This window comes from Triturus cristatus, chromosome 1_1, assembly GCF_964204655.1.
Source record: "Triturus cristatus chromosome 1_1, aTriCri1.1, whole genome shotgun sequence".
In the NCBI taxonomy this organism is placed as follows: Eukaryota; Metazoa; Chordata; class Amphibia; order Caudata; family Salamandridae; genus Triturus; species Triturus cristatus.
In genome coordinates this window covers 52,685,891-52,830,069 of record NC_140579.1, presented here as the reverse complement: position 1 = coordinate 52,830,069, position 144,179 = coordinate 52,685,891, and the positions used below count along the sequence as shown (strand labels likewise).

Genomic DNA, 144,179 nt, shown 5'->3' with positions numbered 1-144,179 from the left:
GTTTGATCCCTACCTCCTCCTGATGAGGCATCTCTGCCCTGATCATTACCAGGCTTTCTTGGCAGTGTGTTTGGAGTGATGTCCCCGCCAGCAGGGACATTTTAAGGATTTGGGGGGCCCTGGGCCAAATGTATTTAGGAGGTTCTGTTCTGAACACGTTTCAGCTCTTTCATGCCCTCTTTGGCCAGGGCACTGGCAGTGCACAAGCACATTCGTCCAAATTCTGAATGTGTTTACATCTAATATTCAGGGATAGTGATGTGTGTTTTCAATATTGTTACACAGCAGCAGCTCGAGAATATTACTGCAAATAATCTCCATGACACCCTCCCATTTCGCCTATGGAAGGTCCTATTTCCTTCAAAAATAAACTTTTTCATGAATATTACATGAAACATGAAAACCTTCCTTTACAAAATGTCTAATAAAGTCTGTGTAGTAATCTGCTTTATCTCCTGCCTTTGTTCCCTGTCTGATGCTCTTACAGTATGATGTAATTTGGAATGGGAGGAATGTTTGTACTGATGGAAGGGAGTTGGAGAAGATGGGCTGAGAGCCAGGAGGCTGCTCCTGATGGGGCTTATATTAAGGCTTATATTAAGACTTACATTGGAACCTATCAAGATGTAACTGAACAATAAATAACTTAATACTAGAGTTGTCTACGAGACGTCTTTCATTTCTACAGTCGCACACATCAACTACATTAAAATAAATTGTAACGGTATTCAAAACAATAGGTTTAGGAATTATTCCAGGTCACCAGGGCAAGACTCTGCGGATCAGAGCTTTGCTCTCCATGCCACTGGAATCAAGCTATCCTGGCTGAAGAGGGGTGAAACCCCTAAACAGGTCCTAGGATGCTTGTTTCCAGTCCAGGGAGGACCTGGCCTGGCAGTTCCGGCCGGACTGTTCCCATGGGGCACAGGGTCAAGACTGATTTGCATATGGCTGGGTCCAAACTGGAATGGCATGGTGAGCAAAAAAACGATGGATTTAGGCCCAGATCTCTGTACTGGGGTGAATGTATGACATTGTTCTGCATTCTGTCCATCAACAGTTCTTTTTGCATCGCTCTTTGAGGGGGCGGGCCAGAAAGGAGGGGGCATGGACCAGAGCCACTGTGCCCAGGCCTTTAAACACCTCTGCCTGCCTGGGATGCCGAGGTAGTGACAGAAGTGTCCCACCCTCTTCATCTGGTTTCTGGTCACTATCAGAAGTTGGAATTTACCAACAAACCGGATCAGATGTTTTCCAGTATCGATATTGTCTACGAAATGAACTTGTTTCATGAGTTATTCCCCAGATTCAGCCTGAGGTCAGGGGATAATTCATACCAGCAGACCTAGAAGAGACAGCGATCTATGGCAAAGGTTGATGGACTCTCCACTCTTACCCCGCCCATTCCACGGGGCACCCGGCCACTATTGCTAGTTACTCCAGTGCGGCACTAAGAGAAGCACTAATGCTTTGGGCAGCACCCTGCACTTCTCTGCTTCACTCCAGCCAGTGGAGACCGGAAGGACTGTTGTCACGCCGGGACATTGGCACCACGCTGAACAAGGACTTTCAACACTTTTGTGATTTTCCTCCTTCTCCTGTGTCCTCATTACCTTCAAGGAACTCCTTGAGCTTGTTTATAAGAGGGTACGGGCCCTCGTTGCAGAAAGTACCCGCAAAGTCATCCTGGTCGATGGCCCACACCATGCCACCTCCAAATCCTTGCTCCCTCACAAACTTGACCTGAAAATACACAGAGAAAAGTTGTGAAAAGACCCATCCATTTATTTTGTTGTATTCTTAATAGGTGTGTGTTCAAAGGTACATAACCAGGCAGAGTTAAACCTCATAAATCTAATATGGCCAGGGTAGGAATTGGCAATTGGGCCATATTTTCTTTATTTTTCTTTATGAAAAATATGCGCTTCCTAGCTGATAGTGATCTAGGCAACTGCCTAGAATTGCCTTCCACTGACCCTATCATTTTTTTCATTTACTCGCTTTTTTGTATTGCTGTGTAGTATGAAAGGGCAAACAATATTAACATAGTATCAAAACACAGTAAGAAAAGCAGAATACTTTCTTTGCACCAGTGACAGAACAATTCTGTACTGATGACCGGTTAATTTTGCACCTGAATTTCCATTGTCTGACCTGTCTAAAGTCACATTTGAGCAGACCGATGAGCGTAAGAATGACATTTACATAGGTGGCTCCTCCATTTGAGCAGAAGAGAGTTGACTAACAATCCCCAGAGTTAAAAAATAAAATGGTAATAAAGTTAATTTATTACCTTTTTATTTTTTCTGCAACCTGTCGTGAAATAAGTGTCAGAAGCAGAACAGGGCAGTGCCAGCACTGCAGATTGGCAGCAGCAGAGAGCTATGCGCTTTAAAAAGTGCATGTTTCTTAGGCCGGCCGTCTTGTGCTGGCCAGCCAGACATGCGCATTTTAAAGTTCTCTAACCTAGCTGTCTTAGACAGCTGGGTTAGAGAAAGCGCAGGCCACCAGTTCTCTTAGGAGTGCTGTGAGAGCCTTCTCTATCCAATCCTGATGTTGCTTTCATGCAGTGAAAGCAGCCCCGGGATTGGGCAGTGCAGTTTCCTGCATCAGGAGCTTCCTGGAGACAACCGAGGGAGAAGAACGTCGCGCTGCGAAGAAAGAAAGGCACGTTTTTTTTAGTTTATGTTTTTTTGTTGTTGTTTTGCCCCCACACACACGCCAATTGCCACTGCATTTGCATTGGCTAAAAATACACTTTTGCAGTAGTTGGCCAGTGCAAACGGAGGTTCACAAAATTGTTCAGTCACAGGTCTACTACAGGGAGGCAAGTATGTAGTGCAGTATGTGACACACTGTGTCCTGTGCGTACTCATGGGAAATTGCTGCTCATGTTAAGCTACATCTGTACTTCCGGACCAAAACTACCTAATGGATTTTGTTAGCAACTCCACATTTATATGTGCAACGTGTTTTTATAATTTTTAATCTGATGTTTGCTTCTCAATCGATATTTTGGGCAGTTTGCATCCCGATTAGACGAAGGGTCTATAGTGCTATTAGTAGCATCAACATTGCTAGGGAGCGTGCAAAGTTAGTCACATTCAGGAAGTTTATTTATTTTTAAAGTGTTTAAAAATGTTCTCAACATTGGTTACTTCATTTAGTTTGTGAGAAATAGAAAAAAATCATGTTCAAAATAGCTAATATAATTGCTTTTATATAGCCCTGAACAGGCATTGGAGTGCTTTTTTTGATACAGTATTCAAACCAGCGCCCATCAGCTTGAATCTGCATCATGGTTCAGGCCAGATGTAAGAACGCATTTACTAGTCGCAAACGTACATTTCAGGGTACAAAATCGAGACATCTAGTGAAGATAGCCAAGCCATTGTGGGCGTTTTGTCAAGAGCAAGAAACATCTTTTGGATCAGAATATCTTCCGGGTCAGATGGATGAGATGACAGACTGGTATTCATCGATCCTTTATGTTAGATTTGGGGGTCTCTAGTTGGCAGAGGTAAGTACCTTTGTCCAAGTAGGGGCCCTTGCATCTAGTCAGGGTAAGGGGGTACGCTCCTAAAATAACCCCTGCTCACCCCCTTGGTAGCTTGGCATGTGAGGCAGTGTGTAAACATTTGTGAACACATACAGTAACCAAGTGACAACACTACAGATGGACACCACACAAGTTGTAGAATAAAAATAAGTATTCTTTATATAGACTTATCACAAGAACACAAACGACAAAAAAAATCCACAATACTGTACTTAAAATGGTAGAAATAGCTTAATTCTCTTTATATGTTAAAATACGACACTTTGAGTTCAATGTACCTTAAGATGCGTAACGCTATACAATGAAAGTGTTGCAGGGAAGGTGATGCGTCGGTTCCTCACTTGCAAGAACGGTGATGCGTCAGGTCCCTAATGCTGCGTAGGGGATGCGTTGGTTCTTCTCTGCGAGGGGAGGTGATGCGTCGGTTTCTTACTGCGCTTCCGTGGCGATGCGGCCCGCAACGCCGTGATGCGAATAAGATCCAGTGCAATTAAACAAAGATGGTGTCTTTTCTTGATGTGACACGATGCGGACTCCGACAGGCCCTGCGACACGCTTCTCGGTGATTCAGTGGTGTCTGCTGCGACGTCGATCCTTCTCCCCGGCGATGCGAGTTGCTTCGACAACGATGCGAGCCACGACAGGCCCTGCGACACGCTTCCGTGATGCGGCGGCGTCTGATGTAACGTCAATCCTCTTCTCCGGCGATGCGAGTTGCTTCGACAATGATGCGAGCCGTGACAGGCCCTGTGTCGCACTTCCCGGTGATGTGGCGGCGTCTGATGGGACATCGCTCCTCTTCTCCGGCGATGCGAGGTGCTTCAGGGACCCTGCGATGACTCAACGGTTCCTCTGGGCCGTGACACGCCCTGCGACACGCTTCCCAGTGATGCGGCAGCATCTGCTGCGACCTACAGTGAAATGTCCAACTAACTATAACGTCCCTGAAACGTATTGTTTTTTTCAGTGAATTTCTAATGTTTTTTTAAATGCTAATTTCTAACTATAACCTGGCTGAAACCTATGGTTTTTTCAGTGAGTTTCAATGGTTTTTTAAATGCTAATTTCTAACTATAACTTCCCTGATACCTATGCTTTTCTCAGTGAATATAAAAATATATATATATTGTATGCAGTCAGGTGTGTATGTGTGTGTATATGTATAGATGTATAGAGAGAGTTGGGCTGTCTAATTTATATATATATTCACAGAAAAAACCATAGGTTTCACACATGTTATAGTTAGCGGAAATTTTACTGATAAAAAAACAGTGAAATTGCCCCGTTATAGTTAGTGCTGGCAACTATAACTCACGCGACCGCAATCCTCTGCTGATGCTAATACTGTATTTAGACACTTATTTGCCCATGTCTTCTTCCATACATTTTTAGCTATACATATATTACAAATATTTTTTTTTATAAAGACACATATGTCATCAGCAGAAGATTGCGGTCGCGTGAGTTATAGTTGCCAGCACTAACTTTCACTGGTTTTTTATCAGTAAAATTTCCGCTAACTATAACATGTGTGAAACCTATGGTTTTTTCTGTGAATTTGCAAGGTTTTTTAAATGCTAATTCCTAACTATAACGTGTGTGAAACCTATGGTTTTTTCAGTGAATTTGTACGTTTTTTTAAAATGCTAAGTTACTTTACGCCATTCGAGGCGTGCGCGCCCACTTAACGCAGTGCGTTACGTGCACGGTTTTTATCAGTATTGATAAGCCCTGTACATTTGGTGGCCTTCGGCCACCAAAAGTACAGGGGGTGGGGTCAATGTGGATAGTGTTTTTTTTTTTTTTACATTTTGAATTTCGTGTTGCCAAAATATTGTTTTTTTACATCTATAATAAGCCCTGTACATTTCGTGGCCTGCGGCCACCAAAAGCACAGAGAGTGTGGTTAGTGTGGATAGTGTTTTTTTAATTTCTATTTTTTAACGTACGCTTACCGTAAGCGTACGGTAAGCGTACTTGGCGAAATTGCCGAAAAAAAAATAAAACCGTTTTGGCTCTTGGGGGATGTTTGGGGACTCCCTCAACATGACTATGTGGCCGAGAGCTGTCAAAACAGCCCCGTAACATGTTTTTGGGCTTTATAGAATCACCATCACTCTCAGTGCGAGAGACAAAATGGCGGACGCCGCTTCCTGGTTTATGCCGATTCGAATGTTTACTAAGATCTAAGAGCCAATCAGAATCGCACTCGCGCACGCCACCGTACGCGTACGGTAAGCGTACCGTAAGCGTACCGTAAGCTGGCTCAGATATATATATTGATTTAAAGGCTATTTTCTCAGAATCTACTGAACAGATTTACACCAAACCTACAAAAGGCACTTCCTTGACCTGAGGACTACCTCTCTGCCACATTTCTACTAATTCTGTTCAGCCGTTCGGGCTGTAGCTCGTTCTAAAGGTCCTATGGAAAAATGCATGGGAAAAACGCGTTTTGGGACCCCCCTTTTATCTCAGCCCCCGCTTGACGGATCCCCCCGAGACTTTCAGGGTAGGAGCGGAGCGTAGCGCCCCACCTATTTTGAGAAATTCGCGAGGATTCGTCGACCGGCGCCAAAGTTATTCAAAATAGAATGTTGCGGATTTCCTATGGAAAAGGGGTCCTAACTATAACTACCTACTGGCGACCGCCAGTAGGTAATATATATATATATATATATATATATATATATATATATATTCACTGAAAAAAACAAAGGTTTCAGGGGCGCTATAGTTAGGAATTGGCATTTAAAAAACCTTAGAAATTCACTGAAAAAACCATAGGTTTCAGGGGCGTTATAGTTAGCTGGACATTTCCCTCGGACAAAACCCTAGAAATTCCCCCGTTATAGTTAGTTCAGCTAACTATAACTCGCGCCCCCGCAATGCACTGCTGATGACGTCACATATTACATCACTCATGACATGGTCAGTGACATCACTGATGACATCTGAAATTACATCACTGATGACATCACTGATGACGTCATCCATGTGATAAATTAGTGCATCTTCTCACACCCTTTGATATACTCAATCAAAATTTCAGACGTCCATTCTCAAAACCATAGATACTCCAATACCAATAACTACATACCCACTCATTGACTCTTAGATCTACACACACATCCACTCACTCACCTGTACAGTCACTCATACTTACAGTCCCTCAGTACAGGACTATCATATGCATTTATACACCTACATAGACACTCACACACCACCAATCATCCATAGAGGTACTCTCACACCTAGTCAGTCATGCAAATAATTAATCACACTCCCATTTACCCACCTATGCAGTTATACACACACAAGTTCACTTACTCATAAAAATAGTACCACATTCTTATGCTCTTATACAATCATTGATACAAGCACACACTCATCCATACAGCCACTCTCACAATCACACACTCTCACATATACCCACTTATATACTCTTACACACATATATACTGCCTTTCACATATGTAGTTAGTCACACATGTACCACTGAGATATACATTCAATCCCTAACACACCCATACATACACTCATCCAACCATACAGTCCATCACAGATGCACTCTTAAAACCATGCACCCATAGAATCACCCACTCACACATGTATGCACAGAGTCACACACACCCCACCCACACAAACACTCAGGCACCCATACAGATACTCAGACAACCAATCAATAACCCATAGAGACACTCGTATAGCTATTCACAAAACCATGCAGCCGCTTATACACCAACAGACAGACAGATACAGACATTCACACAGTTTAGTCACTGGTCTGCAGTAAGATACGTTTAATGACTCACTTATAGAGTCAGTCACGCACCTACTAAATAATCCATTCACACACTTAATCACCCACTCATTCTTCCATAGGTTTTTCCCTATATATATATTAAACATATTTAAAATTTACAGAAACACACACTCACTGGATGACGTCATCAGTGATGTCATCAGTGATGTCATTTCAGATGTCATCCAGTGATGTCATCAGTGAGGTCACTGACCATGTCATGAGTGATGTAATATGTGAGGTCATCAGCAGTGCATTGCGGGGGCGCGACTTATAGTTAGCTGAACTAACTATAACGGGGACATTTCTAGGGTTTTGTACGAGGGAAATGTCCAGCTAACTATAACGCCCCTGAAACCTATGGTTTTTTCAGTGAATTTCTAAGGTTTTTTAAATGCCAATTCCTAACTATAACGCCCCTGAAACCATTGGTTTTTTCAGTGAATTTCAAAGGTTTTTTAAATGCTAATTCCTAACTATATCAGGCCTGAAACCTATGGTTTTTTCAGGTAATTTTAAAGGTTTTTTTAAATGCTAATTCCTAACTATATCAGGCCTGAAACCTATGTTTTTTTCAGTGAATTTCAAAGGTTTTGTAAATGGCAATTTGTAATGTATTAATTGTTATACTGATTTTTTTTATACTGATTGACAACATTTTTTAAACTATTTATTTTTAGATATTTTTTTTTTACTACATTATAATTACATTATACATTACAATACAAAATATACTTTCTCAGAATGAATTACTTTAGATTAAATACTTGGCAAATAGGCAACAGACTTTTAAGTACAGTAGTTACAGTTGTTGCAATGGCCAACACAATTTCAAACACAAAGCAACATTGAGCTTAATGTGAATTTCTAGTTAAATGCAATTAGTTACTTTATGGATTACTTTTCTAACCACAGGACTGGATCCTAGATTCAGTCCTTGGACATCTCCTGTAAACAGTTGAGTAAAAGCGTTTTGGTTACAGTAGTTATTATTAAGGAATATTATTGTATTTTAAAAGTTGACACTTAGAATTTTTTTCACATAGAATCACCAATGTTATCCTATGGCAGAAAATTCACTTAGCAGGTAAGTAGTGTTATCGTTACTTTTTCTTACTCAGTGGTGGATCCTGGATCCAGCACTGGCCAACCTCCTGTAAACAGTTGAAAGAATGTGTTTAAGTCATACAGACGATTTTCTAGGAATATTTTTAGTTTGTGAAAAAGACTGAAACTTTTCTGCTGAAAACCACACAATGGATTCCTATGGAAGAAAATACAAGTTACTGGTAAGTACGCTTAGAATTACTTTTCAGAGTCAGTGCTGGGCTAAAAGATGCAGCCCAGGGTTCTCTCCTGATAACAGGTGAGTAAATCGGAATTCGTAGTTCGGCTGATTTTAGAGGAATATTTGTACGTTTCAAAAATGGACACTTAGAAACTTTTCTGGTGAAAACCATGAGATAAGCAGAAACAGCTTTATTGACATGTTTCCTAGCTTTCTCAATCTGTGGACAAAAATGATTGGACCAGTTACATTTCTGACTTTGGCATATGTTAGAATATACAAAGGCAGGTTGGGGGAAAAGTGACGTCAATTCGCCAAAGGTGTCCTTCATAAGCATTTCCAGACCTACCCCAGTCAAAGTGCCTAGGTCATTGCCACCACAGTGCACAATTATGAGGTGAGGTGTTGGAAATGCAAAAAGGATATAAACAATGGCATCAATTGGGGCCACTTTAATCCTCTCTCACCAATCCATTTAATGTCTACATTTGGAAATACCTCTGCTTTCAGCATACCTTTGGCTACAGAAAATATAGCTGTGTCCCACAAACCACACTCTAAGCATCTTCAAAGGAGGTCTGGATGCACTCAGAAGGTGTCTGTATGTGAAATGGCAGTTTGAAAAGTAAGATTTTTCTAAAATGGTGGATAAGATGCAGTTTTGAAAATAGAAAAGAAATGATTGGCTGTTTGAGAACATTCTAGACTGAAAAGTAGGGTGCATGTTTTTATTTGTTAAAAGCATGTTTCTTATTGGTTAACAAAAACTATTTGAAAGGAACATTACATAGGATAAGCTGATATTTTGAAAAGTCAAGCACACTTGCTGTTTGGAGTAGCAACATTATGTGCTGAACTTGTGACCTTTGTGCTCAGTTGACTGTTCCATGAACTGTTACTGTGGTAACAGGCAGTAAGCAGGTTGGGGGTAGGGTTCAAACTTATGTCAATTGGAAAGGGTTGAAATGTGTAACCAATAGAAATGTGTGTTATCTTTTGAATAAATGTGGGAAGCAATGTGATTTGATATTTACATGTATATGTGTGCAGAATGAGAGGGAAAGTTTGCAATTTTTTGGTTTTGCTGAGAGCATTGCAGTACATTAATTCTGTATAAGAAAATCTGGTGTGTGACTGGCATCCTTCTTAATCTACAAATCAATTTGAAAGGTGAGTTATTAATTTGCAAGGAGTTGTATGTGGTGCGTTTGTTTTTATTGAGAGGAATGTGTTTCTCCTGCTAAAGTCCAGGTAGTAGTGATGCTTGTCTAGAATCGCATTGTGAGTCTGTCTGCATTTGGGCAACCATTGTGACAGAATCATTTGGGTACTTCATGTCTTTGTATACACATAACTGCTTAGAAACGTATTATGTTTTCAAGTTTTGGTAGAATTAGAAGAAAGTTATTGTTTATGCATTCACAAAATGAGTGAGGCTTTGACACTAAAGTGCAGTATTGAAATATGTAGAATGTGTGCAGTCACCTTACCCCTTCCAGACTAGCGAATGTGCCTTGGTAAAGTACAAGGGATAGTGTTGCTTGTCTAGAATCACACTGTGAGTCTGTGTGCATTTGGGCAAACATTGTGAGAGAAGCATTTGGGTACTTCATGTCTTTGCATACACATAACTGCTTAAAAAACTTTCCGGTTGTCAAGTTTCAGTAGTATTAGAAGCTGGTCATTGCTTATGCATTCGCAGAATGAGTGAAGCATTCACACTAGAGTGCAGTAGTGAAATATGTAGAATGTGTGCAGTTACCTTACCCCTTCCTGACTAGTGAGTTTCTCCTGCTAAAGTCCAGGAAATAGTTTTGCTTGTCTAGAATCACACTGCGAGTCTCTGTGCACTTGTGCAAGAATTCTAAGAGAGCCATGTGGTTACTTCATCTCTTTCCTGACACATAACTACTTAAAAATCTACTCCCCTTGCACTCTTGTAGTAACCCATTCAGCACCATTAACTAATCCATTCACTGCGCCAAAACCCAACCACTTATACATTCACCCAGGCACTCTCCATGCAGTACTCTAATCATTCAGTCAGTACCCAAGTACTCATGCACTGACCCAGGCCTTAGCACATGGACTGCTTCAAACCCCTATCCACTATTCATGCAGACCTCTAACCACCTACACACTTGTATTTCACACCTTCAATTCCCCAGTACGTATTCATACAGTTGCAGCAAACACCCTGTCACTCCCCTTGCACTCCTCCAGTGACCTATTCAGCACCATGAACTAATACATTCACTGCGCCAAAACCCAAGCACTTATAAATTCACCCAGGCACTTTCCTTGCAGTACTCTAATCATTCAGTCAGTACCCAAGTACTCATGCAGTGAGCCAGGCCTTAGCACATGGACTGCTTCAAACCCCTATCCACTATGCATGCAGACCTCTAACCACCTACACACTTGTATTTCACACCTTCAATTCCCCAGTCAGTATTCATACAGTTGCAGCAAACACCCTGTCACTCCCCTTGCACTCCTCTAGTGACCCATTCAGCCCCATGAACTAATCCATTCACTGCGCCAAAACCCAGCCACTTATAAATTCACCCAGGCAATCTCCTTGCAGTACTCGAATCATTCAGTCAGTACCCAAGTACTCATGCAGTGAGCCAGGCCTTAGCACATTGACTGCTTCCAACGCCTATCCACTATGCATGAATCCTCCTCTAACCACCTACACACCTCTCTTTCACACCTTCAATTGCTCAATCAGTACCCATACACTTCCAGGAAACACCGTCACTCCTCTTGCACTCTTCTAGTGACCAATTCAGCACCATGTACTAATCCATTCACCAACATCCAAGCACTTATAAATTCACCCAGGCACTTTCCTTGCAGTACTCTAATCATTCAGTCAGTACCCAAGTACTCATGCAGTGAGCCAGGCCTTAGCACATGGACTGCTTCAAACCCCTATCCACTACGCATGCAGTCCTCTAACCACCTACACACTTGTCTTTCACACCTTCAATTCCCCAGTCAGTATACATACACTCCAGCAAACACCGTGTCACTCCCCTTGCACTCCTCCAGTGACCCATTCAGCACCATGTACAAATCCATTCACTGCGCCAAAACCCAACCACTTATAAATTCACCCAGGCACTCTCCTTGCAGTACTCTAATCATTCAGTCAGTACCCAGGTACTCATGCACTAACCCAGGCCTTAGCACATGGACTGCTTCCAACGTCTATCCACTATGCATGCACTCCTCTAACCACCTACACACTTCTCTTTCACACCTTCAATTCCCCAGTCAATATCCATACACTTCCAGCAAACACCCTGTCAGTCCAGTTGCACTCCTCTAGTCACCCATTCAGCACCATGTACTATTCCATTCACTGCGCAAAAACCCAAACACTTATAAATTCACCAAGGCACTCACCTTGCAGTACTCTAAGTGCATAAGTACTCATATAATGTCTCAGGGCTTAACACAAACACTGGTAGGAACCTTTGTCTATTACACATGCAGCTCTTTAATCACCTATACAGTTATGTATACACCTTGAATTACAATTTCAATTAGTGATGAGAAAAGAATGTGGTTAAATGGTTTTTATATAGAATGTGTTTGTATAATAATTGAAAGGTATAATTTATACATTTATTACAATACATTTATTTATGTTTATTTTTTACAGATATTGATTATCATCATTACAATAAAGTTATCATGCCTGAAAAATCAAGAAAGAGAAAAGAAAAGTTAAAGGACACGTATGCGAAGAAAATTCAACAACAAGTATTGGATGATCAACATCATGTGGCTAAAAAGAAAACGTCTTCTGGTAAGACAACAAAAACATTCATTAAAACACTTACAAAGTCTAGAAGCAGTGTGCAGAATGTGCAAACTACTGAGAATGGTTCGACCACAAAAAAGAGTATGAATTACAGGAAAGGAAAAAAAGGAAATTTAAATTCAAAAGATTTGATGTATGGTAAAAGAAGGCAAAATCAGTATAAAGAAATCAGTAAAAAAACATTTTATAATAGAGTGGTTTTTAACTTACTTAAAGATGTGAAAAAAGAGCACTGTTTTATAAAAAGAAGAAGCATATTGGATCCATTGTTCAAAAGGCTTTTGAACTAAAAAGGAAACTATTCATTTTAGTTTTAAACAGAATTCGATCATTGGATAAGCCAATCCATTTAATGAAGGCCAAAAGCAAGAATAAAAGTGTAATTAACAGCACTAATTTTTGTGATTTTTTTTTGGGTGAATGGAAACACAGTTCAAGTTCAGAGCCTTTCTTTAATGAAGAGAGTTATTTTCAGACCAATAATTTATTGCATGCAGTTGATACCAGTGGTCGAACTTATGAGGTTAGAAATGGTTGTCCAACTGAGAAAGAGAAGATGGTTCCCAGAAATGTAGAAGAAGTGTTAGCTGATGAAGTTCTGGGGAGATGTCCTAAAGCCCCAGTGTACACTTGGGATTGCAGTAGTATTTGTAGTGTACGACAAGAATCTATTGATATTTTACACAATTTCTTACGAGAATATAGTAAAAAAAAAAGTGTTAAACAAAAGATTAAGATGTTGCAAGGACTAGACCCTTGTAGAGTGAGAAAAAATACTGGTTTGCAAGTTCATTCTCTGGCTTGTCTTTCTAGGAAAGTATGTCAAAGTGTTTTTCACCATTTCAGGATGTCAGCAGTACATCATTCTCAGATGCGGAAGTTAGTCAGAAGATTGTATTATGAAAAAAGTCGAGCACTAATGTTAAATGAGTTGAACAGTGCTCTTTTGCGTGGATCGGTATTTTGAAGAACAAATTACAAAGTTTAAGGTGATTTCAGGTGAAAGGCCAAATTATTCTTGTATTTGTTGTCGGCGAACTCACTATAAAAATCAGACTAGGACTGTTGATCTGTATTTAGAAAGAGAAAATAATGATAAGTGGAAGGAATTTGCAACTTATTTTTTGGTAGAGAATTGTTTTGATTTGGGTTCTGATCAGCGTATTTGTAAATATTGTTATAATAAATTAGATGAGAATAAAATGTCTGCTAGAGCTGTGCATAATAATCTAGAGTTGGTAACTATTCCTCCAGAACTGATAGATTTAAATACCTATTAGTCTAATCTCATTCAATGTATGCACCCATTTCAGGCTATTGTTCGTATGGAGCCTAAAACAGGTAAATTGCCTCCTTCAGATTTACAGAGAGGATTAAAAGGAAGAGTTGTATATTTACCTCTAGATTTAAAGAAAAATATAGAAAAAATTGGTGTAGAGAATGTAGAAAATGAACCACTAGTTATTCTAGTTAATGGCGTTCCTACTAAGAGCAAGAAAATCTGGCAAGAATTAGTGGATGTTAGGAAAGTGCAGAAGGCAACATTGTATCTGATTAAAAACAATGAGTACTATGAAAATGTGTATGTAGGAGAAGAAGAAATACTTTCAGCAGAAGATACTGAAACGTCAAGTGGACTAATTAAAGAAGTGGACATGTCCAGAAGTGAAGAAATCTATGAACATTACAGTGTACATCCACTTCATTCCAAAGAAGTGATGGGGAATACTATTGAGTTATTCCAAATGAAAAAAGCAAAGGAACTCCCATGAGTGTATGGGAAAAAAGCTTGGAAACTCGTTGTTTTCCACAGTTGTTCCCAACAGGAAAAAGTGGACGATATCATGAACGACCTGTGCAGATTCCTGCATCTGAATATCGCACAACAAGATTGTATGCAGAAGATCCACGATTTCGACAATGTATCCCATATATATTTCATCTTTTGTTTGAGAGTGACTTGTCTGGACTTTCATATGCAGTGAATCACATATTGAAAAGAGTACATCTTCAAAATATTTCTGCAAAGGAATTTATTGATAAAGTACATCAGAGAGATGATCATTTAGAATCTCAGCTGATTAATCTGATGGTATGTCAGCGTGGCACTAATGAGTATTGGTACCGTCGTCATGGAGAACTTAAATGTATGCTAAGGAACTTAGGAACTCCTACGTGGTTCCTTTCCCTAAGCTGTGCTGAATACACTTGGGATGATTTACTTGAATTTCTTCGAGAGGCAAATTCAAATATTGAATACAAGACACCTGGAGAATTGTGCTCTTTGGATCCTGTCAATGTATGCAGATATTTCAATCATAGATTTGAAGCTATGATGTCTTTCATCTGCAATAAAAAGAATCCTCCTCTTGGAGAAGTTGTGGATTTCTTTTGGAGAAAGGAGTATCAAGCACGAGGTGCTCCTCACATACATATGCTCATATGGATCAAGGATACCCCCAAATTCAGAACTGATTCTGATGATACTGTTTTGTCTTTCATTGAAGAATATGCCACATGTGCCATACCCAAAAGCACAGAAGAAAACAACTTAAGACAACAAGTCTTACGATTCCAAAGCGATCGATGTGGAAAATACTGTCGACGAAAGTACAAGTCTAAGGAAAAGTTTTATACCAAATGTCGTTTTGGATTTCCACGTCCTGTAATATCAAAAGAAAGAGTAAACAGTTTTATGTCAGCAGTGAGACATACTATCACTAGAAAGTCTCCCAAAAATTCCTACAATTTGAGAAGATGTGAAGAATCAAAATACATAAATGATTACAATCCGGTTATTCTCTCTATGTGGAATGCTAACATGGATATTCAATACGTAGCGGATAATTCCATTGCTGTCGCTCGGTATGTAACATCCTACATTACAAAATCAGAAAAGACCGAATTAAAAGAAATGTGGGAAGAGATTTCAAAGTAAGAAATTATACAGTTTCAGTTTGAAGATGTTATCCCATCGAGAAACTGGAGCGTATGAATGCTCAGATCGGTTATCATCTGCAAGTTTATACTACAAATCTAGAAGAATCATTTGGGTGAGTCTAGGTCTTGCTGCAACACGAAATTGAGTACTTAAATCTGTACAAGAAATTTAATATTTGGCATTAAATGAAGCAGAAAGTACAGATATTCTGAAAACAAATATGTTGGACACATATTACCCAAATAGGGATGTATGACATTACAACGCGTGTCATTACAACGCGTGCAGTTACATCGCATGCGTTACAACGCATGCGATGTTACAACGCTATGCCATTACAACGCAAGTCTTTACATCGACTTGCACTAGATGGCATGCTAACATTAGAAAAGTGTAATTTACTATTCCAACTCCAGTCCACGTAACAGTAGGGAAGGTGTTGGGATAGTAAACTACACTATTTGTAATGTTAGCACGCCATCTAGCGCAAGTCGATGTAAAGACTTGCGTTGTAATGGCATTGCGTTGTAACATCGCATGCATTGTAACACATGCAATGTAAAAGCTGCGCGTGGTAAAAACCGCGTTGTAATGGCTGTTCCACCCCAAATAGAAGTCATCATCTTGAGAACATATGTCTATGAAGTGATGCAAAACTACACTTTTAAACAAAATACTAGAGAAAACATCAATGATGGAAAATATGCAGTGATTGATTCCGAAGGATATTTGGTGAAACAAAGGAAAGGAAATTTAATTAATCACAGGAAACTGAGTTGCGACACTCCTGATAAAAGGGAATTTAACTATTTAGCACTTTTGCAACTGTTGAAACCGTGGCGTTCAGAATTGGCATTACTTGGAGATTTTCACAGCTATGAAGATTCCTTTAATGCTTGTAAAGATACCATAGAATGTACTGTTTTTGCAAATTATGTGAAAATGTTGAACGATGAAATTGATCAAGAAGCTACTATTGCAGCTGAGATTGCTAGAGACAGTTCTCAAGACAGTCAAAGCTCTGCTCCACTGAGTCAAGGTCCACTAGGACAACCAATTGTTGAAAAAGTAGCAGCAATCGCCATGAATGAGGTGGAAACAGCAATGCATCAAGCTCAAGAAGATATTATGGACTTAGCCAACTTGGAAGAACAACTAAATGTTGAACAGAAAGAAATATATCAGCAAGTGAGACAACAGATCGACCATGGATTTCTTAATGAAAAGAAAGAATGTACATGCACCTCATTTCAACCTATACGAATGTATGTGAGTGGACAAGCTGGAACAGGAAAAAGTTTCTTAATTAAACTAATCACCAGTTATCTGCAGAAAACAACGGACTCACATTTGTCTTGTGTTGTAACTGCTCCAACTGGGTTGGCAGCACACAACATTAAAGGAATTACATTGCATCTTTTACTTATGCTACCCGTGGAGCATGAAAACAAATTGGAATATCACAAGCTATCTGGAGAAGGTTGTTATGAAGTTTCAAGAGTGCTAAAGAAAATGAAACTTTTGATTATTGATGAGGTAAGCAGGGTCTCAAACTTAATGCTTGCTTTTGTGCATTTAAGAATGCAGCAAATTCTTAAAACCGAGTATGATGTGTTATTTGGAGGAAAACATGTCATAGTTTTTGGAGATCTACTGCAACTTACTCCCGTAAAAGGACAACCAGTATTTAAAACAATTGCGCATGAAGACACCCGAAAGTCCTTGGGAAGTGTTGGAAACGTTAACATTTGGTCATATTTTGAGTACAAAGAACTCACAAAAAATATGCGACAGGCAAATGATGCTGAATATGGAAGTATTCTTCAAGATATAAGAATTGGAGTACTGACAGAACATGGCAAACAAGCTTTGCAAAGTCGACTACTTACAATCTTGTTTCCAAATGAAAATATAGTTCCTGAAAAAAAATATTAAAAAGTTGTAGAAAATAATTCTATAATATGCTTAATGCCAACAGTGCGCGAGTGCTCTATTTTCAATGAAGAACCTTTGAAGATAGAAAATGAACAAATAATAAAAATGGAAGCCATTGATAAAATAGAGCATGAATGAATCACTATTATTTTGATGGAAAAATTGAAAACAAAATTGGATTCTTTAGAAAAATCTATTTCTAAAACTGCAGGTTTAGAAAATAATTTTTATGTATGTGTAAACTGTCGGGTTATTTTGCGGCATAATTTCGATGTGGAAAAAGGTTTAGTGAATGGAGAAATGGGAAAAGTTGTTGATTTTGTGAATTATCAAAAAAAGATGGAATTGAATGTTTAAAAATCAGATTTGTATGTACGTAGAAAACAGTTTCCTCTTTCTTTGGCATATGCAGTGACTATTCATAAATCTCAAGGATTAAGCGTAGACAGTGCTTTGGTGAACATTGGAAGTACTGTGTTTAAAGAGGGTATGGCATATGTTGCTTTGTCCCGAGTCAGAACTTTATCTGGTTTGTTTTTGATTGATTTTGATGAGTCAAAGATTACTGCAGATGCAAACTGTGTAAAAGAGTATAATAGGTTAAGAAGAGCGTATGCTCCCAATTTAGGGCAATAGCCTGTATTTGAAAAGTGTGTGGTAGGTCGAAAAAGAAGATATGAGAAGATCTGCAGTGAAGTTATAGGGAAGGAAACAAATCAAGATAATGTTGAGATTGCAAGCAAAAAGAAAAAGGACACTGTTGAAGAGATTGTTGGTTATCAGTTTGAAAATAGTTCTGGTATCAACTGCTATGCTAATGTAGTGGTCAATTTCGTTTTTTTTCTTGAAAGTTTGCAACAGCAAATTGTGGAGAATCGGTGAAAAAAATGTTGTTCCTTGTTGCATTCTGTTTATGAAAAATTGAGAACTGATAAAACAAAAATGCAAAGCGTTTCTGATATTCGTAATCTTTTGGATATATGTTCTGGTTTTACACAATTTACGCAGAATATCCAACAAGAAGCTCAGGAATTTCTAATGTATAGGCATAGAAATTGAAAATCTTTTTGGCCTTCGTTATAAATGGGAACATCAATGTGAAAATTGTATGTTTACATGTAGCACTGACAGACACTGAAAGATTTATATATTTGACATTACCAGACTGTAAATCAGTGTCTTTCAACAAACTAGTTAAAGCAGCAAATCAGAACATGGAGTGTAGCCAATGCAACTCAGAAATGTTATAAACATTATTTATATAAAGATATGGACAATATATAATTTTAATGATGCAACGTTGTACAGCTGATGGAAGAAAATTGGAAACTTTAATAAATAATTTTGTAGCAAGTCAACTATCAATATCAGGAAGAACTTTTGTAGCAGTAGCAATAATTTTCCATGATGGTCCTTCTACAACATCAGGACATTACACTGCCTATTTAAAATGTGATAATGGATTGACATATTTTAATGACGCTCAATTGGATTTTAAACAACGTTTGCCTCGCGAATTACCAAATTCCTACCTAATATTTTTAAAGCCAAAGTTTTAGGAACATAATTCAGCGTATTAGGAATATGTTAAAATGTCTTACTATGATTACTATTGGACAATTTCAGTTTAAAGGATTTCAGCAACACCATTTGGCCCAGAGGAAAGGTATACATTTGAATTATGGACTTTTTGTTGCACATTCTCACAGCATATATTTTTTAGAAACATAATTTACAGTGTACAGAAATTATAAAAAGAATTCTTTATTGAACCATTATTTGAGTACTTTCAGATTCAAGTAAAAAAATTCGCTTAGAAGGAACCATTTTAAATATATGTGTAATTTGTATGATATGGTTTGATATTGACGATGTATGAATAATTGTTCATCGTATTATTTGATTTCTTTCAAATTCAAGTAAGAAATTTCTCTTAGAAGAAAGCATGTTACATATGAGTGATTTGTATTATATGGTTTGTTATTGAGGGTGTCGTTTTTGTGGAATATTCAAAAACAGTTGGATATATGATAAATATGTTAGATATAGTTTTGTTTATTTTAAACAATCTAATTGATTGGGTTTTTTTTGCCCACTGTTATGTGATGAGTACGATCGAAATCACTGTTTGTAGTGAAATTCAATATATTCTGAGAACAGCAAAAAAGGCAAAGAAAATAATGTAACAAAATGTTAAAATTATGTTGTGTTGTAAAACTCGGTTCGGAAGACTCGGTTTGGTTGGACTCCCATAGAAGTCAATGGGAGCCAGTTGTACTACACGTACATGCACTCCCATTAACTGAATGGGTACCTCTCGAACAAGTGCGCCCCCTACAGTGGGTACACGTCGGTGCCATCCGCACCGTACATGCCTGTGTGCCCATGCCAGGGGGAGACCCATAGGTCTCCCCCTGTGTCCGAGTCGTATGGCTGCGGGTGTTAGGGGGTCCGACGCGGACCCCTGAAGTCCAACTCTGGGAGCTTTTGAGAGGCGGACAGTCCGGCTCGAACAGGCTGTCCGCCGCGTGCATCGTACTGGCTCGGTTGTAAATCGCATCCATTGCACGCCACGGTTAGCTTCCGACCGAGCCGTACAGAGCGGTTCGGACCCAGAAACGACTCAGTCGGTGAATCTCACGTAGCTCGCATCGTACTTGCTCGCTCGTACAGCTGTACGAGTCGGCCGGAAAACACATGTACGGCTCGTAGTTTTTTCGTCCGAATCGCGTTCGGTGCCATTCCGACCCGGATCGGAATCGGCCCCAAAGTATTAATACAGTCTTCAAAACACCAAGTTTATACCTATGTAGTTTTGGAATCTCTCTGTCATAGGATATCATGTGACCTGAAAAAAAAAGATTTGACTGGTTCATAATATTTCCCATTGTACCTATTGAAGGACCGCAATCGTTACAATCATTCTTCTTTGAGCATCTTTGGAGACAATAGTCTGTGCTTACCTCCTATCATTCGAGTGCAATTTTTCAAACAATGTACTACCAAAATGATCTTATTGTAATAGTCTGCCAATACCTAAGCACTTATATTGCAATTTTAGAAGCATCCTGTGCCAAAAATATGTCACTTTTTGTAACATACTTATAGCGCAAGACATTCTTTCATATTTACAAAGAGAGGAAAAGGCACTCTGTGTACCTTTTCTTCTCCATGTAAATACAACCTCATCATACACACCACTTTGTGTTGAAAGGGCGTCCTAATGGTGTTGCTGTGCGTGATTGCACAGAACACTCATAGAACAAGACACATCTCCAGATTTATCATAAATCATAAATCTGGACATGTGTGTGAATGCTGCACCATCCTCCATTTGGTGTAGCAAGGCACAACAAGGAGAATTGTTTTCATTTCTCCTCATTTTTGCTCTTTCAATATATGCTACAATGCTCAGCATACACTGAAGGAGAAAAATGCCTTTACTGATTGTTTTTGTGCAGGAAGGTGTGTCTTCCTGCACAAAAACAAACTCCACACAACACAGATATCCTTGCACCATGGTGCAAGGGTGCCTGTGTCACCACATGGCTGCAGTTTAAGCACCAGTGAAGAGGGAAGCATAGACTTGCAACATATTTATGTACATATGTTGCATCCCTGTGCTTCAGAAGTACCACCGCACACTGCAGCTAAAGAGCTTACTGTGTGATGCTGCAGCACTTCCTCATAGTTCTGCACTTATACATTCACCATACACTACTAATGCATTCTTTCAATCAATTATGCACTACACATACATTCATCTAAACTTTCACACACTATCATACAAATATAGCTATTTTTTAACCAGAGAAGTTAGTTCTGAAAATAACTTTTTTTTTCTTTTATATATTTTTGTTTATTTTCTTGAACAATTTTTAGATTTTTGGTTTTTTTTTTCAAAAAGGAAAATAAGAGAACTGGAGGAACAAAACAATGAACTTCAGGGAGAAAAAAAACCTCTAGCACCGATGGTTTTCTTGCAACCGACAAATTAAATCGATGGACTGCTCTCCATAACATAGTAATTTGTTGCACTTCATGCAGTGCACCTTTAGGGTGGCAAATTGTGGACGTATGTCCAGGTGTTCAGTATAGGCAGACGTCCCGGAAGTACTCGGTACTGCAGGTGGTGGAAGAACTCGCATTCTTCGACACTCCTCACGCACCAGGTTGACAGGATGCAGAGTCTTTAGATGTTTCATCATGCTTGCAGTCCCGCAAGAGTACTTTTTCGTGGGATCACCACGTGACAGGACCCTTTGGCAGATTTTGCATGTCACTTTGGTGGCATTTGTTTTATTTTGTCACTCTGGAAATGTAAAGCATTTCAAAACAATAGTGTTGTACGTGGAGGTTCAGCCACAAATTCATCATCTGATGAATGATCAGATTGAGATGATGGCTGCTGTCCTGAAGCCATTGTTTTAGAAAACAAATCAATACTAAGTGTGCACTTAGCAAAAAAAAGGTTCTTCAAAGTACAGAGATGCTCCTCCAAAGAAGGTCTAAGAAGAATGATTGAAATGGGTGGGGTCTTTCAATAACTAGAATAGGAAGTCTCATGAACCAATCAAATCTCTTTTTTTCAGGTCACATGGGGTCCGCACACCCTGCGCATAGGCAGCACGCACCCAGCGCGACTTCGCAAAATCGCTTTAAAAACTAATATAGGTTTATTAAAAGTAAAAATATATTATTTTTATTATTAGCTCAGATTATGTCTTGCCTTAATATTTATATTAAATACATATATATATATCTTTTTTGACATTTAAAAATTTCACGGGACTCGTGCACCCACCGCGACAAATACGTATATGACGTCACGCGAAAGCTCTCTTTATGAGCTGTGCAAAACCTATGTTGTCGTCTGGGGGGATGGCCTAGATGGGTAGGAGTCTGGATCGGGGAGATTTAGGACGTCTGGTGGATTATCATAATTTTCCCGAGAATCAGGTGGAGGGAGAGTAGTGTCATCATCATTATCCTCTTGTGGGATTTCATCCCCTCCCCCACCCCCACACTCAAGGTGATCATTATCACCATCTTGTGGTGTAAGCGAATATGGAAGCACTGGAGAGTGTTCTGGAGAAAGTGGTAAAGTGGTGTAGTGGGGATATTTGGAGGAGAGAAATGCCTGGCTGGAGACGTTCCCATGTCTCTCTTCTTTAAGGGTACTTTGGGTTCTGCTGGGGAGTTCAAAGGTCACTTTTTTATAGAATTGTTTTGATTTTACCAGTTTTATGGTCAATATGAAGGTTTTTTTGTTTAGGGTCCACTGGATCTGGTTGAAATAGGTCTTCTAATCTAGTATCCTTGTTCGGCACCGAGGATTTTGGTTGTTTTGGCCTTGATTCCGAAGCTTTAGGAGGAATTTTAGTGTCCTTTTGTTTTGGAGGAGCTGTGGAGTCCGAGGACTTTTTTGGCTCGGAGGATTTGTTGAGTTTTTTCGGCTCCGAAGATTTGCTCTTTTTCGGCTCTAAAGTTTTGTGGTCTGGTTGCGGCTTCGAGGGTTTATTCGGATGGTATTTCGGTGCCGAATGTTTGGGTTTCGGTACCGAGGATGATAGTTTGGTTCCGATACGTGGCTGGCTCGGTCCTGAGTCGCCTGAAGGCTTGTCTTTGGACTTCGGAGCCGAGCCTGAAGGCGGGGCATCAGCAGTTCTGTCAAGGTGTCGATCTGAGCCAGAAGGTGAAGGTGTTACCGGAGCCTTATGTTTTTGAGAAGAGTAAGGGGTGTCAATGTCGGTACTCACAGTTCGTTGCCCTGGAGTAACCATCTGATCTTTGGCTTCTGATTCGTCGGCCTCGGAGACGCTGATGTCCTCATTCTCCGGTTCTTGTTCCTCGGGAACATCAGGGCCTGCATCGAAGATGTTGTCCGGCACCGTGGTAGTGGATCGAGACATTATGTGACGTCGAGCCCGGTGATCACGTATGGTTTTCTTCGATGTGAATGAAGCGCAGGCCCGGCAATCTTTGTCCTCGTGTTCTGGAGAGAGCCAAAGGTTACAGACCTTGTGGAGATCAGTGTGTGGCAATTTGGCACCACATAGGGGGCATTTTTTGAATGGAGTTCTTTACATTAGCTGTAGGGTCTGATGGCGTGGATTGGCCCAACGGCCTGCGTCGATGACCGTAATCAAGGGTGTTGAGATTTGTGTTGAGGAGCACGATCAAAAACAATACCGTTGAGCGGTGAAGGATTGTGCGTCGAAGGGGAATCGAATATGATACCGACCCGGAGCGCAGCAGTTTACATCCAAACCTGATAGCGGAAAAAAACAATCTGAAGATGGAGTCGATGCCCATGCGCACAATCACCATAAGGAGGAGTCACCTATCCCGTGACTACAGAGACCTCTTCCACAAAAACAAACTGCAAACATCCGAGCCCAACACCAGATGGCGATCTATGCTCAAGTATACAATCTACAGCTCATATGCCTTGAACATCTATTTCTGAAGAACAGTGAATCAATCAAATATTAGTTGTGTATTTTGTTTTCCATGACAATGTTTGGGATTTATCTATTGAGGAACTGGTACATATCCCAAAAAGCAACAAGATGTCAAATTTTGTCTAAAATAAGATTTTTTTTTATACAATTAATCAAAAAATCCTTTAAAAATAATTGAATAAAAGAATAGAAAGGAAAAGAAGAACAAGTTACTTACCTTCGGTAACGATGTATCTGTAAGAAACATTAGTTAGTTAGATTCCTCACCTTAGAATATCCCCAGGCGTCAGGCTGGATCCGGAAGATTTTTCGTCAGCAATACCCCTTGCGCGTCGCTAGGCGTCGTCTGCGGCTCCGCGTCCGTCGTCGGCGTCGTGCGCCGGAATGACGTCGTCGGAGTACTTAGACGCCGCCCTCGCGCGCTGACGTCAATTCTTGTACATAGCTTTCCGCGCCAGGAACGCAGAGCCATGCAAAGACCGACACTGGTGCCAAAAATAAAATCTAGGGGCCTGAAAAGGATAACCTTAACCCTAGATGTCAGTTCGCAGAACGGGGAGGATGGGTGGGTCGGTGAGGAATCTAACTAACTAATGTTTCTTACAGATACATCGTTACCGAAGGTAAGTAACTTGTTCATCTGAAAGAAACACGTTAGTTAGATTCCTCACCTTAGAATAGATACCCAAGCAATACCGTCCCCGGTGGTGGGTCTGCGAACCAAGATCACACCAGAAAGTCCTGGAGGACAGAACGGCCGAAGAAGCCATCCCTCCGGACTTGGCTGTCAAGGCAATAATGTCTAGCAAACGTGTGAAGCGAAGCCCACGTTGCCGCCTGACAGATGTCCTGCAAAGGGACTCCTCGCCCCAAAGCAGTAGTAGCCGCCGTGGCCCGAGTAGAATGGGCGCGAAGCCCAAGAGGAGGGTCCTTTTTCGCCAATGAATAGCAAATTTTGATGCACAAAACGACCCACCGAGAGATGGTCCGTTTGTGCACAGCTTTCCCCTTCTTGGCACCCACGTATCCAACAAAAAGCTGGTCATCCACACGGAACTGCTTTGTGCGGTCCAAATAAAAGGAGAGCGCACGTTTTGGGTCCAGACGGTGGAGCCTCTCTTCCTCCTTGGAAGGATGCGGAGGCGGAAAGAAGGTGGGCAAGGTGACAGACTGCCCAAGATGAAAGGGGGTCACCACTTTCGGCAGAAAGGAAGGACGAGGCCGAAGGACAACCTTGTCCGGATGAACAGAGAGAAAAGGAGGCTTTGAAGATAAAGCCTGGAGCTCACTCACCCGTCTAGCCGAGGTGATGGCTACCAGAAAAGCAGTCTTAAGTGTCAGCAGACGAAGAGGACAATTATGAAGAGGCTCAAAGGGAGCGCACATTAGAAATGTAAGAACCAGATTCAAGTCCCACTGAGGCATTACGAAAGGGACAGGAGGGAACGTGTGGGTAATGCCTTTCAGAAATCGTGTAACAACAGGGGACTTGAAAAGAGAAGGCTGATCAGGAAGCCGTAAGAAAGCAGAGATAGCAGAAAGGTAGCCTTTCAGAGTGCCCAGGGCAGAGCCCTGCCGGGCCAAAGAAAGAAGAAACAGGAGCACCTCAGAAAGAGGGGCGGAAAGGGGATCCACAGCCTTTGCTGTGCACCATGCCACAAACCAAACTTGTTCCACCGGCAGGCGTATACCGTCTTTGTGGAGGGACGCCTGGCTGCCAGAATGATATCACAGACTTCAGGAGGCAAGTCAAATGGCATCAACTGCCGCCGCTCAATCTCCACGCATGGAGGTGGAGGCTGGACAGGTTCGGGTGGAGGACCGTCCCCTGCTGCTGCGACAGAAGATCCTCCCGAAGGGGCAGACGTATCGGAGGATCGGTCAGCATACTGAGTAGCTCGGGATACCAGTACCTTCGTGCCCAATCCGGAGCCACCAAGATGACTTGGGCCCGGTCGTGCCTGATCTTCTTCAGCACTCTGGGCAGAAGTGGTATAGGCGGAAAGGCGTACAACAGACCGCAACTCCACTCGCGACGAAAAGCGTCGCCGAGCGAGTGCCGCCTTGGAAATTCCAACGCGCAGAACTGCTGACATTGCGCGTTCTCTTCGGTGGCGAATAGATCTAACCAAGGCTCTCCCCACTGCTGAAAGAGACCTTGCGCCACTTCGGAGTTCAGACGCCATTCGTGATCCATCATGCACCGGCGGCTGAGTTCGTCTGCTCTGGCGTTCAGAGAGCCCGCCAGATGTTGAACCACTAGGGTGACGCCCTGGTGTTCCAGCCATGTCCAGAGGCGCAGAGCCTCCTGACAAAGGGTCCACGACCCCACCCCGCCCTGTTTGTTGCAATACCACATGGCGGTGGTGTTGTCCGTGAACACCTGCACCACACTTCCCCTGACAGAGGGAAGGAATGCTTTCAGTGCAAGTCGGATCGCTCTCAACTCCAACAGGTTGATGTGGAGACGAGACTCCGCCGGAGACCAGAGGCCTCTGATCTCCGCCTCTCCCATATGGCCACCCCACCCCAGGAGGGACGCATCCGTCACTACGACATGCTCCGGTTGGGGAAGGGAGAGGCTTCTGCCCATGACCCAATCGCGGTCCGTGAGCCACCACTGCAACTGCTGTGCAGTGCCCTCCGAGATCAAGACGTGGTCGGACAGGTTGCCGTGATGCTGGGCCCACTGAAACTTCAGGTCCCACTGCAGAGCCCGCATGCGCCGCCTGGCGTGATGCACTAGTAGGATGCAGGAGGCCATCAGCCCCAGAAGCGCAACACTAGCCTGACCGAAACCCGGGATAGAGGCCGAAAGATGGGAATCAGGGCCTGTATATCCCGGACCCGCTGTTCCGGCGGATAGACCCGGAACTGCGCCGAATCGAGAACTGCTCCGATGAAGAGGAGCGTCTGAGAGGGACTCAAGTGTGACTTCGGCACGTTGATGGAAAATCCCAGCAAATGCAGGAGATCCGCCGTAGTCTGGAGGTGGGAGACGACTGTCTGGGGCGAGCCCGCCTTCAACAACCAGTCGTCGAGATAGGGGAAGACTGGAACCCCTGATCTGCGCAGATGAGCTGCGACCACCGCCATCACTTTCGTGAACACCCGAGGGGCACTGGTGAGGCCGAAGGGGAGCACGGTAAACTGAAAGTGCTCGTGGCCCACCGTGAACCGCAGGTAACGCCGGTGGGCCGGCAGGACGGGGATGTGGAAATATGCGTCCTGCAAGTCCAACGCTACCATCCAGTCTCCAGGGTCTAGGGCAGCCAGAACCTGAGCCAACGTTAACATCTTGAACCTCTCCTTCCGGAGGAAGGCATTGACGTTCCGAAGGTCCAAGATAGGGCGTAGGCCCCCTTTGCCCTTCTTGGGAACCAGAAAGTAGTGGGAATAGCAACCACGACCTACTTCTGGGCTCGGAACGCGCTCGACGGCCCCCTTGGCCAAGAGGGCCGAAACTTCCTCGTGGAGAAGATTCAAATGATCCCCCGAGATACGGTGGTGCTGCGGTGGCATGGCTGGAGGGGTCGTCTCGAAGGGGAGGGAGTAGCCCCTTCGGACGATTTGCAGCACCCACCTGTCCGATGTGATGGACCGCCAGTGGAGCAGGTGATGGCGAACTCTGCCGCCCACTGGCGTGGAATGGGCCGGAAAGCTCGGACTAGGAAGGTTTTGAGGCGGATGCTGCCGGGGTGGATGTGGGCTGACCGCGTCGACCTCCGGAACCGCCTCGGCGGAAACCACGTCCGCGACCGCGCGCAGGTTGGTTCTGCGGCTGGTGGCTAGGCGGACGTGAGGAGGCACCCCTTCCTTGGCCACGAAAGGGGCGAAAAGCGGAGGTGTGCGCCCGCGGAGCCGAGAGGCCCAAGGACTTGGCCGTAGCCCGGGAGTCCTTAAAGCGGTTGAGCGCACTGTCCGCCTTCTCACCAAACAGGCGAGTGCCATCGAAGGGCATGTCCATGAGGGTGTTCTGGACATCCCCGGAAAATGACGTGGACCGCATCCAGGCGTGACGTCGAAGCGCCACCGTGGTGGAAATCGCCCTACCTAGCGAGTCCGTCGTGTCAAGCCCACATCGTATGGCGTGTCGTGCTGCATCCCTCCCATCGGCCAAAGCCTGGGTAAGACGTGTCTGGACCTCCTCCGGACACAGGGGCAGCACGTCCTCCACCGCATCCCACAGGGAGTGGGAATAACGGTCCAAGAGACATGCGGTGTTCAAAGACCGCAGGCCCAAACTAAGGGACGAGAACAGCTTCTTGCCAAACTGCTCGAGCCTCTTGGAATCCCGGTCCGGCGGGGCGGTCGGGAAGGAGGATTGGGAGGTAGAGGCCTGGATAACCAGACTCTCGGGGGTGGGGTGTTGGGACAGGAAACTGGGGTCACCCGGAGCAGGGCGGTGGCGCCTGGCAACGTTCCTATCCACAGGAGGGACTGTGGAGGGCTTGGACCAGGTGCCCTGGAGAACGTCAGTGAGGGCCTCATTGAACGGCAACAGAGGCTCAGTGGAGCTTGCGGCCGTTTGAAGCACCTCAGTGAGGATGTTAGTCCTCACAGCCACGGCAGGCAGCTCAAGCCCAAGGGCCGCAGCCGCCTTGCGCAGCACCACAGAAAATGCTGCACCCTCCTCCGAAGCCACAGTCGGAGGAGAGGTGAATCCAGTGTCCGGCGAGGTGTCCAGCCCACTGGCCTCCCCCAGTTCCTCTGCCCAGTCCTGCGAAAGCTGCGACTGAACAGCCATAGGGTCATCATACCCCTCCCAATCGCCCCCGTCATCCGATTCCTGATATGCAGGAGGAAGGATCGGAGCCGGACAGTAGAGCCGCTGGGGCTCAATCGGCGCCGGACGCGGCGTCGGTCGACGCCGCAACGGCGTCGGGTCCGGAACAGGGCTAAACTGGGGTCCGACGCCCTCCGGCGTCGGCGGCACCGGCGTCGGGGGCACCGGTGGCGTCGGCGTCGGTGGTTCAGGCGTCGGCGCCGGTGGAGGAGTGACTAGGTCAACCGGCGTCGACGGGGGCCCAGGCATGGGCCCCGCGGGGACCTGCGGCGTCGGGACCGGAGTCTCCGACGGCGCCGGGGCCGGAGCCGCCGGCACGCAAGGTCGCCCAGTCGAGTCCGCGGGGCCCGAAGGCGCGCCAGCGGGCGTCGACGGCGGAGCCAGGCTCCTCATGGCCGAGAGGAAGGCACTGACCTCCGCCGGCGTCGCGTCAGTCCCAGGGACCGGAGGGTATGGGGACTTGCGCGGCGCCTGCGGCTCCGACGGAGCCGCGGGGGTGGAACTACCCAGGCCCTCGGCCGAGTCGCGCGACCGGCGAGGGGAGTCCGAAGAGCGATGTCGTCTCTTGGACTTCTTAGAGTGTTTAGACTTACCCGACGACTTGGAGCCCGACGAACGATGGTGGCGTCGGCTGCGGCTCCGCGAGCGATCCTTGGACCTCCTCCTGGACCGGGATCGCGCACGACGCGGAGCCGAGTGGCGAAGCTCGAGAAGCTTGCGGGACCGCTCCCGCCTAGCCTTCGAAGTCAGGGCCTGGCAGTCGGAGCACGACTCCGCGTCGTGGTCGAGGCCTAAACAGTAAAGGCACCGGCGGTGGTGATCGGTCACCGACATCAGTCGATGGCAATCATCGCAAGCCTTGAATCCAGGCATCCTACCGGCACCAGACGTCGATTGACAGGATCAAAAAGGATCAAAAAGGATTTAGTCAAAAAAGACTAAAGGGGTAGCTCTCCCGGATCTGCGCTTACTGGCGCGGAAAAAAGAAGAACTGACGTCAGCGCGCGAGGGCGGCGTCTAAGTACTCCGACGACGTCATTCCGGCGCACGACGCCGACGATGGACGCGGAGCCGCAGACGACGCCTAGCGACGCGCAAGGGGTATTGCTGACTAAAAATCTTCCGGATCCAGCCTGACGCCTGGGGATATTCTAAGGTGAGGAATCTAACTAACGTGTTTCTTTCAGATAAAGAGTGTAATGTAATCTAAGTGTGATGTTTCTACAGAGGGTAGCAATTTCATGTGGGGACTCATGGGTGTAATGCAAATTAGCTGCACCACTGTGTCTCGGGGAGGAGAGCTTGAACTGTATACCTCTGGACCTGTGGGTGGATTCAAAGAAAGAAAACACTCTTCTAAGTTTAGGGGAGGAGGAGCATTGAAGGAGCTGCACACCTCTGATGGCAATGTGAAAATGGAGGGAACCTCACAGTTGTGGCCCAGGTCATGTGGATAATCCAAGGAGTGTTGCGCTCCTCTGACCAGGCATGGGGGATGGAAGTAGCTGCTCCTCAGAGGCCTAGGACTGAAGGTGGATTGAATGAAGTGTAAAATCCAGCCCACAGGTTCTGACCTGTAAGGGAGGATGAAAAGAGCAGCATAACTTGAAGGGCTGCTCAAAGACGAAAGGACGGAGCTGCATGTCGTTGTCACGCAGCTCGTGATATAATGTGCGGAGACCTCATATATTTAGAGAAGGGATAAGGGATGGTAGAAAGATTTGTGCACCTGTTGCCAGGTCTGGCTGATGACACAGAAATTGCATAGAGGCAGCTCATGGATGGAGCAAGCTAGCCAGACACCACTAGCCTACAGCTGGCACAGGATTGAGAGAGTTGCAACCCTGTGTTGTAGGGCTGGGGGGCATTCAGGCCTCTGCTCCTGGCTTGGGAAGATAGACTCATTTATACACCTCTAGTTCAGGACTGATGAAAGCTCACAGTGGATTTCATTCTGTGTCCATGGGTTGCACCACCTCTTCCACTACTTCAAGCTCCAGGGATGTGATGGTTTTCGTCAGTACTGCGGTGGTCCCCTTCCGGTAACGGTAAGACCCAAGCCTGGGAAAACAACAGGTTCAGAGGGCTTGAGTTAGACACTTGTGATAACTTGACATCGATCCATGGAGCACAGAAACACATTGTTATGATGGTGGAGACAGGATTCCTTAAAATGGAGCAATTGTAGGGGTCACATGTACAAATACCAAATATCTAAAAAGATCCAACAAACCGCATATCCAGACACATTAATTTCTCCTGTGGTCTCAATCAGAGTTCTACTGTTTTGCTCTGCCAGAACAAGGGGGAAGCACAGCTTCACATTGGAGACACATTGCACTGCTAACTACATACTGGGGTAACATTTCCCACAGCAGAATTCACAGGAAGTATTAACAATTATAACCCTTTAAGAAAAGACCAGCTACAAGTTGCCAAGAGTCTATTAGGGATATGCATGTGTAAAGATGCTCAGGAGCAGAACTGATTCAGGCTCACCTGTGTCCGCTCTGGCCTGGGCTGTCATACCCACGCAGAGACTCCGTGCCCTCCTTGGTGATGATGCACAAGTCCACATTGCTCCCGGATCCCAAGTCACATGTGATTCCAGCAGTAATGGCCTCCCGCACCAGCTGTTTGGCATCCTCACGCTGTGAGCGATGAAGTGGACCGAAAAATGGCAAAAGGGGAAAAAAAGGCAATAGAAGTAGTCAAATTGGATGTCACTTCTATGTGATCCTGTGTACCCGTGGGGAGTCTGAAGGCAAAGCAATAAGCAAGAGAAGTACAACTCCAGGAACACACATTAGGAAAAGAGATGCAGAGTTGTACGGCGGAGAGACGCGTTCAGGGAATAATCTACTATCACACACATGCTGGAGGGACAGCTTCGTATTCCAGACACTAGTATTGTAGATCAACATTCACTCACTTACCTTCTGCTGGGACAGCCCGGCTTATACTCAAAGAAATCACATGTTGTGGAGGGAAGAGAAGCTAAACACCCTACACATAGGCACTAGGCCTCTCATTGTCCCATCAATCCCAGCCCGCAGCAGACATAGCAAAACGGATTCCCGCAACCACATCTGGCAATCTGCAATCATCAGGCATTCACCTTGGCTATTTACAAGAGCTCTGCTGGGGACTGGTTCATCAGATAGTGCTGGGAGTAAGTGACACATGCGTCTGGTTTTTGGTGGTTTGAGTAGGGAGTGACATCTGCCCATTTCATGATCTTACTTAGCAGTGATGAGTACAGTTGTTCTTCGCTTCTAAATTCTACACCACAGACTTTATCCAGCAATCACCCTGGCCCTTAGCCTCCCACTACATTCCAACTTTGTGCCGCATGGCCTGTCTACGAGGGGACAGCATGCACAGTGTCTCTTCTGATGCACTTGCTAGTCCTGCCGGCACATGACTACCACTTGATAAACACAATATACAATTATACAGCGCGCTATTACCACTAAAAGTGTCCTGAAGCTAATGGAGGAAGCAGTGCACAGAATCAGGAATGCAAAATAACTTCGGATCATTATCAGGAGACCTGATGATGAGATCCTGGCTTTATGATACCCGCAACCAGTGGCTAGAAAGTCAACATTTCTGCATTCAGAATGGAGTTTATGGACTTTTGGAACACAGTTGAGCCTGAGAGCATCGGTGTGGAATGGTTGATACATGACGAGTTTGTTTGTTTTTTTCAAAATATGTTTGGGATCTAAACCATGACAAGCCCCATAGCAGAGGCAGAGGACCACAGACGCCGACCACTTCCGAAGGAAACCAGGGCAAAGAGCGGGAACCGGAAGAGACAGCGGCAGGGCTGAGGAGGCTGAGGAGAGATGCATGTTCAAGCTCAGACATAAAAATGGACTGTACCATGGCACTGTGGGGGTCCTTTGGAAGAAAAAGAATAATACTTTGGATGACCTGAAGATGAAAGAATCTGCTGGGTGCAAAACGGCAGAGTGGGATCAAAGCAAACTCCCATGTTTTTGGCAGAGTGAGTATGGGAGGGTAGAGTACTCAGCCTCAGGTGGTCATAAAGCAGCTGACCATGCACTGGAGGGTGGCAATAATTATAAGTCTTATCAATGTTGAGTATGAGCCGCAATATGCAAGACAAAGCAGAAGAATAATATGGGACACAATAGCTGCCGAGATAGCCAGGAGGATCTAGGGAGCCAGGACTCCCCGATCCACTGCAAGTTTAAGATTATCAGTGACATACATGAAAGCAGATTCAGTGAAATACATGAAAGCAGATTCAGTGACATATAGGAAAGTAGATTCAGTGACATACAGGAAAGTAGAATCAGTGACTTACCGTAAAGCAGGTTCAGTGACATACACGAAATGAAATCAGATTCAGTGACATACAGGAAAGCTGGTTCAGTGACATACAGGAAAGCAGATTCAGTGACACCGGAAAGTAGATACAGTGACACAGGAAAGTAGATTCAGTGACACAGGAAAGCAGGTTCAGTGACAAACAGTGAAGCAGGTTCAGTGACAAACAGTGAAGCAGGTTCAGTGCTATGAAATGGTCTTAAACCAGACTAATTAGAGTCCAGGAAAGATTTGAATTCAACAAAGAAGAAACCTGAGCATGAATAGGCTTTTCTAGGGCTTTGGATGGCAAAAGGAGCAAAGATATGAGTGAAAATTGCTCACGACAACCGGGTTGGAAGAAAGTGTTTTTTGAACAACAACACGATTACGTGTCTTTTCAAATTGCAAGTCCGTAGTCGGAATTCAAATAATGGCTATTCAACTAAAACAAAGTTGTTAGAAGTGACATAATATTGGTATTACAGGTGATTTCTGACTTCAGCATGCATCTGATAATACAAATAATCTCAAAGTGAGATTAGCATATATAATATAGTGTCACATTGTATTATATTATAATATAAAATATTTATACACTGCACGTCTCAAAGTGAATTTTGTAAATAAAAAGTGTTATTAGTAACTTAATAGTGTCCATTTTGTTAGCTTCTGAAAGATCTAAAGCTTAGTTAACCTTCCAGGACTGAAAACTGGTGAACTGTAGGCCTTACAAAGATCTCTACACCAGAGGCCGTATTACCACAGGCGTGTGCCACCGCTTTGTGTGTCCCTGGGGCACTTTGGCATTACAGAAGGGCCCGCAACCCCCTCTGTTATACTGATAGCGCTGGTGTATTACCACATATGTGCAGCACAATCATCACCCCTCCTTCTGTGCACTGGGTGATAAAGCGACATTAGTGAAAACCATTGCTACATGGGGAGAAACTCTCACCTCCATGTTGGGCTTGAAGCGATCTTCCAATACAGCGATGGCAGCATCTGATCCGGAACCTGTGGCCGCAAGATGAGAACGGATTAGAACCAGCATCTAGTGACAAGTCACCCCTCATCATCTACAGACCGCTCCAGAGGTAGAGTATGTATGTCTGATCTGTCTACATTTATGAATTTGTTGTCTATCAAACGGTGTATCTGTCAGTCTCTGTGTCTGCTCATCTCTCCATCCATGGCCGTGTGTGTTTGTCTGCCTCTCGGTCGGTCATTCGCTCTCTTATGCACGTCCATCCATTAGTGAGCATTAATCTATCTATAAGTCTCTACAGGTACTATGTCTACTTGTGTCATTGTCATAATGGCATTCTCTCCACCATGGTGCACTGTCCATTACTCAAACACCTCAGTCATGCTTACAGTACAGGAAAGAAAGTCTTACCCATGGCAACGAAGGGAAGCGTGTCGGTGGATCCATGGGGGTAGATGGTGTACAGGTGGGACCCCTTGCAATCCACGCCGCCCACAATTATAGATGCGCCAATATGGCCCTGGTACCTGTGGCAGAGGAGGGCAGTCATAAGCACAGAAGTAAGAACATGCATTACCTTAATCGCTTCTCGACCTGTACTAAAGCACCATTGCACACGGATTACGCAGCCACTTGGATCTAAACGGAGGACACGGTGACCAAGAGCATGCCTGCCTCAGCTCCCAGTGCTGGGTTGTACAGCGCCAACATACAACGACTAGACGAACATCTTCAGGGGGCGGGGGGTAAATGAGAAGACGGTGTGGTCATTACCAAGCATTCCTTAAATCTCAGAACAGGAACGTGTGAGGTCTGTGCTCCGTATCAGTCAGTAGTTACTGGCAGTATCTACTTTGGCATCTGTCATTTACTACTAGCGCCCGGGGCTGCTGTTTTTGCCCGTTGTACACTTGACTCTCCATGGGCAGTAAGGGCAAGCAGTCAAAGCTGTCTCTAGGAGGCAACAGCAACACAAGCAATTTCACAGAAATAAATTCAAAGTCTAGTCTGGTCTACTAATACTTTTAGGTGGGCCCAACACATGCCACATTTTCAAAAAACTTAAAACTATGGGGGGGGGGGGAGGGAGGGGGGGGGGGGATTTACATCACCAAACCTACTTTTACTGTTTTTTAGAGTAGATATTCCCAATCATGTGGCTGGACAGCTCAGCCATATGCAGGGATCTACTGAGAATGTCTTGCGGCATTTTCCACAGGCTACTAATCTCTGGGCGGAAACTATATAGCACAGAATTCCTACAGAGGGAATGGAGCCCTCAGTGCAAAATCACTTTTTTTTAAACTTATTTTCACTGCAAAAATCCCTTTATCTTCACCCCCATCAAATGTGGGAGTAATACGTTCTCCTTCCCATCCTGGAAGGGGAATTACTTCAGCCTTTCCAGCCACTTTACCTACACAATAAACCTATGATTCATAAGTTCATATAGCCAGGGTGGCGAAATAATCTCTACTCTTTTGAATACCATAATGTTCTCGGAGGCGCGATCAACATATACTATGACCAAGACCAAAGAACATTTTTCAAAGTATCAGAATCTATTGGACAAACATATTACAAATATTACTAAAAATCCCTAACACGACTGAAACACGTCACCGTTCCACACAGATCAAAAAAAGTAATTTTAAGGGTAATTTACTCAATTCTTAAAGTAGCCCTGTAGTACTGTATATGAAAAGAAACATTATCTCATTTTCATAACAGCCACAGAAGAGAAGATTTGCTGCAAATTACATTCGAGCTGATTTTTTGGCTATGCTATAACTTTTTGAAGTCTTCATCGGGGGAAGGAGTGTTCTTTGTCTGCAATCCTTCTATCCTAGTCTGCAGATAATTTTATATGCAAATATCAATGAAAGGGATATCTGCTGATAGCAATTAATGGAAGAATTAACATTATTGTACACCATCTATTTTTTTATCAATTGCCGTATATAAGGTAATGACCGCATAGATGTTTAAGAATACCTGTTTGCAGGAATCATGTCAAACAGCATTCATAGCTGAAATGATCTTAAATCGACGAAGACAGCTATAAATACTCTTTCCAGAATCAATTTCACAAGTTAGTAGTTTGGGCTTTTTCAGTTTGAATAACCGTTAAAGGCGTCCTGTAATTTGGCACCAGTGACTGACACCAGTCAGATGTCGCGCCGCCATGTTGTGGTATAAACATCAAGAAAGTTCTCTGTGGTTTTTACAAGTACCTTACTTGGCTTTGCATCAAGCCGACACTTAACTTTTAACTTCTCACACCCCCCCCCCCCCGCCTCCCTCTCATGGACCCTTCTTGCCCCTTAATTCCAACCTTTTTCCTCTCAATCCCTTGCTTTGCCCCTCAGTTCCTCCTACTCTAATCTAGGCCATTCCTTCCATCCCTCTCATATTTATTCCTTTTCGCCGCGTCTCACTTCTCCCTCCGTATTTCCACGTGTTCCCTCTCTGTAAGAGGGTGTCCCGGTGAACTGAAGAAACTGAGACTTCAAGTAAGTATTCAAGTTCTGGAAACTTTATTACTGTTACAGAGACCCACGGCAGCTCCAGGTGAAGACAAGCAAAGAATGACACAAACTCAACAGGAGTTCTAGATCTAAGAGTGCAGTGACCTGATACATTCTTATTACATCACACTTGATATACAAATAACTTTATTGATACAAGAAAATACCGCATAACATAAGCATAAGAAATACAGCTCTCCCACCCTCTGATGTTCCTTCCCTCCTCGTTCACTTCTTTTCTATTTGCTATCCTATCTTTCCCTCGTATCTATTCCCACACTCCTTACATTTCCTCACACTCTCCCTCTGAACCCTTGCTTCGCTTTTCTATTCCCCCAGGGCGCCTCGAAGCAGCTGTGATGCTAGAAAAGCGACATAACTTGTAATAGCAGATTAGACTGCGAAAGACTGTAGAGTCTGTATGATTTCGCTGAATACAATATTTTCCTGGGCTCGGGGGCCCAGGCCTGCCCTGGCACCCACCTGAACAGCATCTGTTTCAGCATCCTGTTGACGGTCACCACGCGGGGGGTGCGGCCGGTGGAGAGGGCGTGCAGCTGCATGTTGGAGGATATGAGCTGTGTGGTCACCTCTGCGTCCGCCGCCACGCCGGCTCCGCAGCAGCTGTGCGGGGGGCGGAAGAAAACAGGAGTCAGTGCACAGTGTCGGGTATCAGAAACTCACCTCAAAACACCCTCCCTGGATGCGGTACTCTGATGCACTGACTGGGCCACACTGTTTGAGAGGTCATATTTGTTGCATAAAATAGACGGCAGGTGGCGGTGTTGCACAAGAAATTAAATTTTACAATTCATTTTTTTGGAAACAAACGCACTTGGTGCGCCTTTTACATTCTAGGCCCCGTAGTCCTGTTAGAATATTAGAAAAGAGCGGGAAGAACTGGACTGGATGAACTAGAACTACCTATGCAAGGAAATGAGAAACGTGGGAGCTAAGGATGCGCCCATCCCATGTCAGCTCTAGTGTTCCTTCCGGGGCATATTCTTATAGCCAACAATTTCTTTGCAGTATTGTCTATTTGACGTCACTCACAACCCCTCAGTGAAAAACATACCGAAAATTCCCTGTTACCCATCTATAAATCTATATTTTATCAGGTGAGTTAGCCTAGTTGGTTCAACTGAAGGAAACCGAGACTACAAATGTCCGAATGCACTGAAATAGTGAAGTAAAGCTCAACATTAAATGGTAGCTTGATATGGAGAGATTCAGCAGCCAGTGGTGGGTGGGAGGAGATGCGACTTCCTAGATATGGCAGTGTATAAAGTGCGTCTTTGTGTAAGGGTGACGGCTTGGATACTCCCTGAACATTAGAAGTTATGCCGGCTCTTGTGGAATGGTGAGGGATTCAGTACACACTAGATGTTAGTGGGTAGAAACTGTGCCCTGTGCCATCACCCGCACAGATTTCCTGGTGCTGAGCAGGTGTGTGTGCCCAACGCTGCCTATGCTAGGTTGGTGAATTGAAAAGCCAGATTTTCAGCTTCTTGCAGAATTCAAGAAGAGCGGAGGAGGCTCTAGTGTGGAGTGGGAGGCCGTTCCACGCTTTAGGAGCTATGTAAGAGAACTCCCATCCACCTTAGCTGGGTCTGTGTACGCGTGGGATGTTGCAGAAGTCCTGCGGAGCAGGCGTGTCTGGATGGTTGGTGGAAGGAGATGCGACTGTTCAGGTAGGTGGGGCTTGAGTTGGGAGTGCCTTGAATGTGTGTGAGAAGTCTGAATTGAGCGTGTGTATGTATTGGAAGCCAGAGTAGTTCTCTGAGGTGTGGTGTAATGTGAGGTTGAGGATGAGGTCGGGGTGGTCTGTGGTCTTTTAGTGAGTTGCTTGGTGGTCTGGGCATAGGGCCTGCTCTCATAGTCCAACTTGCTGGTGACTAGGGTGTGAGAGACAATTCTTCTTGTGTTGCATGGGAGCCATTTGAAGATCTTCCTCAGTATTTTCAGGGTGTGGAAACAGGACGCCCGGACGGCGCTGACTTGTGCAGTCATGTCTAGTTTGCTGTTGATGATTGTTCTGAGGTTCTTTGTGTGGGCTCTTGCAAAGTGGTGGAGAGGCTATCAAGAGCGTCTTCTGTAAGGGTGAAGGGTTCAAAACTCACTAGAATTTGAAGGTTATGAAGTACATCTGGCGATTGCTCCTCTATTCACAAGATTTTACAGAGCATGAACAGTGTCTTGTGTAATGGTGATGGCCTCAATGCCCGCTAGATGTTGGAGGTTATGAACAGTGTCTTGTGTAATGGTGATGGCCTCAATGCCCGCTAGATGTTGGAGGTTATGAACAGTGTCTTGTGTAATGGTGATGGCCTCAATGCCCGCTAGATGTTGGAGGTTATGAACAGTGTCTTGTGTAATGGTGATGGCCTCAATGCCCGCTAGATGTTGGAGGTTATGAACAGTGTCTTGTGTAATGGTGATGGCCTCAATGCCCGCTAGATGTTGGAGGTTATGAACAGTGTCTTGTGTAATGGTGATGGCCTCAATGCCCGCTAGATGTTGGAGGTTATGAACAGTGTCTTGTGTAATGGTGATGGCCTCAATGCCCGCTAGATGTTGGAGGTTATGAACAGTGTCTTGTGTAATGGTGATGGCCTCAATGCCCGCTAGATGTTGGAGGTTATGAACAGTGTCTTGTGTAATGGTGATGGCCTCAATGCCCGCTAGATGTTGGAGGTTATGAACAGTGTCTTGTGTAATGGTGATGGCCTCAATGCCCGCTAGTTGTTGGAGGTTATGAACAGTGTCTTGTGTAATGGTGATGGCCTCAATGCCCGCTAGATGTTGGAGGTTATGAACAGTGTCTTGTGTAATGGTGATGGCCTCAATGCCCGCTAGTTGTTGGAGGTTATGAACAGTGTCTTGTGTAATGGTGATGGCCTCAATGCCCGCTAGATGTTGGAGGTTATGAACAGTGTCTTGTGTAATGGTGATGGCCTCAATGCCCGCTAGATGTTGGAGGTTATGAACAGTGTCTTGTGTAATGGTGATGGCCTCAATGCCCGCTAGATGTTGGAGGTTATGAACAGTGTCTTGTGTAATGGTGATGGCCTCAATGCCCGCTAGATGTTGGAGGTTATGAACAGTGTCTTGTGTAATGGTGATGGCCTCAATGCCCGCTAGATGTTGGAGGTTATGAACAGTGTCTTGTGTAATGGTGATGGCCTCAATGCCCGCTAGATGTTGGAGGTTATGAACAGTGTCTTGTGTAATGGTGATGGCCTCAATGCCCGCTAGATGTTGGAGGTTATGAACAGTGTCTTGTGTAATGGTGATGGCCTCAATGCCCGCTAGATGTTGGAGGTTATGAACAGTGTCTTGTGTAATGGTGATGGCCTCAATGCCCGCTAGATGTTGGAGGTTATGAACAGTGTCTTGTGTAATGGTGATGGCCTCAATGCCCGCTAGATGTTGGAGGTTATGAACAGTGTCTTGTGTAATGGTGATGGCCTCAATGCCCGCTAGATGTTGGAGGTTATGAACAGTGTCTTGTGTAATGGTGATGGCCTCAATGCCCGCTAGATGTTGGAGGTTATGAACAGTGTCTTGTGTAATGGTGATGGCCTCAATGCCCGCTAGATGTTGGAGGTTATGAACAGTGTCTTGTGTAATGGTGATGGCCTCAATGCCCGCTAGTTGTTGGAGGTTATGAACAGTGTCTTGTGTAATGGTGATGGCCTCAATGCCCGCTAGATGTTGGAGGTTATGAACAGTGTCTTGTGTAATGGTGATGGCCTCAATGCCCGCTAGTTGTTGGAGGTTATGAACAGTGTCTTGTGTAATGGTGATGGCCTCAATGCCCGCTAGATGTTGGAGGTTATGAACAGTGTCTTGTGTAATGGTGATGGCCTCAATGCCCGCTAGATGTTGGAGGTTATGAACAGTGTCTTGTGTAATGGTGATGGCCTCAATGCCCGCTAGATGTTGGAGGTTATGAACAGTGTCTTGTGTAATGGTGATGGCCTCAATGCCCGCTAGATGTTGGAGGTTATGAACAGTGTCTTGTGTAATGGTGATGGCCTCAATGCCCGCTAGATGTTGGAGGTTATGAACAGTGTCTTGTGTAATGGTGATGGCCTCAATGCCCGCTAGATGTTGGAGGTTATGAACAGTGTCTTGTGTAATGGTGATGGCCTCAATGCCCGCTAGATGTTGGAGGTTATGAACAGTGTCTTGTGTAATGGTGATGGCCTCAATGCCCGCTAGATGTTGGAGGTTATGAACAGTGTCTTGTGTAATGGCGATGGCCTCAATGCCCGCTAGTTGTTGGAGGTTATGAACAGTGTCTTGTGTAATGGTGATGGCCTCAATGCCCGCTAGATGTTGGAGGTTATGAACAGTGTCTTGTGTAATGGTGATGGCCTCAATGCCCGCTAGATGTTGGAGGTTATGAATAGTGTCTTGTGTAATGGTGATGGCCTCAATGCCCGCTAGATGTTGGAGGTTATGAACAGTGTCTTGTGTAATGGTGATGGCCTCAATGCCCGCTAGATGTTGGAGGCTATGAACAGTGTCTTGTGTAATGGTGATGGCCTCAATGCCCGCTAGATGTTGGAGGTTATGAACAGTGTCTTGTGTAATGGTGATGGCCTCAATGCCCGCTAGATGTTGGAGGTTATGAACAGTGTCTTGTGTAATGGTGATGGCCTCAATGCCCGCTAGTTGTTGGAGGTTATGAACAGTGTCTTGTGTAATGGTGATGGCCTCAATGCCCGCTAGATGTTGGAGGTTATGAACAGTGTCTTGTGTAATGGTGATGGCCTCAATGCCCGCTAGATGTTGGAGGTAATGAACAGTGTCTTGTGTAAGAGTGAAGGCTTCAATTCTCACTAGAGTATGGAGGCTATGTAGTGCGTCTTAAGGGTGAGGGCTTTAATACTCACTAGAGTTTGGAGGTTTTGAAGTGTCTTGTGTAAGGGTGATGGCTTCAATACTCACTAAAGGATGGAGGCTATGTAGTGCGTCTTAAGGGTGAGGGCTTTAATACTCACTAGAGTTTGGATGTTTTGAAGTGTCTTGTGTAAGGGTGAAGGCTTCAATACTCACTAGAGGATGGAGGCTATGTAGTGCGTCTTAAGGGTGAGGGCTTTAATACTCACTAGAGTTTGGGGTTTTGAAGTGTCTTGTGTAAGGGTGATGGCTTCAATACTCACTAGAGGATGGAGGCTATGTAGTGCGTCTTAAGGGTGAGGGCTTTAATACTCACTAGAGTTTGGAGGTTTTGAAGTGTCTTGTGTAAGGGTGATGGCTTTGCTGGAGCAGAGTTTTCATTTTGAAAATTCTGGGGCTTTTTGAAGCTCTGGCATGTCTATGTGTTTTATTAATCATTAATAATTAACAACTAATTATTTGTCTTGTGCAAGTGTGTCTCATTAATCAATCTGTTTGTCCTAACGTAAGAGAAGGTTACACAAGGGTTGGCTTTAATGTGCTGTTTTCGTATTTACAATAACGTGCAAGTTTTCATGTTTGAACGTTGCTGTGTGCTATTTATTTTGAGCACAAAACGCTGTCTGAATTAATGCTCTATATGTCGCAAAGCTAGATAAATGCATACACATAAGGGTATTAGTGGGGTTAACACTGTCTAATCATTATGATGTAGTAATCTTTATTTTGTCTCTTTAATTAAAGATGGTCTATTGTGGCCTATGGAGGCCTTTGTGAAAATAACTGAAAATGATTTGAAGCCTGGCTGAGCTGTGGTGCAGGCAGAAATCTGTGATGTGACAAGGGAGACCCCTGCTGGAGTTCAGTTAACAGAAAAACTGACGGTAGTCCTTATATGGAAATTTCCGGGAGGACATCAGCAAGTCTGGAGGATCTCCAAAAGAAATGTTTCGTCCTTGAAAAACAATGGAGCCTCAGAAAGAACTCTGTGCGAAAGTTGGTTTGCCGAGGGAAATGAGCGAGATGGATACTTTAATAGTTTCAAATCCTTGGTTCCTGTTTCCGAGGTTTGCGTATTATGAACTTTCTTGAGCGGAGATTTCAGGATGTTGCTAAGTTACATCCCTTCCTTCTCGTTCTGCTCAGTGATACAATTAATTCATGTGGGTTTCCATTGTATTTTGCATTATAAAATGTTAGCTTAGGGAGGGCTCTCCCCACACATTTCCCGCACTGTCTTTCGTCGCCTTGCTGCGTGAACTTGCGTTGCTGAGAAGACCGATGCTGAGGACCTTATCCTGAAAGACTTTTATGAGACTGGTCCTGACCCGTTCTGACACTTAGTTAGAATAGGTAATTATGAGAAATGATTTATTCTGATTTACTTTGACTAATTTTAGATAAAGCAATATAACTTTTAAACATGGTGTTGGATTTTTCTTTCCTTGTCAATTATTGATTACGTTTTGATCATTGTTTATAGATTGTTTATGTTATGTTAGACAGCCACTACTCTGGTCCGATCGCCTAGATACAGATGCAGGGTGTTTAGGAGTTTTCCTCCCCACAGGTTTGCTGCTGGTAGAGTATTTGAGCGCATGTTAGTGAAATGGGCCCTAGCGTATGATGAATGTATGTGCGTGTAACTGTGAGATTACTCTATCTGTGGTAGTGGGCATATTTTTGATACCCTGATCTGCATCAATTTCTCTGGTAGCAGAGGATGGTTTCGATTCATCGACAGCTGGGTTATCGACCCAGTAGAAATAGAACCAGTAGAAATAAAAAGAGTTAAAAGACCCAACCAAAAGTACAGATCACCGGAATGGTCTTATGTGACACTGTCTGAAGAAGGAGAAGAAGAAACAGTGACTCGAGATAATCCGGAAGTGGTCTTGAGAAAAGTGGTTGAGGAAGATACTGGTGAAATCCTGAAAGTACTCTTGACTGACATTGGAGAAGAGTCAGAGACTGGGGATTTGAATGCTGAAGATCTGATACAATTTGATGTTGAAGAAATTGGAGTGAAAAATGATGAGTATCCAAACTGAGTAAAAGAAAGATTCACTTGGATTGAGTGAACGGAAGGATCATTTGGAGAAGTTGAAGAGTTTGGAACAAACGTTGAAGATCTGAAAAGTTCTAATTTCAGTAGTGGAGTAGTAGAGGTCAAAGCAGAAAATGGCTAACATAGAGAATAATCATAATAGATGTGCCTTCTTTAAAAGGTGGTGCAAGATGTGCTGCTGTTGTACTGGATTATTAATGCTTCTATGGGGTGTTTTAGTTTTATTAGTTACTTTTAAGATTGAGTTTGGGATGGACACAGAGAATATGACTAATATAGAGAGGAATTCACAAAAAGTAGATCCAATTAGGAGTAGCAGTTACATACACAAAGATAGGTCAATTAATAATTTTTCTAGTAATGTTTTTTCTAAACTGTTATATGAATATGTGAAGACAATGGAAGTGAGGGATTGCTATGTCTGCATGCAGTTACCTGCATCCGTTTCAGAGGGTGTTACTTATCACCATTTACCAGCTACATATGGTATTTCTTGTAGTATTTTAAGTAGTGTCTTTTATTTGTTAGGGAAAATAGATTATAAGATGTCTAACAGAGATAGTATTTTTGGGCATTTGCCAATGAACAAAGAGCTGAATCCAGCTAAAGAAGCTAACACTTTTGGTGAGATTTTTATTGAAGAAAGAGGACTAACATTAGATTACATTTTTAAGAATAATTTAACTTGCAGTTTGAAAGAAGAGGAGAAAGCTTTCCTAGATATGGTAGAAGAAAGGAGAGTGAACATGCATGAGAAAGCGGGAAAATATGAAGTGAGTGAGACAATTTGGGACATTGAAATGGGAAAAGAGTTGAGAAATGGGGTTAGTCCAACTTTAGCTTTGGATGCACCACAGAAGGGTAAACTATGCATTACCAGAAGGGAATCCCAATATGATACATATTTTGTGGGAACTAGTGAGTGCCATGATACATACTTCGTTGCGACTGGTTGGGGTTTCAGAGGTGGAGAAGATACAATTTTTCCAGGAGTGTATTATGTGTGTGGGAACAAGGCTTATTACAAGTTGCCTGACCATTGGTATGGCACATGTTATGTGGGTTTGGTTTTTCCTAAAATTTTTCATACAGATAAAATAAGTGATGTAGAAGATATTAACTTACTAAAACGTTTTAAGAGAGAAACTTGGTCTGAAATTGTGGGTGACATTTTTGGGGTTTTGATTCCGGCAGTGGGAATTTCTTTAAATGCTTATGGAATTCGAAAATTGTCCACAGTGGTTGATCGCTTATCGACAAATACCGCAGGAGGGTTTCTTTTGGTGAATACGGAGTTAAGTGCCGTACGTGCCATGTCAATGCAAAATCGACTTGCCCTTGATATTCTTTTGGCCAAGGAGGGTGGAGTTTGTGGAATTTTGAAAGTTCAACATTGTTGCACTTACATTCCTGATGAAAGTAAAGACCTGAAGGTCTATATTAAAAATATTACTGATTTGCATGAAGAATTAGTACCACTTGAAACTGGGAGCTTATGGACTAAAATAGCTAATAAAATGATAGCTGTTAAAGATTTTATTGCAAAAATAGGTAGTACTATTGTAGGTAGAATATTGTTTCCTTTGTCTTGTATAATTGTTGCTGTGCTGATACTTAGATTGGTGTGTGTGTGTTATAAAAACAGGAGAGGGAAAGAGACATTTTTAAATGAAAAGAAGAATAAGAATTCGAAAATTTTAAAAAGAGAACCAGAAGAGATTGAATTGGAAGAATTGAGGGAGAGTGTTTATTTGGAGAGTAAGAGAGATGATGAAAGAGTGACTGCTGTTTAATGTTGTGTAAGGGGAAAAGACATTTCTGATTTCTTCTAAAATGGGACTAAATTTTCACTAATTTTTTTTTTTTTTTTTGGGTTTATTTGGTGATAAAATCACCAAAGGGGGGATTGCTGGAGCAGAGTTTTCATTTTGAAAATTCTGGGGCTTTTTGAAGCTCTGGCATGTCTATGTGTTTTATTAATCATTAATAATTAACAACTAATTATTTGTCTTGTGCAAGTGTGTCTCATTAATCAATCTGTTTGTCCTAACGTAAGAGAAGGTTACACAAGGGTTGGCTTTAATGTGCTGTTTTCGTATTTACAATAACGTGCAAGTTTTCATGTTTGAACGTTGCTGTGTGCTATTTATTTTGAGCACAAAACGCTGTCTGAATTAATGCTCTATATGTCGCAAAGCTAGATAAATGCATACACATAAGGGTATTAGTGGGGTTAACACTGTCTAATCATTATGATGTAGTAATCTTTATTTTGTCTCTTTAATTAAAGATGGTCTATTGTGGCCTATGGAGGCCTTTGTGAAAATAACTGAAAATGATTTGAAGCCTGGCTGAGCTGTGGTGCAGGCAGAAATCTGTGATGTGACAAGGGAGACCCCTGCTGGAGTTCAGTTAACAGAAAAACTGACGGTAGTCCTTATATGGAAATTTCCGGGAGGACATCAGCAAGTCTGGAGGATCTCCAAAAGAAATGTTTCGTCCTTGAAAAACAATGGAGCCTCAGAAAGAACTCTGTGCGAAAGTTGGTTTGCCGAGGGAAATGAGCGAGATGGATACTTTAATAGTTTCAAATCCTTGGTTCCTGTTTCCGAGGTTTGCGTATTATGAACTTTCTTGAGCGGAGATTTCAGGATGTTGCTAAGTTACATCCCTTCCTTCTCGTTCTGCTCAGTGATACAATTAATTCATGTGGGTTTCCATTGTATTTTGCATTATAAAATGTTAGCTTAGGGAGGGCTCTCCCCACACATTTCCCGCACTGTCTTTCGTCGCCTTGCTGCGTGAACTTGCGTTGCTGAGAAGACCGATGCTGAGGACCTTATCCTGAAAGACTTTTATGAGACTGGTCCTGACCCGTTCTGACACTTAGTTAGAATAGGTAATTATGAGAAATGATTTATTCTGATTTACTTTGACTAATTTTAGATAAAGCAATATAACTTTTAAACATGGTGTTGGATTTTTCTTTCCTTGTCAATTATTGATTACGTTTTGATCATTGTTTATAGATTGTTTATGTTATGTTAGACAGCCACTACTCTGGTCCGATCGCCTAGATACAGATGCAGGGTGTTTAGGAGTTTTCCTCCCCACAGGTTTGCTGCTGGTAGAGTATTTGAGCGCATGTTAGTGAAATGGGCCCTAGCGTATGATGAATGTATGTGCGTGTAACTGTGAGATTACTCTATCTGTGGTAGTGGGCATATTTTTGATACCCTGATCTGCATCAATTTCACTATTCACTGGAGGTTGGAGATTAATAAGTGGATCGTGTCTAAGAGTAATTTCTGGATACCTGAACATGTTTGCGGTTACGAAGTGGGCAGGTGCAAAGCTTATTTTGAGTTGGTGGTTTCCGGTGCTCGGCAGAGGCACTTAATTGTCAACACTGGCCCCTATAATAGTCTGCAACATGGTAGCCCTGTCTATCTAACTTAATGATGAGCACAGCAACAGTTGTTTATTAATTCAATATATATTAAAAATTACTAATAACTGCCGCCCAAGCCATTCTTAAAGCTTTGGGGTCCTGGAAGAGTCTGAATTGTCACATTTACAGGAGTGTGATGGTTAGAAGTTGTGCTGATGCCTTTTTGGTCCTGTCATTGCAGCACTCGTGGGGCAATAGGAGGTGCAAGCTGCAGGGGCCTCCTGACAAGGGCCCTGGCTCTTATATTTAAAAAAATGAAGCACTGGTCTGGTGTAAAGATAAGGGTTAGATACTTAGTAGATCACAGGGTTACGAAGTGTGTCTTGCGTAAGGGCGAGGGCTTCGCTATTAACTGGAGGTTAATAGGTGGATGTGTCTAAAAGTCAGCCCAGGATACTTGTTACATGTTTGAGGATATGAAGAGGGCCTAAGAGTAGGACCACACATAGGGATGAGCCACTAGAGCGCAGCGACCAGCTCAGATGATATGGTTTAACAAAATCCTGCAAATAGCACAGACCAACCCCAGCTTTTGCTCTGGACACATAGCACAGGGTCTTAAACTACATTTGTTTTTCAATTGGGAGCCAGTGCAGTTAGCCGACCTTCCACGAAGGTCCCCCCTGGAAGCCTCGACAGCATTCTTGCCGCAGAATTCTGGACCACCTGCAGCCTTCTGATGGAGGATTTGTCAGTCCCCAAATAGAGCATGCTTCTGTAGTCCAATCTCAACATGATAAGACCCTGCACCACTGTCTGTTGCGCTGAAAATGGAAGTAGCCAGATGATCTTCCGCAACCATTTCAGAACAAAACAAGTGGCAGCAACCTTTGTCATTTGAGGCTTCATTGACAAGTTTTCGTCCAGCAGGAATCCCAGATTCTTGACCTTATGTGCTGGATCAGAGAGCAGGCTCAGATTTTTTGTGCCAATGGGGGGGCCTTCACGAGGACGGATTCCTTCCCAGTACCAGCATCTCTGTCTTTTCTCCCTTCATTTTTAGTGATACTCACTAGATCTTGGAGTTATGTTTTAAGTAGCAGAAGGGAAGCTTTGATATATGGTAAATGTTTTTGCTATGTTTTGAGTAGGAATTGAAGTGAAGCTTAGATACTTACTATATGTCAGGGTTATATTTTGAGTAATAAGGTAAGTGATGTTTAGATACTCACTAGATCTTTGAGTTACGTGTTAAGTAGTAACAGAAGTGAAGCTTTGATATGTAGCAGATGTTGTGGCTATGCTTTGAGTAGTGTTGGAAGTGAAGCTGCTAGGATATTCACCAGGTGTTGGAGGAATGTTTGAGTAGTAATTGAAGTGAGGCTTGGACAGTTAGTAGATGTTAGGCTAACGATTTGAGTAGTAACAGAAGTGTGGCCGGTGATGCTCACTAGATGTCGGGGTTATGTTTTGAGGAGTAACTGAAGTGAGGCTTTGGATACTCCCTAGATGTCAGGGTTAAGTTGTGAATCATAGTGGAAGTGTAGCTTGGATACTCAATAGATGTCAGTGTTGTGATTTGAGTTGTAACAGAAGTGAGGATTTGATAGTCATAAGATGTTGGGTTTATGTTTTGAGTAGTAAACAAAGTGAGACTTAAATACTCACTAGATATTGGGGTTATGTTTTGATTGGTAATGGTAGTGAGGCGTGGATACTCTCTAGACGTTGGGGTTATGTTTTGATTGGTAATGGTAGTGAGGCTTGGATATTCTCTAGACGTTGGGGATATGTTTTGACTAGTAATGGAAGAGAGGATTGAACAGTCACTAGATGTTAGGCTTATGGTTCAAGTCGTAACGGAATTGAGGCTTCCATGCTTACTAGATGTCAGGGTTATGTTTTGAGTAGAAACGGACGGGAGGCTTTGACAGTCACTAGATGGCGGGGTTATGTTTTCACTAGTGATAGAAGTAAGGCTTATATGCTTTCTAGATGTTGGGGTTATGTTTTTGAGTAGTAACGGATATGAGGCTTTGACAGTCACTAGATGGCGGGGTTATGTTTTGACTAGTGATGGAAGTAAGGCGTGGATGCTCACTAGATGTTTGTGTTATGTTTTAAGTTGTAATGAAAGTGAGGCTTGGATACTCACTCAATATTGGTGGTTTTGTTTTGAGCAGTAAGGGAAGTGAGGCATGGATACTCACTAGATGTTGGGGGTGATGAAGTGTATCTTGTCACAGTTCTTGTCAGCCACAACCATGTCATCTGTGGCCCTTGTATCTGCTCCCAGAACCACGCCGTCCTGCAGGGAGGGAGGGCAGTAAAGGGTGAAGGTGTAGCAAGGGAGCCTTTAATGTAGCTTGCATAGACACACACATGTACAGATTGGCATTTGGACACAGATATTGATTTGCAGATATACAGGAAAGCATTTTTAACTCCAAAGCATAATTACTATTCTAGCTCCAAAGCAAACAATTGTGGGGGTATCCCAGCATAATTACTATTCTAACTCCAAAGCATAATTACTATTTTACTCCAAAGCACACAATCACGGTGGTATCCCAGCATAATTACTATTCCAACTCTAAAACACACAATCATGGGGGTATCCCAGCATAATTACTATTCCAACTCCAAAACACACGATCATGGGTGGTATCCCAGCATAATTACTATTCCAACTCCAAAGCACACAATCATGGTGGTATTCCAGCATAATTACTATTCCAACTCCAAAGCACACAATCATGGTGGTATCCCAGCATAATAGCTATTCCAACTCCAAAACACACAATCATGGGTGGTATCCCAGCATAATTACTATTCCAACTCCAAAGCACACAATCATGGTGGTATCCCAGCATAATTACTATTCCAACTCCAAAACACACAATCATGGGTGGTATCCCAGCATAATTACTATTCCAACTCCAAAGCACACAATCATGGTGGTATCCCAGCATAATTACTATTGTAACTCCAAAGCACACAATCATGGTGGTATCCCAGCATAATTACTATTCCAACTCCAAAACACACGATCATGGGTGGTATCCCAGCATAATTACTATTCCAACTCCAAAGCACACAATCATGGTGGTATCCCAGCATAATTACTATTCCAACTCCAAAGCACACAATCACGGTGGTATCCCAGCATAATAACTATTCCAACTCCAAAACACACATTTATTGGGGTATCCCAGCATAATTACTATTCCAACTCCAAAACACACAGTCATTTGGGTATCCCAGCATACTTACTATTCCAACTCCAAAGCACACAATCATGGTGGTATCCCAGCATAATTACTATTCCAACTCCAAAGCACACAATCACGGTGGTATCCCAGCATAATTACTATTCCAACTCCAAAACACACAGTCATTTGGGTATCCCAGCATACTTACTATTCCAACTCCAAAGCAACAATCATGGGGGTATCCCAGCATAATAGCTATTCCAACTCCAAAACACACAATCATGGGGGTATCCCAGCATAATTACTATTCCAACTCCAAAACACACAATCATGGGTGGTATCCCAGCATAATTACTATTCCAACTCCAAAACACACAATCATGGTGGTATCCCAGCATAATTACTATTCCAACTCTAAAACACAATCATGGGGGTATCCCAGCATAATTACTATTGTAACTCCAAAACACACAATTACAGGGGTGTCCCAGCATAATTACTATTCCAACTCCAAAACACAGTCATGTGGGTATCCCAGCATACTTACTATTCCAACTCCAAAGCAACAATCATGGGGGTATCCCAGCATAATAGCTATTCCAACTCCAAAACACACAATCATGGGGGTATCCCAGCATAATTACTATTCCAACTCCAAAACACACAATCATGGGTGGTAAGCCAGCATAATTACTATTCCAACTCCAAAACACACAATCATGGTGGTATTCCAGCATAATTACTTTTCCAACTCTAAAACACACAATCATGGGTGGTATCCCAGCATAATTACTATTCCAACTCCAAAACACACAATCATGGGTGGTATCCCAGCATAATTACTATTGTAACTCCAAAACACACAATCATGGGGGTATCCCAGCATAATTACTATTCCAACTCCAAAACACACAATCATGGTGGTATTCCAGCATAATTACTTTTCCAACTCTAAAACACACAATCATGGGGGTATCCCAGCATAATAGCTATTCCAACTCCAAAGCAACAATCATGGGGGTATCCCAGCATAATAGCTATTCCAACTCCAAAACACACAATCATGGGTGGTATCCCAGCATAATTACTATTCCAACTCCAAAACACACAATCATGGGGGTATCCCAGCATAATTACTATTCCAACTCCAAAACACACAATCATGGTGGTATTCCAGCATAATTACTTTTCCAACTCCAAAGCACACAATCATGGTGGTATCCCAGCATAATTACTATCCCAACTCTAAAACACACAATCATGGGGGTATCCCAGCATAATTACTATTCCAACTCCAAAACACACGATTGTAGGAGAGTAGGGTCTGCTATCCTATGGTCACCCCAAATTTTTGCTTTTTGCTTCACTGGTTTCTGACATATTGAGGCTGTGGGCCTGCCAATCAGACCCCCAGCCTGCTGTTCTCTCTACTAAATTAAAACTATGCACCCTAGGTGCATAACCAATTGGAAGTGGATCACCCTGTCAGCCCCTGTACCAGTGTACACTAGGTACCCAGGGCATTGGTGTACCCAAGGCCTGCCAGGGGCTGCAGCATGTATTATGCCACCCCAGGCTTGGCCTAACAATCTGACACAACTGGCTGATCACTCAGCTGGGGTAAGTTGGTGTAATCACCTCTTACTTAGGTGTAGTATACCTATACCTAACCTTAAATGGGACACCTGGTAACCTATAAGTCACTCCTATGGCAGGCCTTAACAATCCTGAAGGCAGAGTGCTTGGTTCCATGTGAGATGGTGCTCTGGCATGAGCTGAGCCTGTCTGCAGTGGTCGGAACAACTTCCTTCTACTGTTTCCAGATATCGTCATACCATATACTCTTAAGTGCATTATGAACCTCGCGGTTAAATGCTATCTTTGGTTTGGCTTTATCAAAACATGTCGAGTAAGGTGTCATACGAATTGGAATACTAACCCCTCGCCAATTCTGGCGACGGGGTTAGCATTCCACCCTTCTAGAGGGACACGACATGTACAGTACCTGAAACCCGGGTAAAATCAGACATAGCCTCAGCTCCACAAAATGGATGCTGCCACCACAGACACAAGTCTGCCCTCCTGCTGCTGGGAGTCCTTCCAGCTTGGGAGGTGTGGACAAAGGGTTTCCTGCCAGGGGAGGTGCATGCACCACCCCAGACAGGATTTTGTGTATTGGTCAGGTAGGGCTTGAAAGAAACCAGACATGCCTGTGGCTCACAAGGAGCCTCGGTGCATATGCCAGTTCAAACCGGTCCTGGGGCACACCAGTCCCGGGCCTGGGGCGAGCTGGACAAAGGATTGGGGGTGTAACCACCCCCCTTCCTGGTCCCACCCTTAGGGAGGGACCTAGCAGGTAGTCCGGCCCCTAGAATCCGCTTAAAGGTAGGAGCTGTGTCCTAAGACTTCAGACATCCTGGAATCAACTTGAAACTAAGAAGAAGACGGGAACTTCGACATTCTGCTGCACAGAAGACTGAAGAAAATCTCCCCTGTGGTCAGGGAGTGACCACCTTGCTAACGCAAGCACCATCCAGCGAATCACCGTCTGCTTTGCCGCCGCCTCCCGCCGGAGCCCGAGCCCAGAGACTGACAAGACCTGGACCTCCAGACCTCTCACCGCCCGATCCACAGTCCCTGCAAAGAGGAGACCCGTGGAGGCACCGAGACACGTGGAGCCAGCCATCTTGGAACGACTACGACAAGCTGACCAGTGCAACAACCGAGGCTCCCTCCAAGTTGTGCTTTGGGTCCTGAGAAGCCCAACCCTCGAGCAGCATCTGCACCAAAGGTGAGCCCTCCAGCATCTCCACGATCTGCGTGGGGCCCTTCTGCATTTTGCCACTCGACGCGCCTAACCGGTTGCTGGCCCGCTGGCTAGTGGCCATCTTGGCGACGAAATCTACGACAAACACCGCTGGTCTGGTTGCTCCAGACTGGCCCTTGCTCCCCTCCAAAGGAGCAATCCCTCTGACCTTGCTGGTCAGAACCAACAGCTGATTTCCGAATCCTCCTGCAATTGCTTTTGCCAAGGCTTGTTTGCTTCGATCAAGTCGCCGACACCGCCGACAGCGAGAGCCTGCGTGGGACAGCTCGTGAGCCGACTCCTGGACGTCGTCGACCTTCAGGGACCACGTGGCTGCGGAGACAAGCTACCCCTCATCACCTGTTTGCACCCGACATCGCCTGGTACCCACCTGGTGCCACGCTGGTCACTGGCTAGTGACTGTGAACACTGTCCCCTCTGCTTACAGGTCTTCAACATCTCCGATCCACTCTTGGATCCACTGCATCTCTTCCCGACCGACCGCCTGCAGCATCTTTGTCCCAGGCTCAACGGAACAGATAGAAGAAACCCGACGCACTTTGAGGCCTATGCACCCGCTTCCTGTGGGTGAGGTAAAGCTGGTACTCCGGTGCCCATGTGTAGTAATACATCTCTAGTGCCTGTGTTCCAAATCTTAAGTTCCTAGGTCATCCGGAAGATTCCTTTTGCAGTAACTTTGTACTTTTTACGCACCCATTGAAACCTATGGGAGCCCGCGTGTGACTATTTGCTCTGCACACGCCACCCGTGGCCCTCCTGGTCACTAACTGACGTTAGCTCCTTGTAGGCCCAGCGATTCTAGAGGCCCTAGGCCTTTTCCCTTTTCTGTTCGTGGTACTTATACCACTATTTTAGTATATGGTTCGAGTGGCCACCAGGGCCTATCCATATAAAGTGCAACTTCTGTGTATTCTGTGATAATCTTGTTTGACGATTTGTGCTCCTGTGCTCATAAAGAGACTAGGGGTTACTTTGATAAATAAATACATATATATTTTGAATATATATCTGTGTGGTGTCCTTTCATTGGTATAAAAGGGGGTTGCATTTGGTAAAACAGCTGGCTTAACACGCATCACGAGTTTAGCCTCAAAGACTGCTCAGCCTACGCTACCACTAGGGCAGCTAGTCCGAAAAGGTTGACTTACAACCACACCATAAGGGTTGCTTGGCATGGTACAAGGTGATCACTTTAACTAGTGAGCATCATATACCAGGCCAACTTCTCACATTGGTGAGCAGCGGTTGGATTTGAGCTTGCTGTGTTTTACCATTGTAATCTCTTGGTTACCAATTGAAAGATCACATAGGTACCTGTAGGTACATATAAAACAAGATTAGATATACTTAAGTTCTACTGAACTTAGTTGTTGTAGAGCAAAGGGAGTAGCACACCCTGACTACAACTACTAGATAGGTTTAGTAGGTAAACCCAAGTGTAGGTAGATTGCAACACATCCACCCACACTTAAGAGCAATGGCCGGGGCAGAGGGGTCCACTGTACCCATCTCTGTTGAGAGTGACCCCCAGAGGGCACCATCCAGCTTTGCTACCCTTAATCAGAATGAGCTCAGGCATTTGGCAACTCTTAGAGGCCTTAAACAGCCCAAGAACCCAAACTCTGCTGAGCTCAGAGAGCTCTTACAGAATGATGAGAATCAGAGAGCACTCAAGAAAGCTTCCCAGTTAGCCCCCTTAGGGACAGGAACAGGAGGCCCCCCTTCTAAAGATGCCACTGAAGTACCCCTTCCCAATAGTCACCCCTTAGATGGGATGCCTACCACAGAGGATGAGAGTGAAAAGGATACTGACAGTAGTGAGGATGAAGGGAGAACTAGCCCAGTGCCAAGTATTATACTTGGCCCAGCTAAACCAAGGCTATTGGGGACTGACAGTGGGTTCAACCCACTGGATCTCCCCAGTGGACTTAACACAGGGCTTGGAAGGCAAAGGAATCGCTCAGGTGACTCCAATGCTTCCCATGGCTCTAGAGGCTCTCAAGGTCACTCCAGGAGAAGGATGACCACCCCTCAGAGGAGGGAACATGAGGCCAAGATGCAAGAGGCCCAGCTGAGGATCAGGAAGCAGGAGCTAGAAGTAGCCCTGATGGAAGAGAAACTTAGCAAGGCTAGACAGCATAAAGAGAGTGGGTCTATACCCACTGGTGGCAGCATTGTCCCTAAGGACAAAGATAGGGTTTTCGACAATAGAAACCTGTCTAAGGTTGTGCCCCCCTACAAAAGTGGGGATGACATCCACAAGTGGATAACTGCTCTTGAGAGAGCCTGCAAAGTACAGCAGGTTCCTGAAGATCAGTGGGCAGCAATCCTCTGGCTCTCCTTTGAAGGAAGAGGCAGAGACAGACTCCTCACTGTTAGAGAAGAGGATGTCAGAAACTACAGAGTCCTGAAGAGTGTTCTAGTTGATGGGTTAGGCTTAACCACTGAGCAGTACAGGTTAATGTTCAGAGACACCCAAAAGACACAGACTCAGGACTGGTCTGAATACATTGAATGTGCCACTAAGGCTTTGGAGGGTTGGTTGCTGGGAAGTAAGGTATCTGATTTTACAGGATTGTATAATTTGATGATGAGAGAACAGATTTTAAATAACTGTCAAAACCAGCAACTGCATCAACACTTGGTTGACTCTGATCTGACCTCTCCCCAAGAATTGGGAAAGAAGGCAGACAAATGGGTCAGAACCAGGGTTAAGCAAAAGAACCAGAACCAGGGCCAAGGGGGTGATCAGAAGAAAACAGACCAAAAGGGTGGAGATCAGAAACCTAAAGACCAGAAGTCTTCAACAGGGCCCCAAACTACTGCTAAGGAGGGTGGGTCCCAACAGTCCAAGAAGAAGAAAGAAGGTCAGAAGAAACCCTGGTGCAATCATTGTAAAAATACAACTCACTGGACTAGTGATTGCAAAAAGGGTGGAGCCCCCAACACTGTTGCCCCTAAGGCACCTGCTCCCAGTACTACTGTTAGCAGTGTTGGTCCCCAGACAAAGGGTGTAGTGGGAATCACTATGGGAACTGAAGGAGATTCTGACTTAGACAGAACCCTGACACAGGCAGTCTTGATCTGTGATGGGGACATTGATTTGTCCCTGACTGTGAGCCCCAGTAACCTGGGCAAGTACAGACAGACTCCTTTAATTAATGACAAAGTGGCTCAAGCCTACAGGGACACATGTGCCAGTGTCACTATGGTGACACCAGGCTTTGTGGATCCTGGACAGTACATACCAGGTGAGAACTACCTGGTGACCAATGCCAGCAATGCCACTACTTCACACAGTGTGGCAGTTGTTAACTTCTCATGGGGAGGGGTAACTGGCCTCAAAAGGGTTGTGGTTAGTGCAGACCTCCCAGTAGAATGTTTGTTGGGCAATGACCTAGAGAGTTCTCTATGGTCAGAAGTGGAGTACAGGACTCATGCAGAGATGTTAGGTATATCATCACATGTCCTTGCTGTGACCAGGTCACAGGCCAAAAAGTGCCTCACTGAACCACAGGTCTTGGATCCTGGAACAATGGACCAAGCACCTACCAAGAAGAAGAACAGGAGGGTCAAGGCTGTGCCTTCCCCCCTGCCTCAGAGTGATGATCAGCCTTCCCAGGAAGCTGATCTAGAGGACCCTGAAGGAACTGTCCCTGAAGAGCTTGAACCTGATCAGGTTGAGTTTCTGGGGACAGGGGGACCTTCAAGGGCTGACTTGAGGCAGGCTCAGTTATCCTGTCCCTCTCTTGAACCCCTCAGACAGCTGGTTGCTGCTGAGGCTGCTGGGAATGCTCAAGGTACCCATAAAGTGTATTGGGATGAAGGGCTCCTTTATTCAGAGGCTAGAGACCCCAAGCCTGGTGCAACCAGGAGGTTGGTTATACCTCTGCAATTTAGGGGCTTCCTTCTTACCTTGGCCCATGATATTCCTTTAGCAGGACACTTAGGCCAGAACAAGACTTGGGACAGGCTTGTCCCTCACTTTCACTGGCCCCATATGAATGAAGATACAAAGGAGTTTTGTCGCTCCTGTGTTACCTGCCAAGCCAGTGGCAAATCAGGTGGCACAACAAAGGCCCCCCTGATACCACTACCTGTGGTGGGGGTTCCCTTTGAAAGAGTGGGAATAGACATAGTGGGTCCCATGGATCCTCCCACTGCATCTGGGCACAGATTTATACTGGTGGTAGTGGATCATGCCACCAGGTATCCAGAGGCAATTCCCCTTAGGACCACTACAGCTCCTGTTGTGGCCAGGGCCCTGCTGGGAGTATTCTCCAGAGTGGGGTTTCCTAAGGAGGTAGTATCTGACAGAGGTACCAACTTTATGTCAGGATACTTGACAGCTATGTGGAAGGAATGTGGTGTCAACTACAAGTTCACCACCCCTTATCACCCACAATGCAATGGGCTTGTTGAGAGATTCAACAAGACCCTAAAGGGTATGATCAAAGGATTACCTGAAAAGCTCAGGCGAAGATGGGATATCCTTCTACCCTGCCTTCTGTTTGCTTACAGAGAGGTCCCACAAAAAGGAGTTGGCTACAGCCCCTTTGAATTGTTGTTTGGGCACCCTGTGAGAGGCCCACTGTGTTTGGTGAAGGAAGGATGGGAGTTACCTCTCAAAAAGCCTAAGCTAGACATAGTGGACTATGTACTTGGTCTCCGCTCCAGGATGGCTGAGTATATGGAGAAGGCATCTAAAAACCTTGAGGCAAGCCAGGCCTTACAGAAAGCTTGGCATGACCAAAAGGCTGTCTTGGTTGAGTATCAGCCAGGACAGAAGGTATGGGTGTTGGAGCCGGTGGCCCCAGCAGCACTCCAAGACAAATGGTCTGGACCCCATACAATCCTGGAAAAGAAGGGAGAGGTCACCTACTTGGTCGACCTAGGAACTCCCAGGAGTCCCCACAGGGTACTCCATGTTAACAGGCTTAAAGCATATGTTGACAGGGCAGACATGGGCTTGCTCATGGCTACAGATGAGGGACAGGAGGAAGAGAGTGACCCTCTCCCAGACCTGTTGTCTCAGAACCCTGAAGATGGCTCAGTTGAAGGAGTGACCCTTGGAGGCAACCTCACTGCCCATCAGCAGACTGAATGTAGACAGGTTCTACAATCATTTTCACATATGTTTTCCTTGATACCTAGTCAAACTGACTGGTGTACCCATGTTGTGGACACTGGTGACAGTCTGCCTGTAAAGAACAAACTTTACAGACAACCTGACCACGTCAGGGACTGTATAAAGGCTGAGGTACATAAAATGCTGGAATTAGGTGTCATTGAACCCTCAGAGAGCCCCTGGGCTAGCCCAGTGGTTCTGGTCCCCAAACCTCACACCAAAGATGGCAAGAGAGAGATGAGGTTCTGTGTGGACTACAGAGGACTCAATGCTGTCACCAGGACAGATGCACACCCTATTCCAAGGGCAGATGAGCTCATAGACAAACTAGCTTCTGCAAAGTTTTTGAGCACATTTGACTTGACAGCTGGCTATTGGCAAATCAGGTTAGCTGAGGAGTCTAAGGCCAAAACAGCATTCTCAACCCCAGGTGGGCATTATCAGTTTGTGGTGATGCCCTTTGGTCTGAAGAATGCACCTGCCACCTTCCAAAGGCTGGTGAACCAAGTCCTTACTGGGTTGGATGACTTTTGCGCAGCATATCTTGATGACATTGCTGTCTTTAGTTCCACCTGGGAGGATCACCTGATCCACCTGAAGAAGGCTCTTGAGGCTCTGCAAAGGGCAGGCCTCACTATCAAGGCTACTAAGTGCCAGATAGGGCAGAGTAAGGTTGTGTATTTGGGCCACCTTGTAGGTGGGGGCCAAGTTCAACCACTGGAGAGTAAGATACAGTCCATCAAGGATTGGTCCCCTCCAACCACCCAGACTCAAGTTCGAGCTTTCTTGGGCTTGACTGGGTATTACAGGAAGTTTGTTAAGAACTATGGGTCCATTGTGACTCCTCTTAATGATCTGACATCCAAGAAGATGCCCAAAAAGGTTCAGTGGACAGTAAGCTGTCAAAAGGCATTTGATGACCTGAAGGAGGCCATGTGCTCTGCACCTATCCTGAAAAGTCCTGACTACTCCAAAGAGTTTATTGTCCAAACAGATGCTTCTGAGTTGGGTGTGGGAGCTGTGCTGTCACAACTTAATGTAGATGGTCAAGACCAACCCATTGCTTTTATTAGCAGAAGGTTGACCCCCAGAGAGAAGAATTGGTCAGCTATTGAGAGGGAGGCCTTTGCTGTGGTGTGGGCCCTGAAGAAGCTGAGGCCATACTTGTTTGGCACTCACTTCAAGATTCAGACCGACCATAAGCCCCTCTTGTGGCTAAATCAGATGAAGGGTGAAAACCCCAAACTGCTTAGGTGGTCCATTTCCCTACAGGGGATGGACTTTACAGTGGAGCACCGGCCAGGTACTGACCATGGGAATGCAGATGGTCTCTCCAGGTACTTCCACTTAGGACATGAAGACGAGACTGGTCAAGGCTAGTTTAATGTCCCAGCGTTTGGGGGGGGGTTGTGTAGGAGAGTAGGGTCTGCTATCCTATGGTCACCCCAAATTTTTGCTTTTTGCTTCACTGGTTTCTGACATATTGAGGCTGTGGGCCTGCCAATCAGACCCCCAGCCTGCTGTTCTCTCTACTAAATTAAAACTATGCACCCTAGGTGCATAACCAATTGGAAGTGGATCACCCTGTCAGCCCCTGTACCAGTGTACACTAGGTACCCAGGGCATTGGTGTACCCAAGGCCTGCCAGGGGCTGCAGCATGTATTATGCCACCCCAGGCTTGGCCTAACAATCTGACACAACTGGCTGATCACTCAGCTGGGGTAAGTTGGTGTAATCACCTCTTACTTAGGTGTAGTATACCTATACCTAACCTTAAATGGGACACCTGGTAACCTATAAGTCACTCCTATGGCAGGCCTTAACAATCCTGAAGGCAGAGTGCTTGGTTCCATGTGAGATGGTGCTCTGGCATGAGCTGAGCCTGTCTGCAGTGGTCGGAACAACTTCCTTCTACTGTTTCCAGATATCGTCATACCATATACTCTTAAGTGCATTATGAACCTCGCGGTTAAATGCTATCTTTGGTTTGGCTTTATCAAAACATGTCGAGTAAGGTGTCATACGAATTGGAATACTAACCCCTCGCCAATTCTGGCGACGGGGTTAGCATTCCACCCTTCTAGAGGGACACGACATGTACAGTACCTGAAACCCGGGTAAAATCAGACATAGCCTCAGCTCCACAAAATGGATGCTGCCACCACAGACACAAGTCTGCCCTCCTGCTGCTGGGAGTCCTTCCAGCTTGGGAGGTGTGGACAAAGGGTTTCCTGCCAGGGGAGGTGCATGCACCACCCCAGACAGGATTTTGTGTATTGGTCAGGTAGGGCTTGAAAGAAACCAGACATGCCTGTGGCTCACAAGGAGCCTCGGTGCATATGCCAGTTCAAACCGGTCCTGGGGCACACCAGTCCCGGGCCTGGGGCGAGCTGGACAAAGGATTGGGGGTGTAACCACCCCCCTTCCTGGTCCCACCCTTAGGGAGGGACCTAGCAGGTAGTCCGGCCCCTAGAATCCGCTTAAAGGTAGGAGCTGTGTCCTAAGACTTCAGACATCCTGGAATCAACTTGAAACTAAGAAGAAGACGGGAACTTCGACATTCTGCTGCACAGAAGACTGAAGAAAATCTCCCCTGTGGTCAGGGAGTGACCACCTTGCTAACGCAAGCACCATCCAGCGAATCACCGTCTGCTTTGCCGCCGCCTCCCGCCGGAGCCCGAGCCCAGAGACTGACAAGACCTGGACCTCCAGACCTCTCACCGCCCGATCCACAGTCCCTGCAAAGAGGAGACCCGTGGAGGCACCGAGACACGTGGAGCCAGCCATCTTGGAACGACTACGACAAGCTGACCAGTGCAACAACCGAGGCTCCCTCCAAGTTGTGCTTTGGGTCCTGAGAAGCCCAACCCTCGAGCAGCATCTGCACCAAAGGTGAGCCCTCCAGCATCTCCACGATCTGCGTGGGGCCCTTCTGCATTTTGCCACTCGACGCGCCTAACCGGTTGCTGGCCCGCTGGCTAGTGGCCATCTTGGCGACGAAATCTACGACAAACACCGCTGGTCTGGTTGCTCCAGACTGGCCCTTGCTCCCCTCCAAAGGAGCAATCCCTCTGACCTTGCTGGTCAGAACCAACAGCTGATTTCCGAATCCTCCTGCAATTGCTTTTGCCAAGGCTTGTTTGCTTCGATCAAGTCGCCGACACCGCCGACAGCGAGAGCCTGCGTGGGACAGCTCGTGAGCCGACTCCTGGACGTCGTCGACCTTCAGGGACCACGTGGCTGCGGAGACAAGCTACCCCTCATCACCTGTTTGCACCCGACATCGCCTGGTACCCACCTGGTGCCACGCTGGTCACTGGCTAGTGACTGTGAACACTGTCCCCTCTGCTTACAGGTCTTCAACATCTCCGATCCACTCTTGGATCCACTGCATCTCTTCCCGACCGACCGCCTGCAGCATCTTTGTCCCAGGCTCAACGGAACAGATAGAAGAAACCCGACGCACTTTGAGGCCTATGCACCCGCTTCCTGTGGGTGAGGTAAAGCTGGTACTCCGGTGCCCATGTGTAGTAATACATCTCTAGTGCCTGTGTTCCAAATCTTAAGTTCCTAGGTCATCCGGAAGATTCCTTTTGCAGTAACTTTGTACTTTTTACGCACCCATTGAAACCTATGGGAGCCCGCGTGTGACTATTTGCTCTGCACACGCCACCCGTGGCCCTCCTGGTCACTAACTGACGTTAGCTCCTTGTAGGCCCAGCGATTCTAGAGGCCCTAGGCCTTTTCCCTTTTCTGTTCGTGGTACTTATACCACTATTTTAGTATATGGTTCGAGTGGCCACCAGGGCCTATCCATATAAAGTGCAACTTCTGTGTATTCTGTGATAATCTTGTTTGACGATTTGTGCTCCTGTGCTCATAAAGAGACTAGGGGTTACTTTGATAAATAAATACATATATATTTTGAATATATATCTGTGTGGTGTCCTTTCATTGGTATAAAAGGGGGTTGCATTTGGTAAAACAGCTGGCTTAACACGCATCACGAGTTTAGCCTCAAAGACTGCTCAGCCTACGCTACCACTAGGGCAGCTAGTCCGAAAAGGTTGACTTACAACCACACCATAAGGGTTGCTTGGCATGGTACAAGGTGATCACTTTAACTAGTGAGCATCATATACCAGGCCAACTTCTCACAACGATCATGGGTGGTATCCCAGCATAATTACTATTCCAACTCCAAAGCACACAATCATGGTGGTATTCCAGCATAATTACTATTCCAACTCCAAAGCACACAATCATGGTGGTATCCCAGCATAATTACTATTCCAACTCCAAAGCACACAATCATGGGGGTATCCCAGCATAATTACTATTCCAACTCCAAAACACATGATCATGGGTGGTATCCCAGCATAATTACTATTCCAACTCCAAAGCACACAATCATGGTGGTATCCCAGCATAATTACTATTCCAACTCCAAAGCACACAATCATGGTGGTATTCCAGCATAATTACTATTCCAACTCCAAAACACACAATCATGGTGGTATTCCAGCATAATTACTATTCCAACTCCAAAGCACACAATCACGGTGGTATCCCAGCATAATAACTATTCCAACTCCAAAACACACATTTATTGGGGTATCCCAGCATAATTACTTTTCCAACTCCAAAGCACACAATCATGGTGGTATCCCAGCATAATTACTATCCCAACTCTAAAACACACAATCATGGGGATATCCCAGCATAATTACTATTCCAACTCCAAAACACACGATCATGGGTGGTATCCCAGCATAATTACTATTCCAACTCCAAAGCAGACAATCATGGTGGTATCCCAGCATAATTACTATTCCAACTCCAAAGCACACAATCATGGTGGTATCCCAGCATAATTACTATTCCAACTCCAAAGCACACAATCATGGTGGTATCCCAGCATAATTACTATTCCAACTCCAAAGCACACAATCATGGGGGTATCCCAGCATAATTACTATTCCAACTCCAAAGCACACAATCATGGGGGTATCCCAGCATAATTACTATTCCAACTCCAAAACACACGATCATGGGTGGTATCCCAGCATAATTACTATTCCAACTCCAAAGCACACAATCATGGTGGTATTCCAGCATAATTACTATTCCAACTCCAAAGCACACAATCACGGTGGTATTCCAGCATAATTACTATTCCAACTCCAAAACACACAATCATGGTGGTATTCCAGCATAATTACTATTCCAACTCCAAAGCACACAATCACGGTGGTATCCCAGCATAATAACTATTCCAACTCCAAAACACACATTTATTGGGGTATCCCAGCATAATTACTATTCCAACTCCAAAGCAACAAACATGGGGGTATCCCAGCATAATAGCTATTCCAACTCTAAAACACAATCATGGGGGTATCCCAGCATAATTACTATTGTAACTCCAAAACACACAATCAAGGGGTATCCCAGCATAATTACTATTCTAACTCCAAAACATACAATCATTGGGGTGATACAGCATTAACTGGGTGACAGCAAATTTATTATTCTAACTCCAAGGCCTACAAACCCTGGGGTGCACAGCCTAACCGGTGGGAGAGGGGGCAGCTTTACTATGCTAATTCCAAAAGCTAAACTGTGAGGTCAGAGATGCTTTTTGGGGAGTGCATACCTGCTATCCTACATGCAAGGCATTCAAACATTGGAATAACACAGCATAATTGGTGGAGGGCAGATTCACTACCTTGATACCAAAGCATAGAAATATTGGAGTAACACAGCATAAGTAGAGGAGACCAGATTTACTATTCTAAGTCCAAGACCTACACGCAATGGTGTAACACAATATATTTTGGGGAAGGCAAATTTACTACTCTAACACTAATGTGTACAAACTCAAAAATAACATGGGCTAATTGGGTGATAGGACATTTACTATTCTAACTCAAAGTGTATAAACATAGGGTTAACACAATTTAATTGGGAGAGAGCAGATTTACTATTCTAATTCCAAGACCTACCAATAATGGGTAGCACAAATTTGGGGAAGAACAGAATTACTAATCTAACTCCAAGTCATACAAACATTGGGGTAACACTGCATGATTGTGCGAAAGCAGATTGTTTAATTTAACTCCAAAGCTGCAAACAACGAGGTAAATCAATTTTGGTGGAAATTAGATTACCTATTAAAAGTCTTCAGTTTTTTAAAATACAACCCAGCCTAAGAAGCCATAAAACCCACAATCCAGATAAAAAATATTTGAACTATCACTGCCTTTGTAAACATTTGTATTTAAAGCAAATTAGAAGAACTTATCAATATCACATTCAATATCAATATAATTAAAACATCTTTTTTAAAACTAAGAACTTATCAATATCACATACAATATCAATATAATTAAAACACTTTTTTTTAAACTACCTATCCAAAACCCCAATAATTCTCCAAAACCAGAATTGTTTTAACTATTACTAAAACTATAAAAATGGAATCCGTAAAATTAAATTACTCTAAAAATTGAAAGACAATTACAAAATGATATTATACTTAATGATATTTAAGTAAACAATATTTAAAATGTCAATATTATTGCACAAAAATTGATGTACTTACCATCAATATACCCATCTTTGATATTCTGACGCTCATGATATTTCCAACTTTATATTAAGGTCCATTAAAATTCTAGAGTTGATATTCAGGATCTGCACCCCTCGCCACCACGGGGTAATTAAAAATGCAAATAAAAACTGTGTGGTTGCTGGGTGAACATCTGCGGGCAGCTGTGCTCTTCTCCACTTGTGCCATGTGAACTCTGTAGCCTCTTCCCAGACCTTTGTTCAGTTAATGTGCATAATACCCTCCACTGACTGTGCCGAGACTTAAATTGATGTCCTTACCAAGTGAGGTGAAGCAGGTGATGTGAACATGAAAGTAGAGTAGTCTACCTTCCCTTAACTTTGTAATTTAATTCTAGAGTGAATTAGGTTTTAACTTGATTAAACATGCAACAATGTTAATGTATTTAATACAGTGCAATGATGTTGCGCCTGAAAGAATTAATCATAAACCATCAACCTTTGATGTAAAATGGGAGAGAGAAAGAGATACCCATGTAGTGGCTGAATTGCACATTGTGAAACCAGGCGGCCTGGGATTAATCCCGACTGCCCAGCTTGTCAAACCGTGTGATCCTAGGGAAATAGTGCATTTCACTGTGACTCGTTTTCATTCATTTTCACATATAGGAGCACCTTGAAATACATCAGTACAATAACCTATCATGTACATGGTTTATTAGATTACAGCGTTGTTCCATCTGTAATTGCATCTTAGGCCACACATTGGGTATCCATGACAACTGATTTGCCTCTCGTTCACTAATTGCATGAGTTTCATGGTGGGGGGCAGGGGAGCAGGAATCTTTTCAAATTAATTTCTCGATGTGTCACCTCAAATACATGTCACTGAATGCTACAACACAACCTAATGTACTAACCGGAAACACGTGCACAGGCTACAGAAATACACGTTTTTGAATTTCTTAGAGTCTGTATCATATGTTTACATGATGTTTGTTGCACGAGTTAGAAGCCGACTATGGTGATGACATGGCTCGTAGAGCCAAGCCAGAACACTGCGCCGGCTTTGCCCAATAGCGTTCCGCCCTGCCCACCTTATACACATTTTAACACACAGCTACCAGGAGGAAGAGGGGAGCACACAGTTTGGAGTAACAAACCACCAATGACAGCAGAGGGTGCCTGTGATTGGCTGGCAGCCGTTAGTGATGTCACACAGGATAGAAGCCAGCACGCGAGACTGGCTGGTCAGTGTTGGTTGCACAGAGGTGGAATTCACTCCTACCCTGAAGATGAGACCCGCTATGGTGGTTCCCGTCTTCCGTGGTTTGGGGGCCTTCGCCCCAGTTTCCAAGAGGTGCTTCTCGAGTGATGCATTCCTGTGAGGAGAAAGAAAAATACTGAGGTCAGTAAATCTCACCTAAACCACTCCCACCAACACCACAGTGAGCACTCAGGACTGAAGCCTAATGGGCGCGACACGCACTACAGACTCACGGTCCCCACATTCACTGACTCCAGACTGAGCTCTGTCAGTACACATTTGCCTGTATCTTAATATATAGGCTTTGTACACATATTCCCGTTGTCTATTATATATTTTAAACTTTTGTGAATAAATTCTGTAACTTTTGAACAACGCGATGGTCTGCCTGTATAACATTGCTGTGTTCTCCGGGCAAGTTTGAGTTTTCATATTTGTGAATGATTTAGCAATTTCCCTATAAACACTTTGTGGTAGCAGGAGTGTCGTCTTTGCATCCCCAGTCCTAACTGGACCATATTTCAAGACTGGACAAATTCATTTGCTGAGTGTGTGGGTATTTTATGTCCTGCGCCACCATTGTGATAGTCGATACTGTGAGTGACGGAATCGTATGCTTTTCAAACCTATTAATTGTGTGAGGGAAGCTTGCACCTCTGCCTCTATTGCTATAAAGCGACTGTGTTTTAGAGAAACTTGATATAAACATTATCATCACACAAAATAAAAAATGATGGTAACAAGTACTGCCACATTTTTAGAAATGGACTAATACATTTTGTGAAAGCTAAAAAAAATAGCTGTCCACGTCCTGTGTGACATCTTCATCCAGTCCTAACTTTTCCAATAACATCACTTTGCATGCTAGGATTTATTAGACCCTAATGACCTGGTGTTTGTTGAAACTCCCGGTCTATATCATGCTATCACACATGACATGGAACCACTTGGCAGTGGAATCAATAACAAGACGAAATGCACTCACTTTTCTTTGTTGCATTTTGTAACGAAAAACCAGCATTGTTCATGATTTAGACCCTTGTTTACCCACCTTTACATCTGATCCTGCCCCTCAGCATACCTGGTGCACTAGACATGCATCTAGGCACTAACCGTACTAGTCCTAAACAGGAAGGCGTCAAATGTTTAGGAGTCATGTGGGGGCAGAGGGCGCGCGCGCAGGAGGTCTCAGAAGCGCAGATGCTCGCGGACACTACTACCGCACACGCACAACACCCCTGTGAATGAGAGGGTGGTGCTAAACCCACTTCTCCTCCAGAACAATGGGGCCTGCACCTGCCCTCTGGTAAAAACCCAGCCATTGTCTAACAACAGGTACGGCGTGTCTGAGGCAGGAAAATTAAACCAATGGCCCTCGCGGATCTGTCGCCCACCCTCTCTACCTTATCATAGCTCTCTTCCTCTTCTCCCTCCCCCCACACGCGTCTTCACCTTCTTCAATTTCCCACTCCTAGACATCCAATTCTGTCAGGACAGGAGGCTCCGATTATGCTTTCTCATTTCTTTACTAGAAATGCTCAGCAGCCAATAAAAACACAGTAAATGTAAAGAAAAAAACTACAATACCCATGAACACCAGGGTATGACGTGAATAACCATAGAGTCCACAATATAAAAGGACATATAGCAAGTACAACATCCTCTTACTTTGCTGCTCCGCAGCCAGTTAAGTGTTTCCTTCATATTTCTAACGTATTTTGCTGTCGCTATTGTGCATGCTTTAAGATTGTGGCGTATTGCTTACAAGTTTCACTGCTTTGCAATGCTCATTTATGCTGGTATTACGTTTCCAGGGTTACTGTGTATCTGCTTTCGCTCCGCTCGCCGCGTTCGTAACTAGGTGCGGGGAGCGTGTGGTCACCTTCCCGGGACGGGCGCTTCGCGCCCACGTCTCAGTAATTGTGGAGAGGGAGACAGGAGCTCGGAGGCTAGCACTAACGCTGCGAGTGCTCTAAAAATTTGAATACCGGGCGGTCGTTACCGCGCATGCGCGGCGGCCATATTTGTTTACATAAAACAGGTGTTTCTCGCCTGTCAGAACGGTAGCTTCGCACCGAGAGCCCACAGCCTGTGTATTTGCCCTTTTCTTACGCCCTTTTGGAATTTAAATCATTTGGGCTGCATAATTGTGCATAGGCTTTGCCTAGAGTGCTAGTTTTTTCTGTCAGCAAGCCCTCCCTCCACATTTTGAACTTATATTTATTGAGTGTTCAGATTTACATATCTGCACTGTTGGCTTGCTGTGGGGTTTTTTCACTCCCCCTGCATTGTGCCTTTGGCCATTATTGATTTTCATCCTTCCTGTGGGCGTTGACTCTTGTTACACTTTGTGTCACGATGGAGGAGTATTATGAGGAGGACTTTTATTATGAGGAGGATCCTTCTGGCTCTTTGGAGCATGATTTGGTGGAGGCGCTGGATCAAGGGGTGCAACATTCTGTGAATAAGGCGCTTGTTCACGCTATTAATCCCCTGAAGCGTCATTTATCTCTTTACGCACAACAACAGGGTTGGTTACCGGCTGCGCGTGCGTCTAAGTCCCCTGTCAATCCTCATAGGTCTGATTTTCAGAGGTTGGCTAAATCGCTGTCTTCGGACGCGGCTTCTCCCAAGGGGTCGGCTGGGACCTCGTTTTCATCCCTCCATGATCCTGATGCTGACGATGCGCATTCCTCCTCTTCAGAATTTGAACCTCCACCACGGAAAAAGGCTCGTAAGGAGCATTTCGTGGACGCCCCTTCTAATCCTCCCATTCTAACTTTTGAGCCTTCTGAAATTATGCATCCCCATTCATCTTCTTGGATGCCATCTCCAGCGGTGGCGGATTATGTGCAATCTCATATTCGCCAGCCTTTTGATAAGGATGTCCGGGCCCGCCTGAGATCCGAGTGTCCACATCCAGATTTGGCGGACCATTTGGCTGAGACCCCGGAGGTTGACCCTACCATGGTCACCTACCTTAAAAAGTACGCCAGAGACCCCAAAAAAGGTCTTGACAGGTCGTGGCGTTCCTGCCAGGATAAATTATTGGATTTATTGGGCCCCCTCACAAAAATTTTGGATTTGGGTGTTCTTGCGAAGGAGTCATCAGCTCTTGTAAACCCGGACGAACTCATTGAATGGTCTCAGAGGGCCATTTGTCAATTGGGCAATACCAATTGTGCGCTTTCATGTGAACGACGCCGCTCCATTCTTCTTCGCCTGGATCCCAGGCTGGCGGAGCTCTCCTCTTCAGAAGCCGGACCTTTGGCTCAGGGGCTCTTATTTGGTCAGCCATTCCTGAAAGAGCTTTCCAGTTTTGTGGCCACTTTCAGTGGCCTTGACAAGGCCCAAGCCTCACTGCGGTGGGCGTTTCGGCCGTTTTTTGCAAAGGCCGGACGTCTTAGGGGACGTTCGTTCGGCCGAGGATCTCAACAGAATTCCCAGCGAGGATTCCAGTCCCACAGTGGGGGTGGTCAGGATTCCGGCTTTACCACCCGATCCAACTTCTATCCCTCCCGTAAGGGGAGGGGACAGTTCCGGAAAGGTCGCTTCGGAGGACAACAAGTGGGTCATCACGACACCAACAATTCAGGTGAGGTTGATTACTTTTTCCGAGGTGGTTTTGGGGGGAAGGCTCCAATTTTTTCTCCACAATTGGCAGTTAATCTCCAACGATGCTTGGGTGCTCGATATAAGGATCGCTGGTCTGTTCCACAGGAGCGTCAGGAATCCTGGAGAATGTCCTCAGTCGTCCCCTGCGTCCCTCCGACTCTATCTGACTCTAGAGTACGAAGGCACACCAGGGGAAAACAGGGAAACAAAACAAGGGTAGGCAGGGAGAAAAGATGATCTTGTGGGTGGATGATGTCGGGGCTCAAAGGCAGGAACTTCCAGCTGTAAAACAAAGTCTGTATTACTGTGCATCAATGTCCTATAATCTTATAAATGTGAACCTTCTAGTTTAGTTAGACCTACCACAGATAATTTCCCTCTCTCTCTTGGAATTCACAGCAGGAATATCGGTACTTTGTTCTACCTAAGAATCACAAGGTAAGACATAAGGGGAAATCCAACAGTCCCTATGGAAATGAATATAGGATGTGACAAGACTCTAGCTCACCCTTACTCTCCTAGTGAATTGGAAGAGAGACTCACTAACTTCTTCTCCTTTTCTAGCCGGAAGGCGTTTGGATGATCGTAGAGCTACAAGCATAAATAAGCATAAGTCAGGTGTTCATAAATAACCTCGGTTCCCCACCTTATTGTCAGAAGTACGAAGAATAATTACCGTGATGTCTGTATCATAACGTTGTAACCTACAATAGTGCCCTATGGTCCCCGCTAGGTAACCCCACCTACACTACGTATGAGGGGACGTAATGCAAGATCAGGATTGGAAAAAAACCTTAATGAGGTAAGGAAAGGACGATACGTTCCAGGGTCAAAAAACATGAAAACATAAATGCCACCATGAACCAGTACACTCCGGTTTCACTGGGAATGAGAGGAACCTTAACTTCAGGCTCCACTCGTAAGTATCACAAATCTTCAAATCAGACTTGGTCCACAGAGCCCGCACAACATAATCATAAATAGGGCTGGACCCTCAGAGCCTGTGGAATACAACAGACAAGGAAGCACGGACTCTGAGACCTTACTTGGAAATGATGAGCTCAGTCCGGTAAAGCTACACCAACCAGAGGGACTTGAGGAGCTAACTAATGCCGCTTCTGTACGCTCGAAGGACACCTCTCCAACTCCGGAACGACGCGCGTACACCAGCACTCGAAGTCTGCACCTCGCTAGTCACCGGAAACAGGAAACCTATCCCGCAAACAATTGTCAGCCAAACTGACCATCTTGTTATGCCTAGTTTCTTGCAGAAGGGTGTCTGATGTTCGTGCGTTAGACTTGGCCGGTCATAATTTTACCCCTGAGGGTGTTACTTTTCGTCTCTCTCGACGCACCAAAACAAATACTTCATTGATTTCCTATCCTTCTTTTCCTCACCATCCCAACCTTTGTGTGGTCCAATGCGTCAAGGATACCGAGGTATGTACTGCTCCTTTACGTTCAGATATGCAGGGTCAACTGTTTATTGCTTTGCAGAAGCCCTTTCGCCCTGTTACCCCGGCTACTTTAGCTCGTTGGGTTCGCTGGCTTATGTCTGATGCCGGCATTGATGTGTCCATTTTTGGTGCTCATTCGGCACGGGGAGCTATGGCTTCTAAAGCTTTTTCGATGGGTGTTACTTTGTCTGACATTATGAAGGCCGCAGATTGGTCTTCTGATTCCATGTTTAAATCTTTCTATTACAAACCTATTGATCATGTGGCTTCAGAAGTGGTGGATAAGCTTTGAACAAGCATAATCGGAGCCTCCTGTCCTGACATAGAATTCAAAATTTGCGAACATACGTGACAAGAATTTTCAATTCTATTAAGGACAAGGAGGCGAGGATTATCCCACCCATTGTTTTTTCTGATGTATTTATTTTGCATTTATACTGATGTTTTGCATATGCATTATATTTCTGATAATTCATTGTTCTCTGATATCTTCCTCCCCCTTTTGTATTTACTATATATTGGATGTTTTTTACGGCAGTCTGTCTCTTTTCAGGTTCTGACCCGAAGTGACGGTATTACTGCTTCTTCTGGTTTTTTCTTCTGCATCCGCTGGCCTTCTGTTCACAGGGTCCTGTGGCCTTCCAGTGCTGCGTTTTTTCCTTATGGACTTCTGCCGTTGCTGATGGTTGTTGCTCCTGATGGTCATCGTGATTCTTGAACTGTTTCCTTTTATTTTAACTGCTCTCCTCACCAAAGAAAGAGGATCTTGTACTTGCTATATGTCCTTTTATATTGTGGACTCTATGGTTATTCACGTCATACCCTGGTGTTCATGGGTATTGTAGTTTTTTTCTTTACATTTACTGTGTTTTTATTGGCTGCTGAGCATTTCTAGTAAAGAAATGAGAAAGCATAATCCTCGCCTCCTTGTCCTTAATAGAATTGAAAATTCTTGTCACGTATGTTCGCAAATTTTGAATCGTCCTCTGTCCCTCCCCGCTAGCCCTTGCTACAATCGTCAGAGACGGCACGTGGCCCACGTCAGGGGAATGCCTTAAGTGCCACGCATCTAGGGTCGGGCTAACACATTTGGTCTGTTTTCCCGTATCACCATTAGGACCCGAACAGGAACACAGATATCACCGTGTTCCATCTCACAGTGCCTTGCAGTGATTAAAACGCTAAGCTGAAATGTCTACACTGATGTATTTTAACCTCTGCCATGGTCTATTTAAAGTCATTTGTCCTGGTAACTGTTCAGATAGCGACGATCCGGACCTCAGAGGTACCTGACCCCTGTCTGCTACGCCATGATTCAGGTCTTGGAGTAGGAACCATAAGTATTAATAAGTTAGCGTTATGCACTATAGGCAGCCCTGGGGCAGGCTAGCACCTGCTGTGATGTAGCAGCATGCGGCACACCAAGCCTGTATGAAAGCACTTATGTTGACGGTCTCAAACCGCTGAGGCTGAGGTTCCAGGCTCCCATGACAAGGCAGGGCATGCACTGTCTGGGTACTACAAAGAACCCACCCTTCAAGCCTAAATAGCAAAAGTGTTGTCCAAAATGTGCATAATATTTTATACTGAAATTATCCAGACTTATAGAAATGGTCAATTATAAATCAGACAGGAGCTTAAAGTGATTAATGTACCAGCCAGAGAGGGACATGCTTACTGGAGAGTCGTGGTGCGTGCAGCTATGAGTCGCACCTATCAAAATATCAAAACCATTCCCTATGTTTCGATCTTTGGTAGCCTAACAAAAATCATCGCACATCGAGTACCCTTACCCTCTCCCCCATATTGAAAGCGTGTCTGTTAAGTTACTGCCACTCCAATAAACCAATCTGCATGTCCGTGTCCTGCCAAGGCTTTAATCGAGTCAACTTGAGGTAAAGCTCCTAATACCCTATTCCATTTTAAGTAGGCCCCCAACTCCATCTTAGGTAACGGGAGTTGTCATTTTTTCCCAATTCATGTTGAATCATTGTCATGTCGGCCGTTGATGCAGATGTCGTCTGCCCTTATCTTTCCAAGAATTGTGTAATAGATATGTCACCCGATGCAACGTCAGTCTGGGACAAGTGTCTAGTTTTCACAGTGGCAAGGTCCAATAAGAGCAAACACAGACATATATCAAAACAGAGTAGTCTGAATTGACGTCCATTTACCTTTATATGACCATCAGGTTATGTCTGGAACATACACCTTGATGCAAATAATCTATGTCAGAAATTCCTGAACTCATGTCAGAAATTCCAATCCTTGATAAGAGGTAGTGTAATGGATTGCCACTCGTCAGGAGAGGTCCTTCTCCCAGAATATCGCACAAAAAAACTGCCAGAGATGATCCGAACTGCTGCCAGCGTCCCATGAAGATCCGACATCACACCTGATATGGATAACGAGTTAAGTCCGGGAGAAAGGACGCTGCCGCAGCGTGTTTTTCTTTCACAGGGAACACCGCCTTCACGCCTCTCTGATATCTGCAGCTTTTGCTGTCAACGCGGTATGCAGAGCGTTGTTTCTCCTAAGAAAGTCTAGATTGCAAGTTCTACTTCAAAAGCTCTCACAACGTAGTGCATAGAAGTATGTTTTAGGGTGTTAGTTTTTAAATGGCATTTTAATGATGTTCGAAATGTTCATATTATTCTCGTTGTTTGCAACATGCTTATTTGTTGTCTTTGTGATATTCTGTGTGGTTATTCTAGATGTGCTGAAAAACAGGTTCGTCCTGTTGAAATAAATACTTTGTTGAAATAAATGCTTTTAGTTAAAAATGTCTATTCTCCTTAGTGCAATCAGGTAGCCGAGTGCACTCCTGTTTTATCACGTTTGTCTTGTCTTCAGTTTCATTTAGTTTTAGCGTGCGTCCCGGGTCCGTGGTTCGCCCTCCTACCACGTGGAATAGATAATGAACATATGAATGTGGGAGCATCACGTTGATCCCTTCCCGGAAGCACTGCTTTTATTGCCCATTGCAATGAATGTACCACAATTAAATTTGTTGTTTTTCCTTTATTCAAATTACTCCAATGTTTTCAATATTTCGTGTCCATCCGGACCTCTATCTTCTAAAGCAGGAACTATACATAATTCATCCTCGACAGTGAATAATTTCCAATGCATTTCGGGCCATGTTTTTGCCCTTCGTCAGGGATTCACTACAAATGTAAATAACAGAAATTAAACTATATGTTTACACGAACATGAATTACTAGCTCAGAAGTCACTCATTATGTATTCGTTTTCTTAAAAATGCTTAAATCGGCGTCTTCCCTCTAGCTGATCAACATAAATAAAATGACTCTCCCTCCTGTTTTTTAGAACACCAATTTGTAAAAAACATTAAACTGTTAACCCCACTACTTGGATTCATAGGTTCTATGGTGCCCCTCAAAATCAGCCTTGTAGAACTCCCCTCATACCTGTAATGCGTATAGTGGCCTCATTCCTAGTTTGTTGAACTGTCTATCTACTCTCTAACACCTGATTTCCTTTTAACCACGTTAACCATGACTCCTCCCCTGTTTATTCATTGGTCATACCCGTTTTACTACAAGACCCATAATTCACCTCGTTGATTTAACATTACATTAGAACATGTCTACTGCATTAGAATTAAAAATACATAAAATGGCTTTTCATGTGACAGAATGAAACGGAACGAAATATTGAAAACATTGGAGTAATTTGAATAAAGGAAACACAACGAATTTAATTGTGGTACATTCATTGCAATGGGCACTATAAGCAGTGCTTCCGGGAAGGGATCAACGTGATGCTCCCATATTCATATATTCTTCTTAGTGCCATTTGTGGGTGTGAAATTGCAAAGAGTGAAACAGGTTTGTTTCCGGTACCACGGTGCCCCCGATCCCGGCTTAGGGATTGTTAGTAACCTAAAGGCAATGACACCACTACAACAATGTATTGGGTGGGGTTCTGAAGATATACAATAACCGGTCTTTCACATTCAGCGTTGGTGCATTGAACCAATTTCACCTGTGTCATCTGTGGGTGGGAAAGTAAACCTTGTAGAACTATGCCAGAGTCGTAGTTTACTCAACAAACGTATATTGACCGTTTTGCCCTGCACTGCAACAAGCATGGCTGTGAAATGAGAGTTGAACCTTTCGTTCAAGGCATGAATAAAAAATGTTTCTTCCACAGCTCATCCTCGTGGAACCTTGAAGGCGATCGCCTGTAACACCTTTTCAATGAGTACTGGCGCTGTAGCCAACAAACCCTATCAATAGCAAAACTACAAGCCTGAATGTAATGTGATATTCCTTATAAAACCAGTACAGGTGGAAGGTACCACGTAATATGGGGAAAGAGCTGCTGTTCACTGGGACAGCAGTGTATCTCTTGCCTAGCCATTATGTAAAGCTGCACAAAAGGAGTTAACTTCATAAAACTGATTTCATCACAGGAACATAATTGCTTTGTTGCAGTGGCACAATGTGTCACTCAATGTTCACTCACGCATAAGGCATTGAAGTGTCACGCATAAGCGCATTGAAACTTGCCAGCTATGCTTCAGTCATTCCGGGCATTTCCTACCACAGCACTTTGCTGCTGGGACCTTTTAATCCATACTTCCAATGATGAAAGCAGATGGAGGGGAGAAGCTTCGGTGCAAACCAAGATAGACGCTCACTAACTGAGCTCTGTGATCTCGGGAGTCGCCGTGGCTTGTTAACACCTCCTCCCCGTGATGCCCTGAAACAGTGCCAGGGTGAGGGGGCCACCAGCAATTGAGGGAGCGAGTTGTAGCCTCAGGGGGATTGCAGAAGATGGTGAGACAGCGATGGCCATGTGGAGCTTTGGACCGCGCCTTGTGACAGAGGCACTAAGCATGGGTGAGGGCCCGAGGGCCTGGATGTCGCTGCTGTCCGCTGGCACCGGAGGGCGCTGCAGACTCTCTGACTAGCCCAGCAGAGAAGAAAGGAGCAGAGTGTGCGGTCATGACGCCAGTAACACCCCAGGCACTGGTCCCCGACACCGCTAGCAAGGGGCGGAATGTTCTGCAGTGGGACGCGGTCTCCCACACCTAAGGTGAGCTGGGGGCCTTTGCGAGTCACAAGGGCATGCCATTCTCTTTTCCTAACGAACCGAGCCCTGTGGAGAAGAAGCAAGCAATGCCTCCTGGTTCAGGCGAAAGAGAGGTCTGATAGGTCCCCCAGCAGAACTCTCTGGCGCATCAGGGTCCCCTGCCTCTGTCACACAGGGGTTCGACTAGGCCTACTTGTCAATATTGTCTGGACCGCAGGGGAAAGTGGACAATGGGGCAGTATAGAGAAACACAGATCTGCTGGGAAACAGCACATATGGCGCTGAGCGGTCTGGAGAGATTTGTTACGTTCTGTCCCTCACTTTGTCACTTTTCTGGTGACTCCGTGACCTGCTTCTGCGAGAAACCAATGAGAGCCCAATATCTAGGGATTGAAGTCTCACCACACACAGCCCATACCATTTATGACATCCACCCTAGCTGGCACTCCACTGGAGACTACACCCACTTTTAGAGGGCACAGATTCCCCACCGCCTAACTCCAACTATGTCTCCCCCAAAATAACACACACAGAGGAAAGTCACAGGCTTCTTTGGAGTGAGCTTTCCATGTAGTCGGGATGCGTTTGAAGGACCCGGTAGGCAAGGCCTGGCAGAGAGGAGACAGGTGGCCCTGACAAAGGAAGATCTGCTTGCCAGCTCTAAGGTGGAATTGCGGGAGGAGCTCAAGGCATATATTACAACAGAGAGATATCAACGCCCTAAGATCTGATCTCGGTGACAAAATCGCCACGCTAAGGTCGGACGTGGATTCAGTGGGAGCCAGGATTGTTGAAGCAGAAAGCAACTTAGAGGCTCAGAAGGGCAAGAGCCACACACTGATGGACACTTGCACAGCTCTTCATGCCGTAAATGATGTACCTATGAAAAAGGTCGAAGCCCTAGAAAATCTATCCTGGAGAGACAGCATTCGAATCAGGGGTCTAATAGAGGGAGTGGAGGTTTCAGATCTTAAGCGTTTTGTCTTGGGACTCTTTTAATCATTAATTGGTACTGACTATGCCTCGATTGAGCTAGACAGAGTTCACCGCATGGACCCCTACCAAATGGCGAGATCGGCCAGACCCCAGGATGTGTTGGCCAAGTTCCATGAGTTCTAGATAAAAGCACAAGTCCTACAGGCGCCAGATCCAAGGACAACATCCAACACAAGGGCTACTCCGGTACATTGTTCCAGTACATTGTCCCGGCAACGCTTCTCAGACTACAGCAGTTCATGCCAATCATGGAACACTTTTGCAAAAATAAAATCAGGTATAGATGGCTCTATCCATTTGGAATTGCGTTTGATCATGGCAACAAGTCACACCAGACCTTAGACCTGGCGGTGGTAGCACAACTCCTGGGAATTAAATTGGCGGCGCGGAGGGTTGGGGATCCCCCCCACGACCATTACCCCTTGGCAGGTACAAGAGTTGCAGTGCCTAAGGCTCAGGAGGAACAGAAATGCAACTCTGAAAGAAGACTTATGACTTGTGAAACTGGTCCCCTTCTGGTGTCCTGTTGCAGGGGAGTGGCAATAGCTCCTTCTGGACCTTTAGATGCCATAACCACTATACCCATTGATGGGCAACGATGATGGATTATGAGAGATGTTACATAAAACCCCTTGGTTCCACCTCCAAGCCCTCCCTTATATTGACGGAGCTCAAGTATCCTCCTTGGGAAAGAGACGGATCCCTGCCGCTCAGACAGGGTGTATTTTGGCACAGTGACATTGATTGGTGTTATGTTACTATTCTGGTTTATTAGTTTCACACTGTTTGGGGTTATGAGGGGAAGGCGGGGCAGGATGAACAAAAAGGGTGGGGAAACAGAGAGCCTTCACTCCTCACAAGGAGAACACTTTCTGTGGTCCACATAGTGGCCTGGATAATCGAAAGGCACAAACACTGCAAGACTCGGTATGTTGCGATTCGGATTCCCTTGTGAAAATGTGGAGGGTGGCTTTTGATAATCAAGATCCATTGTATGCAGTTTGGTTAAGGTCCTCTTACTCAATGTTAAGGGGTTGAACGTCCCCAATAAATGGACCAAGATTTGGCAATTCATAAAGAGGGGCAGGTACGGTCTCATTGCATTTCAGGAAACACACCTGAAACAGGGAGAAGACACTAGAGTCAGACACAAACTATATCTTCAGGCATATTGCTCACTCTCTTCATACATCATGGATTCCCCCTCCATGTTGCTGAGTGCAAGAAAGACAGGGAGGGCAGATACCTCATGGTTAGGGGTCTCTGTTTTTCAGTTTTTATTGATATTTACAGACAAATACAGACAGAAAACCATTTATTTTCCTGTCTGTATGTATTTTTAAATGTGAATAAAAAAGTAAATTGGATTCTTTTTCGAGTGCTTCTGAATGCTGTCATTCATGACTGCCAGGCCAATAGCTGTGCGGACTGACAGGTAAGGGGTTAAACAGTGAAAGGAATTTTAGTAAAGAGGCTTAAACAGCAGTAGTTATGTACAACCTTGATACCAAAATGTTCATGTTTTTAGACAAGTGCATTGATTTATCATCTTTGGGCATTCATATCATGGAAACCTATCAGGTGTTCAAGCATGAATGCACATTTATCGGTTACATAAATGTGGAAATATACTAGTTTCGATTTCACAAACCCCAAAATAAATATGGATAATATTAGCAAAAAAGAAATATGAATAAATACAGAGGGAAATGTCCAAAAAATAAATACTATAAAACCGGTTGCCCTACTCATGATTAAGGACTCGATCGATGGCTGGACACTGACAGTGATGGTGCTCTAAGCCCAAACACTGGCCAAGATGCCTTCCTGAGTAAAAGTATGGATCTAGTGGCGGTATTTGCTGTGGGTGTCATCATCTTTATGGGAGACTCCATATTAGTCTGGAATCTCTGAGATAATAGGACAGGACCGTGCACCGCACACTCAGGGGGATTCTCCGCCACACTGAAAGGAAAGCTGTAGTACTTAGGGATTCATTATTGGCGGGGATGACACCCCTCTGACAAAGACTACACTTTCTTCTCCCTTGTACACCAGACGCTCTTGAGAATACAAAAATATATTCAGTAGCTCATACCTCTAGCTGCTCTTACGGGGGCCTTGGAGATTGGTATAGCTGATCATGCACCGGTGACAGTGACACTACATCAGGGGGACCTACCTCAGAGATTCCCCAGGTGGATTATTAATCCTGGCCTGATTAGGCACCCAGTCCTTCGGACCGAGTTGATGGAGTCCATAAAGGAATATTTCCAACGTAACGACACTCCTGATATGTTGATGGAGAAGTTATGGGATGCGTTTAAGGTGGTAGCACGGGGGACTTGCATAAGTAAACTATCCTATCTTAGAAGACTCAGACAGCAACAATGAGAGTCTCTTGAGAGGGAGCTTAAAGATCTAGAAAAAGACTATAAATTAGCCACCACACTCCCTAAGCAACAGCAGCTTATGGCACTCCGAGGCCAGATACTCACTATGGACACTAACAGGGCCAAACTTACTCTCTTCAATCTGAAGCAGACACATTACCAACACAGCAGTAAGATAGGCTTGCCTACTTCACATACAACGTGTTTTCCACTATGTTAAAGATATTGTCTTAGAGTTGACAATGGTACCTGGTTCACTAAGGAGAGGCACATGTTGGCGGCTTTCCGCTCCTACTATATCCAATTATACAAGAAGGAGTGAGTGCAGCCGCATAGAAGCTCAAACTGAATATCTACAAAGGGACAACCTCCCCAAACTTACTGAGCTGAACGCTGCCAGCTAGAAGACCTTATTACAGAACAGGAGGTCAAACAGGCCATTACCACCGATAATGTCAACAATTCTCCAGGACGTTACAGCTATACGGGGATTTTTTATAAAACGTTGGGGCCCTGCTGAGCCCTTAACTGGCGAGAGTCTACAACTCTTCTGACTACAAAATTGGCTACCTCTACAAAGGAATCCCTCACCTTTTTGATACACACGCCAGGGAGAGACCCCAAGACATGTACTTCCTATCGGCCTATAGCCTTGTTGAATGTTGTCACCTATATATTTACTAAAATACTGTCAACTCGCTTGAAGAATATCCTCCCCCCAACGCTAATACGCATCTGGATCAGTCGGGCATTATTAAACATCGCCAAACAAAAGATAACCTAAGAAGGGTAATCCACCTAGTTGAAAAAGGAACCAAGAAAGAGATCCCACCTGTGTTGGTAACTTTAGATGTGGCAAAAGCCAAGATAATACATATCTAAGGTTTGAATAACTGATTACAGCAAGAACACCGCGCAGTCTGCTCAATACCTCCGTATGTATCCTCTACCAGGTAGTGCCAGACCTATTGTCATCTATACCAAGAATTTACAGTGGCTTAGAGCCCACCCACTGCGGCCAGTTGTTGGCCTTTTATCACTTTTATTTCTTTTCTTCTTGTTTGTTAGCTTTCCTTGTCCATCCTATCCCATCTTGTGTTTACCTCTCCTCCGAAGCATAGCCTCTTTACCATCTGATGTGTATCTTTTTCTTTTCCCTGCTCACTTTTAAGGAACTACTTTTTTTCTTTTGCCTTAAGCACTCCATGAGAGTGCACGTGTTTTCTAGCTCTCACCCTTGTGTGCTTCTCCCCTGCCAAATACCCACCCCCATGCTCCGTGTTGCTCTCTTCCTCATGTGTTGCACCCTCTCCCATGAGCTTCATCCCCCCAAACCACCCACCCCACTGTCCATATTGCTCTCTCCCTCATGTTCTGCTTTTCACCTCCTTCCCTAACCAGGTTTTATTATTATTTTATTGTGTCGACCCCCCCCCCCCACTCTCCACCTGCTTCTCTATTGCTCCCCCACCTCTCGCGGGTATCTAAAGAATACAAAATACAACATAAATCAAGCATTTGCAATGCAATAGGTCTGGCATTTTACGCGAGTTTGAGCTATTGGCATTGTAAATGACAATGCCTTTTATTTATTTTTTATTTTTTACAACATAAATAAAAGGCATTGTCATTTACAATCCCAATAGCTCAAACTCGCGTAAATGCGATAATTATTGCATTGCAAATGCTTGTTTAGAACTTGTGCCCTTGGGACAGGGCTCACTCTGACACTGAGGGCAGTGACAATAGCGGTACACATCCAGATTGAGACGCCCTACAGAGACGAGAGGCATTGGAAATAATAACAGTGACACCAGTTTATTCTATAGCTCTAGGTGCTAATGTTATCACATAACAATAATACGCATTTGAGGGCAATGTAGGCGTACAACAACACACTAAAGAAAAGCCATAACACAATGTGAGCTTCCAGATGTAAGAAGATCGGACCCGAGGAAACCAACTGTCTGATCTTGGACAAAGTGGCTCATCTCTCATATCGTCTCAATTTCGCTATTTGCCAATAGTGATGCATTCATAACCAGCTATCGCATCATGGCTCAGTGAGCTGAATGCTCAGTGCTGACAAAATGTCGTCATCTAGACGTGGCGAGTTCCAGTCTCGGCATTCTATCATTCACACATCAATACATCTAGGACAATGATTTGGCGAACTAACAAGTGCAGGTGAAGTTCAGAAACGGCAGAGTAGCTCTACACAAAAAGTTGATGTATAAAGACAATGGATACAACACGTCCTCAACTTTAGGTGAACTCACCTGCTTCGCACCGATTGCAACAATATAACTAAAACCAAGGAGTCACTGCGAAAATGATCGAGTGAGGGTTGTTAGTGACGTGCTGAGACGCAACGGCCACTTATGCATAAATATAATTATTTCTGTCTTTTTTAAATATAAGACTCTAGCAAACGTAAGATGAAAGTAACATTATAAAAGTTTCTTTCCTCATAAAACAACGTAAAATCGATGCTCACATTTATCGAAGGTACGGGTGCAGTGCAAATGTTTTTGAATGTTCGTCTCATCGTGTGAGCTTCAGCCTTCTGAAAGTTAACATTCCAGCGGCAAAATAAAGGCTGACAGAGCGCCAACGTGCCCGAGTGTGGGAGCCAGTAAAAGAAACACCAGACTTTACTCACACAAAGACATTTGCAACAAAAGTATTTTAAATGCTCGGTCTGGCTTTACAATCTATAGCCACAGTATGAGATCTACAGTTATTTAAAAAACATGTTAAATGAAATTACTCTCTCAGCCGATTTCTGGCTTAGTAGGGTCGTTCTTGAGAACGTATCTATGTTTATTTTTTTTGGGGTGGGGGTGCATAAAAGGCTGATAAAACCTGGCGCTTGGTTGGAAATTACTTTTTGTGCTGGGATACGTTCTCAAACGTCTGTTCGTTCTATAACACCTGCATCGACACCCCATGTTTTTTTTCACAGAGCTGCTCGGTGTTTAAAGCCTGGGTCCGTGGACCTAATTGATTACAGTCACGTGGTCACGTTGCGGGCCAAACAAGCCCAAATGTAATTCTGTCCCCCTCAGCAGCACCCCAGGCCGCGGCAGAGCACAAGCAGTGTCTGTGAGCCTCCCCCCTGGGTGGGCATCAGCCTCATCGATTATCCCGATCTGTCAAGCGGCTCTGTCAATAACCCTTCTAATCATAGCGGCTTCTGCGGTAGGTGTTTTTACGCCTCACGTGCTCTGCGTGTGACCTCTGTGGTAATGCTGCTGCACGTATGTAGTACACAGAGGCCTCTCTGATGTGCCTTCTCTGGACATTAAATACAGGCATCTCTGGTCAGGCAGCTACACCTATTAAATGCAGGCACATCCGATAGGCTTCTTGTTACATTTAATGCAGGCATCTGTGATGAGGCTTCTCATGATGTATAATGGCGGCCTCTGAGATGAAGCTTCTCAGTGCAATAAACCACAGGCCACTGTGATGAGGCGTCGCACTGCATCAAATTCAGGCTGCTGGGACGAGCCTGGGATGAGCGCAGTGTCCCTGAAGTGGACACCGCAAAAATATAAATAGATGACGTGAGCGCGGTGTCCCTAGCGGGCGCCGCGCTCATTTAGGATATAACAAAAACATACAATTTCTAGGGCATAGCGTTGCAGCATCGCGTTTCGTGAACGAATGACAAAAAGAAAGTGCCTACCAACTAATTGAAGGAGACAGTCTAACCGCAAGTAAAAGATCAGTCCGGGTGGGCGGGGCTAAAAGGAGACAGGGCGGTAACAAGCAGGGACTAAAAAGCCTCACTGACAATGGAAAGCCAGGGTTTTAAGCATGCACGATGATGCAAGACAATGGAAAGAAGGGGCGAAGCCTAGAGTCCACTTCTGAAATTGGCTTGATTACAAGAAGGCTTGCAGAGCGAGCAATGCATGCGCGCTGCAACGCTAGGTGAGACCTAAAAATGTCAAGTTGAATTTTTTTCGTAGTCTGTTAGCTCACTTTTTTTTACCAATCTAAGTGGCATTTCTAATCTTAGATTGGTCAATTAGAAAAGACAAACAGAAAATGGCGCCGGATTGCTGCTTTCTTCAACTAGTTCCAGCCAGTGTAATGCAATTACCTATTATAATGGGTGATATTACAAGGCGATACAGGCACTACTGGGATTTTGGTCCTATTCTATCTGCTATATCTGCTTTTGGGCAATTTATACTACCACTGTTTCTCTGGATTAAAATCAGAATTATTGTGCCGCCACATAAATGATTAAATGGCAAAGCTGGCCTTTGCTCAGAGAGTGCCCCATGTGACACCAAATTTGGTGACTCTCCCATTTGTTCTCTTTAACTGTCTGTTTGTTGAAGAAAATGAGAGGGGTAAGGGGGTATAATATTAGGCCTGGGCGGAGTCTGCGGATTTCCACGTGAAAAACTCTGCTGAGTTCCGCAAGCGTTCACGCAGATCTTCCTGCCACTAGGGTAGAAATTCTACCCGAGTGGCAACTTGCGCACGCCAACTGGCAGTGGCGAGCACGAGCGAGAGAAAAACTCAACCTCGCTACAGTTTTCTGCACACCGTGAGCGCCACAGAGTGCAGAAAACTCTGCAAACTCCGTAAACGGAGCGGAGATCACCGCCCAGACCTATAAAATATGGAGGTTTTGGAGGCAAGAGAAAGGAGAGCCATGAGTCAAAAAGCAGTCAAAATGCAGAAATGTGCACATGAACCCTCCTTTGGAACCACGGCTGAAGAAGACTGCTTTAGGCTGCTCCTACGCCCCTCTAAAGGCCTACTGTCTACGCCCTAGGCGTGGGCCCATCTCACACATGCTACTGACTGGCCCTATTGCAAGGAATGTTCTTTTGACTGTGGCCATTGAGAAGGAGAACAAGCATTGGCATATCCAATAGGTCTCGAATTTGGGACCTTATAAGTGTTTAGCCATGCAACACTTGATGTTGTTGCATGAAGGATATTGTGCAGGATAACTAAACACTTATAAGTATTTAGGTATGCATCAGGTCCCAAAGGCGAGGACTATTGTCTATGCCAATGCTTGTTTCGCTTATGGAGGATGGTGAGGCAGTACAGACAATTGGAAGATGATGGGTGGTAGGAAAGAAGTAGGAGGGTCAACAGAAGGATGGGGGTGGAAGGGAAGAAGTAACACGGACAAGGGGAGGTGGTGGAAGTGTAAGAAGCGTCCCTGACAAGCAGGGGCTGGAGGGGAGGAAGAAATCAAGACAATTGGGGAGTGGGAGGGCAAGAAGCGACATGGACCAGGTGGGGGGTGGGGCGGGTTGGCGGGGGAAGAAAAAATCAAGACCATTGGGGGAGAAATGCAGACTGTTACTGTCAAAGGAAGGACAGACGGGCTAGCAGTGGGGGAGACAGAGGGCAGAGAGAAAGAGAAGAGGGCAGTGAGTGAAGGCAGGGGAGGATCTGTCAGAGGGAGCCTGGCAGACGAGCTGGGAGAGAGGGTGAGAGGGACGGCATGATGGGAGAGAGAGGGTGAGAGGGACGGCAGGATGGGAGAGAGGGTGAGAGATGATAGGATGGAGAGAGAGGGTGAGAGAGATTACAGGATGGGAGAGAGAGAGTGAGAGATGGCAGGGTGGGAGAGAGAGGGTGAGAGATGACAGGATGGGAGAGAGAGGGTGAGAGATGGCAGGGTGGGAGAGAGGGTGAGAGAGATGGCAGGATGGGCGATGGGGTGAGGAAGACGGCAGGATGGGAGAGGGTGTCAGACAGACAGCGAGGGAGTGGGAGGAGCCACCGGTGGACAGGAGCGGGAGAAGCAGTGACGCTGTTACAGACAGACAGAGAGGGAAGGAGCGAGAGAGTGACGGGAGGGAGAAATGGCCAAAATTACTGACACTTCAGGAGAGAGGGTGCGTGAGGAGAGCAGAGAGTGACAATGTCAACAAAGGACAGGAGGGCATGAAGAAAGGAGACGCTTGCAGAGGTGACAGGGAGAGAAGAATAGAAAGACAGCCATTGGGGAAGGGACAGAGACAGAGGGTACTGGAAGAGAAAGGCGACATTGGCAGGGAGAGAGAGCCGTGACGGAAACACAGTTCATTAGACATGAAGGGAAAAGGGTGTGAGATTGGAGGGGGTACCAGGTGCGGCCACTGCTTGGGGGGGAGGGTGCGAGACGAGGTAGAAACAGAGAACTCCACAGCCAGTAGCAGAAGATAAGGCCAGGGTAGAGGCGAGGAACAATGGGAAATTGGGTACAGGCAACATCCATAATAGGGCGCGCTCGTGAGTGCCAACCCATCCTGAATAACAGACAGCAATGACCAGCTGCAGCTGCTCTGGCCGCGCGCCAGCGCCAGGAGAGGGGCCTGTCTCAGCAGCCTGCAGGAAGAGTGATTCACCGCGGCTGGAACAACGCGGCCTGTGTGCGGCGGCAGTGATGGACAGAGGGCCCTGCTTGTTTTTGAACAGAAGTATTGCATTGAAAAAATCAAGTTTACGAGGGCTTGAACCAGAGATCAGCGACCACTGCTCTATTTTAGGAAGAGTCTCGCGCTGACAAATAGACGCAGGCAGCACGAGGCACGTCTGTGATCGCTGAGCTGGTTTGCAAGATGTTTGTCGCGAGCAAATGTAGCGCCTTGATGGTTACCCTGAGATAAGCATTACTGAGAACATCAAAGCGGACTCAACAGTGAAAGTGATCGCGATCAAGAGCGGCAAGCGATGTGCGAGGAATGCCATATGGCGCCTCTGCCTAAGCGCGCGCCTGCGCACATGCACTGTAGCTCTAGGCTGGCCATGTTAGCATTTTTTAAGGCCTTACAAAAAGTCTCACCAGACCAGCGCATGCACTGGGTCAGGCGAGACCTAAAAAGGAAGCACAAGAAAATCCATCCAAGAGGTTCACTGTGCAAAAGCACGCATGAGTATGCCATCTTGTAATTTTTATTCACTTTATTCTTTAATTACCATTTAAAAGTTGTAGACTAAATAAAGTATGCATAGGGATGCCACACAATGGCAGAAGTCACGATCAACTGAGGGGAAGTGCATAGCTGCTGGGTACTCACAAAATATTTTAAATAAAAAGAGGGAGGGGAGGTGGAAGTAAACTGCATGGGGCAGCAGCTAATGGGAAAACAGTGAGCAGACTAGTGTCAGCATGCAGCCACCAGCCACTTGCCAAAAAGAAAACCAAATTAAACATGTAAATAATAAACGGAGGGAGAGGGAAGTTGTGGATACAGGGATTGGCAGCAAATGGGAAAAACGATCAGGCCCTGGGCAAACATTATATTAATAATAATATATTTAAAATAAAACAGCAGTGGCAGAGGGAATATGAGGAAGAGAGTGTTAAAAGCGATGCACTCACATGGATACTGAAATGCAAATAAAGAAACATTCTACTCACAACAGCAGTGGAAGGATACAAGTCATCCCATCGCAAATGACGTAAAGCAAAAGAAACATTCCACCCACAACAGCAGTGGCAGTATCCAAATTCAAATGACGCAAAGCGGTAACGTTCCAGGGACGGACAAAAACAAGAACCAAGCAGGAAAGTCATTGAATACGAAGCAGGAAGATGAGACAGACAGAAAAAGACATCCAATCATGAACATGGGCTGACTAAAATCATATGTAATTGAAGACAAAAGATCCTGAAGACCTAAATATGGTGGTGTTGAGATGAGTATGCTGTTTTTTCTTTCTTTGCTTCAGTGTAAGTGAATATGTAAAATGGCCCAGGGATGTCAAACTAAATTTCAATTGAATTCCTGCTTGCCAGTCAATAAATAAATAATGTGGCATTCAAGCTGTGGAAAGAAGCATGTGGGACATCTGGCACACTGTGTCTCCCCTCAGCATACATTAGTCAAATAACGCTACATAAATAAATGTCTTTGCAATCCGGAAGGGGTGTCCATAACTGACACGCAAAGGCAGATGAAGAGGATGGCCAGAAAAATAAGGGCAAATTAGCGCCAATTGGCACAGAGGAGTAAGATAATGGCAACATACAAACACATACATAAACAGCCAAATTAACATTGCAAGGAAAAAAGTTATCACTGCAGGAGGAAGAGTTTGATTGACAGCGAGATAGAAGGGAAAATAGTAAACTGGCACAGGAGATCTGTATTGCCGGAAGTGCAATAGTTTAATGTTTAAGCAGGTCCTCAAACAGAGAAGAGCAGTGGGCTAAAGTAAGACAACAGCTGGATTTGAAGAAGTAATGTAAAACAGAAACAAGCATTGGCCGCGCGGCCGTAAAAGTAACGGCCGCGCGGCCGTGAAAGCGAAAGTAATCGCGATCAAAGTTGAAAGTGATCGCGATGACAGGCGCGCAAAGCACGCAAGTGGTGCGCGCGCAGCTGTGATTGCCGGCTGCGCGCGTGCACGCTCGTGTGAACGCAAGCGTTAGGCCAGCTCTGGTAGCGCTTTGAAATCCCGTATACAAAATGTCTCGCCTGAGACAGTGCATGCGCTGGCTCAGGCGAGACCTAAAAAACAGGAATACTCTTATCAAGATCACTTTTCGCCCAACCCCCACCTCCTGCTCTCTATTGGGCTGTCAAACATTTGGCGATTTTCACCTGCATGCAAATAACATTTACCACCAAGGGCTAGATGTATTTTAAATTTTCTTTTGCTCACTTTTAGGAACGAATGTGAGGCTGCTTTATTTTACTGTTTTGTGTCTATCTTTTACCATATTCTGCTCTTGAAAATCCCCCCGTTTGGCATTTTTTTGATGTGGCAGGCAGTTATTACTGACGGTTAATAATAAATCCAGAGCGGGTGCAGTCTGATTCGGGGGTCTATGGGCGAAACACTGCTTTGTGAGTAAAAGATCGAAGGAGAATGGTTTGTTGCAACTGTCTGGTAGCTGGAATGGGCATTGCTTTTAATTGCAGCATGAAAGTTATTTTGGCCTGGAAAGGTGCCCTTCCCTCAGCACAAATAGCACTTTGTTCTGCTTTGCATCACGTCACAGGAGCATTTCTTGGGGAAAATGTGGGCAGATTTGCGCAAGTCCCCATAGTTTTTGAGCTAATAAGCCAGCAAGACCGGGCTTTGTGTCAAAACCCCTCTTTGAAGCAGGTGCTAATATGAGGACCTGGGGGCATATGACATAAAGTGCTCCGGCGGCGCAAAAGGCGTTTGCGCCCTATTAGCACATCCGGTGCACTTTGGTATTACAGAAGGGTCCGCAGACCCTTGTGCGGCACCTTAGCGCTGGCGCACATAAAGTGCCGGCGCTATCTTCAAAGGGACGTTCCCAAATTTGCATGAGGGCGTGCCCCATGCAAATGAGGGAATCCCTTTGCTTCTGCGCCCGCGTTGTATTTCTGATATGGGTCCAGAGGCAGTGAAGCCGTCAGGAGGCGTACTGACAGTGCGCCAACTAAAAGGTTGTGCTCTGTCAGTGCGCCCCATGATTACAGGCCTCTGGAGTGGATGAAGGGGGCAGCGCAGCCCCATAATGCTGCGCAGTTTCCTTCATTGTGCCGGGAGCACATTTTTAAAGGTGCACCCGGCGCAATGAAGGAAAATGCGCCAGATGTTTAATGCGGCCCATGTTTTGTTTTCATCAAATATTCCACACAGTGTAGGTGTGCTGCATATAGTACAACGTCTGAATTGTTTATAAATGTGTCTAGGCACGCGATTTTGTACTGGAAGAGAAGTATCTCTCTATGCACCATGGTGTAAAGGTTGTGCATGGTGAGCGGCTGCAGTTTGTGCACCAGCACAGGAGCAGTGAGCAGAAGCCGAAGTTTTAATAAATAGAGCTCTGTGGTGCTTTCTACCGCTTGCGCAACTCAGCGCTGTAATGTGTTGTGCTTTTAAATAAATCTGCACCTTAGTGTCTATTCCTGCACAAAAACAATCCTGCCTGTAACGCCGACACCCTTGCAGTATGGTGCAGGGGTGCCTGTGTTGGCGCTATGCAACACAGAGTGCGCCAGTGCTAGGAGATAGCAGAAATCTCTTAGTTGGTAGGGTGCATTTCTGCTGTACCCCTTTCATGCAATGCTGCCCTGCATTGTGACAAAAATGAGTAAATATGCCCCAGACCCTTTACATAGCACTGCGATTGATGTACCAAGACCCCTGCAATAAGGTAGCCATGGCGTTTTTCATAGCCAGTGAGCTGTAAATCCTTTTTTCTGGAACATCTAGGCGCCTCTTTACCGCTTCCCGGACCATGGAGGTGATTTGGACCATGGATGCTGTTTCATTACATAGTTTTGGTATTGATGTAATGCAGGCCAAGCGCCGAGAAGAAGCAGACTTTCCAACAGGGAGATATGCAACAGTCAAGCCGTTCCTTGGCACGGGCAGCACAGATGACTGACGCAGACGCCACTGGCTGGGGAGGAGGTGGAACACTGTCCTGCCTCTCTGCCTCCCGGTGACCCCTAAATCAATTCATCTTCACAGACATCAGTTCATCAAAATGCCCCTGATGGCGGAAGTGACATCACACACGCTTTCACTTCCTATAGCATCAAAGGGCAGGCCCCTTATCCCCATAGCAGGGCTCCTGGAGCTTTGCTTGCGTTCTTGTCCTTCTTCTGTCTTTGTGGCCCTGACACCAGGGATATAAAAGGGCAAGCTATGGTCAACAACGGCTATCCGCATGGAAGGCGACATTTCACTAATTCAGGCGCAGTTCAGGCGCTGCATAGTTAAACTGGCCAGCTGGAAGAATCACAACTATCTCTGCCTTCATTCTGATCAGGCAGAAGTTCTCATTTTTGGGAATCCCTCCATCTTGTCCCAGGAGTGGTGGCCTCATTCTCTGGGTGAATGCCCGGCACCCGCAACTTCAGCCAGGAACTTACGAATTCTATTTGACAACAGGTTGAACACAGCCATAAAAGATACAATACATTAAAACAATATCAAATTCATTAAAAAAGCGTTTTTGATTCTTTTAAACAACTCTAAAGTGGCAGCTGCAAATTAACAAATTCATGTCAACTTGTTTCCTACTCTTGAGACAACTTAGGAAGGTGATCCACAGTATTCCAGACAAGTGCTGGGGCAAGCCTTGGCCCTCACACTGGAGAACACGCCGATCCCGCAAACGAGATCCTACTCACTCTGACCAGATTGTAACCCTACGCACCCGTTCGGTTTGTTTGGCTTACCGCCCCTTCATTCTACGAAGGAAGGTTCCCACCTCCCTTCCGCCGTGCTTTGACCTTACCCGTGCCGCTACTCGGCTCCACTCTTTTGCCATACATCACAAACAGCCCTGAAGAGTCATTACGCTACACATTGTGACGAAACACGTGTCGGCTTATTTGTTTTCGTTGTGTATTGGTCCGAATTTACATATATAAAGAAAATTTGCTTACGATACACCTAATGCCGACCTTTATAATTTCCAAAAACATGAGATTTTGATATCTGTTTGATCTACATTGGGCATACCCAAAGCGTTACCCTAACACGTGTGCACAGGACTTCATGTTTAGCTATTGGGGGGGTCTTGACCCACTCAGATGCAGGGGTTATTTCCTTGGGTTTGTTTCCCCTGACCTGTCAGCACCGTAACTAACCCTTTTCTAGATACACCCACGTCGCGCACGCCTGAGCGCCAATCTTCCTCAAAACCAACGAAATCCTCCATCATTGTTAAAACCTTGGCCCTTAATAGACTGGATTACTGAAATGCCCTATATATCGGGCTCACTGAGTACCTTACCAGGAGGTTACAACCTATACAGAATGCAGCAGCAAGACAGATCTCTGTTAAGAGAAAATATGAGTGTTTCCTCCTATTAGACAGCTTCATTGGCTGCCTATGAAGGGGAGATGCCCACAAAGCTCCATATCATGCAACGCGGGGCTCATATGTCTCAGATACGTTAAACATATACTGTCCCGCCAGACTTCCATGGTGGTCTTCTGCCCTCCAGACTTCTTCTGCCCTCCAGACTTCCATGGTGGTCTTCTGTCCCTCCAGACTTCCATGGTGGTCTTCTGCTGGCCAAATTACCATTCCAAAGTTTTGTGAATTATGCCTAGGGGGCAAGGCTGTGTCTGTGTTTACTGCCCAGGCCTGGAAAAAGCTGCCTTTGGCTCTTCGTCTTGAGCCGGGCTCACAAAAATTTCGTAAACCCAAATTATTGTCATTAAAAAAAAGTGTTATTACCTTATTAAAAAAAAAATAACATTAATACTAATAATATCAAAATAAAATATGACAACTTCATTCCAGAAATTAAAATTGTGATTACTGACTTTAAATTACTATTTTTTTACAAGAACGTCAAGTTAGCCTTTTTGCAGAAGTCATCTTTCTAGATTTTTCCAAAACCGTAGAACAATTACGGAGCAGTCAGTTTTCAGAAGACAGGTGCCTGCTTCTTTTGCATTTGTAATACTGAGAACTCCTTATTTCGGAGGGACAGAAATGTAATACTTAGTGTACATTAGGCCTGGGCGGTGAACTTCGCTCCGTTCGCGGAGTTTTCTGCACTCCGCGGAGCTTGCGGAGTGCAGAAAACACTGCTTCGCGATGTATAGCGGCGTTTTTTCCCTGCTCGCGATCGCAAATGGTAAGTTTGCGATCCTGAACGGTAAGTTCGCGAGCGCGAGCTGCCGCTCGGGTAGAATTTCTACCCGAGCAGCAGGAATACCAGCACAAACTGCAGTTCGCACTGCACTCAGCCACTCGCGGACCTTTTGTAACTTCGCAGAGTTCCGCATAGCAAAACTCCGCGAATTACGCCCAGGTATAGTGTACATATGGGGGAGGGCACAACAAGTTCGTACATTTTAGACTGTGATATGAGAAAAGCTGAGCTGAAATTCCAGCTTTCCCTCTCCCCAGCCCTGACTTTTTGAGTCTGTGCCTCATTTTCAGTAACTAATGAGCCAGTATGTTTTATAATATATCCGTATATATTGCAGGAATGGCCATGATGGACTATCATTTACTGCACCCATTTGCACAATATTTAGAACTTCTTCAGCGTTTTGGGAAGTCTTGTTTTACAGCGGAGGCTCCTCTGCAATGGCGGAGGAGCGTTGCCCCACTGCCTGGCTCAGAGCCAGCAAATGAAAAATAAAAGGGACGGAGTCGAGGCATGGGAGGAGGAGTGCTATGTGCCTCCGGCAGGCCAAACACAAGTGCGTACTTAGGTTTCTCCAGCACGGCTGCATTGAAGAGCTGGGCTGGAGAAACCCCACAGACTCCCTGGTCTGAGCGTCGCGTCTTTCCAGCCTGCTCAGGCCAATCCCTGCACTGCACTGCAGCACGAGGATTGGATGGGAGTCTGTCCCAGGCGCCACTGGGACCACGAAGAGGACAGAAGTCACGACACGGGAGGCAGCCGGCGGCTTTAGCTAAGTTCTTTTTTTTTATATATTATTACTAACCCCCGCCTGTGTGATACCCCCCACGCGCTCCCCCTCCCGCGTTCCATCCACCCATCCCACCACCCTTTGTTTGTGGTGGCCGCCAACAACAAGACACCAGCGTTAGGCTGCCGAAACACACGAGTCATTTACACTTGTACGGAACGACCAGTACAGTTGATGGTAATTTAAGAAAATATAGAAAATAATCAAGCACGGAAATTTGACAGTAACCATCTTACAAACGACCTCCCCCTTTCTAAAGAATTCCTGCAAGTTTTACACAGAGGCAAAATTGGGAGCAGAAGAGAGTCCATACACAGAATGAGCAATGCAGATAGAAGACACTGTCTAGATCACAACACAAACTAAACGGACTCTGGCATCACTCAATGGCACCGCTAACGGACTGGGGTCAGATGTAAATACTTATTAGTTAACTGTGTAAGCCCACCATCCCTGCTGGTATGTGGAAGTGTGTATAAAGGAAAGGTGTTAACTGCAGCACGTGCCCTAGCAGCTGACCCAGAGGCAAGCCATGTGTTTTTAGGCTTTACAGAAACTGACATTGTACTGGAAGGAATGATGCAAAATGAAGTGCTGGATGATTGACATTGAATGGCCGGAGTCTGATTGGCTGTTGGAATGTACATTGGCCGGAGGGAGTTAGGGAGAAAGAGAAAGAGAAAGAGAGGGAGAGAGCGCGAGAGAGAGAGAGAGAGAGCGCAAGAGAGAGAGAGAGAGAGAGAGAAAGAGAAAGAGAAAGAGAGAGAGAGAGAGAGATTTGTTTCCAGACTGTTGAGGGGGTTGAGAGCTAATTTGCCAGAGGTAGAAGAGTAGCGTATGTGGCCAGCAATAGGCCCAGCTCTAGAGGAGAGACAGGTGGCCAGGCCCATCCAAGGGAACCCAGTGGACTTCCCAAGGCCCATGCAGAAGAGTGATTTGTGTTTCTTTTTCAATGTTTGACATGTGCCTGCAGCCTGTCCTCTGTGCCTAGCATCTCACTCACATGAGAGCTGAGGGAAAAGCACTTTTTTGCTGCAACATATTCAAGGTTTTCTTTATTTGCCCACGAGGATGGGACACTCTCAATATCCGCCAGGGAAACTTTTTCCCTGATCAAGACCTTGACCAGTAAACTACCAATTGAAAAGGTTACTTGTTTTCTGAGAAAAATGGCAATTTCTTTCCTTAAGGAGATTCTTGAAAGGCCCTAAGCTGGTGCCTGCATATAATGTGTAGACTTCTCTGTATTCTTTTTTACACCCAATACCTTGAAACAGCAAACCAGACAAACACATAACTGTGTGATTGTGAAGCACCTCCCCACCACTTATTACCCCAAAAGAGTCCCAAAATTGTGAGTCTTATAGCTCACACGGTGTGCATCTCCACTGCTCCTGCCGTTTCCAAGGAGCAGTCTCCTAGACCAATGACAACTTAACGCAAAAGTGGAAAGCACCACCTGCACCAGAAATAATTCTGTCTGTCCACTGTATGTATTATATAAATTGTTCGTTATTATTCTTGGTCAAAAAACAACAGCCAAACAGCCGACGCGTTTCGTCCAACTGGTGTAAACTTCATCAGGGCTGAAGATAAGGTCTTCTAGGGTAGTAACTCTTCGTACAGATGTAGAAGAAGGTTTGTGTTCTGTGTAAGTGATCAAATGTAACTGCACCCTCATGGATCCGGGACAGTTACAAATAAAATGGCTTCTGTGCCGTAACCAGTAGCGGAGAGGGACGTTCCGTATTTTCGTCCTCTTGCATTGGTAGTGTTTGTATTCTTTTTTAACCTGGTAGTTCTCCCCTGTTTGGATTGACGATCGCTTAGGAATAGTATAGAAAACTGTAAAACACCTTTAAAGTGGTTAGTTCATGACTGTGCTGTTTTAACTTTGTCATGAAATAGAAAAATGCGGTCTAATTTCATTTTCCCAGTTGCATAAAAATGCATGCTAGACCAGAAACAATACTGCAGGGTGGCAACCTACCCACGGCTGTTCAATGATGAAACAGTTATCGTCTCTGAAAGGTTGATAGGGCTGGGTCAGAGTTAATCGCATGCCAAGGAATACTTATTTTGGTGTTTGCCATGTGGCTTAGTCTGCCCCATCCTTTGCCCCCTTACAAAGTCAGCCAGATGCTTTAAACCTCCCTTTTTCTAAATGATTTTCCAAATCATTCTCTTTTGTGCCTTTTTCTAAAACCATACCTCTATAAGAAAACTGTAATTGCGGCAAGAACTTTAAATGAACCGTACCTTTGAGACACTGAATCTCATGTAAAATGGGGTTTAATTCCTATTGTTTTAAGCCGTGTTTCTTGTCCATTATCCATTACAATGCATCATTTACTGGTTTCACAAAAAATTTGGCAAGAGGAACCTATCTCCCTCCTAACTATAAATCATCTTGTGTTCTCATCAATGTTATTTGTCCGCATTGTATTAAAAATCTCAATCGTTAGCATTCCCTGACACCACAAAAGGTGAGAAATTGGTAGGTTTGATGCATGGATTTATGAACTCTGACATAAGTGAAGAAGATCAGTTTCCTGTGAAAACGTATTCGTCTGAATCCCGGCCTTGGCGCTAGACTCAACAAAGTGTGATTCGGCCCAAATCACTAAGGGTCTGATTTAGATCTTGGCGGGACTGGTCTCGCAGTCGATTTTTTTGCGGTCTTCCCACCCGCCGCCTTTGCAGTCCGCCTGCCCGACTTAGATGTTGGCTGCGCATTGGAGGGAAGATTGCCACAGTCCCGCCGACTCCGCCAGGATCTGTCTCCTGCACGGACGACGTCAGCGACTAAAACAGCTGTTGGAGGAAGTTCTGCCGAGATTTCCTCCGTCCAGATAACAAAGTGCCTTTCCGGGAGGCAACTGTAGTGGAGAAACCTCCAAACCGGGTTGGTGGAAACAAAGAGAAAAAGGTGAAAAATACCCTTTTTTTCGGGGCCAGACCACCGATTCCATCTTTAACGCCGTTATCCACGTCCTCCCTGTCCTGCTGCTACTTGACCACGACGTTCAGCCAACCCTTTGTCGCCAGATTCTAAGATATGCTTTTGTGGTTTGTGTGCATGTACACTCATTGGTGTGTGCAATGCTATATGTAAAAACAATGGTCAATACACTTTACCTACATGTACATATTGAAATATACACAACATATATGTGTGCTGAGATGTAAATGAGTAGTACTTACCTGTCTCCACGCTACCATTGCCTCAATACATCAAGACTCTGCCACCAGGACATCGCCAGCTCAATGGGAACATATAAATCGGCTCGGCGCTGGCCTGATGGCAATGGAGTACTGCTAGCCAGCTGATAAGACCGCCACAGCACTGGTCTCATGTCTATTGCCACAAAATCTAAATACGGCGGGCGGACCAGCGTCAAATTGACGGAGTACTTGGGACCACCGCCGCAATGGGACGGCAGTAAGAAAGCAAGATTTAAATCAGTCTCTTAATCTCTGTGTGCCGAAGTGTGTGTACAATTTATTTTTGTAATGATGTACACAATAACTGCAAGAATTTAGATCATTTACTTAGGGTGAGTGACTACTCACCACAAGGAACAATCACAATTTCTGTCCAGGGTGAACCATTGAAGTCACTCAGTTAGGTTGAGCTCGACCCCCGGGTAGCTTAAGTCCAGAGAGAGCAGGCTTAATTTAGGACAAAGTGTGAAATATTTATTCACTACCAAAACAGCAATAAAGTCAAATCCTCAAGCAATACAAATCCCAAACCGAATTAGAAAAATAGACAACATTAGTTAATAAAATGACACTAAAATAAACAAAAATCAAATCCGGAGAACCAGATTTGATTTTTTAAAGATTTGAGGCCCAATAGCATATGAAAATGCAAAGCGACACTTCTAGTCAATGGTTGTGGTAGACCGGGACCCAGGTGAAATGTCAGGCTGACCGCGATTGAGTGCGAATTTGCTAAACCAACGAGGTTCGACATGATCGGAGGTTTTCCCTTGGGATTTAGTCTTAAAAATGGAAGTCAAACTCCTTCAGCACGGCAAGGTAGCAGGCTGTATTTGAAGAATTCTTCATAAAGTCAGTTAGGCATTGGTCTATGTTCCACTGAAGCCGTTGCTTTCGGTGGAAAATGCTCAGATTGGGAAAATTTTAAATTCATGCACAGGGATATCCTCTAACCACTGAATACTTTTAACAATTTCACCTAATCAAGATTTCTTTCCTCAGACTTACTCTCTTTTTTAGAGCTCGGAATCCTTCAGTGGGGCCAGGCAGCAGGCTGTATTAGACCGTGGATCGCATGAGGCCGCATACCTTCTCACGAGGGCCCACTGAATCATATTTGCTACTGCGGAGAAACTATTAGTGGGAGAATCCTAATTTCTTAGCCCAGCAAGGTTGTGCCTTGGACGAACAGGTAGGGGTGGTTTGCCCTGGTCGTCTGGAGGTCTTTAAGGTCAAAAACTTACAAGTCCTAGGTTCTCGGGGCTGGTAGGAGATGTCCAGGTAGACACAACGAAGTGTCAAGACTCATTCCAGCAGAGGCCACCATCTCAAAGACTATTGGTCCTTCTCAAATCAATGGATAAAAGTTCCTGGTGGTAACCCTACCCACTTTTGCAGCAGTTCCCGTTTGCCCTACTGCAAACAATTCCACAGTGTGCCTCACTGTTACAGTACACAATGGGAAAACCCTTATCCCCTGTGCAAAGCCTGTGTGCTCACCCAGAAGTGCAGCCAGGGTAATGAACAGTCCTCTCCTTTGTGGTCACTCTTAACCAGCTCAAGGGACAATTCACTGCCCACTGCGTTTGGTGCCTTCCTGACTGGGAGGACAAGGGCTGGGGGCCTTTCCAGGTGTCACCTAACATTTGCACGTGACAGGGTAGACCCCTTTGAAGTAATTTAAGTTTCTGAGCCCCCATCAACTAGTCTTCCTGTCAGAGGAACAAAAACACCTCCCCACACCCAAGCCTTTGTCTCTGATCTAAGAGCAGTTTTCACAACTCATCAGGGCTAATCACTCACTCAATTACTGCTGGAGAGCTGATGAAAATTAGGCTCCTAAAGCTTTAGACAGGAAAAAAGTAACTTTCCTCAACATTTATTAAACATGCGACTTTACCATTGTATTGGGTTTCAAAATAAAAATTAAACTGGTTGTTCAATCATTGTTCTAGCTGGTCCCTAATTGTGGATAGGAAAATGGATATGTAATATCGCTTCCCAGTGTTTCTGTACAGGCCAGCCAGGCATCCTACAGTGAAAATAGCGTTTGCGTGTTAGTCACTGTAAGGACATCTTAACTTAAAATTTCTACATGTCCTACTTTTAAACACCATGCACCCTGCATTTTGAGCTACAATGCCCACATAGGGCTAACTAATTCATATTTACTAGGAAGGATTTCTGCTGTCAAAAAGGGTGACTTTAACAGGTTGCATTTTAGCAGTCAAGCAACCCCATGTAGGAACAGTCAGGCTACACCAGGTACGCCTGAAGGCATGTTTTCCCTGCCACTGTAGTGGATGTCACAATAGGTGCTGCAGTCCACAAGTGGCATTTTACTTCCAGGTCCTGGTGCACTTTAAACCATATACTAGGGGCTTATAGGCAAATTAAATGTTCCATTTAGCAAAAAGACAATTTAACAATGTTTACGGGGAGCACAGGTATGTTACTACTGGTTAGCTCTGGCAGAGTGCACAGAGTTCTAAAGCCTGCAAAACAGATAGGGCAAAAATCAGGGGGACATTACCCAAGATGGTTATCTCCTACAGTCAAGTAGATCGTCTCCATGCACCAATCCAATTTTCCATACCTCCTGCATATCCAATGATGTTAGTATCATGGTGGGCGTAACTAGTGTATGCTGCAGCAAAATTATAGCAAAATTGTGTGCGATTACGCAAAAGGATAACCCTGCATTTAGCACATTTTTCTCAGCACAAAATTCACTCTCATGTCCATAATGGACCTGAGGATACACTTTGCTCTCAGAGAATAGCGCTAAATACAACAGAACACGAACAGCAGCAGCCAGCTGCTACTCGCTTACTGTTCCTGTGCTCTTGCAATAAGCATTTTTGCCCCAATTTATTAAAAATGATATGAGCAATGGTAATTGTGACATTTTCAGTCATTTTGCATCAGAATAGTAACAAGATATTACAGAATTTACTCTGATTACTCCAGCATAATTAAAATTGAGCCCGGGGATAATTAGCATACAAGTATGAATGTAAACTGTGGGAATAAGGGGGAAGCCCTTAAGCCAAGCAACCCCGACAGAAGCAGAGATTTTAATGTCGCTCTCTGTGGTGTGAATCAGGACAAAGCTTCATTCCCAGGATGCACTTGGTTAGACTAAACTCCATTCTAGCTTGCTCATACCAGGTGGAGTTAGGTAACCTGAACAATATCCTGAACAAGCCAAACTGATCTCTGTGAGAGTTTCCCTGAATGCACCTCTGCAGCAGAGGCCAAGGGGCACAGACATATGGCCCTTGCAGCATCTAGCATCGCCTTTTCTGTTGGGCCTGCGAGGTGAGTACAACATCCGTACCACACCTATGTAAGAATGCGTTTTCAGGGTTAGCAATGGTCATTGGTCATGATAACTGTCCTTTTCGTTGAACCAAAACAAGGTGTCTGTAGGCTGGTAATTTGGCAACTGCTTGACGAGTCATACACCACTGCCCTGAAACATCTGTGTTTGCTGTTTTTAGTGCTGTCTTGTTTTTGCTGTATATATGGAGGGCGCTTGATTGATGACGCAGGCTGATACTAATTCTGGTCAGTGTGATTGTGTCCGCTGCGTACTGTAATATTGGCAGCCCAGACGTCTGCCACATAGAGGCTGAAGAAGAGAGGGGTGAGGTCACAGCCATGTTGCACCCCCTTATTAATATCGACCCTGGGGGATAAAGTGGAGACGCTGCTAAGCTTTATTTGAACCAAGGATTTAACTTAAAGCTGCTGGATAGCTTGTAACAGACAGTATGGAAGCCTGCAGCTAATACATTTAATCCACAATATGTTCCTATCAACTCCAACAAATGTCGCTTCGATGTCAATGAAGCAAGCATACAGTTGTTCCCCGGCATTAACATATTTGCAACCATAGACAGGGCTAAGATTTTGTGTGATATGCCATTGAAGGAAGCCTGTTTGTAGATTGGCCAAAGATTTTGATGAGCAACCCAATATTCTAATTCTTGTAATAACTCCAACATCAAGTAGTTAGCTGGTTTTATGTGGGAGGGTATTTTATATACAGAGTGCATTAATGACCTCCATCTGTGTATCCAGTAGGCCTTTGTTGTTTCTTGCCTGCTTCCCTCATGCATCTTGATGGCCCGCCCAGGTGTTTTCATGGCCCTCCCAGATTGAGGACCCTGGAGCCGGGCCTGGCCGGGGGTCACTGCCATGACAAGCCAAACATGGTTCGGAGCCAGCTAATACCACCCCGAGAGAGGCCATGGTACGCCAGGCACGGACTGGATCCAAGCAGTCAAAAGCTGGACCGCCAAGTGCTAGGCCTTGTCAAGCAGCTTCATGCAGACCCCCCAAGTCTCTACGTGTCATGAAGTCAGACATTGCGAGACGCACCGGGGCCAGTGGGGAGCTGCTGTCTCACCAGCTCCTGGTGTGTGTGTAGGCAATGCATATCAAGCCACCACTCTAGCTGCCATCCCTGTGGGCCATAAGGGGCCTTCAAGAGAGGGAAAACCTAGATCACCACATGTGAACAGGACCCTCCTAGGATTACCACCGTTCCAGTATTTTACCGTATTTTTATGTCCATACCAGTAAAAAATATTGGGAGCAGCAGAGAAATCCGGTATTACCTCCTCATGCATTGCGCAATCATCTCCAACAGGTTTGTTCAAAGTCCCATTTTTATGTCTAATAAACAGGAGGAAATTCTCCCCTCCAAATAAAAGCAGCAACAATCTACTTCTCTTCCCGACTACAATCTCTGAATCGAAGGGTGAAATCCACTTTCTCTCTTGCTTACAAAGAGAAAGGGTCAACCTGTCCTGGGTTTGCACAGGGAGGATCAACCCGGGGGATGCCTGCTTCCTGGGTGGAGGTTCAGTGACTATCTTTTTTGGAAATGTGCAAGGCAGCGACTTGGGCGGCTCCTTCTACGTTTGCACGTGCACTATAAATCCAATGTGATGGAAAGGATTATGGTGAGTTTGGAGTAAAAATAGCATTAAAATTAAGGCTCCTTGTTTTGCGTTTTTATGAATTTTTACTGATACAGACAGAAAACGATATGTTTTCTGTCTGCATTTATTTTTAAAAGTGGATAAATACAGAAAATTGTGCTTCTTTTAGGTGACTTTCCGAGCTGTCTTTATTGAATTGTAGCCTAACAGCTGAGCAGATGGACAGCATGGGAAATTAAAATACAGGATGACATTTCTTTAAATAATGTCATGTCAATGTACATTTGTGGTATAATGCTAATATTTAGTTGATATATTGTTAAGCAATATTTGTCAGTTTAAATCACGACAGACATTAAGGTATGAGCGTGTGTTTTATCACCTAAATAAATATGGAAATGTACAGTTTTACAACTACATTTATAGAGAAAACACAAAATAAATATGGATAAAATGGCCCAAAAATAAATATGGATAAATACAGACGGAAATGTTAAAAAATGAAATACCATAAAACCGGGAGCCTTCATTATAAATCAGTGGTGGAAACACTTGAATAAATCGCACTAGAGCAGCATTTGTTTTACGTCTTTCTCTCTTTTATGTTCCTCCCAGGTGTTGGTTGAGCATACATTACTCTGAATGCCTTGGCTGCATTACTGTGAAATGTCTGCAACGAGGAAGTAAATGAGAAATTCATGTTGTATTGCTTAGTGGTAATTCCATTACACTGCGTTCCATCTTTCTCATTACAGTGTTTAGTAAACAACCACTCTCCAAGTCGATGGTTCAGTTTAAGTTTGGTATGTTCAAATAGATGACACTACTGGGCCTATACTTTCAGATGGGCCAGCCTTTGCCATGGGCAAGCTGGGCCCAACGAAGGGGTGCTCCAACTGACCGCTGAACATAAAAGGGGGCCTATTGTGGCCTCATTTCACTCATCTGCAGCATTGAGGCTGGATAGGTCACGGCCTCCGCAAACCCGCATCAAACACCACTAGGCAAGCCCTGACCTGGAACCCTCAAGGGAAAAGGAAAAGAGGAAAGCCCAGAAACACCTGGCGCCGAGTCCTCAGGGCTGACTGCAATGAGAAGGGTTTCACCTGGAGTCAGATTGAAAGAAAAGACCAGGCCAGCGATGGCTGGAGAGTCCTGGCCAATGACCTATAACCCAGGAGGGGGCAGAAGGCAGGGCCGGACTGGCCGTAGCAGGCACCGTGCGTTTCACCGGCGGGCTGGTTTTAGACCCTTGGGGGATGTTTTTGTTACCGGGGCCAGTTTTGCAATATCGGCCTCCTGCAACAAAAGCAGCATAAAGTATTACACTAGCACCCCCCCCCCCCCACCTCTGGGGCCGTCCGATTTCGGTTCCCAGTCCGGCCCTGGACCATTAGGCATAAGTAAGCAGTAGTGAGGATGCCAAATTATTTGGCACCACCCGCAGGCGCTATTTCAGCAAAGGTCAACCCTGCTTGCAGGAAGGGAGAAGGTGCAGGGGGACAAGCTGTTGGGGGGTGGGAGGGAGAAGAAGGCAGGGGGAGTGAGAGCGAGAGAGATTAATGTTCATGTGTACTTACCCGTGGCTGTACCCCGCTTTCAAGGGGGTTTGTTTCCCTTCACATAACCTGCACCCTGCTTCCCCCAGCCTGATTTGAGTGGGACATTACAAGATGGAGGTAAGTGCAAGGGAACCATTGTGGCTGTGGGGGGGGGGGGGGGGTTGTGTCCCTGCAGTAAATGGACATGCAGACTCGGAAACACGTGAGATCCTGTGTAGGTGTACTGCAAACTAGACCCAGACGGTAAGAATGCCCCCCCCCCAACACCTATCAAGAAGTTACTCTCTTCCGCCTCTCTGTGTACGTATTTTAGGGTGCATTGCATTATAGGGAGAGTCCCACACACACAAATTGGTGTGTTGCCCACAAAACACACATGCTTGAAGATTGGCGCCAAAACAGTGCGAGACAGCCCTGGTTACAAAAGAGTTTATTATGGATGACGCTAACATGGGGCAGAGGTTTTAAGGGGTGGTCGGTGTGCATCATTATAAACCACGGACCCTAATGGGAGGGGGCTCGAACCGACCAGGGAGGGTCACCCGTATTCAGAGGCACAGGCAAAGTCCGTGGTTTGCAGGGGACACGGGCATCCCACCCCTCCCCCCACCCCCCTTGCTTTCTCATGAGGACTCTCCGGTGAGGGGGTTTGAATCCTCCAACCCTCACAGGAGCGGGTCTTGTTCCTGAGGTGTAGCCCTCCCTCAGGCCATGGTGGCAACCACCATTTTAGGACGTAAAACTACTCAGTTCTGCCCAGCTCGGTACTAGGGGGTCTCACCTGTCGCAGTTGTCGAAGCTGAAGCCACCTGCGGGGGGCGTGAGTGAGACCCCCCTGGCGAGCATGGTGGGCGCACGAGCCTCCGGTCAGCAGATTTCACGGTCTGGACAAGCCGACAACCGGGTTACTTGGTGCCTACAGCGATGTTTCGTCGTCTTCCCGTCTCCACCCTGACCTGTCTTTGTCTTTCTCTTAATAATGTTTCCCTCTCATTCTCTGCCAGATGTCTCTTCGTTTGTCTCTTCTTATTGCTTGTCTTTTGTCTGTTTTTCTCTGGCTCGCTCTTAGTATCTCATCCTCTGTGTCTTGGACTATTCTTGTATACCTTTCACCTGTCTCTCTTCGTTAGTCTTATGCCAGTCTCCGTCAGTGTCTGCACAGTTCTCCCTTCGCCTGTCTCTTCCCTTATCTTTCTTTTCTTGAATGTTGTCTCTTCTCCGTCTTATTTAGTTTGTCTCTCTTTTTTTAGCTTCTCCGTAGGCTTCTGTTTATCTCTCTCTCTTTCTCTGTCTCTTCGCTTGTTCTCTGGGTCGGTCTCCCTTCGGCTGTCTCTTCGCTTTCTCTTTCTTCACCTGGTCTCTGTCTTTGCTCAGTCTACTTGCACTAGTCTCTCTCTGTCAGCCTCTTTCTTGTCAGGATTCGTCTCTTCCTCTCGCCTCTTCCCTTGTTCCCTTGACCGATCTCTCCCCGCCTGTCTCTTCACCTTCTCTTTCTTCACCTGGTGTCTCTATGTTTTTCCTCAGCCTCCGTGCACTAGTCTCTGTCTATCAGTCTCTTCTGAGGCTGTGTCTCTCCCTCTTGTCTCTTCCCTTGATCTCTCCGTCTGTCTCTTCCCCTAGTCTCTCCTCACTCTCTCTTTTTCGTGCCTCTGCTTCCTTTGGCGTCGACTGCTGACTCCCCGCTCTCCCCCCACTTCTGCGTTGTCTCTTTCACTTTCGGTTTGAAGTCACACGTCTTTTTGGATGAGCTCCAGGGCCCTGCCCGCCCAACGGCCCTCCCCGCCCAAAGGGGATTTTATTCTGCCTTGTTAAACTTGCAGGGCAGGTCGCCACTCTGGGGGGGTGGGGGGGGGGGGGGTGTTTGGGGGCAGCTAAATCAGAGGCTCTCGTATTACTCGGAGTTTGAAATATGCTTAAAATATATTTTTTCTTTTTTTGACTATCCTTTTTGTTGACTATTCTTTCCCAAGCAGCAGATCTGCGCACCACACACACCTGCCACAGAGTCCTTGACTCAAACCCCGTCCAGGCGGCGAGCACTCCCTCCCCACTCCCCCATGTTTGTTGCCATCGCTGCGCGCTTTTCCCTTAATTAGCACTTGACCACTTTTTGGTGCCTGAAAAGGTCGCAGTTTTATTTTCACAACAAACATTTTGTTAACAGGAAATCTTCATGTTTCAAATTTCAACACTCATGGTCTTATTCTAGTCCTTCAATGACCATGTTTCATTTTTATCCATTGTTCATCATTTTCTATTCGCATTCTGGACCCAGCCGCCTCAATTGCCTGGGAGAGGAGAGAGGGGCCCCAATCCCTGTGTTTCGATTCACGGGTCTAGGCTTCAACTTGCTACCGATTTGGAGGGTGTCCCTTTCTGGGCATGCCCGGGCTGCAAGTGCCGTCCCGCTCGTCCTGTATCCTTTCAGGGGCCCTCCCTTCTCCCAGCGGTCTCTGCCGTTTGGCATCCCAAGGACCTTACTTGAGCATCTACTCTATTTTCCTGCGGCGGGGTCCTCGTCATCTTCTCCGTCTGTACCCCTGCCGTAAGGCATCCCCGGGGTACTGCGGGAGTGTCATCTTTGTTCTTTGTCTGGCGGCACGCCGCCCAATGGCTCCCCCAGTGCCCCTGCCGTGAGTCATGACAAGGACACCATGCGAGCCTTTCATCTATCTCCTAGTAATTTTGTTCTCTACTAGGTTCCTCGTGTCAGCTCCGCTACCCTTCCCCCCTACGGCTGCGACGCCCGTATCCTTCGGTGTGGGTGGGTGGGCTTCTCTTCTTCTTTTGCGGGGGGGGAAATTCGAAATGAGGTTTCCCGGGCCGTTGGCCCTTCTTAACCCCCCCCTTGCCTATCTTTCTCGCCCCCTGATTGGGGGGGGGAGCTTCCTTTGTTTTCGGGCCTATCCCTGCCCTCCCCGGCCTAGCCGGGTCTTTTAATTGCGGGGGGGCGTGGCGTGGGGGGGTCCCGCCGCCGGCCGGCGTTTTACCCGGGCCTCGATCGGGTCCGGCTTTGCCTTCCCCGGCCCGGGTCCTAACCCCGTCCAGGCGGCGAGCACTCCCTCCCCACTCCCCCATGTTTGTTGCCATCGCTGCGCGCTTTTCCCTTAATTAGCACTTGACCACTTTTTGGTGCCTGAAAAGGTCGCAGTTTTATTTTCACAACAAACATTTTGTTAACAGGAAATCTTCATGTTTCAAATTTCAACACTCATGGTCTTATTCTAGTCCTTCAATGACCATGTTTCATTTTTATCCATTGTTCATCATTTTCTATTCGCATTCTGGACCCAGCCGCCTCAATTGCCTGGGAGAGGAGAGAGGGGCCCCAATCCCTGTGTTTCGATTCACGGGTCTAGGCTTCAACTTGCTACCGATTTGGAGGGTGTCCCTTTCTGGGCATGCCCGGGCTGCAAGTGCCGTCCCGCTCGTCCTGTATCCTTTCAGGGGCCCTCCCTTCTCCCAGCGGTCTCTGCCGTTTGGCATCCCAAGGACCTTACTTGAGCATCTACTCTATTTTCCTGCGGCGGGGTCCTCGTCATCTTCTCCGTCTGTACCCCTGCCGTAAGGCATCCCCGGGGTACTGCGGGAGTGTCATCTTTGTTCTTTGTCTGGCGGCACGCCGCCCAATGGCTCCCCCAGTGCCCCTGCCGTGAGTCATGACAAGGACACCATGCGAGCCTTTCATCTATCTCCTAGTAATTTTGTTCTCTACTAGGTTCCTCGTGTCAGCTCCGCCACGCTCCCTACGGTTTTTCGATCGGAGGGAGCTCCCCCCTTAGCTCGACCTAGCCTCGCGACCTCCTTGCCCCCTCCTAGTTCGAATATGCCCGCGATGTTCCGCGTGAACTTGTCTAATCCTATCCCCGAGTGGTGTACCTCCTCCTCCAGGGGTTACCGCAACTACCAATTTTCAGCCGATGCTGCCTGACGTCCACCCCGGGGCCTTGCATCCATTGGCCCTGGTGTTGTGTAGCTCTCTTCTGGGTTTTCCTATGCCTTCTAGCTTCACCTTCTCCACTATGCTCGGTGTGTGGAGCCGGTATACTGGACTAGCTTTCCGTAATTGACACTAGGGGAATTGGGTTACCCATATTTTGCCACCAGGCTGGTTGATTGGTGGTGTGCGCCTCAGCGCAAATTGAAGGAACATGTCGTTGTGCCGTTGACCGCAAGCAGATGGTCATGCCTCTCGCGGGCAGGGCTTCCCTGCCTCAATTCGCAGAAATCCCTCACTATGCAGACTAATTGTTTTCTTGCTCGCTGGGGCCGCACCTGTATTCTGTCTCCAAGCACGTCTCTACTACCCTTCCGCCACTAGGAAGGACGTATACCCCACTTCCCGTCCGTTTACGCGGTATTTGGAGCTGTATGGTCAACTTTTGCTCCCTTTACCACCTCCGCCCTGCTTTTCTCCCTAGTTCAGTCGGGCGTTCCTGAGGTTGGCCATTTTGCTCCTGGGTGCCCTCTGGTTTGTTCTAGCTACGGAAGGTCTCTCAAGAGCCAAACCCCCCCCCCGGGTACACCATGTAAGTGTGTTTATCGCTGATGGTTTGGTAACTTAAACCGGCGGTACAGGTTGTTTCTTTCCTGAATGGTATTTTGTCAGGTACTGGGACTTGTGAGGTAGTTGGGTCATTTGTCCTGCTGTGTCAAACCAGCATCGAATTTGTTGTCAAGCTTCACAACCAGGTGCTTTAACGCTGACCTTGTTAAGCGAGCCAACCGTTGAACACCGCTGTCTAACTGCTGGCGGTGGATGGATTGGATTGGCCTTGCCCCTCCGGTGGGGCCCAACCGGGTGGGCACCTTGCGGCATAATGCCGCCATAAAGACTCTTGTTTCTGGGCGCTAGCCTGTCACAGCGAGACCCATTCTTTAGTTTTCAATCCCCATGCACGGCGCCACTAGACTTGCCTCTGCTTGGGAATGTTTGTCCCCAATGTACCCAAATTAGTTTCACAGGCGCCATATTTACCGTATTATACCTTATTATAGCAAACCCTTAATGTTGCAACAGGGTTTATTTTGGCTATAGATCGATTCTTATCTTTCAAGAAAAGCTCCCGCCTATGCTGTTTCTTTTCCGCCTCTGCGTGCGTGCTTCTCCACCCTGAGCCCTCTTAAACTATACTGCCTACCGGTCTGAATGACCTGTGACTTCTACCCTTTCCGTCCCTTGGCCTATGTGTCCTTTCCTATACGCGGATTTACTCCTATGCTTGATAGCCTTTGACAAAGCATCCCTGACCGCTATTCGTCACTGCTATACCACCGCTATACCACCGGGTGCTGGCACCCTAAAGGCGCCGTGTTTGAAAGTTTCAGCTTTTTAAGCACCTGCTGCAGTGTTTCTCAGCGTTTCTTCCCGCCGGCAATTACCCGGCCTCACATAATTGACCAGAAAAATCGTGTGATTAATTCTCTTCTTGGCGAGAGAACAGTGCTTTGTAAACCCGGGATTTGACTTAGGTGAAGGTAGTGCAGAGGGCTAATATGCCTGCTGCAAAGCACGTGTACCAAGTAGATTGCCGACTGCATATGATGTAAACCGATCAGCGGACTGCTGTGTTCAAACGAGACATCTTTTGTTAATTGGACTTTATAACTTAAAGTCCCAATATAGAATAGTGAGCTATTAACTCTCATCCCGGAACTGCATAAATACTGCAACCTATAGATAATTAGGGTTACATTGGCTAGAACCCTAACTTGTGTAAATAGGAGTGCGGGTGCCCAAGGCTCGGCTCAGAAGCCTGGAGTTGGTGCAATTGAAGGCCGGAGCACCAAATACAGAGGCTGTGCAGTCTCGCATCCACCTCTTGCCTCTTTAATCCATCACCAGCCATGCCCTGCTCCTTTATCTCACTGTTGCAGTTTCCTGCTTCCTTCCTTTTTACGTTTTTTCAGTCTTTCTCTTTCCGTTTTGTGTGTTTTTCCCTCTCTAGGTCTTGTAAATGCCCAAAAACGAGTGCAGGTGGCCGAAACTGGCAACCGCCGGCTCAAATTAAGCACTGGTTTGATGGATGTTGCAAGATCAGCTAGCCCCAGTCTAGTGCAGTTCTGCTTTGTATTTCCGTATAAGAGTGCCATTATAAAAGTTTACTGCCCGGTCCAAGCTAATACAAATGCTGTATTTAAAATGGTCATTAAGCTAACTGAGAGCCGCACCGCATTTTTTTTTTTTTTTTTTTTTTTTTCTGATGTACGTGAACTCTGGCTCATTGACATAGCAGAAGTGTTGCATCGTTTATCAACAAAAGCCCGCCGTCAAGGAGGGGGGGCCATCCTGCTAATAGTTTTTTAATTTGCGTGCCCTTGTTCAGAAAACGAATTCTTTTTTCAGCCCAGCATCCGGCACGCCAGGTCTAGTTTGTGGGCAACGATACCCTTAACGGCAGAATTGCTATAATATGCAGTAAACAAAAATGATATTGTAAGAAACCCACGGTTCTGTTCACAAAGAAACAGAATTCTAGAGAATAGGTTTGCGCATCAGACGATAGGAGCCATAGCTCAAAGGCAAGTCCCGTACCCCCGGTGCCAAAGGCCCCCACAGGACCAGGGTCCGAATCCCACCAACGCTGGAAAAGTGTCCCCAGGTGCCAAATTGCCTTCCCCGGCCCGGGTCCTGGTCCTGGTATGTGGGACCCATCTGGGACGGTCACAAGATGGATGCTGGCAATGGTTCTGAGCGTGGGAGCTGGTGGTACTCTGGAATCTGCAAATCTCACAGACTAGCCTCTGGTCTGGAGAGAAGCTGGGGCCCACGGGTGTGCAGGGTAGAGCAGAAAAGATAGCAGCTCCCAACAGGAGGCCCCAACCCCGCCGCCACTTATCCTCGCTTCCATATGACTGAATGGTTTGTTGCTCTGCAGTCTTAATGCCTTGTTTTTTATACTGCATGGTCTTTTCACTACACAGACATTTGATTCACGCTACCTTTATCTGAACAGAGATAGTTTGAAGAGTGGTTTGATATCTGTGACAGAGGCGCAACTAAAGCCTAATTTCGGTGGGGGCTGAGCAAAAATTTCGGGGGGGGGGGGGCTGAACTTTAAGCAATAGGCAGAGTGGAGCTGCAGGGGCTCTAGAAGGGGTGAAACAACAGCGAGGCCTCATTAACCTGCAAATGGTCTTTTAAAGACCTGTGAAGTGCTCGGGTGCGGCTGTGTTCGCGCCGGGAAGCTGTCTCATCCCGGGCTGCCACACACGACGGGGGGGGGGGGCTGAAGCCCTTTGAGTCCAATGGGTGTTGCGCGCCTGATCTGTGACAACATACCATCTAAGATGGCTACTCGTTGGCCTCTTGAATTCCAGTTCTTGAGAGAAAGATACCATTTCTGGGTATTCTGCAGCCAGAGCACTTGGGGCGCAGCGCCTGAAGGGCATCGCCTCACTAGGCTGGACTATTCACTCAGTGTTAAAAAGAACATTTTCAAGGACTGCATTCAGCTCCTGTGTCCACCCCTGTGTGGCTGGGAGCACTGAACGATTCTCCCGCCACTGACAGAAGCTTCATGGCTTCCTGGTGAAGTGAAAGCACAGGTAACAGCAGGAGTCCTACCCCTGAAACAAGGCCCCCCACTACCTAAATCAGTGCACTGCACCCTTATCAGACACGTAATAGGCCTACATTTCTCCAACCACAGTGGAGACAGCACATCTCCCAGGGCCGGCACTCAGAGTCAGATGTTACAAACGCCCGCACCAACTGTGGGGGATTCACACCTAGTGCTTAATTTGTTTGAGCCAGAAGTCAGACGATTTTGGTGCGCTTGCGGGCATAGCCCATGCTATCAATAGTGCCCCCTCCGTCCCCCTTCGGTACCCCGCCCCGAGCTTACCTCAATTAGGCGCTTCTCCGCCGGGGGCACCTTCGCCCGCGCCGACCCTTCCTTTCGGTATCATAGGCTATGGCTCATGCCTCCGCAAAGCACCGCCGTATTGGCTGCTTGTGCCTGCACCTTTCGCGCATTTGGTGATCCTCTGCATTTGGCTCCGTACACACTGCCCCCGTCCGCTTGACTGTGCAAGGCTGTAGTACCCGATCCACCGCCGATGTCGTCCAGTCGAAGGGATGCCGCTTCGGTGCTTCCCACAACGGCGGGCAGCCTTCTTGTCGCTTTGCTATGGCGGAGGTGAAGGCTCTTTCCGCGCTGCCTCCCCCGAATCTGGCTGCACGCTGGGGATGGTGGGAGTGGTGGCTCCGTTTCCACCACCTGGGGGCCTGCTGCCCGCTGGAAATGGCCACAAAGCCCGTGGCCTCGGGGCTCTTTGTTCCGGTAAAGCGGCGTGAAACAAGCAGCCGTCCTAGGTGCCAGCCTTTATTTGTCGTCTCCTCGCCCATGTCCCTGCATCTTCTCCAGCACGTTGATATCTTCCTCATTCCTTCTCCTCCCCGGCGCGAAGTCGTCCTTTCCGGCGGGGGTGGAGGCTGCTTCCACACGCTGCTCCCGCCGATGTGGCCTCAGGTAAGGACATGCGTCCTCCATCCGGCGAGAGTGCAGGCGCGATTCCCAACGCTGCTTCCGCCGATGTAGACTCAGATCGGGCTTCTTCTCTCGCCAGGCTTCTCTTCTTCTTTTGCGGGGGGGGAAATTCGAAATGAGGTTTCCCGGGCCGTTGGCCCTTCTTAACCCCCCCCTTGCCTATCTTTCTCGCCCCCTGATTGGGGGGGGGAGCTTCCTTTGTTTTCGGGCCTATCCCTGCCCTCCCCGGCCTAGCCGGGTCTTTTAATTGCGGGGGGGCGTGGCGTGGGGGGGTCCCGCCGCCGGCCGGCGTTTTACCCGGGCCTCGATCGGGTCCGGCTTTGCCTTCCCCGGCCCGGGTCCTAGTGTGTAACTGCTGTGGCACCACACCTCCAGTAAGGGTGCTGTGCGCAGCTGCAGGAGAGCTGAGTGGCGCCTCTGTGCCTGCTGGGAGCATCTTTGAATGCTTTTCCTTCCATTCTGCGTACTGTTGGTTGTGCCCAACTCGCTGCAGATGGGACCGCCGCAAACATGCGACGTGGATTGTCAAATAAAGCAAAGTGCTGGTACAATTGATCATGCAGCCCTGTCTCTCCCCTCACTGTGCCAGCAGGGAGCTCAAGGTTCCTGGCCTGAGTTCTCACAGCAAGCCCTGGCCAGAAAGAGGAAATAGAGAGCATGGCAGAGGCAGAGAGGAGGATCCAATGATGTCGTTTTAGAGTCTCCTAACTTGGCATTATATAACTCCACTGGAGCAGACTGCCAGGACATCTCTTCTTCACCAGCCCTGTCTCTCCCCTCACTGTGCCAGCAGGGGTCTCAAGGTGCCTGGCCTGAGTTCTCACAGCAAGCCCTGGGCAGAAAGAGGAAAGAGAGCATGGCAGAGGCAGAGAGGAGGATCCAATGATGTCGTTTTAGAATCTCCTAACTTGGCATTATATAATTCCACTGGAGCAGACTGCCAGGACATCTCTTCTTCACCAGCCCTGTCTCTCCCCTCACTGTGCCAGCAGGGGTCTCAAGGTGCCTGGCCTGAGTTCTCACAGCAAGCCCTGGGCAGAAAGAGGAAAGAGAGAGCAAGGCAGAGGCAGAGAGGAGGATCCAATGATGTCGTTTTAGAGTCTCCTAACTTGGCATTATATAACTCCACTGGAGCAGACTGCCAGGACATCTCTTCTTCACCAGCCCTGTCTCTCCCCTCACTGTGCCAGCAGGGGTCTCAAGGTGCCTGGCCTGAGTTCTCACAGCAAGCCCTGGCCAGAAAGAGGAAAGAGAGAGCATGGCAGAGGCAGAGAGGAGGATCCTATAATGTTGTTTTAGAGTCTCCTAACTCGGCATTATATAACTCCACTGGAGCAGACTGCCAGGACATCTCTTCTTCACCAGCCCTGTCTCTCCTCTCATTGTGCCAGCGGTGGTCTCAAGGTGCCTGGCCTGAGTTCTCACAGCAAGCCCTGGGCAGAAAGAGGAAAGAGAGAGCATGGCAGAGGCAGAGAGGAGGATCCAATGATGTCGTTTTAGAGTCTCCTAACTCGGCATTATATAATTCCACTGGAGCAGACTGCCAGGACATCTCTTCTTCACCAGCCCTGTCTCTCCCCTCACTGTGCCAGCAGGGAGCTCAAGGTTCCTGGCCTGAGTTCTCACAGCAAGCCCTGGGCAGAAAGAGGAAAGAGAGAGCATGGCAGAGGCAGAGAGGAGGATCCAATGATGTCGTTTTAGAGTCTCCTAACTTGGCATTATATAACTCCACTGGAGCAGACTGCCAGGACATCTCTTCTTCACCAGCCCTGTCTCTCCCCTCACTGTGCCAGCAGGGGTCTCAAGGTGCCTGGCCTGAGTTCTCACAGCAAGCCCTGGGCAGAAAGAGGAAAGAGAGAGCATGGCAGAGGCAGAGAGGAGGATCCAATGATGTCGTTTTAGAGTCTCCTAACTTGGCATTATATAATTCCACTGGAGCAGACTGCCAGGACATCTCTTCTTCACCAGCCCTGTCTCTCCCCTCACTGTGCCAGCAGGGAGCTCAAGGTGCCTGGCCTGAGTTCTCACAGCAAGCCCTGGGCAGAAAGAGGAAAGAGAGAGCATGGCAGAGGCAGAGAGGAGGATCCAATGATGTCGTTTTAGAGTCTCCTAACTTGGCATTATATAATTCCACTGGAGCAGACTGCCAGGACATCTCTTCTTCACCAGCCCTGTCTCTCCCCTCACTGTGCCAGCAGGGGTCTCAAGGTGCCTGGCCTGAGTTCTCACAGCAAGCCCTGGGCAGAAAGAGGAAAGAGAGAGCATGGCAGAGGCAGAGAGGAGGATCCAATGATGTCGTTTTAGAGTCTCCTAACTCGGCATTATATAATTCCACTGGATCAGACTGCCAGGACATCTCTTCTTCACCAGCCCTGTCTCTCCCCTCATTGTGCCAGCGGTGGTCTCAAGGTGCCTGGCCTGAGTTCTCACAGCAAGCCCTGGCCAGAAAGAGGAAAGAGAGAGCATGGCAGAGGCAGAGAGGAGGATCCAATGATGTCGTTTTAGAGTCTCCTAACTTGGCATTATATAACTCCACTGGAGCAGACTGCCAGGACATCCCTCCGCCTGTACGACTGATGGCCTTGAGGCTGCACAGACGGAAACACCAAACGCTTTTCAAAGAATGAACAACATTGCTAGTATGAAATACCTTGCTTTCATGGGTAAGCATGGTTGAACAATCTAGTACCACTCAAAAGAGGTGGGGGGTCAAAAATAAAACTGACCACAGAAATGTAACTAAGATTGCTGTCTTATGTCATTAAGGCGGTGGCTTGAAACATGTAACCCACAAACCTGCCCTCACACCGCATGCCATCTGACACATGTATCGGTGTCTCCCTGTGCTTGTTTTGTTCCTGCATCCAGAGATATAGATCGCATCAAAAGACAATCCAAGCCTTTCGGCTTTCCCACTGCCTGCTACAGTATCACATAAACTGGCGATAATGATGAGTATGTTCTGAATAAGTGGAATAAAAATGTACGATTTTGAATGAACGATTACCAGGATCTGTGGAAAGCGCAGAGGTCTTTAGTGTCTCAATCACTCCTCTAGTCTCCATTAACCTTACTCTGCAGTCTCTCATTTTATTAGAGACTATCGTCTTTTTTCTCTTCTCCATCCCTCTGAAATCCTTCATTTACATATCTAACAAGTCGCCTCTTTCCTCTTCAGCACCATTTTCACTCTCTCCTGCATGTAATTCCTTTAATCTCCCCCACGTCACCATCTCGCCTGCATACAGAAACACCCACTCACCTGTGAGGACTGCATTTTCTTTTTTTTTGTGCTGTCAAAAGTTTCACTGTGGAACCCCCCTCCACACACTTTACCATAGAATCACAACTGCAGCTGCTACATATGTGACCAACTCCAAGTGCGCACTGCAGAGAGGCCAAAGACTGGATGTGCATGTAGTCTGCACACCTCTATGATGTACCAAATTCACACTGCCTGCAGCTTCAGCATAAACACCCACTCACAACCTGAATTCGGTCAGACACCAGGGGGTACGGAGTGCGTTCACAGTATGCACTATACAAATGTGACATGTTGTGTGATAAAATACTGCACGTGAAACACATCATCTGGAAAATAAAGTAGTCCTAAGGAATGCTGCAGGAAGTAAAACATGTCAAATGTAAGTAGTGACTGCATCGCTGGTATGGATCACCTTAAGGGTTTTCACAGTCACTACTGAGAAATCAATCCAAGTTTTTGCCTCTAAAGTTCAGGACATGAGTATTTGGCCCGAAAGAGACTCGATTCAAAGTCAGTATTTAATTCCTGTTACTCACAATAAAGCCACCCAAGTGATTTTCTTAAAACATTTCCCAGTCGATCACATTATATAATATATTCATGTTATACCAGCCTGCTCCTAGACATACACAAACATGTGACGGGGTGTCCTCACACACCACCAGGTGTCAAGCTTCATCATAGGGCCCCCCTCGCTCTTCAAAAACCCAGCTTGATGTAGAGCTGGCCTTAGTTCTGAAATCAGGGAGGCCCTTTGTACTAAATACGGACTTACAGACCAATGGGACTTTTATACTATATGGGATACCATCTGGTATTGAAAAGGAAATGCGGGGAATAAATGAATGGAGAACTTATTAAGCGCAAACTAATACCAGAGGCTGGAAGAGACAGGGAAGTGAAGGTCTGATCACCTATTTCTGGACAAAGAGCCATGTTTTCAGGGACGTTCTAAAAACCGATAGTGAGAGAGCTGTTTTGAGTTTCAGTGGCAAGCTGTTCCTAAACAGGGCTGTGGACCTAAAAAAACATTTGCCACCCCAAATGGTCCCTCTAAAAGAGGGAACTCCCGGGTTCTTGGCAAAACCTGAACGAAGAGTCCTGCTGGGGGTATTCCACCCCAAATTGATCATAAAAATGAAACGGCTTTGCCCATGGAGGGTCTTGTAGGCCGCGCACAAAGGGCCTTAAAGACAATGCTTAAAGCCTGACCGGCAACCAGCGAGGTTTCCTGATGGCACCTCTAGCTGATTCAAATTTGGGAATTTTTAAAAGAAAGCGTGGCGCTGAATTCTGCAAGGTCTGAAGCTTCTTCAGTGAGCCTACTGAGAGATTACGATGGAGACTATTGCAGTGGTCAAGTCTGGCCAATACAAGAGAAATGACTACTGTCTGCAAGAGCTCGAAGGGAAGATTCTTCTCTATTTTCTTTTTTAATAGTCTTAAGGAGCAAAAAGAGGCAGAGGTGACCTTGTTGACTTGTTCTTTCAGCTGCAGCTCATTGTCTAACATTATTCTCAAATCTTTTACTCTAGATACTGCAGTGGGACGAGAGCCTAATTCAGATGGCCACCACGCCCAAAAGGATGGGTTATTGCCAAACAAAATGACCCCTGTCTGTGATGAGTTTAATTTCAGACAGTTGCCATCTATCCATTTACTCACCGACTCATGCACGTCCCAAAAGTGTCCCCAGAGTTGACCTCATCCTTCGACAGCGACACGAGAATTTGCGTGTCATCTGCATAGGATGCCAGGGATAGGGCAAAAGATTTTATAAGCTTGGCTAGTGGTGTGACATGCAAAATAAACATTGTAGGCCTCAAAAATGATCCCTGTGGGACTCTGCATGGCAGAGAGTAAGACTTAGAGGTGAACTCTGCTACTGCCACTACCTGCTGCCTGTTACGAAGTAACACCGGCCATCTAAATTTGCACTCTTAGTATCCCAAAAGAGATTGTAAGAATGCTGCAGTATTTTTTAGGTCTTGCCTACGTAGCGCGCAAGCGTTGCTTTGGAGTGACCTCTTGGAATCACTCCGGGCTTTTGTTGAAACTCGTGCATGTTTTGCACTGTTTCCTATTAGTACTCGTGCATGTATGGCATTTCCCTTGTGGGAGAGAGCAGCGGCGTCATCTGTTAGCAATTATCGTGCCTGCCGCTGCTCGCTCCCGTAAGGTAAACGCTGCGTGTTGCTGCACTCACCCGCTGCCGTCACGGATATGCCTTCCAGATTGCCAATCTGCCTGCCCCAGTCCCTGCTCTCGGCCGCACTCCCCCACCCCTCCCACTTGTTTATTTTGCAGGCCTGCACTCGCCCGCCACTGTCACGGACAGCACCTCTAGATTGCCAACCTGGCGGACTGCGGGGTGTGCGTTCCCTGCAAGCGGCTCATCAACTGCGGCACCTTCAGCAGCTGCAGGAACCGCAACACGGGACACCAGATCTGGAAGTTTAGGGTGTGAGAGGAGGAAACAAAGAATTCTTTAAGTAAAACACATCAGTTTGTTAATGGCATTTAGCCCAAATTTTGCACCTATTTTTCTCGCCCACCTGCCTTTAATTTTTAAAATCGCAGAGTCTCAAATGCAGTGTACATCGACTGCCAACAATATGTGTATTCGGGCGGCGTGTGATCCAGCCGCTGCTTAGCATTTATTTACCTGGGTAATGTCATAGCCACAAAACATAACCCTATACAACTGGCTGCAATTTTAGGCCTTGATATCTCATTTGCTAACAATACAAAGGGTACAGTGAGAGTAATATCCGTAACCAGCATATCTGATCATTATGTAACTCTATCATATCAGAATTCCGTGAGTTTAATACAAGTAGCAAACATATGTATGTAATCTGCATTCTGCATCAGACATCTGGGACAGTTTGAATGTGCTCGACATTCCCATACATGTAGTCTACCCGGGGTATAATAGAACAGTTTTACAATGTAAGTCAAAATACAGACAGTGCATAGATATTTACTGCTTGAAGCAGAACTATTCTCTACCATCTCAGCTGTAACCTGATTATGAAATACCTTGGCCCATGCTTCAGCTAGCTGTGCATTACAAGTTAGTAAATAACAAATTAAGATCGAATAAATGCTTTGTATAGTAGTTGTTTTTGGTTTACTAAGTATTCCTAGCAAGTCAAATGTGTTCCATTACATTTCTGATTGCTTCAAATAATCTCTTAGTTGGGGATATTTATAAAATCCCCCTCTGGGGAAATGACACTGCTCCGATTATTGATAGAGCATTCCGAGCTGTGTGATGCCGCATTGTGCCCACTCTGAGCATAACCATCATGAAGTATTTAAGGCAATGTAGTCTTGTTTCCATTTGGGCAGTGCCCTGTATTAGTAGTATTTGAAGAGATTTCCCCAATTCTGCCATAATTTTTTGGCATCCTCTAGTGCTTTAAACCTTACCATTTTGTATTAATGTGGATCATTATTGCTCAGGAATGAGCCAGAGGCCTCACTCCCATACACAATCAATATATACTCGCCCCAGCTTCTTTAAATTGATCATGAATCATTATGGCTAATCTCCTGCCCATAGCCATCCCATGATAAAGCTGTAGGTCTGGCAATGCTCAGGCACCTCGAGCCTGTGGAATTTTCAGAAATTTGGAATGAGTGTTTAAATCACTAAGCTATCTCTTTGGCTTATGACAACACAGAAAATAACTAGTACTAGCATTTCTAAAACAAGCATTGGCATAGCCATTAGGTCTCACCTTTGAGGCCTTTTAAGTGTTTAGCCATGCAGCAGTTTTCCAGCACTAGAACTACCACCCACAGTGAAGTGCTTATGTACTGACTTCTGGCCCTTCTTCGAGTGGAAGTGGATGTTCAGAGCATCTTCAACAGAAACGCAAAACAGAGGGTATCTGTGGCCTTAGCACAGCAGCGCGTACTTCATGTAAATATAGCAAAGAAATAAGAGCACGCCGATCAGGAAAATGCACAGAACTGTGGTCTGTTATCCGAGCATCCTGATTTTAAGGACACCCTTATGTCCAAAAAGAATTGACAAACCAAATATGCACGAGTCTCATTATAAATGAATTTATTTATAATGTTTTATATAGCGCAAACATTATCCTTGTGGGTATCAGAGCGCTTTATAGTGTTTAAAATTGTGATGGTGCAAATGTTAAAACTTGATGGGTAAAAAGGTTAAAAGATGAAGGTTTGCAAAGCTGAGAATGTAACGGCGGGGCCGGCATCGGCCGTGCCAAAAGGTATGGCGGTCGAGCCGGCCCCCTCCACGACGGTGGGTGGGAGGGGGGGGCATGCCTTTCGCGCACCCTTGTGACGCGGCGGCCGCCCCTACCCCCCTCTCCCTCATAGGTCCCGGGCTTGGGCGTGACCCGGAAGCGATTCGAATTGCTTCCGGGTCGCGCCGAGGGGCAAACATCCATCCAGGGCTATAAAGGGCTGGGGAGCCCAGGAAGCCTCCTCTTGGTTCCTGGCTCCCCAGCTTGCCCCCACCACGACTCGCTAGGAGGCTGTAACATTTATTTTTACTTTTTCAGGTCGACTGCTGCGGCGAGGACGGGCACCGGACCTCGAGTCTCGGATCGTCGAACGCAGGAAGGAGGAAGCCATCGATTGCGGTGTGGAGCCGGGGGGCATCGGAGGCCGGGAGAAGGAGCCATCGCTTGCTGCGAGAGATCGGCCGAATCGTGGGGTGCGTCGTACCGCGCACGGAGGTCGAGGCTGGCAGCATCCGGATTGAGGTACCCGGTTGGGGTTGTGCAAAGCTGGTAACGGCGCTCACCCCTCCGGTTGCGAACTGTGAATTGCATCGTTCTGTGGTTTAAGCATCGCATTGCACCGTCTGTGGTTTAAGCATCGCGCGCGCTGTTACATGGGCACGGTAGGAGTCGCGCTGGTTTAAGGTGTAAAGGCCTGAGACTCGTACTCAGAAGTGTCGGTGTGCATTCCTTGATAGTCGAAGACAACGACCTCCTCAGTTTTGGGTATGCGCATTAGTTGGAGGTGTTAGAAGCGAGCCCCTAATTGCGCAGTTGGTAGATCCCGTCCCGAAGGGAGGACTGCAGAAAAATACTGGGCATCCTTCGGACGTTAGTTCAAAGCCGTTCCGAAGGAATTTTGATTACTGGAATTGCTGGGGCAGCGGCTCGGGGTGTCTAACATCACCTTTTCTCCTGCGCGCCCTCATTTAAATAGCGCCTAGGCAGGGCAGCATTGTACAGGGCTGGCTGTCAGTTTTTCTGTGCGGGCAAACGATAACAATTGTGTGGTAAACGAATAGTGCCCAATGCAGCCGCTTGTTTTCATAACTGTTGGCTTTGTGTGAGAGGGAGGGGCAATTTCTATCACCTGGGTGCTTGGCTTCAGCATAAGTGGTTTGTGTAGTTTGTTTGGTGGTACAGATTGACCATTTGACCTGAAGCAATCTGCGAGGGCTACCCTCCGTACGCAATTGTTCGACTACCAGTAAGCTCAATTTAAGTTACGTTTGGGTGGTTGGCGGTTTTTGTGTGAATTGTTTTGCCTTATGGCAGGGAAGGCTAAGAGGGGGGGAGCAGGGCTCTCGTATGGAGAGGCTGATGGAGGAGATTATGCGGAAGGTGACAGAGATGGGGCAGGATCTTGCTAACCTCAGGGAGAAGGTGGAAGGACAGGGGGGTGAGAGGCCTAGGCGCCCGCATGTGCCCCACAAGGCTGCTTTTCCAGCAATCCCCAAAATGGTAAGAACCAATAAGCGCGCGACAAAGAGAATACCTTCACCCACCCCCAGACCCCAGAGGGAAACGATCGGGTGCCACCTACCCCTGTCCCAGTGCCAGGCACAGGGAGCCCGTTGGTACCAGTACCCGCAACAGCACCAGCGGTACCGTCACCACCAGTGGCGCCTCTGGCCCCACCTCTGCAGCCAGGGTCGCCAGCGATTCCGAAGGGCCCAGTGCCACAACCCGCCCCCTTAGGGGTGCCAGCCCCAGCGACCCCGGGTCCCGTCCCCTTACCAATACCTTTGGGGGGGGCGCCACCGGTGGGGGGGAGGTCTCTCAAGATGTAGTATCACATCTGGCGGCAATTCTGCCTTGGTTGGGGAAGGCAGGCATTTTGGCCCCTGCGGTGGGAGTAAAGGAGGTGGGTACTGATGCGCTAGCAGAAGCAACGCAAATTGTGTGCAAGTTCAATGCAGGGCGCAAGTAGCAGGTAATTGCAGGGCCTGTCGTTTCGTTACCTATCATTTCAGGGGGGGGTCCTGCCACCTTGGAGAACAAAGGGGTGGCAGTCCCTAGTACAGCATCTGTGATTCCACCGGAGGCACCGGGGACAACGGTAACAGGTAAACTGCCTACATTGCCAATGTTGGGTGTGGGCGAGATCAGCTCTGAGCGCGAGTTCTTGGGCAGGCATGTGTCGCAGGAGTTGAAAAACAGAATTTGGGCTGGAGAATATATTAACATGTTTTCACTTCTGATCTGCGAGAGGGAAAGGGAGGAGTCAAGGAAGAACAAGGATTACATGCTTCCAAGGGAATGGGCTAGTGAAATGCAGAAATTTAGGGTAGAAGAGAACTTACTTAATTGGATTAGAGCCTTTTCCATATTCATGGCAGTCACAGCTGAGCGTTTTCCAAACTTACAGGCGCAGATGGCTTGTTACCAGAACAGAATAGTGTTGGCCCATGATAAATTTGCGGGCGGGGGGTGGTTAGTGTATGACAAAAATTTCAGGGTGGCTAAGGCATCTGACCCAACCCTGTCATGGGATCGAATTTACACGGTATCTTGGTTAGATCTATTCGGGGGCGAGGGCCATGGTAGCATAAAGAGTCAGTCCTTTCAGCCAGCCCAGCCTTTACAGCCCTTTCGGTCACAGGGTAACGCAAGCTACACCACAAATTCAAGCAATAATAGTGGAAGGAAAGGGACGTACTGGGATTTCAACAGGTGGACTTGCACCAGACCACAGGGTCAGTGCAGGTTCAAGCACGCGTGTTCCATTTGCGCCAATCCATCCCACCCTGAATCCAAATGTCTTAAAAGATCAAAAGATAAGGGCAGGAAGAAACAGGAGTGAGGTGGGTTTCCCGCTTAAAGCGCGCTCACCCATCGACGTCACGGCACTGACTCCATGGCTCAACAAATACCCATGTCATTTGACAGCCAGAATTTTGTTGGAGGGTTTCAGGGATGGTTTTAGGATACCAGCTCCAAATTATGTGGGGGCATCTGAGTGCCAGAACCAACTCTCCGCCCGGACCAATCCGAGCATAGTCTCCACAAAGATTGCCAAGGAGCTGCGCCTGGGTAGGGTGGCCGGCCCTTTCAAGACTGTGCCAGTTGAGAACTTTGTGTGCTCCCCTTTGGGCGTAGTCCCCAAGAAGGTAGAAGGGGAATTCAGACTCATACACAACTTATCCGCTCCCAGGGGTAACTCTCTGAATGATGCTATTAACGATGAGTTCTGCAGTGTTAAATACGCATCATTTGACCAAGCAGTGGAGATTCTCAGGGGGTTGGGCCCGGGAGCACTGATGGCGAAATCCGACATAGAATCAGCCTTTCGGTTACTCCCGGTACATCCGGACGATTATCATCTGCTTGGTTTTAAATTTCAGGATAATTTTTACATGGATATGTGTATGCCTATGGGCTGCTCTGTTTCATGCGCATATTTCGAGAAATTCAGTTCATTCTTGGAATGGGTTTTCAGACAGAAGTCAGGGCACCAGTGGGTCATGCATTACCTTGATGACTTTCTTATCCTGGGGTCACAGGGCTCCCCGGAATGTGGGTGGGCGCTGCAGGAATTTTGCGCGCTCATGCAAGCTCTGGGGGTTCCTTTGGCCCCGGGGAAGACGGTTGGCCCTGCATCTACTATAGAGTTCCTGGGCATTGAGCTGGATTCTATCCAGAAGTGTTTTAGGTTACCCTTGGACAAGGTCAACAAATTCAGGGCATGTTTACAACTATGCTTGAGCAAGCAGAAGGTCACACTGCATCAGTTGCAGCAGACAGTAGGGCAACTCAATTTCGCCCACGGGTCATTCCAATGGCCAGACCCTTCTCCAGATCCATCTCCCAAGCCATGACTGGCCTCAAGGATATCCGCGGAGTTGGGTTTAATGAATGACGCCGCGGGCAGTGAGGGATTTGGCGCCATACTCGGTACCGAGTGGGTTGCTCAACGTTGGTCAGCGTGGTGGGTGGAGAGCGGCCTAACAGGGAACATTGGCTTCCTGGAGCTATTCCCCATCTGGGTGGCATTGATTGTATGGCCGGAACAATTGTGTAATCAGTCAGTGATATTCTGGTCAGATAATATGACCGTTGTTGAGTGCATTAATCAGCAGGCAGCCAGATGTAAGATGATTCTCCGCCTCTTGAAAGAGATTGTTCTCACCTGTATGAAATTGAATGTACAGTTTAGAGCAAAACACATGCCTGGTGTACTTAATCATGCGGCTGACGCGCTTTCTCGCTTTAAGATGCAGGTTTTCAGAGCTCACCTCCCAGCAGCGGCAGAGCGTGCAACCCTCTTCCCAGAACGACTTTGGCAGATTGGTGCCCCCGCTTACAAGACCTCTTGGCAGCGAGTCTAGCACCCAGGACCAGGAAAGCATACGAAGGGAGGGGCACTCATTTCATACTTGGGTTGGTTAAGGGCCAACGGACGTTCGGCGGCCGCAGCTAGGAACCAGGTGGCGGCGATTTCCTTCTTCGCTCAGATCAGGGACAGGGGTGACCCCACTAACAGTTTCACGGTAAGGAAGGCTCTGAAAGGGTGGCGACGCCTCCAGGGGTCGGCCCCGGACACGAGGCAGCCAATTGGGGTGCAGCTTCTCACGTCAATACTAGCAGCCCTCCCCGCAATTTGCAACACATCAAGTGAAGTCCGGTTATTCACTGCGGCCTTTTCATTAGCCTTTTACGGCGCTTTTCGTATTGGAGAGTTGGTGGCCCTTAAAGTCAGTACCGATGCCCTATTAATATCAATCAGGAAGTCCAAGACTGATCAGGAGGCCCGGGGTGATGGGGTGGTTCTCCACCGGGCACAGGGTAACCCATGCTGTCCGGTATCACACGTTGAGAGCTACTTGCAGGTTAGACCACTTAACGGAGGGGGGCCTTTCTTGATCCATGAGGATGGGGTCCCGCTGACACGCTTCCAATTTAAAAGGGTGTTGGACATGGCAATTCTGAAGGCAGGTCTGAACCCAGAGAGTTTCGGCACCCACTCCTTTAGGATAGGGGCTGCCACTGAAGCAACGGCCAGGGGTCTATCAAACGGCGACGTACAGAAGATAGAGAGATGGGTGTCCAATTGTTACAAACGTTATGTGTGCCTACACATGTTGTGACTAAGAGAGGCACACAACGCTGATGCATGGTCTTTCTGCTTTCTTTACAGTTTCTCGAGCCTGTCACGCAGGGGAGAAACTCAAGACACTGCACCAGCAACAATCGGCAGCGCGGATATCATCACCACAAAGGCAAACTTTTCAGACTGTGTGGATCATAGGCCATTCATATGTAAGGCGTCTGTCTAACCTTTTTTCTACAGGTGATTACAGGAAAAGAGCGCGGCAGGCAGGGTTTGAGATAGCATGCCATGGAAAAGGGGGGCTATGTTTTGATCGGTTCCGGGATATCATACTGGACCTGTTAAGGAAATGGGGTCCGCCCCCGGATATAATCATCCTGCACTTGGGGGGGAACAATTTAGCAAGACTGGGATGAAGAGGGTTGGTGGAAACGATAGTCACTGAGATAGGCTGGTTAGCTAAGACTTGTCAGGGCTACACTATTGGGTGGTCCCAGATGATACCCCGGTTCCAATGGAGAGGGGGAGAATCTGTAAAGGCGTTGAATCACTCTGCAAGGAGAATAAATAATAAACTTGAGAGACTTTTCAGGGCTCCCCACTTACAGACCATCGCCCATGGATGCATTAGGGGTGAGCCGTGCTTCTTAAAAGATGGCGTTCACTTATCCCAGGTAGGCAACAAGGTGTTCCTGGAGAATATGTTGGCATGACTGAGGGGCCTTAGGTGCAGGGGATGACCTTTCTGGTGAGCACAGGGGGGGATAGATAGTCGGTCAACTATGCTAGCCTGTGGCGGTAAGGTCATGATTGGTGAGCAGTAAATTTAAGGTCCTTAGAGGGCGGCACCATTCCCGAATGGTGTCGCCCAAGTGGGAGGGACAAGTGGTCTCTCCTAGAACTCCAGGGGCAGTTGGGTGTGGGGGAGGAGGGAGTCACGCTTTCTCTAGGCTGATTGGCCATCCCGCACGTTCACAGCGGCTGCAAGGGCCCCTTTATGGAGATCAGGTATAGAGCGTACGGGGGTAACCGGGGGGGGGGAATTACCCTCACGGTGAGCGGGCCCTCTGCGCATGCTGGAGGGCGTGGTTACAATTTCATAAGGATCTGACACCAGTTAGTGACCTTGCCGTAGGCCCCTTTTAGGTACGCAGAAAATAAAGTTTGTAAAGATTGATAAAGATATGTTTAGATATGGACAGGAAACCTTTATATTAGAGTTATGTTAAGGTTAGCCATTTGATATCTGTAACTTATCATTTGTAATCTGTGTAAAGTATATTTTCTGCTATGTTTTTGTGAAAAATTTAATTTTAATGTTTATTAATTTCGTATAATAAATACGGCCGGGGGGTGTCACGCCCCCTGCCTCCAAAAACTTCTCCCCTGTCACGGGTCTTTTGTGGGGAGGAGGGGGTGTAGGGAGTACCTGGCCATACAGAACGGCGGGGCCGGCATTGGCCGCGCCAAAAGGTATGGCGGTCGAGCCGGCCCCCTACGCGACGGTGGGGGGGAGGAGGGGAGCATGCCTTTTGTGCACCCTTGTGACGCGGTGGCCACCCCCCCACCCACCCCCGTCTCCCTCATAGGTCCCGGGCTTGGGCGTGACCTGGAAGCGATTCGAATCGCTTCCGGGTCGCGCCGAGGGGCAAACTTCCAACCAGGGCTATAAAGGGCTGGGGAGCCCAGGAAGCCTCCTCTTGGTTCCTGGCTCCCCAGCTTGCCCCCACCACGCCTTGCTAGGAGGCGGTAACATTTGTTTTCCCACCCACCATCCTCTAGAAGCAAATAGATTGTAGTGGTTCGGTTCAGGGAATAGTAAGCTAGCAGTTGTGCTTTAAATTATGAGGATAATTGTGAGAAACGGTGTCTGAAATGCTAATTTGTTTATCCACAGGTCAGCTATCGTCGTATTTATGATGTATTTTGGTCAGGCTTTAAGGTCATGATTGGTGAGCAGTAAATTTAAGGTCCTTAGAGGGCGGCGCCATTCCCGAATGGTGTCGCCCAAGTGGGAGGGACAAGTGGTCTCTCCTAGAACTCCAGGGGCAGTTGGGTGCGGGGGAGGAGGGAGTCACTCTTTTTCTAGGCTGATTGGCCATCCCGCACGTTCACAGCGGCTGCAAGGGCCCCTTTATGGAGATCAGGTATAGAGCGTACGGGGGTAACCGGGGGGGGGAAGTACCCTCACGGTGAGCGGGCCCTCTGCGCATGCTGGAGGGCGTGGTTACAATTTCATAAGGATCTGACACCAGTTAGTGACCTTGCCGTAGGCCCCTTTTAGGTACGCAGAAAATAAAGTTTGTAAAGATTGATAAAGATATGTTTAGATATGGACAGGAAACCTTTGTATTAGAGTTATGTTAAGGTTAGCCATTTGATATCTGTAACTTATCATTTGTAATCTGTGTAAAGTATATTTTCTGCTATGTTTTTGTGAAAAATTGAATTTTAATGTTTATTAATTTCGTATAATAAATACGGCCGGGGGGTGTCACGCCCCCTGCCTCCAAAAACTTCTCCCCTGTCACGGGTCTTTTGTGGGGAGGAGGGGGTGTAGGGAGTACCTGGCCATATACCTGTGAGGCGCGGCCGTAGAGCTGCTGGCTGTGAACAAACGGAACCCTAAATCCGCATTAAATTCATTGCCAAAAGTTGGCAATGAGCATTAATGCCTTCTGTCAGCGTATCTGGCGCTCTGGTGGAGTCCGCTGCTCTGCTGGTACTTTCCAGAAACTCTAAAGTGTTTGAAAACAGAAATGGGGAAAAGCACTCACTGGCGAGGTCCACACGGCGTGAAATGTGCTGAAAAGTATTGGCTAATGGACCCTATGGGAGCAGACCAACAATGGCCGGTTCGCTGAAGCCAAGAAAAGCAGCAGATTGAGACAGATTCCCAGAAAGCGAAATACAGGTAATCAAATGTTGCTGATAAACATTTTTTTGTGGAGTTTCCCCGTGTTTGACATTACATATGGCATTTTAACTACTTTTTCTCAAGAGATGTGATGGAGAGCTTCTTGCCATTGGCAGCTTAGATAACTTGCTATATAATTTAAATTAATGCATGTTTTTCCATTGATGACTGACCCTAATTTTGTGCAGTGGTGTCTCAGCCTTGCGGAAACGTCCCTTGTGTGCTATAATTTTTTTTATCAAACCTGTGACTGATGACTTTGTACGTTCTGAGTAGTGATAGCTGCCTTCCACTTTGTGTGCCCATCTGAATTTCAAAATGGGTCGTGAAAACAAGCTGCGCGTGTGTCCCAGCTGCAGCAGAAGAGCGGTCAGGTTTCAAACGGGGGCGAAACTTGTACAGCGTTTCCCTTGCGGGAGCGAGCTGGGGCACCCTCTGTTTTCAAGATAATTACTAACAGATGGCGACGATGGTCGGTCCTGCAAGGGAAACGCCAAACGTGCACGCGTTGCAATAGAAAGCAATGCAAAACGTGCACGCTTTTAGGCAAAGTGCCGATCGATCGATTGCTAAAGGTCCCCTCCTATGCAACGCATGCGTGCTGCGTAGGCGAAACCTAAACAAGCATTGGCATAGCCAATAGGTCTCGCCTTTGGGACCTTATAACTGTTAGCCACAGTTAATGTTGTTGCACCAAGGATATTGTGCTGGATAACTAAACACTTATAAGGTCCCAAAGGCGGGACCTATTGGCTATGCCAATGCTTGTTTTATTTGCAGTCTTAATGTAAAATAAGGCTCTGTGTCACTATCATATTTCCACTCTCCGGTTTTCTTTACCAATTAATTATTATCCAGTGGTTCATTCTAATTGCTTCAACTGATACAAACCAAGACACCAAACACCCAGAATAAACTAACGAAAGCGAACAATATAAAAAGCAGTGTCCCAGTGACATGGATCTTGCTAGCTCTAAGTAAAATAGATTGATAGTATTTTCTCTCACGATTCTCTGGCTGACCACGTGATTCCATGCCATCATATATTCAGTCATGCGCTTTGCTTTACAGATCCTTGTTGTCAATAACATTAGACTAATTTACTACAACTACCAGAATGCACTGCTATGTTAAAAAGACCGGTAACGGTAGGGCCCCGTGATATTGAGTAATTTGATGAATCTGGAAGTAGGGCTGGACAAATAATCAATACTTTTAACCACACAATGTGAATCAGGTTGTAAATCTTAAAAATCAAAGGAGTCTCTACATAGTGATTATTTTACTGAATCATCAACTTAATTTAATTCAAGAATCAGATTTCTTTGGGCATAACTGTATCTTTTTTAGATGTTGATAGGGACAGCTTTACTGCTTGGGAGACTTCATGTTACCAATACTTTGAAAAAAGTCCATCTAAGAAGTAGCACAGTACATACAGAGTGGACTTTGGGTCGGTCCACATCAGCTATTGACTTTCCTGGTTTTTTAAAATCTTTGCCATTCCTTAAATGAGACCGTGGTATTTCATGGATGGCTTCACTGTTTCATTTGTGTTCGGATTGGAATTTGGTGATGGGCTCAAGTAGTCCTTTTGTTAGACTGCAGAAGCAACAGGATGTGTAGCTGTAATTCAGAGTCTTTACCGACATGATGACATTTTAACTGCTAATGTATAGGTGTTTTTGCCTTAGCACTGACTGAGGCTATGCAATAACCACCTTTGAATGTTTATTTATATCACTTTGCTATCAAGATAAGCTTTGTTTTCAAAGTAATGACAAATAGATTTTCTTACAAATCGACTGGAAATACTGGCCCATTGTTATTTTGCTGTTTATTCCTTTCAGTTTAACACTTAAAATGCATACTTTTAGAACTGGGGGTCTCTAGTTGGCAGAGGTAGGTACCTTTGACCAAATAGGGACCCTTGCTTCTAAGTCAGGGAAAGGGGATTACACTACTGGATGACCCCTGCTCACCCCCTTGGTAGCTTGGCACGAACAGACAGGCTTATCTCAGAGGCATAAAGCATTTGTGAACACATACAGTAATACGGTGAAAACACTACAGATGGACACCACACAGGTTTTATAAAAATAAGTATTCTTTATATAGACTTAACACAAGACTAAAAACGACAGAAAATCCACAATACTGTACTCAAAATAGACTTAAAGATGGTAGGAGTAACTTAGTTCAAGTTGGTGATAAATGCGACATGTTTCTCACAAAAGTACCTGACCTGGAGGCGTAACGCAAAACTAACAAAAGGCTCGCAGGGATGGAGATGCGTTGGTTCCTTGTTTCGGGGGAGATGATGCATCGCGCCTCAATGCTTGCGCAGAGTATGGGATGCATCTTAATCCTTACTGGAGAGAAGGTGATGCGTAGGTTCTCGTACTGCGTTTCAGTTGCGATGCGACAAGATGGCGCCTCAATGCTATGCGATGATCCAGTGCCATGAGATAAGATGGCGCCCTTAATGCGACGACGTGAAGACGATGCGTGCACGCCCGGCGGCCATGCGGCGACTCTGTAATTTTGGAGCCACGACAGGCCTTGCGACACGCTTCTCCGGTGATGCAATGGTGACCTCTGCTGCAGCGACACGCCTCTCCGGTGATGCGTCGGTAAACAGCTTTGACGAAGGCACGCTTCTCTGGTGATGCGGCGGCGACCTCTGTGGCGGCGACACGCTTCTCCGGCGATGCGACAGCAACAGCTGCGACTGCGACACGCTTCATCTCGTTGAGTCGCGCTTCCAGCTCCCAGCGACACTCCGGCTTCTGCAGACAGAATTCCCAGCAAGGAAATTCAGAGGGGAGCTGGTGGTGAAGTCTTTTGTCCCTCAGACTTCAGCAGGAAGCAAGCACAAGTTCAAGCCCTTGGGGTAATATTCTGCAAGAGGATGAAAGTTCTTTAAAAGTTCCTTCTCCTCTCCTTGGCTCTGAAGACACCACTGTAGGCCAACCCAGCAACACAGCACACTGGCAGGGGGGCAGTCCAACTCCTACAGCTTCCATTGGTTCTTCTCCTTGGCAGAGTTTCATCTTGTTGTTCCAGAAGTGATCTAAAGTTGGGGTCTGGACCCCAGTATTTATACACCAAAATCCTTTGTCTCTGAAGGCAGAGAATATCTGTACCTAGTCCAAACCAGTTCTGGTAAGTCTTGGAGCACTTTGTTTACAGGACTCCTTCTTTCCTTTGACAGTGTGGGCCAGGGACATCAGGCGCGCCACAGGAGGTGGAGCCAGCATTGTGGAAGGCAGGCACAGCCCTATTCAGACCCAGGGGCAACTCCTCCCACCACTCTACATGCAGATAGGTCTATTCAGCCCTGTGCTGACTCACCCTGTCTCCTGGAATCCCCCAGCCCCTGTCACTCACAAACCAGACATGGAATACACAACCTAGCAGAGGCAGGCTTGGACAGTTAGGTAAGAACATACCTACTTTCTAAAAGTGGTATTTTGAAACACAGAATGTTAAAACCAACTTCACTAAAAGATGTATTTTATCATTCTGAGTTCAGGCATACTAAACACAAATGTATACCATGTTCCCTGGGTCAATTAGGATTAGGATGTTATAATCAAACTGCCTATTCTGGCCTATGGGGAACAGGTAGCCTTGCAATAGTGAAAAACGAAAATGGTTGTAATTCACTATTAGGACATGCCACACACACCAGGGCATGTCATACCTTATACTTACAATGCACCCTGCCCTTGGGCCTACCTTAGGGGTGTCTAATATGAAGATAAGGGAAGGTTTAGGGACTGGCAGGTGGGTGCACCTGCCAAGTCAACATGGCAGTCAGAGACTGCACACAGGCTCTGCAATGGCAGGCCTGAGACACACTATACAAGCTGCTTCTGTGGGTGGCACAACCAGTGCTGCAAGCCCACAACCAGCATTTGATTTACAAGCCCCCGGGCACACATGGTGCACTGTACTAGGGTCTGACAAGTAAATCAAATAACCCAATCATGGAGTCACTAATCAATACATCGATTTAACATAGGGAGCACTTACACTGTGGCACTGAATAGCAGTGGCGCAGTGCCCAAAGCATCTAAAACCCGCAAACAGATCAAAAACAGAGGAGGCAATCAGTAAAAAATGGAAGGCAGCCTCACGCCAATGGTTCCAGATCTAACACGTGTCCCCTCCAGCTGAAATGTGGATAGAAATACCCTTCCCCATGGAAGTTCTCTTCACTAAGGCAGAAAAATCTGGACAGACCATCAGCATTGGTGTGTTCTGTACCAGGGCAGTGTTCTACCGTAAAGTCCATCCCCTGTAGGGAAATGGACCACCTCAACAATTTTGGGTTCTCACCCCTCATCTGCATCAACCATCTGAGGGGCCTGTGGTCTGTCTGAACCCGGAAGTGAGTCCCAAACAGGTATGGTCTCAACTTCTTCAGTGCCCAGACCACAGCAAATGCCTTACGCTCAATTGCACTCCACCTCTGTTCCTGTGGAAGTAACCTCTTGCTGATGAAGGCTACAGGTTGGTCTAGGCCCTCTTCACTAATCTGTGATAGTACAGCCTCCACACCATGCTCTGAAGCGTCCATTTGAACAATGAATTCCTTTGAGAAGTTGGGCGCCTGAAGCACGGGTACTGTGCACATGGCAGTCTTCAGGGCGTCAAAAGCCTTCTGACAGGTGTCAGTCTAGTTCACTTTCTTGGGCTGCTTCCTGGAAGTCAGCTCAGTCAAGGGTGCAACAATGTTGCCATACCCCTTGACAAACCTCCTGTAGTACCCTGTGAGTCCTAAAAAGGCTCTCACCTGTGTCTGAGTCGTAGGGGGTTACCATGCCAGGATGGTATCAATCTTGGGTTGCAGGGGCACCACCTGGCCGCTCCCTACTTGGTGCCCCAAGTACACCACGGAATCCTGCCCGATCTGGCACTTACTCACTTTGATCGTGAGGCCTGTCTTTCGCAGTGCCATCAACACTCCCCAGAGGTGGCGCAGATGTTCTTCCCAACTGGCGCTGAACACTGCAATGTCATCCAGGTAGGCGGTGCTGAAATCCTCCAGTCCAGCCAACACCTGATTGACCAACCTCTGAAAGGTGGCAGGGTATTCTTCATCCTGAAGAAACTCAAAACTCCTTCTCAGGATTAAACTAACAAAAAAAGAAGTTGGCACAGAAACTGAAATATAAAAGAACATCTTTATTAAACTCAAAATGAGTGTGACTACGTCACCCAGAAGCCGCAGCAACTGAATGAGGCAGTCCAAAGAGTACAGTACACTGAGGTCTTTTATATGTGAGGGTTACAAACTCAGCATAAAAGAAAGGGGCAGTCCTGGCTCATGCAAGCATGCAAAATGCCAATATGGATATACAAAATCTGCCAAATATTAGCCAAAAGGAAAACATTCAAAACAAGGCATCATGTAACCAGAACGTCCCCCTTGAGTCGTGTTTTTGCCCAATCCCATAAGCCAATCAATGACAGCACCCATAGGTCAATCAGCAATGGCAGAACATGTTTGTATGCTTCAAAGGAAAGGTTGTGGAATAGGAAAACACAGGGAGAGAATAGCGAAGGCCAAAAGATAAGATACGGCACGAGAAGAATACTAAAGGCTAACAGATAGTTGATATGGAGATTAGGTAGTCCAGACAAGGATTAGTTTAGGCCGGCAGGTGTCTGAGATGGGTTTAAAGACAAGGACGGAGGGGTTTTTTGACACGTTGCAGTCCAAGGGGCAGAGACACTTCGTGAATCGAGCAGCCTGTGTAAAGGCAACACAAAATAGCGGTGAATGTAAAATGGAGTCAAAATTAAAGGACCTCAGACCCTCCTTTTGCCATTACGCAGGCACATCCTAATTCATTGCTAGGTGAAATGGGAATATCCTTTATCAGAGTACAGACAGAACACTACTTCAGGACCATTTTGGATGAACATATCCAACACCCACTTCATACAGTGGCACTGGAAACACTTGTGCAACCACAACTATACCCAAAGTCCGTTCTAAGCCTCTCTGGTAGGCTTCTATCGTCCATCAAATCTGCTTCCATTGTCGCATTGGGCCTCTTGATTTAGGCCTTCCATGAAAATAGTGCTTCTCAGTATCCGTTGGAGTGCCCTCCTGGCAAACACTCACAGCTCACTCGAAAGTCTCAATGTCTCAATGCAGTGCACCAGTGTCTCTCCTCTGCGGCAGACACTACAGATATTGTGCTCTTCATTGGTCGTAGGCACAGATCATCTCATGCCGACCCAAGTACTATTAATCAGGAAAGAGCAACAGACTTTCACACTCAGCAACACTTTCAGGCTCCAACACTCGCTATTCAGTGTGAGAGGATGTTTGGGCTGCTCTTTCATTTAATTTTTCCTTTCATCATGGGTACCACAATGTAGTGCCTTTTGCCAATCTTGGATCCTCCGGTGCACTCCCCTTCCGTTGGAGCAAAGAAAAGGGGGTGTGTGGGCAAAGAAAAGGGGGTGTGTGGCCAAAACTCAGGCCAAGGGGCTCAAGGGACTGCACACTGTCAGAGGTTACCAGCACATGACAGGTAGAAAACTGAAGCCTCAAACCAGCTCTGCCATCAACAACAGGAATCGTTCTCTTTCGCTCTTTTACACTGAAACTCTGGTTTTGTGACGTCCAACGCCGTCTGATGGAGCAAGTACGATACCATGGGCTGGCGATCGCTGTCCAGCTTTGCTACTTTCTGGGTGCTGAGACTGTAGGGCCAAGACGTCCGTCTTTCATCTGTAGCTGTCACTGATGGGAATTAGGCTTAAATCAATGTTCTGCAGGTTATTATGACTTGACACCCGCAGAATCTAGTGACGTAGAAAATGTGACACAGTTGTTAGTTTCCTTCAATTTAGTACAAAAACAGTTCATTGTATTTAACAATGGGACTGCAAGCAGGTGGCCTGCAATCTGCGAGGGAGTGACCATACGCCATGGGACAACTCTGGTCTAGAATACACTGTCATTCTCAAAGGCAATACTTCTAGTCTCTTCAATTTGGGTACCCTTCATTATCCTCTGCCATCTGAGGGTAGATAATTACATGGGAATTCTATCACATGGTGGCATTACCTAATGGGGTAAACATTTTTTTTTTTAATGATTACGTCTAGGTGTTCCTAAATTCCTTATCTAGAACACCTCAAAATAGAAATCTCATGATACAGATTATCAGGGACATGTAGATACCTCCCTTTAATAATTGTGCATCAGGTGCACTATGCAATACAAAGGCTAATAATCAAAATGTGGAAACAAAAGACAAGAACTAGAGAGTCCTAGTATTTCCATGATTTAGAACACATCTGATCCCACCGAAAATTAAAGAAGCAGGAAAAAAGGGTAAAAATCCAAATTAAAATAGTCATTGAAAATTTGTCATGTTCAAAAAAATAAATGTAAGGTATCTCCTATTGAGGTGGAAAACTTGTCTTACTATAGTATTGAGTCAGTTAACCAGTCCATCACTTCCCTGACAGTCAGACTGGAAAACATCGAAGTAGGCCTAAAGAAAATTCTTAAAAACCAGTCTGGTCATACAAAAAGGGAATTTATACATAATATGGGGGTATGGGGGTACATTACTACAGTCTGGAAATGTGAAGATGAACAATACACCAATAATAATAAAAGGGCTGACTGGTGAAAGGAATTCGAAAAAGAGAAATGGGACTAGGACATAGCTAAAATCCCCAATAACTAGGCACAATGCAACATCAATCAGGGGAGAAAAAGTCAAAATAGTACACAAATTTTAACTCTACCGCTGGCCCCTACACCATATGCGGTAATCTCAGCTAATGTTCCAGTTCCTTCTTCAGGGAAAAATGAAACCTGGTTTCCTTTAAGGAACAAAGCCATGCACTACTTAGGAAGCAGAACAGAACTGACTAATGCAATATAGAAATTAGTTCACCATGTACAAGAGTCACAGATCTATAATTTATCCTTACGTCCAATCAGGATACATAAATCTAGGGCTGCCTGTTCCTTAAGGGAAGGGGGCAGTAACGTGACTAACTGCAGGTGACACACTTTGATCCTTATATCTCTTTTTATTTTCCTTCAATACCATTATAGCCAAATAGACATGCACTGGTGAAGTGTTGTCTCTCATGTTCACAGCATGAAATATCATTATCTGTGGAATTTAGTAACCAGAACAAGTACAACCAACTGTTGCGTAGCAGTGGGCATCGTCATGACCATCCCCTCACAACACAGGGGAGCTTGTAATAGTATCAAAAGCAAAAGTGTAAAAACAACGCAAAAACAAAAAAAGTGCATAAAATAAAAACACACATGAAATGAAATGAAATTAAATGAAAAGAGAGGTTTATATAGCGCAACTGTCACTCCTGACGGAGTCTCCTGGCGCTGCAGATAAGTTAAACTAACTGTAACTGTCCAGACTAAATCATAGCCAGAGAGCAGACATCTGTTAGGCCGAAGATCCAGGTCTTAAGGGCTCGTCTAAACAGGTCTTCACGTTGAATTGCTCTCAATTCCTTTGGTAAGTTATTCCATGCTTTTGCTCCCAAGACCATAGCTGATTTCCCTCCTTTTGATGACAATTTAAACCTAGCTATTGCCAAAAGATTTGCAGAACTTGATCGTAATGTCCTTGTTGTAGTGTATGGTTTAAACCTGGTGGAGAGGTAAGCGGGGCCAACTCCCCGAGAAGCTCTGAAAGTCGTCAGAAGTAGTTTAAACAGGATTCTGTTATGAATCGGAAGCCAGTGCAAAGTCTTCAATGCAGCAGAAGCAGACGATCTACGAGGAAGTCCCAAGACCAATCTGGCCACTGCATGCTGGACTACCTGAAGCCGTCTCAGGGAGGATTTATTCGTCCCAACGAGGAGGCTATTGCAGTAGTCCAGCCGAGACAGTATAAGAGCTACTGTCACCGCTTTCCTAGCTGCTGATGGGATGAGATTGAAAAACGTTTTCAATGTTCGGATATAACTGAAGCAGATCCCTGTTGATTTTAAAACATGGGGCTTAAAGGAGAGGGATGAGTCAAACAATACCCCCAGATTTTTAGCAACCTCAACCGTTGAAGGAGGGGCTGCAATATCATCTGGCCACCAGTCTTTGGGTTGAAACAGATTGTTTTTACCAATGGGAAGAATCTCTGTTTTGTCGGTGTTACAACAGAGATGGTTGTTGTTCATCCATTTAATGATCGCCGAGAGACAAGCTTTGAAATTTTCTTCCACTATTGTCGATCTATCTTCTAGAGACAGAATAAGTTGGGTATCGTCAGCGTAAAATGTAGTCTCAATTCCGCAGGACGAGATTAATGAGATAAGCGGAGCCATGTATATGTTAAACAACAGGGGAATGATAGAGGCCCCTTGTGGGACACCCGTAGAGACAATGCGTTCAGATGACACGCAGGGACCCAAGGAAACAACCTGTTTCCTGTTAGACAGGAATGATGTAATCCAGGCCAATGCCAGGTTTGTGATGCCGCATGATCTTAATCTGGCTAACAGGATGTCATGGGAGATGGTGTCAAACGCGGCAGACAAATCCAAAAGGATCAAGACTGCCTTCCTGCCACTATCCATGATGAATTTTAGGGTGTCGGATATCTCAAGTAGGGCTGACTCTGTTGAATGTTTTGGACGAAAACCAGACTGGCAGGGATGAAGGATAGATGCAGACTCAGTGTAGCTGACAAGTTGTTTATACACTATTTTCTCTGTAATCTTACCCAAAATTGGTAGGAGAGATATAGGCCTATAGTTAGATAAAATTGATGATTCCACATTCTGTTTCTTTTTTAGGGGTTTTACGATAGCAAATGTCCAATCCTTGGGAACAATACCCAAGGTGAGGGAGGAGTTCACTATACTGTTAATAACTGGGTTCACCACACCAATGATATGATGTAAGAAAATTGGGGGACATGCGTCCAATGGTGAACCAGATTTACAAGCTAAAATAGCCTCTTTCGTTTGAGCTAATGTGGCAGCTTGAAATGATTGCAAGACAGGAAAGTTCAAACCATGGTCTGGTATTCTTTCGTCAATGAAATCTTGTGGCCTGAAAGTCTCAAAGTTCCTTTGAATATTTTTAACCTTGTTGTCAAAGTAGCATGCAATTTCATTGCAAAGTACCACGGACGAAGGGATAGTGGTATGCAAGACTTTAGGATCTGTAAAGGATTTTACAATTCTGAATATTTCTTTTTGGTTATTCTTGGCTATGATGATTCGATTGTAAAAATATTCCTTTTTTGCAACTTTGATGGCCAGCTTATATTTCTTCCTGAAAGCTTTGAAGGTTTGCAGGTTGGATGCTTCATATCCCCTTCGCCACCTACGCTCAAGCTGTTTACTGTGTAGATGAAGATCCACAAGATCCTTTGAGAACCAAGGGTCATTGTGGATTTTCTTTTTAGAAGTTCGAGTACCTCTTTTTGGGGGTTCCAATTTATTCCCTATAGATGTAAGCCAGTTAGACATTCTAGCTGAATCCTCTTCTGGTTCCCCAGTGAGTACAGGCACCGTATCTCGTACATGCCAAGCCATCAGGTATACTTGCTGTATTCCAAGCACAGAAAGCATAGACAAATTTCAATATCATGTGTAAATGAGCGGTGACGCACAACACTATGTCATGCACTTTATGCACAATGAACCTGCAGCCCAAAACCCAATATTCGGGCCTGCTTAATTTGTCAGGCTTAAAATGAAAATTACACTTTTTTTTTACTTTCCTAACCCTGGTAACCAGTTAGTGGTGACCGGCTGTCAAATATAACTTACTGTGTCGCTTCTGACACACAGGACCAGCAGGAACAATTCATAGAAAGACAAAATGCACAAAAACAAAGAAGTTATGCAACAACACATCTGTTTCAACACACAGCTGACAGCACCCTCCTTCTTGCAATTTGCACATTGATTAGGTCCCACAGGTACATATGGAACACTCGTTCCACCACCTCATGATATGGACCATCGCTGTTGCGTTTGCTGTTGACCCCTGCTTTTTCACTACTCCTCCACACCTACTCTAACCTTCTCAATCCGTTCTAGTCTTCTCTCACCCTGATTTCCTGCCTATAGCCATTCAGGTCGCTCAATTCACCATTATCCCTTCACAACTATGACGTCTTCGTCAAACCAACTTACGTGTCCAACTGTAGTCTTGTCAGCCCTAGAACCACCCAGAACAATCCATGAATGATCTGTCGGCAGAAGCAAAAAAAAAAAAAATACACAACCCACAAAAGAGAGACCCTTCACATCACACACACACATATCAACTGTAACTTTTAATCAGGAGACAAAACATAACACACATTAACAAAACACAAAATAGTAAATACAAACCTAGTGGTACTTAACTGTAACCATCTTGTCAATTTTGCAATGACTAAAACATGTAAGCATGTTAAGCCACCTTAATTTTAACTGTCTAAAAGGAAAACAGTTTCACAGACACTCTGTGTTCCCTTGCGCCACAATTCCTCCTGTGAAAAATGAATCTTAATTTGCTGATCGTTTTTACCTAGGCATGTAGCCCACAAAATTCTAAGAAAGAGCTTCATCTTACTTTTTGTCTAAGGCTAATGCCACATTTTTTTTTTAAATGAAGGCAACTACGTGGACATTATTTTTTAAAAGCAGAAATATGAATGTATCATTTTCTTCACAGCACCCTTTTTTAATTTGTCTTGAACAATATGGGAACAGACAGGGCTCTGTAAGTTTCGATTCTCGGCCATCCTATCTTATCAGAAAAGCTAAAAATAGCACCTCAGCACGGAACTTTCTGGGCTGTTAGCCAACCACTGTGAGCACTCCTGGCCCCCACCTCTTTCCAAAGCTCACCTGCTGCAAGCGTTACACATTTTCATGTCAGAGAAGCTTTCTAAGCAGTGATTTCTCCATCTGTTTACACTCACTCCTAACTCCTACCTTACTGACCTCGAGGTCAAAATCTGCCTCGCGTGTCTCTCTCTCCTCACCCTGAAGCTGTCAAAGACAAAAAAACTTCCTAACTCTTTTTAACCTGCAATAATTAACCCTATTTAAAAACACATGTTATATATATTACTTCTGTTAGAGGCTACAATTTGTTTCTATTCTTAAATTATTAAAACATTTACGGTGAATAACTCATAGAACATAATAACATAACATACTAGCTTTAGAACAAATGTTTGTTACTACCCTATGCAACGGTACTCAGTTCATCAACCTTAAATGAATGAACGTCTCAGGAGGTCCAGCTAGAGTTAGAACCTTCAACCCTGATATTAAACTCAAAACTCTGCACCGGGCACATTGGCTCACTGAGCCATTAAAAGCAACCCCAAATGGGAACAACTTGCAAATTTGTATTATACCTAAATGTATGCATTTATTGAAGCCTAAGGCACTTTAACTCGTTCCGTGCTCATGACGGAACCACGCCGTCATGAGCCACGGTTGCCGTGTGCTCATGACGGAGTGGCTCCGTCATGCTGCGGCCGTTGGCGGCCGCGCCGCCCACACGGCGCTAATTCCCCGCCTGTGCGGGCGATTAGCGCCGTGGGCGGAGTCATGACGGAACCACTCCGTCATGAGCACAGCCCAACCGTGGCTCATGACGGAGTGGCTCCGTCATGAGCACCGCGCCACCGCGCTGCCCCCCCGCACCCCCCAGCGCTGCGGCGGAATTTCCGCCGCAGCGAAGGGGTTAAAGCTATTGTAAAGGGCAAGAATGCTGTTAAATAGTCTATTTTACCCAATTTTCGACTTTGATATTTGGGGCACTTAAAAATAAATATCCTATAATTGTGCTACATATTAATCATCCTCAGAATGTACTTTACCGATTGCAGATATTGGATATTAGACATATCTCTTGCAAATCCTTTGAAAAAAATGAGTTTTTTAAGCTTGCGCCAAGTGAAATTCCATATACAAATGTCCTCACTATGCAGTACAACACAACTTAAATTAAATTATAATGCTAGGAGGTCACAGTATGAGTATTAAGCTTTATAAATAGTAAAAAACTAATTTAGAAGCACTTATTTTTAATAATTATTTTTCATAATTAATAATTATTTTTAATAAATCCAATCATTTTTTCACATATAAAAGCAAGCTGCATTCCTTGCCTATCGTTTTAGATGCATTCATTTCTAAGTTTAAGCACAGAAGCGTAACTTGAAACATGACACATTTTTGCGCCACTTTTACATATATTTTTTTAAAAGGACAATTATTATTTAGCAACAGAACCAAGAATATGCTTACAAAAATGCTTAAAGAGAGGAAAACCCTTAATTGAAATGTCTTCCTGTAATACAAAATAATGAACCTTAGTTTTGGAACCTTTTTAAAACAACATTTTGAAATGCAAAGTTTCACCCGTGTTTAACTGAGGGCGAAGTCCTGGCTGAGTAAACATTCCTGTCTATTAGAGCTGCTTGCTTAGCGACAATAAAAGCTTGTCTCTCAGTGTTGTAACATGAGCACGGTGTCAGTCTTTTTCAAACTAAGGGCATATCATTGCGTGTCGCGTTTAAAATTTACTTCAGCTGAAGTGTTTGCCTGTTAATATCTAATACAATGTATGTAAGTAAAAAATACTATAAGTTTATTTTTCTACAAAACACACAATTTCGTTTTTGAGACCATTGTATTCCTAGTGAATGTGAATGTGATTTTTTTTTTTTTTAAGCATTTAACAGTTTGTACATGTGCATAGTTGCTTACTCTGTAAATTATATAGCAACATATAGCTATTTAGCATATCACATTGTTCATTTCTGGATTTTTATTTAATTTCTACTTAATATTAATTAACTGACATTTTGCTTAACAGACTGAAAACATCAAGAAAAACCACAAACACACATTGATCTCATTTCAGACATAAACAGAAAGGGGTCAAACACTCAGGACACATATATTTAACCCACAGAAACACACATTTAACCCACAAATCAACACTTAGGACAGAAACAAAGGACAGCCCACAGACTATACTTAAACCAAACCATTTGTAAATACTAGTTGTAAGTCATATTTACAAGAAAAGCTTCTCAATAGTGTTCCAAAAGACTGCAAAAACAGCCCAACAGACTGCTATATGTCCAAGAAGCCAAAATACACTCCATTCATTAGATTGCGCAGAACAAAGGATCCTTGTATGTATTATGTCCATATTTTAATTCCCTGGGGATACAGAATCACCAAGGAAGAAATATGTTTTTAAACCTAAAACCTCTAGGGGAGCCGGCTAATTTACTTTATTACACTATGGTACCTCCAAAGAAAAAGCAACACATTCTTCGATGTGAGCTTGAAACAGGCATGTCAAAAAATACTGCAGAATATGCAAGTATTTATAATTAAAGTAGTGCTTAAGGTACTCTCCGTACGTTGCACCGTTCAACAAAATCAGATAGAGAAAAATCTCCTCATTACCTGCCTACACAAATTGCAATTTGCATATCAAATCCATTACAAATCCAAAATTGGCCAACACAAAGTCCAAAACTCCAAAGCTACAGTAAGCGTTACTAAACTACCTTACTCTTACCAATCAAAAGGTTTTCCAAATTCTAACTGCCAAGTTCTGAATGACCTAACGGTCTTTTTTTAGAATACTCACGCCAAAAAAGAAGTTCTCAGTCAGGAGTGATATCATGTGGAGGATCAAAATCAGGAAGATCAGAAATATGCTGGGCTGCAGAGACAAAGAATCCCCAGAATCTCCGTGCACAGAGTACCTTCTTAGTAGAGTCCTGTCCTGTCCTCCTCAGTAGATTTCAGTCTCCTGACAAGATCGCTCCCTCAGATAGCCACTCCTGATGATCCCGGGTTTTGGTACCAATTGAAGAAACTCAAAACTCCTTCTCAGGATTAAACTAACAAAAAAAGAAGTTGGCACAGACACTGAAATATAAAAGAACATCTTTATTAAACTCAAAATGAGTGTGACTACGTCACCCAGAAGCCGCAGCAACTGAATGAGGCAGTCCAAAGAGTACAGTACACTGGGGTCTTATATATGTGAGGGTTACAAACTCAGCATAAAAGAAAGGGGCAGCCCTGGCTCATGCAAGCATGCAAAATGCCAATATGGATATACAAAATCTGCCAAATATTAGCCAAAAGGAAAACATTCAAAACAAGGCATCATGTAACGAGAACGTCCCCCTTGAGTCGTGTTTTTGCCCAATCCCATAAGTCAATCAATGACAGCACCCATAGGTCAATCAGCAATGGCAGAACATGTTTGTGTGCTTCAAAGGAAAGGTTGTGGAATAGGAAAACACAGGCAGAGAATAGCGAAGGCCAAAAGATAAGATACGGCACGAGAAGAATACTAAAGGCTAACAGATAGTTGATATAGAGATTAGGTAGTCCAGACAAGGATTCGTTTAGGCCGGCTGGTGTCTGAGATGGGTTTCAAGACAAGGACGGAGGGGGTTTTTGACACGTTGCAGTCCAAGGGGCAGAGACACTTCGTGAATCGAGCAGCCTGTGTAAAGGAAACACAAAATAGCGGTGAATGTAAAATGGAGTCAAAATTAAAGAACCTCAATCCCAAAGGGCATAACCTGGAATTTGTAGCGCCCATCTGGTGTGGAGAATTCTGACCTCTCCTTGGCCCAATCAGTCAAGGCGATCTGCCAGTACCCAGACGTCAAATCAAATATGCTAAGGTACTGGGCAGCCCCTAACCGATCAATGAGCTCATCAGCTCTGGGGATGGGGTGTGCGTCAGTCCTGGTGACTGAATTGAGCCCTCGGTAGTCCACACAGAACGGGAGTTCGGTTGTGGCACCAGGCGCGGCAGCCTTTGGGACCAAGACCACTGGACTGGCCCAAGGACTGTTAGAGGACTCAATCACCCCTAAGGCAAACATCTTGGAGACTTGCTCCTTGATGTGAGCTCTGACCCTGTCAGTCACTCTGCAAGCCATGTGCTTCACAGGAGGACTGTCCCCAGTGTTCACATCATGGACGCACCACTCAGTGATACCAGGAATCAGGGAAAACAAATCAGAGAATTGTTCCAACAGTTGGCGACAATCTTGCTGCTGATCAGGGGTCAGTGTGGCAGAGAGGCTGACAACATCCACTGACCCATCTTGCTCTGTTGCAGACAGGAGGTCAGAAAGAGGCTCGGTCTCCTCCTCCATTCCATCATCTGTCGCTAGAAGCATGCCCACCTCGGACCTTTCTAAGTAGGGCTTCAGGCAGTTAACATGCAGGACCCACAAAGTGTTCCTTGGAGACCGTAAGTTCACCAGGTAGGTGACATCACTTTTGCGCTCCACTACCTCAAAGGGTCCAGTCCACCTGTCCTCGAGCACACAAGCCTCTACAGGGGCCATGACCCAAACGTTCTGTCCAGGTTGAAGCTCAATCAGAGTGGCATTCTGATCGTACCACCGCTTTGTTTCCTCCTGGCTGGCTTCCAGATTCGCCTGAGCGAGTTGTCTGAATCGCTGAGTCTGGTTCCTGAAGGCCAGCATGTAACTGTATACATCCTGGGGAGGTTTCCTGGGAGATTGCTCCCACCCTTACTGGGTGTCCATACAGCAGTTCAAAGGGGCTGAACCCTAAGGACATCTGTGGAACCTCACGGTAAGCAAAAAGAAGGCATGGCCAGAGGACGTCCCACTTACGCCTCATTGGTTCCTCAAGACCCATAGTCATGCCTTTAAGGGTCCGGTTGAATCTCTCAACCAGCCCATTACCATGGGGGTTGTAAGGAGTGGTGAACTTGTATGTAACACCGCACTCCTGCCACAGAGACTTCATATATTAGATATGAAGTTTGCACCATGGTCTGACACCACCTCTCTGGGGAACCCCACACGGGAGAAAATCCCCATCAGTGCACGTCCCACCACGGAGGCCGTCAGTGTCCTGAGCAGGATGGCTTCCGGGTACCGGGTAGCATGGTCCACCAAGACCAGGATAAACCTGTTGCCCATGGCTATCTTGGGGTCCAGTGTCCCCACAATGTCAATGCCCACCCGTTCAAAGGGGGTACTGACTACAGGGAAAGGTTGGAGAGGAGCCTTTTGCTTCCTTCCACTTTTCCCACTTGCCTGGCAAGTTTGACATGTCCTACAATGAGTGTCTGAACTCTTCCGCATCTGGGGCCAATAAAAGTGGGTGACAAGCCTTTCAAAGGTCTTGTCCTGCCCCAGATGTCTAGTTAAAGGCACATCATGAGCCAACCCCAATAGGATGGCTCTGAAGCGCTGAGGTACCACCAGCACACGGGCTGACCCAGGCTCAGCAACTTTAGGCTCGCTATACAGGAGGTCGTTCTCCCAGTAGATTCAATGTGATCCAAACTGATCACCTGCTGCCTGGTTTGTGGCCTGTTGCCGCAAACCCTTAAGAGAAGGTCACTTCTTCTGTTCTGCACAAAATTCCTCCCTGGAGGGTCCTCCTTCTTGCTGCCAATGGGTCAGCTCAGGCAGGTCCCCCAGTTCAGCAACTTGCTCCCTTGTAGGTTCCAGGGCATCCCCCTCAAAGTCTGCCTCCTCCTGGACCGTGGGAACAATGGGGGCTGGTTTCCCGTGTCTCCTACCTCTTCTCTTTAAGGCAGGTTCCTGGGCCATACTTTCAGGCTCCAGGATCTGTTGAACACCCTTACTGGCTGCCATAGACCGAGTGGTCACACACACCCACTCAGGCAGGCCCTACATCTCCAAATGAG

General features: G+C 45.7%; 1 protein-coding gene across 1 annotated transcript; it reads right to left on the bottom strand.

Annotated features, from left to right (window-relative positions):
* Window positions 1-29,705: 29,705 nt before the first annotated feature.
* LOC146869357 (proteasome subunit beta type-7-like) lies at window positions 29,706-104,194 on the bottom strand. Its single transcript, XM_085651788.1, has 8 exons — window positions 103,247-104,194; window positions 65,861-65,954; window positions 49,045-49,142; window positions 36,951-37,091; window positions 34,351-34,466; window positions 33,910-33,968; window positions 31,113-31,264; window positions 29,706-30,674 (listed from the first exon to the last, which is right to left on the bottom strand). Exons 1-8 carry the CDS (start codon window positions 103,309-103,311, stop codon window positions 30,563-30,565), a joined length of 837 nt encoding a protein of 278 aa, XP_085507914.1. The 5' UTR covers window positions 103,312-104,194; the 3' UTR covers window positions 29,706-30,562.
* Window positions 104,195-144,179: the final 39,985 nt, after the last annotated feature.

Coding starts and splice junctions, on each gene's coding strand:
- LOC146869357 (XM_085651788.1), bottom strand. CDS start 103,311: ATGCTCGCCAGGGGGGTCTCACTCACGCCCCCCGCAGGTGGCTTCAGC. Junction 34,467..36,950: donor CTGAAACAGATGCTGTTCAG/GTGGGTGCCAGG, acceptor CCTCTGCCACAG/GTACCAGGGCCATATTGGCG. Junction 30,675..31,112: donor CCAGGCCAGAGCGGACACAG/GTGAGCCTGAAT, acceptor TTGTTTTCCCAG/GCTTGGGTCTTACCGTTACC.